The 144,179-nt window shown below is 31.4% G+C and overlaps 4 protein-coding genes and 1 long non-coding RNA gene across 5 annotated transcripts; 2 read left to right on the top strand and 3 right to left on the bottom strand.

The window, feature by feature from the left end:
- Window positions 1–9,217: 9,217 nt before the first annotated feature.
- On the bottom strand, window positions 9,218–13,362 carry dre4 (SPT16 homolog, facilitates chromatin remodeling subunit dre4). Its single transcript, XM_040716173.2, has 11 exons — window positions 12,854–13,362; window positions 12,479–12,778; window positions 12,140–12,406; window positions 11,746–12,081; window positions 11,320–11,689; window positions 11,061–11,259; window positions 10,614–10,995; window positions 10,227–10,541; window positions 9,994–10,163; window positions 9,530–9,937; window positions 9,218–9,474 (listed from the first exon to the last, which is right to left on the bottom strand). The coding sequence occupies exons 1-11, from the start codon at window positions 13,175–13,177 to the stop codon at window positions 9,345–9,347; spliced, it is 3,201 nt and encodes a 1,066-aa protein (XP_040572107.1). The 5' UTR covers window positions 13,178–13,362; the 3' UTR covers window positions 9,218–9,344.
- A 310-nt stretch (window positions 13,363–13,672) lies between these two features.
- Window positions 13,673–15,448, top strand: LOC121121880 (uncharacterized). The gene is made up of 3 exons (XM_040716872.2): window positions 13,673–13,728; window positions 14,048–14,515; window positions 14,595–15,448. The coding sequence occupies exons 2-3, from the start codon at window positions 14,104–14,106 to the stop codon at window positions 15,050–15,052; spliced, it is 870 nt and encodes a 289-aa protein (XP_040572806.1). The 5' UTR covers window positions 13,673–13,728; window positions 14,048–14,103; the 3' UTR covers window positions 15,053–15,448.
- Window positions 15,449–16,094: 646 nt separating this feature from the next.
- LOC121121385 (pyruvate dehydrogenase phosphatase regulatory subunit, mitochondrial) lies at window positions 16,095–19,834 on the top strand. The gene is made up of 7 exons (XM_040716278.2): window positions 16,095–16,526; window positions 16,694–16,865; window positions 16,917–17,324; window positions 17,384–17,689; window positions 17,746–17,928; window positions 17,999–19,338; window positions 19,405–19,834. Exons 1-7 carry the CDS (start codon window positions 16,438–16,440, stop codon window positions 19,655–19,657), a joined length of 2,751 nt encoding a protein of 916 aa, XP_040572212.1. The 5' UTR covers window positions 16,095–16,437; the 3' UTR covers window positions 19,658–19,834.
- A 3,811-nt stretch (window positions 19,835–23,645) lies between these two features.
- Window positions 23,646–92,642, bottom strand: LOC121121367 (obg-like ATPase 1). The gene is given in 10 exon segments (XM_040716259.2): window positions 23,646–23,985; window positions 31,346–31,442; window positions 37,663–37,803; window positions 48,652–48,749; window positions 63,089–63,141; window positions 63,144–63,165; window positions 63,444–63,616; window positions 65,046–65,173; window positions 78,253–78,313; window positions 92,357–92,642. Coding segments are annotated over 10 exon segments (1,194 nt in total). The 5' UTR covers window positions 92,544–92,642; the 3' UTR covers window positions 23,646–23,751.
- Window positions 92,643–93,482: 840 nt separating this feature from the next.
- On the bottom strand, window positions 93,483–94,718 carry LOC121121368 (uncharacterized). Its single transcript, XR_005865424.2, has 2 exons — window positions 94,356–94,718; window positions 93,483–94,285 (listed from the first exon to the last, which is right to left on the bottom strand). It is a non-coding gene; the product is annotated as an uncharacterized lncRNA (long non-coding RNA).
- Between the last annotated feature and the right edge of the window lie 49,461 nt (window positions 94,719–144,179).

Genomic DNA, 144,179 nt, shown 5'->3' on the forward strand with positions numbered 1-144,179 from the left:
GAAGAGAGATTTCTTCACTCAACCAGTCCAAAGAAAGAACCATTTGCAAAAGGCAAAAATAAATATGGTACGCTTCACGACTTTGCAATTATTTATACATGTGTACACTAAACTCTTCATTTAAAATTACATATTTATCTAATTTTTTGTTTGCAAATTGTACAACTTGTACACCACATATAAATATAAAATTATATGGAAAAGAATAGGAGTGACACTTATCTCGAAAACCAATTAAAATTAAACAATTATGAAATTAAAATGTATTAAAGTATAAGAGTTGTTGTACTTATGATTAAAATACTAATTAATATGTCAGACTTGTCGCGATTTTCTATTTATTAATTGTTAAAAGTCTACTTAAAAGAGAGGCACACACGCTACTAATGTACAGAGTTATTTTTAATATATATGAGATACTATAATAGATAAAACTGGTAAAATAAGCCTACTTAATACTATAAATAAAATACATAACAAGAGTAATTGTCAGTAATGCACAAAATATGTTCCGCCAGTGTGTAAAAATAAAAGAAGCTGAAAAGGAACGTGATAATCCTGGAAGAATGTTTGGGAGAAAATTAGCAATTGTGACGGGAGGAAGAATGAAATAAAAGAGGACATAGGAAAGAGTTACTCCGATGTTGATCCTCAATTCTACTTTGAGCCTAACTAGGAATTACACTAATAACTCCAACCCCCGAAGAATGTTTGGAAGAAAATCAGCTTCACTGTCATAACATTATATTAGATCAGCTACAAGCAGCTGTGATGTACATTTGTACATTTCATAAATTTAAGAATACGAAGATCTTTATCCTCTTCTTGCATGGACTGGTATCTCTCATATGAGAATTCTGGAACAAACCCTACATGTAAACGATTAGCAATTCGAATGCATCCACTTGGTTTTGACCCATGTTTGCAATGCTTAGTATACCCACTTAGAGCGAGGCTTTTTGTTGAGTAGTTACTGGCGTATGGCTCTGTTATTTAGGCTATTTGAGAATCTCTGAGTTTCAATTCAGAGTTAGTTGCCTTGCAGTGTTGATACAAGAGCAGCTAATCAATTTGTTTTCTTTTGTTTGGGTTTATCCAAATTAGGGGTTAGGCACCCAAATCGAAGAACATATCTATTTAGGACTGTTTTTTGCCATCACGACTTTTTGAATAAATATTTAAATTTTTTCCAGAGTCTTTTACACCTACTGCTTGATTTAGAAAGTCTTCTCCTGTCTCAACTGGCATTCCGTGGTCCTCAGTAACAGTTTCTCAGACACTGCCAGTTTCCTTGGACTTTTTACTATCTTTACAATTATTTTCATTAAAGCCAGCATCAACACAGACATTTACAATTTCCTCCGTGCAACTATCATAAATAATATTAGTTGCTTTGTGTTGATTATACTTATCAATACAGGGTTCACAATTTTGATCTTGATCTATCACGTTTTCCACAGTTTCTTGAGTTACAGGTGGCGTTCTGAGAGTCCTGAACGCGCACCTTTCCTGCGGAAGCCACTTTTAGGGTGAAGTCAATAGCTTGCAAATCTTCAAATGCTGCTTGATCTACATCAAGGTGTAGGACTTTTCCTAACTGTGTTATGTCATATTTGGTCAGTTCACCTTACCTCTAATACGCACGGATTTACATTGATATGAAATGATCTGAGCAAGTATGTCATCGGCAATGTTCCCTCTGACCCCTCTGATGAAGCCGGTCAGCCTTTTCTTGGTGTTTTTTTTCCTCTCTCATTTTCTCCACCACAGTGGTTTCTGTGGCCTCCTTCGCAATTTCTGCATATAGAAATTTACACTTAGATTGTGGAACTTTTTGTTGCTCAGCAGACTCCTGCGTTAAAATTTGAGATCTTTTGGATGGAGGAGTATCGTTACAATGACCCCTCTCTCTCTCTTTCTCGTTTCTTACTTCGAGGGCCTCGATTTTCAGTCTTTTCATGCGCATAATTTAAATCCTCCATAGAGCTAAGCTTTCTTACTCCAAGTTTGTTATTTCTGTTTTAAGGTTCCCTGGAACCTTGTTTTCCAATCGTGGGATAAACTCTTACCCCACTTGTTATATGTGACGGTCTTCCATTTCAGGTTGACGTCATTTCTATTTTAATTTAGCTGTGTTTTATTAGTATTTTACTGTTCACTTTCACTTTCCGCCATCTTCAGAGGTTGAGTGACAAATTGGCAATAATGTTGCGCTCATTAGAGAGTGCTTCTTATTACAAGAAACCCCACGTCCTTATTATATTGCAGAAGAAAAAGAAAAGAACATTGTCCTAGCTTTCGATTGAAGATCCAGATATTGGTTGAATGAAGATGGCTGAGATCTAATGCTTTATTAGAAGAGGAAGGATGTGAAACACTTTTTAACTTAAGAGAAATGTGAAAATGAACTTTAAGCCCCTCTAAAACGAATTAAACTCCAAGACAAAACGAGTGACGTGTTGATAGCATATAAATAGGAAGTCAAGCCCTAAATAATAAGGATAGTAGCTTTGAAAATAAAAAGCCTGTTCAGATTGCAAACTAGAATAAGCTGTTCCTGCTTTCTGTGACGTTTTTGCCAAATGACATTTCACCGAATGTAAATTTTGCAAATCGACAATTTGCCGAACGCACATTTCCTATAGGACCATTTGAAACATTTGACCCAAAATTGATATTAGATTTATTTATTTATACGTTTGCATATTTTTATTCAATTTAAAGTGATAATATGATAAATAGGTATTGTTCATTTACTATGTTTATATATTTCATGATTTAGGTAAATTAATGAGTGTTCCATTGCAAAAAAATATTTTATATTCAGACAGTAGTGGTCACTGTAAAATAATGATGGTAAAAAACTTGCAGCCAAAAATTTTGTGTTGTAAAATTGTGTTTTACATTTTCATTGTGAGACAAAATTGTTGTGGGTAATATTATCTTGAAGTGACATCACTAGAAGCAATATGATTGTGAGTAATTTCATTGCAAGACATTATTATCGTGTGCAATTTCGTTTAAATTATATTCGGACGATAAAATTATTGAACAATGAAGATACTTGACATCTCCCATATTTACCACATAGGGTAAACAGCTGAAGTGCAAGGCCCTAAAGCCGTTAAACCTTCGCTGCGCCGCGTTTATAAGCATTTATGACCCTATTATAATATACTATAACACACCCCGAACCACAGGTTGGGACCCAAGATAGGTCAAATTCCATCGTTGCGGATTATGAAAGCATCAAACAACTCTTTTAATATCCAAAAATACACGCCGGCCCTTAGGTTATACAGTAAAAGTAATATCCCTCAAAGCAGTTTAAACTCAATCACATTCGCCACGTTTCCAAGTATAAGGACCCCATCGAATATGCTAAAATACGCCCACGCCCACGGTGGTGTAGATGAGTATAGGGGCTCCAAGATAGGTTAAATTATTCGGCTGCTGCTTCCCCGAGCATCCCGAACCCCTTCTAATATCCAAAAATACAGCATTTATAAAATAAAATTAGATAAAATGGAATTAATAGAGCTGGGTTATAAAACTCAACGGATGCAGGACTTGGGGTCTATAAAAAAAACAAATGGTGCATCACTATCTAAAATGTAACATCTAAAATAATTTACAATTTCCAACAAAAAAATATTTGTATATTGTCTTGAACTACAGAACTAGATTGACATATTGTTTTTTGTTTATCGTAGATCTTTAATGTCTAAATATTCAAACTTTGATTTCTATAAGGGACACATTCCTTTAATTTATAGATGAAATGTTATTTCATTAAATTAAGTTGCATATATTTCAAAAAATCCAACAAGGACTTAGAATTATAACTCAAAAATAAATCTTCAATGTTACTATGAGCAAATGTTCAAATCAGGTTCTGAATATAATTGAATGTAGTAGAAAATGAAGTTAACTCCTCAATAATTAAACAATAATAACAGCAGCTCAAGAAATCACGGTGCTCAATCCGCCCCTCATTTTAATTATTAAAAAAAAATAGAAAATGAAAAATATGTATTTTGTTAAAATTTTATAATTTTTGTTCCCTAATCTAAAATCGTGAGTGCAATGCGGCCCTCGTTCATGAATCTTGAGCCCTTCAATGAGTGCATCTCACTAAACCTTTGATTCCACTAAGGAACACAAAATTTCTGCCGATGGAATGAAGCCAAGAATATAATATGTCTTGAACAACAGAATCCAAAACGGATTCAGTTTTTATCTGGATCATCAGGTGTCAGAAATATCTGAGATTTTAGTAATTTGTGACTATTATCGTTCAGTGTCACCTTTTAACCTTAAAACAATCACCAAATTAAAAGTACGATTTTGAAAACTTTTATAAAAGTGTTTTTTATTTTTATTGAAATGTTATTATCCATTCTGTATCTTGTTCTGAACTTGACATATTTCTATTTTTATGCTGAAAAATGATGAAAAAACGACACTGTTATTTAGAAAACATATAACTTATTCACCATTCATAGTGATGATGAATATCATACCTTATATTATAGAAAAATATTCAATGTTTTATTCAAAAAAAAAAATCCCTATTTAAAAAATATGAACATGCAAGGATTTTAGTTCGATTTTGCATTTTTTGAGTAATGCTATTTTTTATGAGAGTGTACTAGCAAATAGAAAACATTATCTTGAGATTGTTTACGATTTCAATATCATGATAATGACGGCATAGTCCGTAATGAATAATAATTATTAATATCATAATACCACACTTCGTAAAAATTCAAATAAAATAATTACTAATTATATTTGAAATATTAAATTTCCTACTCATCGTGAATGGATCTCTTCATTGTTTCGACCCTAGAATCTCCTTCCACAGGAAGAAGTCAACTCATCTCTCTTATGAACCCTGGTAGTTTTCCTTGTATTTATTTTGTCCCAATCGTTCCTTGTCAAATACGAAATTCGAACATCTCTTGAGATGGATGATCAAGTTAAAAGTATCTTCCTTCTATAGGGCCTATTGAATGCATTGCTCCCTGATATCATATCAGGAAACTTTATAGATTATCCGTGCATTTTGCACATTGCCCAGCCATTTTGCAAAAAAAACACGATTTTCCACATTTCCCGTATCATATATATAATAGAATATCACAAATATAAAGTAATATTTATTCCTCTAACTGATGATAGTAGTTTTATAAAAAAATTAATTGTATTAGAAGGTAAACAATCTATTAAGTATATGTGTCAAGTTTAAAGGCACTTTATTGTCTTATATTTGTTTGGCAGCCATCAATAGTGAACGTTGTCATCAAATTTGTAAGAATGGAGAAGATTGGACATCGTTATGTAATTCCATAATTTTATATGAAAGACCTCAGCCCAAACAATATAAAACCTGAACTGAATTCTACTCTTGAGTGAGTCAGCTCCATCGATTACAAAAGTAAAATTTTGGCTAAGTGAGTTTAAACGAGTCCGTCCATGCTGCCAAGTCATGGATAGTCGACTGAAAGTGCACGAGCTAACATACATTGTAGGGATTTCAAAAAGTGCAGTACATCGCATATTATTTGAAAAGTTGAACATGAGAAAATTTTTTGTTAGATGGGTGCTGCGTTTGCTCACAATCGAAAAAAACAATGTCATGAAAAAGTTTCGCAGCAACAAGGCATAATTTTTGGAATTAAAAAAAAAAAAATTATATATATATTGGTTTTTTTTTAAATTCCTCTATAATAAATAATAACATCTAACTAATTAATATAATTAAGAATAAGATACACCAATAAAAAAAATAAACATAGGGCTTACAACCATACGTTTTTTTTCAAATGTTTCCTTTCCATGTTAGTCGAGGTTGCAAGCGAATAAAAAAGCTAGACGTGAATATTCTAACTTTTTATCAGAAAAGAAACAGGAAACAGCTCCGAATTAGTTGTTAGTTAGCTAATTCTTCCCGAATATGGAATGATTGTGCAACGATTGTTTGGAATTTAACAACTTAACAATATATTATTCTAATTCAACCAATCAACGTTCATAGCACTGATTAGGGGTGAAGGGAGCAAAAAGATTGAAAATATAATATAAGATATATTTTTGGTTCTATGTAAAATTGCAGCGAACATTTTTGCGTCGTAAATTTTGCAACCTACATTGTTTCTGCTGGTAACTTTGCCTCGAGGAGATTTTACTGCAGCCTTTTTATTCCTTTAATATTATCAGTTCGAACTTTACTGTTGTATATCCCCCAGGAAAAAAATTACACTAAGTTCATATGAGTTTACCAACAGGAATTTCTTATCAGGAAGAAGGTTTTTTACCACAACAGGTTGCAAGACATTACTAATGTCATGTGACATTAGTGAGTGGCGCTCAAGATTCTTGAGCGAGAGTGGGAGGGCGATCATTATTTTGAATAACAAGCGGGAAGACTCTCGGCATTTTAGAAGAGCGATAAAATCAATCGAATTTTCGTTCATTTATATAAATTTATAATACTTTTTCCGTTTCTGCATCTTATGAGACAACATCAAAACATTTGAAGGTTAAAGAATAATTTTAAAGCTTGCAAGAAAAGACGGTTGAAGTTATGTCTCAAGATAAGCTAGAATCTTATTTTCTATGCTGAATCTGTAGCTTTCTACTCTCTTAGGTTGACGAGTTTGCCTCTCATGTAGCTGGTCACTCAGAAGACATCAGTTCCTTGAGAGATAATGCCAGATCCTTCGTGTATGGAGATTACGTTGGAAGATAAATCTTTCTTTCTTTTTTTTGTAAACGAATTTTCCCCACTGAAATACGATTTTCTTATATTTTTATGTAGTAAATTGACATAAGATCTCAAAATCTCACACAAGTATAAGTTCAAAAGCTTGAGACCCCTTTGTGCAAGCTCAAACTAATTATCAAGCTTAAATGGAGGATAGTGGATGAAACTTTCAAATAACATATCCACTAAGACAGTGGTTTCCAAGCTTTTTGTGTCCAAGGCACACCAAAAGATAAGTCAAAATTTATTGACACACCAATTATGATTAAACCAAGTATTTGGATAATTAAAAGCTATTGCAAATAAGGTATGGTCTTCACAAATCCTAAGGAACACCTAAACTTGCCTCAAAACACGATATTTGGGAACCACTCTCTTAATATTATCTTATTTACATGTGGTAATGTGAATTCCATCAATTTAAAAATTGTTATTCAAAGATATTTGAGTATTTGACAGAATTCCCGTTCCATCTAACATGGAATTCTATACACATGGAAGACAACGACTTTCTGGTTAGGTTTTTGGTGCTTTATTCAATATTATATAGTTTATTATATTTTTATACGTCACAAAGAAATTAGTTAATGTTTCTCATTTGTATAATTTTGATTGAATCCTTGATTATTCACTCTATATCACAGAATATTCTAATAATCGTTAAGCCAATTTTGTCCAGACTGGAATGAAAAGAAGCGTGTAAGAAAATTGATGTAAATTGATTAAGCTGACTCAATAATTACTTTTTTGAATGATTATTACACTAATGATAATAGTTAATAGAAGAGACAATTATTTGGTCGTTGTTATATAGTGGATGATTATTTTAAACACTCAAAGATAATGTGTTCCTCTTTTTTTCATATTTTGGTCTACAATACATTATTATATTAAGCTATTAAATATAAATAGTTATTAGGAACTGTTAAGTGACTATGTACTTTAAAAAATATAAGTGACTTCTTAACTTAAATAGATTTCTAATGGAATATCTGAATGTGGTTGCAATTCCCAAACTTATTGACTCAGGAATCTTCTTCTTAACAGCTAAATTACTTGTAAGCATATCTCTTGAAGATCTTGGATGTTTACAAAAATAAATAAATTACTAAATGTGTGATATACGAGCTAATTATAAGCTATTTGATTGAAGACAATAGTTAAAATGTATCAAAATAATAATAAGACTATTTGAACAAATAAAAATAATTAGAGCAACAAAGGTATTCTTCTAACTTTAGATTTCCTATTTATGAGTTCCCCTTTATTCTATTTTTTTATCTTATTGATTCATTCGGTTTTATTTTGGACATGGCTTTTTCGTTATTCAGATTTTAATTATTTACCTCTGGTCAGCTACAATGAAAACAAAGATAAAAAATCTCGAATTTTGCAGGATTAAAAAAAACGTCAACAAGATAGGTAAATGGATCTTGCAACAGGCATTTCCAAAGTATAAAATCAAAGTTACATATAGTTATGTAGAACTTGGAGAATGGGAATAATATTAGTTTGCAGATGTTTTATAAAAAACGTCAAATTTGAAGAGGTTTTTGGAAGAGGGGTGTTAATTTATGTAAAAGATGAAATTCAATTTTGGCACAACTTTTTTAATTACCACATATCTTGGCAGTGTTTTGGTCGAAAAAAAATTAAAATCAGCTACAAAATTTAGCGTGTGTAATAGAGTGTCTAATTTTTGAGTTGATGTGTTAGTTCGATTTTTTGTTGTATAAATTTCCTTTTTGAGAAGTTTCAGTCTTCAAAAACTGTTTTTTAAACTCTATAGCCATTTGAAAATTATCTTTATTTTTGAGGGTCAAGTTCATCAGTATAATAAATAAATTATATTAATATTATAAAATACAAATCATTAAATATAAGGATGTTATGTTATGTCATAAAAAAACCATTTTAATTTCCCTTTTTATAACCTATTTATCAATTTTATCGTTGTACTTACTAATATAATACTTGTCTATTAGTCGATGCTAATTACTTCCTGATAGTATAAAATAATTAATAAAAATAGATAGGACTAAAGGGAGTCATGAGTACTTTAGATAAAGAGATTAGATTTTTGATAGACAGTCAAGTTTAAGTCCGTTTATTTGTTGGTCCCATTTTGATATTCAATAGTTCATAATTTTTATTTTCCTTAATATTGACTACATAGGAGTCCCCAAAATTGTTGATATCAAACATACCAACGTTACGTGAAACGCTGTAACAAAGAGCATGGAGCACTAGTTTTTATGGTGATCTTTGTCTACATATATGTCGTCTATCGAAGATGACACTGTTAACTTTTCTTCTTGATTTACACAATTTTATATCCCTAGTTATGACCCTTACTGAGAGGGTTTTCAATTTGAAAGTAAATTAAAATAAGTGGATGTTTTATCACCAATTATGAACAAAAAAATGGAAGGAGATTCTCCTAGAAAATAAAATTATTAAATATCGTTTATTTCTATTTAGTTATTAACGCAAAGTACATACATACATACATCAAAATATATCTAAATCTGTTTTTATACATATAAAAAGGTTCCCGATTGAGATAGAAACACAGTTATCTTTTAGACTTTTTATGGTGTTTGTGACGAGATGAAGAACCACTTGACTGTCTTTTTCGCTTATCGGAGTGTGATGAAGATTGAATTTTAGAAGAGCTACTACTACGATGATTCTTAGAGGGCGACCTAAAATAAATAAAATATAGATTTATTAAAGTAAACAAATAAAATAATTACAAACCTCTTTCTATCACGATGAGAACTCTTATGTTTGGATATTTTATGACGATCTACATCATCTTCACAGCGATTATTGTCAGATTCAGCTGCTTCTCTTTCTAGGTCAGACCAGTCCTTACCAGAAGATTCGTCAGTATCAAGTCCATCTTCTGAATAATCCTCTTCTGAGGTCTCGGAAGAATAATCATCCTCAGACTCATCTTCGCCTTCAGTATCCTCTTCAGAGGGAGCATGGAACTCTTCATCTTCTGTTTCATCATCATCATCTTGGTTTTCTGCATCGGATTCAGGATCCAAAAATTTCCATCCCCCTCCTTCAAAGAATCCTTCAGGGTCATCTACAATTGTCTTCATAATTTTGGTCCAGTTTAGAGATTGAATACCCTCGGTGTACTTAATATCCACCGAACTAAAAAAATAATTCATGAAGAATGAAAACCCTATTAGATAATTAATTCTACATACTTGAGCCATTCTTTGACATGATCAAGCATAGTCATAGGAATGGATGTCACGGTCAGGACCTTTTTTGTGTAGTCTTTAAAAACAAAAACCATGTCAAAATTCTTAAGTTGAAATTGTACTCTTTCAAAGTTCACCAGTTCAATATCTTCGAGTGTAATTACAAAGGTAGGCTATGAATTCAATTAGAACACATTTTCATCAAATTAATTAGCTGTACATTAATAACAACATACCCAATTGATTAATGATGTTAAGCAACCCGAGGTGGGTTGAAGCAGAACTGTCTCTCGATGAGGTACTCCATGAAAGCCCAAATCTCTAAAAGGAGTGTCAAATTCCAATTGACCCTTTGTGACAGATTCAACTTTTTCCGTAAAACTTTTAAAAGCTGCTTTCAATTTAGACCTCAATTCTCTTTCAGCTTGCTCTGCAGCTAGATCATCACGATCATGCATGTGTTGGTGCTTTCCAAGGTCCGTTGTAATTTCACCAACTTCAGTGTAAAATTGTACATCAATATGTTTTTTCTTACCGAACATGATTGCGTTCTTTAGGAAAATAAACAAAGTAGTATGTAACTCATCTAATTATATCAGTAAAGAGAGATAAAAAAACCATACCTTCAGATGAAAATGCAATAGAATGATCATCTCTCCATCACATGGTTGAAAGAATGCATGTTTAATATTGTTGTAAAGGATATCAACTTTGTCGCCTCGAATTGATGTGTATCGTAGTCCATTAGAATGAGCTTCTAATATTCCAGACAGTCTCTTTTGTACTATGTTTGGTCGGATATACAAATCCTTAAGCTTAGGATTGCCTTTCCCTTGATTCACAACCAAAGTATCTTGCTCAACAAGATCTGCTTTTTCTTTCTCCTCGGCTTCACGAGTTTTATACTTCTTTTGAATTTCTTTGATGAGACGGAAAGCAGTATTGAGATTTGAACTGGGAGCCGATATTTCTCCAGGTTCTTTTACATTCGTACTCCGGTAAGTTCTATGATAAGAGAAAGAGTATAATTAAAATATAATTTAAAAATTAATTAAAGATTATATGATTACAATTCCTTTAGATAAGTAGCTTCTGGATCCATGAATCCACCTGCTCCTTCTTTAGCTATTGCTGCACCAGGATGAAAAAAATTGATACGTAGATAGGTGTAATCTCCTTCTACTGAAGCAGATATATTTTTGAGTGTAGCAATATGAAAAGGGACAGGAATGCCATAAATAGGCATAATGACTGTTTCATATTTTTGATCTGAAATTAGAGAACAAGTTTAGAATTAAGTGTATCTTTTCCTTTATAACAACTACATACCAACAAATATTTTGAGAGATTTAACTTCGCTTTCTCGAGGTAATTGACCAGCAGACTTATAAGAAACCGGAGCTTTTCTTACTTTTACAACATCCGTATGATCTCCACCGTCTTTTAAACGCCGAAGAGCATTCTGATTCATCTTTTCCATCAGTTCTTTCTGATGCTTTTTCCGTTTCTCTTCAGCTGTACTATCCTGACGAAGCTTCTGATCTAAGACGGTCGTTCTTTTTCCCCGACCAAAGTTTTGAGCCTCCTGAATGTTACTCTTATTTTCTTTTTCCTCTTCACTATCTGTGTCATTTCTTAAGAAAATACCAATATGCTTCATCTTTTTCTTCGAAGGAGTAAGAAGTACTGCACTGGAATCCTGAAAAAGACAGCTCAATATGATGAAGTGATTATAGCCCACGATCCTAAGTTTACCTCTGTGACCAACACAGTGTCTCCAATGAACAACGCCACGTTTTTCCCCAATTTGTCGCTCGCCTTTGAATTTGTTAATCCCGTGAATCCAATATTGACGTTGAAAACCATACCTTTTTTAACAGATGAGTGACAGTTGGGCCCAATAGTCAGAGCCCCTTCTCTAAATTCTATTCCCATAGCAAATCCAAAGCTCTTAGTTAATTTGGAAACTAAACTCGAGTCTTCTTTCTTCACCATAGTTACACAGTTCTCATATATAGAGCTCAATTTGGAGCCATGCTTCAATTCAGACAGAAGAAGATCTTCAACACGGGTCAAAAAGTCATATATTCTCTGAAAAATTGAAGAATAAACATACACATCTTCATCAACAGATAATGACAAGCATTACTTGAATATCCTCGCTCGGATCCACTAATATAGTGCGAACGATATTAGAGCAATATGATCTATAGCGAACACCAAAAGAGCAAATAATAGCTCCAAAGTGAACGGGTTCCTTGTCACTGATAACACTAAACTTGAGTTTATAGCTCCCACCCGATTGTACGATGGCAGGATAGCAAAGGTACAATTGGGAAGTATCCAAATTGGGAACATATTTCTTGTCAGAGATGGCCTTTTCAACTCCTTCTGCAAGTTTGGAATGCTTTACTTTCTGTAAAATAATAAATGAAGTCAAATATTAGTATAATGGAAATGACGTCCATTGAGTTCTATTCCAAGTTACTTTATCATTATCAATAATGTCAATAATTTGTTCCTTGAGGTACTTGTTGTAGATATCCATAGAGACTTGACATGCTCTTTTGATTGTGTTGAGTTCCCCCTCATCCTTGGGAGCCATAACATAGGCCACTTCATTGGCTATATCAATGGAATCAAAGGATAACTTTGCAAGGTGTCCTCTCCAAGCCTCCATGAAGGGTCCAGGGAATTTGTCTTTACTAAAAACACCCAAGGTTCGCCCTTTGTGGGACTCTTTGATGACTTCTGTGAGTTTTTCAAAGTTCTTTTTGTCGTTGTCGGCCTGGAAGAGAGAGAGAGAATGAGTGAGATTGAGAGAAAAGGAGGAATGTCACATCAATGCGACGACGAGACTCACTTTGTCTCGGGTGAGAAGTTTGAGAGGAGGGACTCCATCGGGCTGCTCAGGATCATCCAGCTGACGAAGGAATTCGATTTTCTTCTTGGAAGCTAAAAAAACAATGTGTGATTCCGTGAGAATGAGAATCGTGTCTGGAAGCTCATAACCCAGGAGCCAGGTTTGGAGTGCTGTGCTTTTCGAGTAAATTACATCCTCATCCAATCCCAGAGCACAAAGAACGGCATCCGCCTTCTTTAATTCCGCTTCAGAGACCTTCCATATCTTGTACAACTTCTTGGCACGGCGATAGAAGGCCTCCTTGTCGACTTTGATAGCGGACATGGCTCAACAACACAAATGCCGGAGTATATGAATCAACTATGTAATTTGTGTCTCAATCTCTTGGCTCCTTCTTTTCCTTTTCTGTTCTGCTCATTCTATAGCTAGCTTCTTTTCTTTTTCATACAGCTTCCCTCGCTTTTATAAAAGTAGCAGCTAAGTCAGCAGCACTTCCATAACAAGGCTGCAACAAATATTATTCAACCCATCAACAGCAACAGATTTCGTGTTCGAGCTAACATGGTGAATACAGCTACCTTTTTTCACCTCCTTTTTAAATATATTTAGGTATACATATTCAAATATTATCCAAGCAAAGTCTATTAAATTGAGTCTTTCGTATTGAATATACTTCAATGTATTATCAAATTAAATATATTTTGACTTTATCTTCATGACAAAAATTGTGATATTGGGCACGTACATGTGTATTACCGGTTTGCTCAGTGACTGCACATCTCTAGCGCAGCTGTGAAAGGAATATAAATAAAAATATAAAAAAGGCGGGAGTGTTTTCTCTTCTTCAAAGTACTTTCTTGAAACATTAATATTAGGTATTTAATACTTTTTATTAATTTTGTCTATATATTCTATAATATTATATCAATAAATGAATAATTAAGATATTTATTATTATATACTTAAAAAGTATATGAAATAATTACTCATCACGATGTTAAGTATAATTTAGGGATTATAAATATTAAAAAAATTAATATTTAGGATCAATAATATCCGTAATCTGTATTTAATATTAAGATAAATCATAGTACTTGATATTAGAACAATAGGATAATAAATAATAATATAAGGAAGGCGGGAAATCATAACAATATAAATATTAGGATTGCACCATTTTCCTTTTCTTACTAGTTTGCTGTCCTTTTCGCCTCCAACGTGTGGACTATCACCAAGATTCAAATAAGGAGATGGAAAGCTCCTTGGAGGATCAAGTAATCCAATTATTTCGGGAAATGGAATGTCCCTTGACATATCATGAAATGAGAGATGAGGATTTGGTCAAGTTATTGTCTCAAGAAGGGGAAAGATGGAATGAAGTCTTGGAGTGGACAATGTCACCTTTTATGAAGTCCTCCTCCTATTCGCTTATGAGCCAAAAACTGGGCATGATTCAAGTCCTTAATGATCTAGGTCTACCTGAGCCTGATTCCTTTGTTAATTCTCCAAATATCAAACGTCTTTCATCTTGGAAAATTTTACTCCAATTGCGAAGATTAAAGGAGCTGGATGATGACTCCTCCATGTCTTGGGAGCAAGACCCCTTTGAGAGTGTGATTCAAATAAACGATGATGAAAAGAGCCTGAGCTACTTGGTCCAAGGTTTGAGTTTGAAGGATTTTCTTGATTGTTTCAAATCATCAATTTCAATGTACTATTATTATATTGTTTCTTTTTACAGATTTGACGTCGTCTCTGGATGACGAGACTTCTAATAATGAGAATGACCCCTTGAAATGGAGTCTACCCACACTTATTCCCAAGGACATACCCATCACTACAGTCATTCCACCGTCATTGGATACACTTGAGGCAATGCAAGCAACTTGTGATGGGGAAGTTAGAGCCAAGGCAGAAGAATACAATAAGCGGAGATTGGATCCATCTTATGTGTGTACTAGCAGAACCATGAAGAATTGGAAAGATAACATGGAGTGCATTAAGAGATTACAGCCCCAGCTAAAAGATTTTAATAATTACTATGATTCAGAACTTAAGAGCTGGGTTGAATTGTGTAAGCCTCTAGAGCAACCGCCTCCCTTAGATACAAGTGCTCTTTCAAAAAATTTCAGTATTCATCATTTTTATAATGATTTATCAGAGTTAAGGTCATCCTTGACGGAGGTTCTAAAATTTTGATGGCATATTTGAATTATGATTCATTTTTATGTTACTTATTTATAGTTTTATTCATTTGGGATTCATTCCACAAAATATCTGAATTAATTATCGCTTTCGTTTATATCGTTTCTATTGTATGTTTTTTTGTGAAAAAATGATTGGTATTATTATCTTTTGTATTCACGTTGTCACTAATTTTAAAATTTCGTCAGGATGCAATTAAATTTTAACAAAAAGAATGTTTTTCCATTATTATTTCATAGAACATTTTCACGTGTCGTACATTTTGGAGGCCTAAACAACCCAAGTTTTATAGTAATGAAAACCTTTTTTTCATTAATATTAAGGAAAATAATGAACTATTATATTTCAAAGTGTGACCAACAAATAAAAGGACTGAAACCCTTGTATCATTATTTTATCGCACAATTGCCTTGTTTTATTATAAATCTGACTCTAAAATGTTTTAAAAATATGATATTACATTGTTATAAAATCCTATTTCCGTGCTGTAGATCAAAATTATCTATCATAAGATATATTTCTTTAACTTTGTTCTACTTTTCTCGCCTCTAATTGGTCCAAAACAATATAAGTAATTCTACAAATCCAACTATTTTTAGGGATTTTCAATACATATTACTTTGATTTAATTCTAATATCAATGTTTATAATTGGTATTATAAACATTAGTATTCAATTCAGGTGTTAAGTCTTTCTTTTTTTAAATAATAAATCTATTTGATTGATTTTTATAAGGGTTTATTGGAAATTGTTCCATTTTATGTAGCAAAAATATCAATGTTGAGCCCCTAAAATGGTGTCTCCTTCAATTATAATGCAATTCGTGACGTTGGTGAAAATTATCTATAGTCTGCCATTAATAATATAATAATGGCCGCCTATAGACAATTTATATATATGTATATAATATATATTATGGAAATTACGAATAAGCCTATTTATCAAATTGATAATTCTACCTCTACTTTTAGAGGCAGTTTATTTATTTACACCATATGACTTAAATTAAGCATACACCATGGCCTATACATAAATAAGTAGTTGTTTTTGTTTGTCAGATTTGGCAAGTGTCCAAAATAATTGTTAATGAAGCAGTTCTGGATTTGCTTAGACTTTTTGACAAATACTTACATTTGCGAAAAACCATAGATTTACAAGTTAACTAATTCATAATCAAATCATTTTTAAATATGTTATTAGTTAAATCATATATGTCATTAAAATGAAGTTCAAATAAAAAATTGAAATGTGCCGTCCCATCCCATCACTAATCTACAATAACAGCTACAAAAAAAAATAGTCCAGATTATTATGACAAGAAGATGTAAACAAAAGTCCTACTGACTGATCCTGGAATATTCACAAAAGAAGGATTGAATATGCAGAGGATTCTTTTGAGAAGAGTTCTTCAGAACAAGGACTCTTTCTCTTCAAGGGATTTTTCGATTTCCTTGGCTCATCTAACAGGGTAGGAATTCATTCTGTTTCGTTTATGTGTTGACGTAGACTAATCACGTGATTTATATTATACGGATGCTAATATTAGTGCTATAATTGACGTCACCATTATAATTATTGGTGACAGATAGGCAATTATTTATTTGTATTGAATAATATTTCTTGTGGTTGTTTTAGGGTTCCAATCGACATTAAGAATCTGACTCAGTCCTCTAAACTTGAAATTCCATCTCATTCCCTTCCAAGTGATGCACAAATTGTTATTTGTGGTGGAGGTGCTCAGGGTGCTGCAATTGCATTTAAATTGGCTCAACAAGGCTATGGGGAACAAACAGTTCTGATTGAGCAAGTAAATACTTGTAAAGAGTCTTGATGTTATATATTTTTCTTGATATTGCAGGGTAATTTAGGTGGTGGTTCTACATGGCACTCCAGTGGATTGATTGGGCATTTACGATCAAGTCCTGTCGAATCAAAACTATGTAAATTATCTAGAGATTTATATATGGAATTAGAGAGACTCGGCTATTACACCGGATGGAAAGAATGTGGCTCCATTAACTTAGCTAGAAAAAAAGATCGCTTGGCGGCATTTCGTAAAATCAAATCCAGTTCAGTGTCTAGAAATATTGAGTGTCATATTGTTACACCTGACTGGATAAAGGAAAAATGTCCACTCTTAAGAGTTGATGACTTAGAAGGCGGTCTTTGGGTCCCACAAGATGGAATTGCAAATACTTTAGAAATCTGTCTGTCTTTATGTCATTTGTCTGCGAAGGGAGGAGTTAAAATTGTTCAAAATTGCACAGTAATACCTTTTAAAAGTCATTGTTTTAATCGATCTATATATAATTTATTAAACTATAGATTGAATCCATTGTTGCCCAACGCAATGGATCTCTATTTCTGGAAACGGATCAAGGTTCAATTAAATGCGAAAAATTTGTTAATACTGCTGGATTTTGGGCACGTAATGTTGGTTTACTTTCTAAACCTAGGGTAAACGTCCCTACTAGTCCTACTGAGCATTATTATCTTACAACAAAGCCCGTGTCCGATTTGCCTTTCAATCATCCTGTTGTCAAAGATCTCGATGGAGGTGTATATGTCCGTGAGAATGATGGTAGATATTTGGCAGGCGGGTTTGAACCTTGGGCCAAGCCTGCATTTCAAGTAATAATAAATTTAATTACTCAAGTAATCCTCATTTAATATCAAATCCATTATAGGATGGAACTCCTGAATCTAACGCGACGAGAGAACTCCCGGTTGATTGGGATCATTTTCATACTCTTTTAGAAAATTTATTACATAGAATTCCTAGTATGGGTGAAGCACATTTGGAAAAACTTATAAATGAACCTGAAGCCTTTTCTCCAGATGGAGAATGGATTATTGGACAAGCACCTGAAGTAATTATTTATTAATATATATTTTTTCATATCTACTCAAGTGTACATATATTGTATAATTGAATTTTAGATAAAGAATTACTTTGTTGTTGGTGGGATGACATCGGCTGGAGTTGGTGCTGCTGGAGGAGTTGGAACAGTGATTGCTGACTATATTTTGAACGGAGCTCCAACGTTTGATATGTATAACCTTGATGTTCAACGGTTTTTAGGAATGCACAACAATGCAAAATTCCTGCGTGACAGAGTAAGAGAAGTTCCTGGAATACTTTATTCCATCAATTATCCTTTTAGAGAGTTTAAGACCGGAAGATCAATGAGAACGTCTCCCATATTTCCTAAAATGAGAGCTGCTGGAGCAAGATTCAATCAGGTTATGGGCTATGAAAGAGCAATGTACTTTCAGAAAGAAGTTGTTGAGGAGAGAAATAGCTTTCTCGGGTTGGATTCTCTCTATAAAGGTGGCGGTAGTTCCTCTGGATATAAATCTAACGGACAGAAAGATTCAGAAATTAATCTATCCAAGACGGAAACATTTTTTAAGCCTCAATGGTTTGATTCGGTACAGAAAGAATTTATTGCATCCCGTGAAAAAGTTTCAGTTTGTGATTATTCTTCCTTTGCAAAATATGATCTCTGGTCCTCAGGAACAGAAGTTGTTGATTTTTTACAGCACATGTGTTCAAATGATGTAGATGTGCCCATTGGCACTATTGTACATACGGGCATGCAAAATGAGAAAGGTGGATATGAAAATGATTGTTCACTTGCCAGACTCTCAAAAAATCGTTACATGCTGATGTCTCCGTCTGTTCAACAGATGAAATCCTATACTTGGATGAAGTATCATTTACCTTCAAATGTTATTCTTCAGGATGTAACATCCCTATATACTGCTCTTTGTATTATGGGGCCTCATTCTCGTGCATTACTTTCAAAATTGACATTAGAAAATTTGGAATCCCTTGATCAAAAAAGTTTTCCTTTTTTCACATGCCGATACATGAATGTGGGATGTGCTCCTAACATTCTCACAATGAATTTAACTCACACAGGAGAACTTGGATATGTAATGTACATTCCAAATGAATTTGCTGTTCATGTCTATGATACTATTTTGAGCGAAGGTGATGAGTTTGGAATATCTCAGTGTGGTTACTATGCAATGAGAGCTTTGAGAATAGAAAAGTTCTTTGCCTTTTGGGGTCAAGACCTGGATTCTCACTCAACCCCCCTTGAGTGTGGCCGTGCCTTCAGAGTTAAGAGCAACGGGGATTTTATAGGCAAGGAGGCTTTACTTCGCCAAAAAGAAGAAGGTTTAACTAAATTATTAGTCATGCTTCTCTTGGATCCTCTAGAGCATGATACAAATGTAGATCCTTGGCCTTGGGGCGAGGAACCCATTTATAGGTAAGTCATTAGAACATTTGTTGAGTTCAAAAATGGAAAAATGTTTCATAATTATTTATATCATAGGAACGGGAAATTCGTCGGGACAGTCACTACTTCAAGTTTTGGATTTTCCCTGAAACGTCATGTTGTTCTTGGTTTTCTACATCACGATGACGGAAAATCTCTAGTCACTCAACAATGGATACGTGAGGGCAATTATGAAATAGATATTGCTGGACACCTATTTCCTGCCCATGTTAAACTCAATCCTCCTGTTTTACCAACGAAAGTAGAGGGAATCTATACATACACTCCTACAAGACACTCTGGCTCTTGATATATTTTTTAACATATTAAAAACATTTTACGTGTGGAAGGAAATTTTATTCTATCTTCTAGTTTTGACATTCAAACCTTCGTATTTTGACGTTTTCTTCATATATTGCTCATTTTAATTTTGTAAAAAGTGTACTTCATTAATTACATCCGGGATAAATAAACGTTCATACGAATACATTATTGTTGTTGGTGGTATTTCATATTAATATTGCTCTAACGTGATATATCCAGTGGTTTTATAAGAAAAAAAGGAAATTTATGTTCATAAAAAATAATTGAATTTGTACCTTCGGTACCATTCTGCAATAATTTAGTATATTTATACCAAATAGATGCTCTGAAGATACATATGTAGGTACGTGATAAATCATTCGATTCAATTTTTAATTACCTATATTCCTTTCATGTTATAGGGAAGTTTCTTATTTGTTATGATATGTTGTAAAACTAGAATGGGCTCTCTATTGAGGACGAAGCTTCCTCCAACAAATTAAATTGAGTTATTGATATCAATTTATTCCTAAATTATGGTCGATTATGCATTTTATACGTTTTGTGTTACAATGACCTTGACCTCTCAAAATTTAATGACCTCTTGCTGTACCATTTATAAATTTCGTACATAGCTTGATTAAAGTCGATCTTTAACTTTTGCAGTAATCCTGGTGATTAATTAACAAACAAACCGAGGAAAAATCATAATCTACTTTCAACTTCGTTGGTGGAGGTAATTTATCTCTCGGAAAGGATCTGTAGAAAGTCAAGAAGGAGTCTTCTACTTAAATGGAAATGAAAATAGTTGGAGAACTTAATCTTACTTAATAAAATTTATTGCAAGGAGCACATTGTATTTGTTAGTTGAATTAGTTTAATCAAGAACCTCTCGTATATTGCTTGGTAAAACCTTGGTTGCAGAATAATTTATGAATTGTTCTTCAAAAAGGGAACTGCTGCCGCATTATATTACGGAAATGCATATTAATTATAACTTTAAAATATTTGCCGTCAAAAAAAAAGTTTTTAATTTGTTAAATTTTTTCAGTTTAACTTTTTATTAAATTTTAGAATATTTAAAAAATAAGCAATTTAAGGTTGCGTGAAAAAAGGTCCGAAATTAAATATAATTAAGTCGATTATTTGACTAATGATAATGAGAAATTAATATTTTAGAGGTAAGTAGATTGACCCGATTTTAATTTGTTCAAAATACAACTTATCTGATTAGTATTTATCGCAGATTTATTTCATCTAATCGACTTGTTTATATTTAATTACGGAACTTTTTACGCAACCTTTTTTATTACTTATTTATGAACCAACAAGGACTTCCTATTATAACTCTTTAACATATCCTCAAGGTTATGTCGGCTTTTATGTGCACATAAAAGATGTATAGGTTTTGAAGATAATTAATTGTATATAACTCAGGAGTTTATTAATTATCATAACTGCTGAGGGGGGAAAATTCAATCTTCAGATCACCAATTCCAAAAAATGAGCCAACTAAAAATACACACGATTTACATCACTAGTTATATTTCCAACAACAATATATTACATATTTTCTAAGTTTATTAACTCAAAAATTGTTTACCTATGTAATTTAAATGAGGAAATTACTTTAATAATTAAATTTCTTTAGAATACAAAAGTAAGTAATTGTATCTATTCTTTTCGAGGAACTGACACGAAAAATGATGATAAAAATCTATACTCTCACCATTAATATTTGCAATTATTTATATTATTATCCAAATACTAGAATTTCGATATAAAAGGGCCAAAATACAAATGTATACGCATTGAATTAACACAAAAACAATTTTGAACAAAAATCAACGATGTACTAGTTCTTAAAATGTGTTTTTTTTCTGGAAATGTTGCGTGGAATTAATCCAAACATGTTAGTATTTTTAAAAATGATGAAATATAAAGTTTAAGCTATATTGATCATTGTTTAGGGATTGTTAACAGCCTTTGTGGTTATAAATTTCACAATTTTATGAAAAAAGTAGAGTTCATACCTATAATCAATGTAAGTAAAAGTAGAGCACATTATAACAGATACCTATTTTTGATTAATAAACAATCTTTCAAAAGTTTATATAAAGTTTTTCAAACCAAAAAACGCTTTAAAAAAAAGATTAGAACTAATGTTATACATAGAAGGCAAGAAAGTGCGCGCTATACGTGGGACAGCGATATTTTAATTGTCATTTTGTTACAATAAATAATCACTTTAGGAGAAAATTAGTTATACAATTTTGATATTAAGTATTCTAAGTCCAATAGAAACATACACTTTTAGCAATGTTGAAAAAAAAACAACGCAAATCAACATGGTAAACTGACAATTTGAAGAAAGTTTTATAGGAGAGTAGTTTAGGTATCATGACGTTTCATTAGATCAGCTTTGATAAGGGAGAGATGGAGAAGGAAAGAAACAAGCACATTGACATTAATTAATCCGATCTCAATCCTCAATTTGACGAAATAAATCCTCTCCACCTTTATGAGATACACACGAATTTTCTATGGGGTTTTGAATATAATTGAATGTACACAGTGGTCCAAATAAATTTGAAAAATCTTTAAACCATATAACGAAGGAACTAGATGGGAATAGAATCATCTTATCTATTATTATTTGAAAGCTACAATTAATTAAATTCAATTGTTTATAGTTAGATTCGCCTTTCTTGATAACTTCAGCCACACGGCGCCGGAAGCTTTGGCAGGGCTGGGCGACCTCGTGAGGAGCCAGCTTTGTCATTGTACTGGTTCTGGGTTTGCACTTTTTATTTACATTTTCTGGATAGATGGAGTAGCTCAAGGAAGAAATTACACCCTCCAACTAGACAGTGCATTGGACCACATGCCTAAAAAAAGAGCAGGATATATTGACCACAACATGTCCTCACTTTTGGAGCTAATATTTCTGGCTTGCAAGCAGATCTGACCTTAACCCAGGAGATTTTTAAATCTGGGAGAGGGTCGAGTATGAGCCTTGTGCCAAGTATCATTCGTCTGTGGAGACCCTGAAAAAGTCCAACACCCGTACAATGGCAAAATTGGATCCACACGAGGAGTTATAATTATAAGAGTATTTTCACTAATCTGGAGTTAAATCATAATGACAACTGCTGAGGGATTATAAAATTATCATTCTTCAGATTACCAATTTAAAAAAACCCCGGGATAACTAAAACATACACTGGATTTACATCACTACTCATAACTCCTCATAAAATACTCTACGTTACTCTCTGTCATTCATGAGCTCACACACTCGTGGTTAGACTTTACAATTAGAATGAAAAATAATGACCAGGGTTGTAAAAGTTGTCGAAATCCTCGTGAGCATACAACAAAAAAAAGTATACGTTGGTAACTTCCAAGATATTAGTGCTCTTATTAATTATTTTTCCCTGTTTTAAAAATTCAAACGTATTAGCAAGAGTTTTCATGATATCTCTATCAGCAGATATGTTGTCTATCAAGCTTGAAAGCATACATAGATTTTTTTTTGATTTGGACAATTTTCACATCGCTAATAATGATGACAGCTTTAGTAAATAAAAAACACTGTTTAGATTGGCAACAATAAAAAAACTCGCAGGCTCAAAAATGTTGAGGAATTACAATAACTTTCTTCTTAATTGTCCGACTCACATGAGGACCGTGACTACGGGGGTATTACCCCTGAGGGAAAGCTTTGCGTCAAATTTGTGGAAAAGAAAACTTTTTTCCCGCACTTTTGAAATATTCTTTTGTCTTTCATTAAACCATTTGAAATAACAATTTTTTTTTTTGAATTTTGTCTCATTTCTAAAATATTATTCAACATACTATTCTGTCAAAAAGCAGAACAAGAGCTCTAACTGACATCCTATTTCTTCCAATACTAATTATAATCCGTCTAAAAATTTAATTTTCACTAATGAAAATTAAATTAATTTTCGAGAATGAGACGCCGTAAATTTGAATGTTTTGCAACAATATGTTAAAAAGCTGTATTTCGTATAAAAGATAATGAGAATTAATAGCATGAAAGTATGTATTTCTCAACGAAAAATGACGCCATGTTGTCATTTATTTCTTTTTAGCAGCTGTGAGCCCTGCGCCGGCATTAAACTTGAAGAAAATAATATCTCCATCTTCAACAACGTAGTTCCGTCCCTGTTGGCGATACTTTCCAGCAGCTTTGGCAGCATTCTCGCTTCCTTCCTCCTTGAAATCCTCAAACTTCATAACCTCAGCCATGATGAATCCCTTTTCAAAGTCTGTATGAATACGGCCAGCAGCCTGAGGAGCCTTGGTGTGTTTCTAATAAAAGAAAGGAAATACAAATTAATTGAAGAATAGGAATAAACACGTATAAATTAGTGATTGTCATTCTATGATTTTTTAGTGTTATCTCGAAAGAATACAGGGAAATAATTCTTACTAAAGTTTGTTTTTATATCAAGAAATGAGTAATTAATTCACTATATTAATAGGACATGGGTATTTATTTTACATCCGGGTAAATAATATGCACAAATGCATAACAAATATATCAATCTTAATAATTCTGAATAAAATACCAATTTCACAAAAACAAAAGTATGATAATCCTGCTATCAATAGTGACCGTTGTAAGCGAAAATTATGAAAACGGAGAAAATTAGTTGTCGTTATTGATACAATAATTTATTTGAATGGCATCAGGCCAATCAGGTTTTAAAAATGAAATTTCAAATATTAAATTTTTTGGCAAAAAATTTCAAAAAACCATAGCTGTTCACAGAAAAGTACATTTTCGGGGAAAAATTTTAAAAATTTAATTTTTAAAACCTGAATGGACTCAGGCAAAAAATTTCTAAAATCCATAGCTGTTCACAGAAAAGTAACTTTTTGGGGAAAAATTTTAAAATGAAATTTTTTCCCAAAAAATTTAATTTTTAAAACCTGAATGGCCTCAGGCAAAAAATTTCTAAAATCCATAGCTGTTCACGGAAAAGTAAATTTTTGGGAAAAATTTTAAAATGAAATTTTTTTCCAAAAAATTAAATTCTTAAAACCTGAATGGCCTCAGACAAAAAATTTCTAAAATCCATAGCTGTTCATAGAAAAGTAAATTTTTTGGAAAAAAATTTCAAATATTACATTTTTTCGAATTTTTTTTCAAAAATCCATAGCTATTCACAAAATCAAATTTTTCGGAAAAAAATTTCAAATGCTCCTGCATATTATGATATTAATTATGAATTAGTTGCTAGTATGAATGTGAATATCTGGACAAAATACGGCGTTATCTCGCTGACACAAAAATACAAATGTCTTTGGGGTCAGCCGTCGATTTCCTTGTCCGACTTGTGACTGTTGAGTAATAATGATTTTGACTATATTTATGCTCCCTTTCCAAAAGGACAGGAATAGAATTTCTTTTGAAATATATATCGGCCATTTTATAATTTCTTTGAAGAAATTTTGGCTATTACATAGAAATAGGGTTCTAGAATGTTACGCCCTGTGAAGTTCTGCCCTAAGAAGTTTCACCCTCATACATATATATTAGTATAAATGTATTTTCCACATATAATTTAAGACTTTGAATGAGTTTTCCCTACAATTGAATTTAGTTGTAATACATTTTTGCATTCAATTTTAAAATAGAACGATTCGAATTCATTATAATAAGAAAGTACAATTATTTCATATTAATTACTCAAATGCCATAATTCCATAATTAATTACAAAGGACTTCAAGTTGAAGTAAAGGAAGACCTTAAATTATATGTGGAAGATATATTTATGCTATAATATATGTATGAGAGCAAAACTTCCCAGGGCGAAACTGCACAGGGTGTAACTTCCGGTCACGTAGAAATATAACTACTGTATAACGTAGTGTTGTGTATGTCCATAACTATTCAGTGCAGCCCATTATTAAGACCTTTCAGTCCTTGGAACTGATCCTTAATACTGTCGGTCCATTGGACGGTTAGTACTAAAACTGATTAAAAAAAATAATGTTGATTGACGTCATCAAGGACCGAACTTTATAAGTTTTAGGACTGATATACGGGTGGGCTTCGGACTATCAGTGGTAGAGCTGATTAAAAAAGAAGAAATAAAGTTTAGTGACATCATCAAGGACGAACTTTATAAGTTTTAGGACTGATATGTAGGACTGAACTGTACCGGACCGAGACTGAACTGGACAGGACTGCAGTCATCAGTCCTAAATAAGGACTGACACCAAAATATGCATAACTATACTTTTGATAAAATTTTCTAAGCAATAGAGGTTGGGACTTGTGCAAGAGTGTAAGGAGAGTGTGAGACATATGGTACACTCAAGATTAATAGAAATACAAGATTATACCATAAAGCGTGTACGACTAAATGCTTGACTTCCACCACGCTTTTAATATTGACGTCATAGTAGATGAGTGGTCTGTTTTTCCTGCCCAACAGCTAGTACGATACATTAAATTGAAAATTCTATTAATAGTGACGTCATAGACTAAGAGTGGTTGCGTGTTTTGTCAAAGTCTGCCTGTCTTGCCTAGCAGTGAGTACAATACATCAAATTGAAAATTCTAGCAGGTCCGATTACATGACTCTGTATTTCTATTAACCTTGGGTACACTTAATTAAGACCATTGTTAATATCCGCTCCCTGTTATATGATTTATGGGGGTAAAAACTGCTCTAAATTTAAAAATAGCATAAATGCAGGGAAAATATTATAATTCAATTTCAATTCATATAAATTATTTTATTATAAATTTTTAAAACAGTTTACACGAAAAATAGGCAAAAATCGTCTCTTAAAGAGAGATGTTAACACACCCACGACTTATTAAATAATGATTAAAAAGAAGTAAGAGCAGACACAAAAACCGTTTTTTTTTTTTTTTTTTTATTGCTATACTTAGTTTTTTCTTTACACAGATCCTTTCTTTCATTATAATTAGTGATGAAAATCATGGCCCTGACAAGCGGTGAAAAGGGAGGAAGGAAAAAATGAAATAATCAATTATGTTCTGAGTCCAGCAAGGACTTACAAATCCTCAGGGTACCGCTTCGTCTTTTATGAGCACACACGAATGTTCAATCAGGTTTGAATATAATTGCATCCATTTAGAAAAGGATTTTTACTACTCAGGAATTAAATAATAATGACAACTGCTAAGGAAAAGAAAATTATTTCTTCACATTAGTAATTCAAAAAAAATATAGGCGAGCTAAAAAATTTACCGGATTTAATCACTGATTAAAATACAGTATCGAACGTAGGATTTAAATATTATGAAATATATATATATATATATGTAATTCATATTAAAATTATGGAGAAATATTGCGACATTGACAGTCTGGCCTGGAGTACTTAAAAGGTAGCTAAAAGTTCGTATGATTGACTTATTTGGCTAATTATCATAGGATTTCGAGCCTATTTACCGTTTACCGTTTTTGGTGGAAAGGTGGCATGATATTATAAAGGTAACAAGGTGTCCAAAGTTCCATATTAGGGACTTTGCCTATAGCCATAAAAAATATGCAGATCATTTAACGACCTATCTTTTTAAGTCTGCTACTATTTTTATTTTCTACTTCATTTAAGAGAACCCATGTATTTTTTCAAAAGATTTACTTTTGGGTATAAATTTAATTTATATTCAAATGATGTATTTTGAATTACAATCAACCAACCGACCAGAAGCAACAGCCCCCTTAACAACACCTACCTTTTTGTAATACAAAAACTATAGAATCATTTTTAATTCTATTCATACCCTTGCGTCCATGTATTTAATTGCTGCTACCACTACTATGTTTTCTATTGTTTTTCGTTTTTTTAGAAAAAATATATTAACATTTTTTTTTATCATTTTTTTTCTTAAAGGATTTGATTTGAATTGATGAACTTCAACTTCATTTTGAATCCAAAAAATCATCTTATTCTCCACACTAAAAAAATAAACTATCCAATCATTTTGTGGTTTTTTTTGTAAACCAAATATGAACTTTAGTTATAAGATTACTTCAAAAAGGAGCTTCATCTTTTAAATATATACTTATTTAACCTGATCTCAAATCAAAAACGATATACAGAGTAAGGACCCAAAACTCGTGAGTTTTATGGAATCAAGATAACACAGCACAAAACTAATTTGTTGACATGTTTCAATACTATATTTAGCTATATCTTTTTATTCAACACCTCCTCCTTTACAAACAATAACAGCCCCGGTACGCTGGCGAACATACAACTCTTGACGATAAAGGCCGTGTCTAGGCGAACAAGGTGAAGGCCACATGGAGGCAGGCCAGAAGTCAACCATATTTTTGCTTACAGAAAGGTAAGATAAGTAGATTCAGAATACACTTTTTACCACAATTCCCATCCTTAATGGACTTTTTGATGTCATAGGCATAACCAGATAGAGATGCAAACAGTCTCTGCACTTACACCGGCGCAGTGGAGATTGCATACACGTTTTATTTTAGTCGTTGCTCTAAAATTCTTACATTTACATTTCAGCCGTCTTTTGGTTGCGTAATGAAACCTAATAGTTAAAAACAATGGGTCATAAACAAATGCTACTGCAAGTTTTGCGTCCCAACTCTGTGGATCCATATAAATATGTATACATTGTTGAGAGAATATTTATTTATAATTCAAGTTAATACTTTCAACTATTAAATAAGATATTTTTATATTTTCTTGATCTTTTCTTCTTGAAGTGATGAGCCTCTGAAAAATAAGGATCAATTTTCTTATTTACACAAAGATTTCTCAAATTTTAAGATAAATACGAATGTTTTAAAATTAAGCTGAAGAATTTGAGGTTAATAGAGAACAACCTAGGATATATGTGGTGCGTCAATATAAAAATGATCTTCTATAAAAACTTGGAATAGGGGGAAAATCCAATGTATTATTTTACATATTTATATAAATATTTGAGTCAGTTATTATTCAAATTTGTGGGATAAGTGAGGATACCCAAGAGGTATCTATATCTATAGTTTAGGACCTGTATTTGATTAAAGAGACTTTTATCGTCCTTTAAAAAAACATTCATCAATTTCTCATTCTTTTACTTTGACGTTCCGATTTGGCTACTTGAATTGCAATTGCCCGCCCTACCAAAGGCTTAATAAGAATTATTTGATAATATAAATTGACGATAATTCCTCGAAGAGAAACAATGCAATCCATGCTCAATTTTGTGTTGACGGGACACATGTTTAAAATTAGGGTATCAAACTCAACCAAATTCAGCCTATTTTGATCCTGGGAGATTTTTTTTGATGAATAGTGAAAAAAATCCTTTAAAGAATATATATATATATTTTTTTACAATAAACTGGAAACTATTTCAAAGTCGTAAAACGTAAAAATAATTAGGCAAGAAAATCTTTCTATAAAAAGCATTTGGTGTAAAAAGAAAATAATAATAATTATTATTATGTAGGTACCTTGTAAATCAACCTTCAAGTTCTTTTTTGTTTTTATATTATATTATGTACCTAGTCTTCTTTCTGTTAAATATTTTTCTTCTTCTTTTGGTCAAAAGAAGTAACTGATGTAGATAAAAATTCCTTTTTAGGACTGTTCAAAGAAATGGATAAAGATCTTTTAAGATATAGCCTATAAATATTAGCGATATAGCTTATATGTAGGTATGTAGAGGGGAAAATCAAATTAAGAGGGCGTGTGTTTTATTATTATTATAATTCATCTTAAAGCTTGATCTTCGGAACTTGTGTAAAGTTGCCTGCCTGTAATATTATCCAGGATATTATGAAAAGACATTAAACATATTAATAGAAAAAATTAATTCCCTTACTCTACAATGTAGGTATTTCCATAGCAAATTAAATATTTTTTAGGTCGCACAGACTCAATCATTTTTTCTTTAAAAAAGTTGTCGGTAAAGTAAAGAAGATATACCTATACAGATATTTAGTCCGGTTAAGGTCATTTCTAAGATGGATATTATTAATTGTACTACCATAGATATTAAGGGTCGACAAATAGACAAGCTTTGCTTTTAAAATGTAAAATATAACTAGTTTTGAAAATCCACTGTGTTTTTCAGCTTGACCCGTAATTTGTAATTGGTGGTATAAAGAATGAATGTTATTTTACTTAGCAGTTGTCATTATCATTTAACTCCTGAGTAATGAACTTCCTTTCCAGCTCCATTCGATTATATTCACAACATGATTGAAAATTCGTCTATGCTCATAAAAGACGGAGAGTAAGTAACCTGGAGGATTTGTTGCTGAGTTGTTATTGATAGTCCTTGTTGGAGTCCGAGTATAATTGAGGATGGATATATGTAGGAGTAATTCTTGCTATGTTTTTTCCCTCTCCTCGTCACATATGATTTTAGTTGATCTAGTGAAACGTCATAGCAGCTAAGCTGATTTCTTTCAAAACATTCGTCTAGTCGTTAGGGTTACCATCAGGGGCATTCGCAGGATTAAATATATATTATTATTTTGTTTTTTGTAAAAAAATTTATTCTTTTCTTTCAATTTTTTTTTTTTTTTGAGAAAAATTTCAAAAATCCAAAGCTTTGTCAAAAAATTTTAAGTATGAAACTTTTTGGGAAAAAAAACCATAGCTGTTTATAGAAAATTTAATTTTTTCGGAAAAAAATGGAAAATTAAATTTCAAATATTAAATTCTTTGAAAAAAAAAAGTCGAACATTAAATTTTATAGTAAAAAAAGCCCCTTCAGGCCAGTCCCTGTGGACGCCCCTGACCATATTGATTTTCAGTTTCCTTTTTTTTGAATAATATTTCCAAAATACACATTATTTTCAACAATAAAGTTAACTCGCCAAGAAATGATCCGTTTTACTCACGTTTTCCATGAGCACACTTGGCCTAGTTGCTTAATAATGAAGAAGTAATAACAACAACTTGATAATTTCTTCTTTATATGACGCGATAAACAAAGTTGAGCAATTAAGAAGCATGAATAAATAATTTTTGATATAAGAAAAGAAAAAGCGGTTGTTGCATGTTTTTTTATTCTTTTTCTTTTTTTTCTTTCTTTCTTTGCTCCATTAAAGAATCTACAGTTTGCCGCCTGCCTACCTACCTTTATGCAATATAATTAATGTTATTGGTAAAATACCTTTAAAAAAATAAAGCTATTTTCATATTAACTTTCATTTTGGGTTTTTTGAATTGTGAAAGATTCTCATTTCCAAAGCAGAAACAAGTCATATTCTATCCCCCAAAATCATAACATAATAGACAGCTGATTTAAAAAACAAAATCATCAATAAAACCATGTCTCTTGTTCCCTCACTCTCCTCATGCGCACACCTATATGACCACCCCTAGTGATTAGCTAGGCCAGCAAGTACTTTAGACTCTAGAGCACTCACTGGTTGTGCTTTATCTTTGCACGCTCGTTGCTAAACCTCACCTAAAGTCCCCTTCATTATTTTTTACGTTATGTACATCTCCTTTCTTTTTTTAAATTATGAGGTTTAGCTACACACCCTCGTTCTTAGTAATGAGTCCTCAATTTTTTGTTTTCCTCAGATAAAGTATCTGCGCCGTGCTCATATACACTCAAAAATGACTGTACGTAGTACAGTCAGTCAGATAACCCCTGTTTATTTAAAATGGAAGATGAATGGCTAATAATACAAAATAACTTACAAGGATAGTCCATGCTTTAACTTCATCCGGTCCAGCAGTGAAAAAGTATTCGAGTTGAAGAGCCTTGTAGGCTTGTATGATGATCTTTTCAAGTGCACTGTAATGAAAAAAGAAACATACACTTTATTACAAATATACATGGGCTATAACAATCTACAAGATGTACAACAAGGAGAAAATTATTAGTAAATAATTAAGTTAGGTAGATTCCTATGAGAAAAGGGCGTATCTATCATAATATATGTTATATGAATGTATAAATGCAGATAAAAAATGATTGAGAAGTTATTAAATGTACATAAATACATGCGTATCTCAATGATAGATCACTCCTTACACGAGATGTGCTACTAAAATGAATTTACATCATATAATAATAATATTAGTGATGTGGTTCGGTCTGGAAATCCTGGAAAAACTGGTATGATTTTTGTTGCAACGAAACTCATACAGTTCCTTAAAAAAGTTCGATCTAGACAACTCTCATAGAAAAATTCCCCCTTGATCGGTCAAAGAAAAACATCGGTCTACACCGACTTTACATATAGAGGGTGGCTAGAATGTTTCCCTCTCCGGTTAATTAATTTGCTTTTTAAGCCTAAAATAGTTGTCCAATGATGTTACTGGAACTCTTAGATTTCAAGCTTTCAAAAGAGGCGTGACACGTGACAGTTGCTATCAAGATGTCGAAGCAACCTCGCCCAACACAAGGAACTGTTGATCGACTCTAGTCGATGTGGGTTTATCTTACACAAAAATTGTTAAAATTTTCTGAGTGACCAAAATGACTGTCCTGGAAGGTCTGAAAAATCCAGGATGGAGTCATGGTACGGACCAATTTTCCAGCCTCAGTTATGGTTTTGCGTGTCATCTAATCAGATGGTAAAGTCATTCTACCCTACTTTTTTCCTTTCAATGGGCCAAAAATTGACTCCAATGTCTACATCCAGGTGCTCCAGGATGTTGTCAGGCCCTGGATCGATACCAATTCTAGAAATTGAACATATGTTTGATAACAAGATGATGTTCCTTGTCACACCTCCAAAATATCTGAAAAGTTCTTCTCTGTAGAATTATAAATTTTTTGGCAAAAGGAGACGTTGGCCCCTCCTCATCACACGACCTAAATCCTTTTGATTTTGATTTATGGGGCATCCTCGAGAAGAAGACTTTCCATGTCTACCATTTAAGTGTCAATGCACTAAATGATTCATAATCTGGGAATTGGCCAAAATAGACGCGGAAGAAATCCATCAGCCGTGTCGGAGTTTTACCCCTCCTCTTAAAAAAATGAATGACAGCTAAGGGCTTAAATTTGGAGTTTTAATTTAATTATGTATATACTACAAACTTTATTATTAAATTTAATAAATATTTCTAGTTATGAATTACTTATACGGACTTATTTATTAAATTTTAGAAAGCGGGAATAATTTATAGCCAAACTGTAAATTGTTTATGTGTTTTCCAATTGTGAACACGGCACAATGACGTCATAAGATGTTAAAACAGAGATAGCTCAGAAGAAATTTTCTTCCGTTCTCCTCCTTGAATACGGAACTCTGAATTCGAGCAAGTCTTGAGATGGATGATCAAGGTGAAAGTATATTCCTTTGATTCCATTTATCTTCCTTAGTGGTCTAACCCTTGGAAAACACAATAATCCACTTAACTTGGCCTTCATGAATAATGAATGATTAAAGACCCTAGCAATTGTCAAATTAAAATTATATCTAAATTTCAAAATGTTATATATTTTAGTTTAATGGTTATAATTTATATTGTAATATATGGATAGATTCTGAATATTATATGTATACATACAGTATTTTTAGATTTTCAAAGTTATCAAAATATTTACAATCCTTGTAAGATCTTCATTTCATATAATGAAAACATCAATCACGGTTGATCTACAAGAGAAAAAAATATTCGGTCTAGAAAAATTCACTTAAGACGGAAGCGAAATGCAAATTCGCTGCTGGACCGAGTCTGAACACTAGTAAAGGCTGTACATAATATATAAATTGTAGTGATGCACTCTTTTTAGACCGCGGGCCTTGCATTCTTTTAATTTTGTTCTCAAAAAAGGATCTCACATTTAATTCAATGTTATCTTTTCTAGGCATGAAAAAATGTTGGTGAAGTTCAAAGTGTGTCATAGAAGCGACAGAGAGGGGGATTAGCTCGAGTTTCTAGCCCATTGTGTGAAATTAAAGAGCCCGGGAATGGGTAGACTATTATTGTTGTAAAAAAATCAATTACTAAATGATGAAAGAGCTTTTTTAAATATTTTTACCCTTTTTATAGGTTTGAGATAACTTTTGAGTAAGAAAAAAAATCAATCATTCACATATAATTAATATATTCTTTGCAAAATGTTATGCTAATTTCAATTATGTGCTTATATTTTATATGGGATCATCCAATTATGAGAAAATGCAATTTAAAGGTTAAAAAAACCCCATATTTTATGGGCTTTGTTTGAAAAGGAATAACGCCTCGGGATTTCAATTGTTTTTACATCAAAGGAGTTGATTTGAAATGTCAATATTTTAGGTTATATTTACAAAAAGTATTTGATTCTAGAAGGTTCAATTGGAATATATAATTGTTTTCAATTTTATTGAGGAAAGAATCAATAAACTTGTTTATCTATTTATATTTATTTTTCTTTACAATATAGTTAATTATGAAGGGGTTTTAAGAGCACTTAACCTCTATCAATTTTTCCTAAAAAAATGAATTCAAATCGATATTACTCCTAATGGAATTCACGAAAGATTTTTTCTAGTAAGCAAACTGAACAATGTTTTGTTTTTCCAAGGCTGCTATGATAATTCCTTAATTTTTGGAATTATCAAAACAGTAGTATAAAGTAATCAGTTCATTAGTCGTTGTGCTATGACAGTAGTCAAACTGATTATTTCTTGGGGAGTTGTAATTAAATGTCCTTATTGGACTCAGAATAGAATTGAGGATCAACATCGGAGTATTTCCTGCCTACGTCCTTAATAGATACGGAGTGGTATTAAAGATAGGACGGATCTTGGATCCGGATCTGAACTACCCGGATACGTTAACTTGCATTATCTGAAAAGATCCCGATACTTTTACGGGTCATAAAATAGATGGGGAAGTCAAAGTGGCATACGGCATCTGGGGAAATGACGGAAGATAATAGAGTGACGTCATCCGTGGTATCATAAAAAGCAATACATTTCGTGAGGAAAAATATATCACTATGACCATGGATTTAGTCTAGTTGCTCTCCTCTAAAATATTCTTTAATTTGTCAGGTTTCCAATGACATTTTTCGCTTTTTATAGTCAAATTTTTCCAATATGACTATAATTATATAATAACCACTTTTGTAAATAATCAATTTTGAAACACCCCATTTCGAGGTAACCAGTGTTTGATTAGATCGTGTTTTTTTTTAGAGAGATAGATCCTAGAGGATTTTTAGGGGAACTCATGATATATATCCGTATTGACTGAAAAACAATGTGCAATGAATTTAAAAGGAAGCATACAGAACAGAAATGTTAGCACCACCATATGATTTTTACCTATAAAAATGAAAAATCCTTGATAGCAAAATAGGAAAGAAAAAGTTTACTCTAAGCCGATTTTTTACTTCGTATTTCTTCTATGCGAACTTTTTTTTATTGGTATCTTTTATAACTTTGACTATACACAGAGGCGTCCTCAGGGGTAGGGGTCTTGAGGGGTGTAGGCCCCTAAACAAAGGAACTTTTGTCTTGATGAAGAAAAAATTACCGCTTTGTAAGAAAAAAAAATAACGAGCAAATAGGTGAGAACAAATTTAGAAAGGATTTATTGTCTTAAAAAAAGGTATTTTGATTAAATTGAGGCCCGGCTCATACAAAAAAGAAAAGAAGATTTCGATGCTTGAAGAGTTACGACAAGATGATGGTCATTCAATTATTTCAGAACCGACATATCATTTCATGCAGTTTTTGTTTTGTTTTTATAACCTGATACAATAAGCTGTATGCACCTGGAATATAAACTTAAAATCCTCTCTCCTAATAAAAGAAGTTGTTATAATAATGATAGAACATTTCAAGATAAAATGACAGCTATATTTGCACTCGCTGCTAACTTTATCATGGCATTTCGTGACATACACTACATATATATACATACATTTATTATAATAACTAAATATTTATTTGAAAACAAACTATGTATGTAGACAGATGTATATAGAAATTGTATACATTTATTTATTTGTAGAGACGTCTGTCATATGTGTATACCTATATAGTTAGATAAATGATACACTAGGTACAGTCAAATAGATGTTTAAGTAATTCGAAAGAAAGTAAGTAACACACAAACACGATATCCGTAAGAAAAAAGAGTTTAATGTTATATAAATTCTAGGACGTACCCGTATTATTTATTATATTTCCAATTATTTTATTAATTCTTTAAATAATTCCGAAGTGTAGCATAACTTGTCGATAGACAATATTTGAAGCTCTTCTATCCCTTTGGCCATTATAATTAGAATAATTATAAATATGTTCCTCCTTTTATCATGATGAAGATACATACTATGACTAACTCGCCAATCCTCTTCTTCGTTTATTGACCTAACTCCCTTTTTTTATTCGCATTCAATGTACTCTCTCCTTTTTTCCATTAGTACAAAAATTCATTTTTTGGATTATAAATTTGTCGGTGCATTTTCGAATCGAAATCCAGACCTTAAAAAACTTTGATACATGGGAATTCGTTCTTGTTTTATGAAATTAATCAACTTATTAGCGAAAAAACCAACTTGCCCTCCAGAACCAATGAATATGGTCTGGTCAGAATGAAACACAGTCGTAATACGTAACTCGGAATTCTGAACAACTATTATTTTATGCCGAAAGTGTGCATTAATCTCCGTTTTTGAAATAATTACCATGACTATGCATTTTTATTAGGGAGCATTCATCAAGTAAAACATTGTATTATAGTAGATTAGGGGTATACTGACGCATCGGAATCGGCAAAAATCAGCCTTAATACTGCCAATTCCACCGATACATATAAAAAAATTATTTTATAACTTTTTTATCCATTAAATTTCTCGTCCACCCATTATAGACGCCCTTGAATAGAAGGATGTATCTTTGACATAGAGTAAAGTTTAAATCCTCCTATTTGTTAGTTCCATTTTAACATCCAATAGTTGACAATTTTCAATTACAAAGGGTTTTATTGCTATAAAACATGGTTGTTTAGGCCCTCCAAATAGCGGACATCAACAAATGATGACTTCACGTTAAATTACTCTGTTGTAGTTTGATATACCTATATATAATAGGAACATTCACATAAGAGATCCATAAAATTCATGGAATTCAAACAAGAGGATGTTTAAATTGCTATAAAGAGACGAGAAGAAAGAACGTTCTTCTGTTGAGCAAAGACAAAATGAAGTAAGGAACAATAGATATAAAGAAAAAGGTTACAACAACTGACTAACATTGCCATGTCTGTAATACTACTAACAACGACAACAACAACAACAACACTAGCTATAATTTAGTCAATAGCCACAATGTGAAATAATAGGGAAGAGAGAGAGAGAGAGAGAAACAGCAGTCCCAAATGACACAGTTTATAAGAAAAACATGAAAATAATCCTTAATAACAGAGGGGTCCCCCTTTTTATACACGGTTATTTCAAGTTTTTTTGTTTTTTTTCAACACCAACTTATAATCAAGTACAATTTAGAATGAACTATGTACGTAGGTAGCCTTACATATAAAAGAGCGATAGAGTAAAAAAAAAAAGTAGTACTCAATCCGTTGTTGTACAACATTTTTCAAGAAAGGACTCTTTTTTTTTTTTTTTTTTTTTTTTGTGAATGGGTCAATGAACTGTGATATGAACTGATATGTAGATGGATAGAGCCTCACCATGCCCATGCTTCTTAGTGAATTTATTTTCATTTAAGACTTTATAGTCTAATTGAAAAGAGGATATATTTTATATACATAATTGGTTGATATTATCGGGAATATAATTATAATTAGACTTAGAGAATCAAAATTAGCCTAATTATTTATCATTATGGCTTTCTTGATTATGATGAAGTTGATGAGGAAAGGTTTGTATGATTATTGGGTCAAATATATATATATAAATACTATTTGAACCACCTCTCATTAGGAGCTCGTTAAAATAGCCCGCATACAAAAAGAAATCTTCGTAACTATTTCTTGTTTTTATTTTTTATCTCTCTCATTAAGGGAATCAATATAAATTATAATATGATAGTATGTCATACCTTGTACACTTGACGTCATCCATATACTTGGCACACTCATCCTCAGGCATATCCACCAGAGTTTGCTCAAAGGCACCGGAAAATGGAATGACAATACCTCTAGGATCGTGTTTGTCCACATATTCCTTGATTTTTGGAAGCCTGAAATAATTAGAAGAGAGTTGAATTAGATGGTTATATTGACAAAAATATGTAAAAACAATAGGTCAATAATTGTGTTGGAAATTTAGACCAGTCTGAGACTGTTAGAATTTCAACTAACTCGGGTTTGAATGAATTCTACATGACTTTTTGTTTGTTCAAAATGAAATTTTGGTCCACAGTTTAAACCCGAAATCTGAACCAAAATAATGGTTTTTAAATAATGACCTAGGACCGAACAAGGGAAGAAAAGTTGGTTTACATCGAGTCTCAACACTAGTAAATACTACAATATCTCAGTTGTCGAATATAATTGGTTGGTTCAAAAATGGTGGTAAGAGAACTAAAAATGCTTTCTGTGAGTCCCTCCACCTCCGATAACCCTCTGTTAGTGAATATTCTTTTTATAAGGGGTTTAATGAACTCCGTAGAAAGATACCACCCCCAATAATAAAACGTATTTAATTAAATGATTATGATAAACAGGCTTATGATGTAATTTTAATTTTGTATTTAAAAAAAATATATATTCCATCCATTTAGCACCGGTAAATATCAATTCAAATTATATATATATAAGACATAATAATCTCAGGAACATGAGTTTGGGTTTTCAAAGGATATAATTTGATAGAAATTTGTATTAAATATTCATTACTTTATGCAAATTTTTTGTAATCAAATTAGAAATCATCAGTTTATGATGAGGTTGCGTTTGTTATATAAATAAAAGTAACTATTATAATTTTGTTGCTACTGTTGTCTGGCTTAGTCCTCACATTGAAAAAAGAAGAAGGATCTAAGGAATAAAAATGAATGACACGTCGGCGGAAGCTTTGGCAGGCTAGGGCACCCTCTTGGGAATCCAGCATTCTCATTGTACTGGTAATGGACTTCTTCAGGGCTTCCACAAAACGAATGATACTTGGCACATTGGCCTCAAGCTCGACCTTCTCCCAGAGATAGACATCGCATGGATTCAGGTTCGGGCTATTTGCAAGCCAACAATATGGTCCTTCTTCTTATATGTAGTATTGTGTCAAATCTTATTTATTCAGTCCCGTTCAGTCTTATGACTGGTCCTTAAGACTGTCGATCCTTCGGCATGTCAGTCAAGACCAGCTCTTGTTGACATTTCTAGTTAAACATTTTAAAAAGTATGAAGCACAATATGTTCCGCCCTTTTTTACTCTTATTTATTATTGTATATAATAAAAAGGTATTTTTAGGGAAAGTTACAGGACCGACAATTGTAGGGACTGATTCTTAGGTAGGACCGATCATAAGACTGGACTGAACAGAATAAATTTCTATCGAAACAACACTAATTGTATGTCTGTATACAATACATATCTAAACAAATAAATCCATATGTACAATAAATCATAAGTGCATTTAATAATAAATCACCCGATAGCTGCTAAATTATCATCATCATTATAATTATTCTTATTAATAAAAATAATTTTACAAGCATTAATTATGATCATTGTTATGCCATTATTATTATTCTTGAAGTAAGAGGAGGTAATTTTCTTTTATATGAGGGAGAAGAAACAGAAAGAAAAGGTGATAACTACATAACTCTATGACTATGAGAGTTTTCATTTATTGTTACTATGTATCTACTAAGGTTTCTGTCCCGGGATTCGATTTTTCCAGAGGGTTACACCTAAAGCATTCCCACATTTAATTATTTAGTAATATATGCTTCATTTAATTATATACAGAGAGAGTGGAGGCCCAAAACTTGCAATAGTATTACTAAAAACGTCATTTTTAAAGATCTAATTAAGGACAACTCAAGACCAATTTGTGGCTTAAATACGATGTGTATCACTTTTTTTTTATTATTCAATATGTCCTCCTTCACAGGCAATGCTAACCTCAACATGCCAGCCTACAGATTGGCAGCTCTTGATGATGAAGAACGTGGCTATGCGTAATAATGGCACCTCTGAACGAATCCAAATTTGGATGAGATGTGCAGCAGATATTCATCTCCAAGACGCCCTAAACTGCAAGGAGGTTGATTGTAGGAGGGCTAAAAGTCAGTTATATTGTTGCTGCTTAAGTATGTGGATGTATCAGGGGGTAATTGACTTCTTGATGTTGTAGCCAGTCCGGATGTAGATGCCACAGTATCTGCAATCTTCTTTGCACTGAGACCGGCATAGAGGAGATCGCATAGACGTAGTCTTTTTAGTTATTACTAGGTCATTTTTTACACTTAAAGACAAAACCTATTTGGCGATAACATAAAAACAAGCTGGGATACTTTTTTTTTTAATATAACGACAGTATGATAAACGTATCCGTTGATATAAGTGCTATAATTTATACTAATTCAGAAGAGTGATAAAGTCCTTCCGGAGCCGGGGATTTTAAGGTTAACTGAACCGAATAAAAATCGGTCATTTTGTAACGCTGATCATAAAAGATACTGAGACGTAATGACGTAAAAATTATTTTTAAGGAAGAGTGTATAATTATTCACGTTGCAAGAATAACGAAAAAAAAAAAATAGGATTGGTGGTTTAAAGCAAGCCTCACCAACTGAAATTGATTATATTGATAATATCAAAATTCGAATTAAAGTTCAAATATCCCACGATCAAATTGATTGAACTTGTATATAATATGTTCATGTAAAAATATAAACATATATCAATCATATTAATCACTTGTTGGGACAGTTTTTCAGTGGTTTAATATTGTATGACACTAAAAAATCCTCTTCGAGTTTTCATTGACGTAAAAAAATTTATAATGCGTTTTTCTCAGTTTCATGAAAAAAATCCCAACTTGTTTTTATATTATCGCCACACACGTGTTTCTTTTTGTTTCGGCTGTTGTTTAGTTGCGTAATGTAAGCTCGTAATTAAATGATACTGCAAGATTCCTCTGTAATTCATTAAATGGAAAGTTGAATACATATTAAATATAGAAAGAAAAAAGAATATATATATGATATATTCTAGTGATAGGCGAGCATACTTTTAGCCCGGTGGTCAGGTTATATATTTTACAATTATACAACTCCACTAAAAGTATAAATAGTTCATTACTTGCTATTTAAATTTTTTGTTGAGGGTCAGATCAGGTTACAGAAGGGATTTTCAACATTTTTTTAGTGATGTATCACTAGTAAATATTTATTTAACCCAAGTACCCTCTTCTCAACACAAAACATTTTCAGCTTAGTTTTTGGGATTTTTTTTGAAAATTAACTATAAAACAAAATTCGATTTTTTGGAGAAAAAAAAAATCAAACATCATCAACTGTTAACAAAAAAATATTTTTTTTGGGGAAAAAAATAAAAATCCACAGCTATTCACAAAAAAATATTTTATTAAAAAAAAAAATCAAAAATCCTAAGCTATTCCAAAGAGAAAGAAAATCAAATTCTGTTGCTATTGAAAAAAATTAATTTAAAAAAAAAAATCCAAAACAATTCGCAAAGAAATTCAAAAATTCTAGGCTATTCTAAAAAAAATTTTTTTTTGGAAATAAAATTCAAAAATCCTACGCTATTATTTAAAAAAAATCGAAAAAAATTTCAAAAACTGTTGCTATTCACAAAAATTAATTTTTTGCAAAAAAAAAAAAAAAATCACGACTTCTCACAAAAAAATAAAAATCCAAAGCTATTGCCAAAAAGTAATTTTTGGGCTAAAAAAATTCAAAAATCCAAAACTGTATACAAAAATTAAATTTCTCTCCAAAAAATTTCCAATATTAATTTTTTTGTAGACAATTTTAAAAATCCATAACTTTCCACAGAAAATCAAATTAAATATCATACGTTCATCAACCATTAAATTATCTAGTAAAAAACAAAAGTTCCTTAATTTAGGGGCTACAACGGACGCCCCTGAGTTATGAAACTGCATGTAAAATATTCTTTCAAAATCTCATTTACCCCTTGGAGTCCCTACAAGTACCCAAGGTGTACTACACGTACCCCCATTTGAGAACCACTGGATTGCAGAATTCCAATAGGAAGAACATATGAAATCTAAGAAAAAAAACGCGCGCAAAATTTGTTTCAATGAAAAAAATGAAAGACATGCGAATTGAGAATATACAGCAGTAGACAAGCTTAAAAAGGATTATGTCTTCCTGAAATATAAAGAAACACTTTAATTTCCCATCATGGTTTCCCGGGGGGTACCGCTCAAAGAGAATTTGTCAGGAAATGAGAAACTTTACTCAGTATCTACAAAATATAATTAAGTATGAAGAGGAATAAGAAGAAGAAGAAGTCGATCCAAGCAAAAGACGACGGAAGGCAGACTCATTCTCTCTCTCTCTCTTTTCAATGCACACAGACACACAACGACTGTACACTACACGTTATATATTATGTAGTCGTTTTGTATTACATATACTATTTGTAAGTATTCTTATACTAATAATTTATTATAAATTAGCGCTCAGAAAAGAAAGAGAATAATTTTAAAGGCATCGTACGATTTGGCGGGGTATTTCTTATTGTTAGCGGATGAATGAATCATTGATACATATCCGAAGGATTTCTATTCTCATCAAATCACAACACTATTAAAAACACACAGAAATATCATTAATGAGGACAAATGGTCTTAACAATCATATTTTTTAAAAAACCACATTAAAATGTTATAATAATTGTCCATATTTGACTCTGAGGAAAAATTAGTCTTAGGGAAATCTATGTTTCAAATATATAACAAAATACTCATAAATATCTTCATTAGGACAAATTTAACCGTCAACAATATACATATTTTAGGCAGTGCCGTAACCGCAGTTTAATTATAGGAGGGGCCTGATCTTAGGGACTATGGATGACTCACCATTACTTTAGCCATTAAATACTACTACTGAAGACCACAGGAATTATAACCCTGATATTTATAAACAATGCCCTTGCTACACCTTGACACCAAACTAGGGATGAATCGGTCCTAAAACTGATTTCCTAATCAGTCTTTCCCCTCCCTTTCTTTTTAGCCCTCATTTTATTGGTCCAATCTCTTTCAACGATCCGGATACACCAGTATTTCAGTCCTACGTTTTTTTTATTATCTTCACTCCTAACTAAGATTGAAGAATATAGTACAAAGAAAATAATGAATGATACCTAGAACGTATTATATATTCTATCCACGTAGTTAGTAACTACGTCGTTTCAGCTGTCGTAGTTAGCATAAAAGACCGACAAGGACCGGTCCTAGAAATGACACATTTTATTTGGACTTTATTTATCAAACATTACTCCAGACGAGGGGTGTTTCTAGCTTTGATCATTGGGGGAGGGGGGTTAGCCTCTAAAAAATTATCAATACTAGCAAAGGGTGCCTTCATTGGAGGGCTGAATTGATGGGAATATAATTAAAGAATCAAAATAGAAGGAATTAGAGTGAGAGAAAGGCATGTAGAAAGATACAGAAATATCTTAGGAACATGCTTGGTTATTTTATACTGGCTAAATTTTAAACTGATTTGTTGTACCATTTTGGATTCCTTAGATGATAACACCAAAAATAGAATTATAAGATATTTTGGGGCTAGCAACGTTGCTGCTCCAAATCATGATACCAATATGTAAATATCTGGAGTCATACATTCTTTTATGAGTAAAATATCATATTTTGCACACTCCGCAGAATCATAATATCCCATTAGATAAATAATATGCATTATTATGACCCGATATCAAAGGATTTCCATCACCATCTGCTTTTATGTGTTTTAAAAGCAATATTTAATGAATTAATATATATTTGTACAAAATGATAATGGAATTCCAGTCTTCCAACCTCCCTCCCTCCCCATCGACTACATACCAAGCATGATTAATTACAACTGATTGAAATCTTTTAATTATCCACCAAAGAAAGAGATAGAGACAGCCACAAAGAAATACTTAAATATATTATACAAAACATAATTACGGCATCTCATACCGTAGGTCACGAGTAGTTGTGTAGTCCTAATATGATCTGAGAATCATGGCTTAAACTAAAAAAACAAAACAAAAATTGAAATTCAAATAAGGTACCATCTATTCGCCCACGTTAATTCTCTTTATAAATGTACACTGTACAGTCCCCCACCCACATGTTCATTTCCTGAAGGAAAAGCTTATATAATTATACTTATTTAAATATATTACCATCAACTCCATTATTACGTGTACACATATACATATGTATCTAAGTACATGGTTGTGTTGTTAAAATGGTGGATTTAAATGAAAGAAAGACTGGAAGAAGAAGTAGGTGTTTATGGTTCTTTTGTTGTTCTTTACAGGGCCCTCCATCTAAATGAAGGAGTATTTTACATTGCGACCCCTTGTTTTATGGATATGTTTTGAATAGAGATGTACATTTTTACAAAATTTTATTTGAATGGACGATTCTTATACCATGTATGTAAATTGTAATTACGAAAATGAATAACAATGATTTACTATTTTTAAATCTTTAACTTTTTATTGATTAGGGTTAGGCCAAAAAATACATATAAACAATCACAATTAGTTGTAGTAATTTTAAATTAAAATTGAAAAAAAAATCCCGTAATTGCTTAAATGGCTCACACTACGAAGTACTCTTTTACTTAAAGTAGGAGCATAGAAGGATTGTTTTGAACTACATATGTATGAAGAAAAATTTTCTGCAATGATTTCCATCAAGTCCCATGAGAAAATATTGACAAAGGAGTTTTACACTTGCTAAAAAATGAGTAAAAATAAACTTTGAGCAATATTAAATAATAAACAAAAAAGAAGAAACCATTTTTTCTTTTTTATACTTAGTTTTTCCATTACAAAATGACATCCTTACTCATAGCTAATCATATATTATAATTAATACCCTTCATGAGAGTCATGTTCAAAAAATCTGCAGTTTTGTGCTGTGTCAATAGCTTACAATAAAGATTTATAGAGAGAAAAAGGTGAGTTTTTCCATTTAAATGGTTTTTTTCCCCATTTGATGATTTCTAGAGTCATTAATTAAAAACCATTGACAAAAACAACAACAATATTTGAAGGTTTTTCTAAGCCTTTTCAGCAAACGTACATAGAGCAGCTGATTTATTTACATACATATTTTTCATATTTCTTACTATTCAACCAAATTCACACAATTATTGAAATCTATCCCTCTATAATATCCCAAAACTCTCCCAGATCGAACCCAACACTAATCATGATTTAAAAAAATGCATTAACTGTCATAAATATATATAACTATAAAGTCAGTGCATGAGCACTGAGAGAAAATAAAGTTTGAATTGCATGTATTAATATTTAATTATATTTCCTTTTTAATCAAAAGTGAATAATTTGGTCTAATAATTACATACGAAAAAAAGTTTAAATAATGGGAATTCATGTATATATTTTTTAAGCAATTATGAGTCATTACCCATACATATATAATTCATGGACAATGTGACAATTAGAAAAAATTAACGAGGAGAGTAGATGACAAATTTCGCATTAGTACGTAGAAGATATTTGTACAATGCAGTAACCAAAAAAGCTACCGTATAATGCCCTAAAGAACTTATGAAGTAGTGCTGGGCTTTCGTCTGAATATCCTAAACTAGTACGAGCTAGGGAGTTATCTCTCAAACACAAAAATATATAGTGTATTTTGTTATCAATTGTCCAAGATAACTTTTAACGTATTGGGGGTTGAGAAAAGAAATCATTAAAAAAATCTCGCATGTTTTCTGAACATTTTTTTTCCACATCAGTAATTTTTCAAAACCCCTTCAGCCTCCCTGCAGACGCCCCTGCAGTACGATGTTTATTTTATTTAACACTAGGAAGTAAAATTCCTTTTTTATGACATGGAAAACACATGGACTCCCATTACCTTTACAAAATTTTCTAAATTACCCTTTTCAGGGTAATTTACCACTGTTCCCCGACCACTGACTTCATCAGGGTTTGAACATTGAATTATAATTAGCTATTGTTAAATTGTGTACAATTCTGAACAATTATTGGATACTAACTTGCTATAATGTGTAAATTACCGACTGATTTTGACTCTTTTCAGTTATTATTATTATTTTTTTTTTTTTTTTTTATGAAAGGTTGATAGATACAAAGATAAAGTGGAGACCGACACAATTTTTGCGCATCAAACTAATTTGCTCCTTTACATAAGTTTTGTCTGGACCGGTCGCAAAAAAAAATTCGTTCTAGATAAGTCTCATCTAAAATTTGGTTAAGGCCGATTCTATAGATGAATTGTTGATGACGTCATCTGTGTTTTAAAATTGAGAGGTTCGACCAACAAAAACGTCATATGAAGTTAAATGTGTTCCACACTGATCCTATTTGTACAACTCATCAATATAAATAGGATTAACAATCGTTCCGTAGATTTAGATTTTAAAAAAATGGATCTGCGATTTGAAAACGATTAATTTTCGGTCTACGGTCTGCAATCGAGGTGTGGACCGAAATATCGGTACAAATAAAATCACTTAAGACTACTGTCGTATCCTTCTAAAAAGACTACAGTCCTAATAAAGGTTATCAGTTCTAGGATCAGTCCTTATCGGTCTTTAATAGTAACTACAACAGCTGTATTGACGCAGTTACTAACTATGTCATTTAATCAGTTCAGCATAACTTACTAAATACTCAATTATTACACGATCTAGCTATCATTCTTAATTTTCTTTGTATATATATTCTTCAAGCGTAGCTAGGACTGAAGAAAATAAAAAGATAGATAGGACCGTTGCATTTTAAAGCATATCCAAGGCGTTTTTAAAAAAATTTAATTTGAGTTTTTTTCCAAAAAAATAAATATTTGAAGTTTAATGTTTTAAAGGTTTTTTTCTAGAAAATTGAATACTTGGAGTTTAATTTTCAATTTTTTAATAACAAATTCCAAAATCCAATCCCCCTAAGTAGAATGCTGCGGACACGCCTGATTTCGGACAGATAATAAAAAAGACAGAAGGGGGGGACTCACTAGAAAATCAGTTTTTAACCGAACCAAAAAATATTTCGGTCTTGGACTGAGTCTCAAGATTAGTATGTACATATCAACATAAAAGTACCATTAAAGGGGGTACAGCATATGTAGACAGTAGATGTCGTACCTACATAATTAGCTCTATTTCATTATGTTCCTCTCCTCAACCTAATAAAAATAATTGGGGGTTATTTAAGAAATCAAAACGTCTTTCTGTGATATATGCATACGCAGTTAAGACAAGGAATGGCAAAGGCAACATCATCTCTGCCGGACCTTGTCAAAAGTATAAACGTATGTAAGTAAGTGTACATCACTCACTCCCCAGTGCGCACTTCATACCCATAACAATTAAATGTAAAAAAAAAACACAACTTTTTTTGCCTAATTAAAACTAAATTACTTAAACGATTTTTCGTGATGAATTCATCGACAAATAGTATACATAAAACGCACTAATGATAATTAGGAGTGAGTGAGAACATATTTAATAATATAATTCAATAATTAAATTATGGCTCTACCTATGTATTCTTTCCTTTCTTCATTCACACGTTGTACACACCATGATGGTTATAATTAAAAGCAAGAAGGAACATGACTTGGAAATGGTGTAGGATCATGTATATTGTATAAACATATGTACCCCCAAAATCATTCAAGGATTTGCCCTCATTACTAAAATCTGTAAACATATTATTATGTAGGAATCCTCATCCCACTTACGTTAAGATCACATTAATTAATTTATATTCAATAACCTTCTCTATTAACCCCTCTACACATATTTATTCCATAGCGCAATAGCCCCGGTAATTGGTTCCCTGGATAAATACGGAATTGTTAAAGACACAAAACGTGCATCAGACGTGAAACACACCAACATTTCATTCTGTTAGTATTCATGTAGTATGTAAATTGTTGGGATGAATAGAGTGGGGACCTGACACTTGAATTAGAATTTAATGACGATTTTATCCTCGTTACTTTTAAACACTAGGTTTCATTACGCAACAAAAAAGACCCATGAAACAAAAATAAACAATCTTTGTTCGTATTCCATGTCTTTATGTAAAAGGAAAAAAAGTATCAACAAAAAAGACAATGCGTTTGCGATCTCCTCTGCGCCGAGAAGGCTGTAGAATCTGTTGGCCTCTATGTGGTCCTCCTCCAGTCCTTATCTGAACCTCCTGGACTTTGTTGCGACTTGGAGAAGAATGTCCACAAAATCTCATACAAATTTGGATTCGCTTTGAGCTGTATCATGACAACGTGGTACGCGTCAGGGTCACAATCTTTATTGTCCAGAGCTCCCAATCTGTTTACTGGTGAGTGGAGGCTGTTATTGCTTGTGAAGGAGGACATATTGAATACAAAATAGAGCTAAATACTGTATTTAAACAAGTTACAAAGGATTTTTGAGAACTGCCTTTTCTTGACTCCATAAAAATCAATTTTTTCGTAATTTAGTCATGCAACTGCAAGTTTTGAGTCCTCACTCTGTAGCAGTCCTAAGATTTTGATGTTCTGTTCTAAACCTACGGGATACATTCGAATCGGACGCAAAGTACTTTTCAATTATGAACATTCTTTAAAGGATGTCATCATAAATATATCTCAGATTTAATAACATCCAATGTGGCAAATATTTACTGCAGGTGTTTGACTGAAAAAATTCAACTGACAAACTGAGTTACTTACAAATATGCTACGTTTTTCAAGGGCATATAACGGATTGTCAGTTCCATAGTAAGAACTGATACAACTCAAGTCAAAGCTGAGTTAAGAGTCTTAAAATGAGTCTCATAACAAAACCCGGATATTACTCTATTATTCGGCATTAGCTAAACTCACCACTTATTCTTTTTGCGAATATAGTCCTTTTCACTCAGGTTTACCAGATAAATCATGGGCTTTGCAGTGATGAAGAGATGCTTATTGAGGAATTCAATCTGTAAGAGAGTTGGAAATAAATAAATAAAGCAATCAAATAAAATGGTGATTTAGTGAACATGGATAATATGTTTTCATAAACACTTTAATACAAGTTGTAAGAGAGACTTTCATAAGTATACATACATACATATAATCATATTTTGTATATGTGTATGTATACTTATACAAGCATTAAAATATGATATCCTTCAAATGATAATTGTACATAATAGCTCCTCCAAAAAAAAAAAAATTTTTTTTTTTTTGTGAATCCATAAATCTTTTTCTTTCTTTTTTATGTGGAACCCTTTATTTCATAATAATAAGAAGAAAAGATCGACAAATCAAAAACCATGTAGTAATAATAAGTATAACCAAAAAATAATGTAGTATTTTTTATTATTATTATTATTCTTATATATAAAACTTCAAATTAAAATCTTTTCCAAACTCACCTACCTCCTGAGGGTAATTGTAGAAAGAAGAAACAAATTGAGGGCAAAATGATTTATTAGAGGTAAATAATTTGTGTTTCTCTCTATTCCTCTCTATCTTTATCTTAAATCGTCGTTTATAAAAAAAAAATCTCACTACTTATGTATATATTATTATACAGAGTGTACATACTTCTAGGTGTGTGTTCTAACTTCTTCCATATGGGCACAACCAAAAGGAGGCAGAGTCAAAAGTTTAAAAATGGATTCTTATTGTATGAAGGTAAAGAAGACCGAAGAGAGTTGCAATAAGCCCTTCTTCTCCTTCTTCATAAAACATCCAAAAAGTTACACAATTTACACCCATTTTACATTTTAAGGTGCCCCCAAGATAACTTCCTTCTTCCAAAAGGCAATCAAACAAGTTTTATAAATAAGAAAAGTCTTATTTTGTTTCGTAATGTAAATAGTGCAGATTTATTTTAAAAGTTTAAAAAATATGCGCGTTTACAACTGAAACACTCTGAAATTTTTAAAAATAGTTAAATAAGTATGTAATTTTTAAAGTGGTCGACGAATTAATTTATTTAACATGAAAGATGAGAGTCTTACGACACATGGCATTTCAATATGGCCGCCCATGTTCTCCACTACCAACTCCAGCCTGGACCGGAACTTGCTGCATCACTTGGCAATGAAGCTCTGGTCGAGGTTGGCTCAGGCATTCTTGAGGGCAGACTTCAGCTGGTACTTGGACTTGTATTGGACTCCCGACAGCATCCTCTTTAAACGCCCAAACACTGCGAAGTCAAGCGGTGAACAATCAGGCTGTTCGGCTGGTTTTTCTTAAGCTTGTTGAGAAGAATCTTCGACTTTGCAAGGAGTTCTCTTGTAGATCTTAAGGCCAAGATATTTTTTAACTAGCCGGTCCATGGTCCTGCTGACGTTGAACTCCCTAGAGAGGCCCCTGACAGTTACCTTGCCTCTCTTGTCCTCGACAGACTTTTCACGGCAGCAACCATTTTGTCCAAACTTCGAGGCCTTGACTTAGATCTTGTCGTCGCCTCAGGTGTCCCTTTGGCTACCACGCTGTAAACGGTGGTGCGGCTGCAGTTCAGAACATTGGCAATTTCAGTGGGAGTTCTTCCCGGCGCGGAAAGTTCCAAAATTGCGACTCGACGTCTCTCCATATTATCGACTGTTGTTTTACTGTTGCTATTTAGATTTTGCTGGAGCTTTGTTTATGACTAGTCAAGACCCTTGCCTCGAAGCATAAATCGGTTTCAACTCAATAAAATCACGAATATGTGCACGGCGTAAAATTTAAAGGAGTGCTCAGTTTTAGACGCGCACACCTGTATACTTGTCTATCCTTAGTTTGGTTTACAATATCAGAAATCAAGCATTCATCAAAATGCTCATTTATTACATCTGCAAGTTATAAGACCTTAGAACTACAGAGTTGTATTGAGTTATAGTTCCTAAATTTTATTTCTGATCAGCTTTATTGTCAATAATCCTACATATCAAATTTGAGTTAAATCCATTTCCTCCTGAAAATTTATCCACACCCATATATATAAACAATTATCCAAATTAATTTAATGCTTTACTCGATTTGTAATTTTAATAATCGGTCGACTTATAAAGGAAATCTGAATGCATTTGCATTTTTCTCCAAACAACCTTCGTAATAAAGTAAGACTTATACTGAAAACTGAATTTATGGCGCATTTTTAGTTGTAGGAGTATGTCTTATTCAGTTTTATTATAAAATAACAATTATACAGTACACGCTTTTTAAAACATGTTTTCTCTTTTGTCAAAATCTTTCCCAAAACTTTTGAAGGCTTTATAATATTCCTCAATATCTATATTTGTCAATTTTTAAAGTTTAAAAAGAATTTAGAGGAATTCATATTTAAAAAATAACTTTTTTATTTATTTTTCACTAATTCGAAAATGATAATGTTATATAAGGGAGTTTTCAGAAAGGTCTGAGCTATACAGCATCTAAATCATTATTGTTATCCTTTTTTTGAATAGGAAGGAAACATTATTGCGAGATAACATAACATATATTAATAACAGATGAGGTAAAGTTCATTCGACTTCCTTGTACTTAATAAAAAAATGAACGATTTTCACGAAGAAATTTTGTTTTTACAAGCGTGAATATGAATTGAAATTTGATTTTTTTAAATCAACGTGGAAGAATGAAATTATTTTGAAAATTGCAAAAAAATAAAGAAACGTTTCTTGTTTATAAGTAATTTCAGAAAATCAAAAATATGTCCTCACATTAATGTATGTATTTACACTTTACTTCTGTAAAGCAAAGTGAATACCCCCCTCTTGTACACATGGATGTACTTTACAAACCATTGGCTTTTTCCATATGTGAACCAATACGATAGGAAATTCCTAATAAATCATGAGCACAGTATGAACATTTTTCACACTCCATAAAATTAATGAAAGCCCCTCCTGAGTAAAGTTTTGATCTATTTCAATTATACTTAAACATAAATCTCCAACGGTTGTTCCCTATATATATATATATATATAGGTAGATGGATTTCCTAATGACTAAAATTGATTCGACTCCACTGCACATCAACTATTCATAGCTAGGTACATGCTTCAGGTTTTAATTAATAGCTTAAATTTGACTAACGATTAATTGATCTGTTCATACTACTGATTTTTATGTATTTAGGAGTAATTGAGTCTTGAAATTGAATTGTCTTAAAGTTACAGTAAAATACATTTCCATGAGTAATTTTCATCATCAAAGTTAAAAATTAAACTTTTTTTTTTTTGTAATATCGAATAGAATTTCAATCATTGGATTATTATCATACTTATCTAAAATATAGTAAATTTATCACTTTATCTCAATTTCTAGGAGTTATTAGAACTTGTACTCAACATTAATGCATATAAACATATATTATCCTATATAATAGAGTGTTGATCTTATCTAGTGCTACACATTTTATTTATTATTTTCAATTTTTCAAGAGTAAAATTAAAACGAGAGGTTTTGTGAGTACATTTATTTAACAGGAGCATCTGAAAATAATGCTTGGCACAAATTTTATTCAATATGTGATCCCTCACCTCTAACAACTGCTTCAATACAGGGTCTAAGCCCCTTACAGATCTTGACTATGAAGTCAGACTCGAGTTTGGTCATTTCCTTCTTGATGGACACCTCTAGTAAATGGAAACTCCTGTGAGGAGTATCACATACTCTCTCTTCCAGACGCGCTTAGATAGAGTAGTCCAAGAATTTTGCATCTGGAGAAGAGGGCAGCCACATCTTGAGGCCTCAAAAGTTGTTGTTCTTCCAAAAAATTACTTTTAGCCCTCAAAATCAGTTTTTATCTAATATCTCAAGGAAAGGTTGACAAAAATAATTGATTTTGAGCAACAATAATCTATATAATATAGGAGGACGAGATTCTTAAGTTTTTTTTTTAAAGTACAGTCAGTTGGACAAGCGTTGGACAGTGATGAACGTAATTATGTGGTCGAAATAAATATTGCCCACAAATGGTTTGGTAGAATATTTTATAAAATTAAACTGATTGAAATTTATATATATGGGTGTGGATAAATTTTCAGGAGGAAATGGATTTAACTCAAATTTGATATGTAGGATTATTGACAATAGAGCTGATCAGAAATAAAATTTAGGAACTATAACTCAATACAACTCTGTAGTTCTAAGGTCTTATAACTTGCAGATGTAATAAATGAGCATTTTGATGAATGCTTGATTTCTGATATATTGTAAACCAAACTAAGGAAAGACAAGTATAGTGCATGATGGAAAAGCCATGAAATACTTAAGCAAACCTTATGTTAAATTTCTTTTTTTATGAAAAAATAAAGTAAAACTGTCATCTTAGTTTTTGAAGCTTATAGTCTTTGATTTTTTTTTTTTTGAGATTTTAATAATCTAAAAATAATACACTTGTTAATCTTATGTAAGGGCATGGTTTTTTTTAGCAAACTAAAAGAATGTCAATGATGATTCCATGTTGGATGGAGTTACAGATACAGAATTTCATTTATGAACTGGTGAACTGTCAATAATACCATATACCAAATTTTAGTTAAACCCTTTCCCTCATAAAAATATCTTATGGAATGACCCATATAGTAAAAAGTAACAAAACTGAATCAGGCAAATTCTTCTAAAACTAAAATACTAACAGAGTACAACTTTCAGTTTGGTTATAGAACTAGGGGATATGCTGTCAATCGAATTTTAATGGCATTTTTGGTGAAAAATTACACAGTTCTTGAGATTTTCGGATTTGGATACACATTATGAAAAGAAATCTACTCCAACGAAACTCAGAATCACGTTGACAAGTTTACTATTTGGAGCTATATACAACTTAAGTAGGAGTGGAACGAAAGGGTTTTGAAATTACGAACACAAGCTATAATAAAGTACGTATTTACATTACGTGATCCAAACATGAGGTAAAGGGGACGTAGAAGGCAAAAATTGTAAGTAAAACATGGGCCTTTTTAACCAATTATTTCACACACGTACATATATGTACGCTAAAATTACGTTTTTTGACATTATTTTTTTATTTGCAGTATGGATCTTTCTGGAGAGAAATCGAACATTCTGAGCTATACAAGCTATAAACATACGCTGTATTATTGATTTTAATGTTTTAAAATTAAGTATTGATGTGAACCTTATACATGAATTATTTTTGCTATAGTTTTATTTTATCATTATTAATAGATAATAATGTCTTAATTTCGTACGTACATATATGTACGTTTGGGAAGGAGCCCTAGAAATATCTTATTGTTCCTACTTTTGCAAACATTATTAATTTTGAAGTTAATCTAAAGAAACCTTAACATCAATTAATTAACATCGATGTTGAAATTAATTATACCTAATAGTTATAGGGAAAAAATGAGATTCTTTCAATTTTCGAGGATGACCCTCGAGATACATCTACATGTGTTTATCTCATTCTCGAAAGATCCTTATGAGTAAATTGATGAAGATAGTGATAACGAAGAAACAATTGAAAAAGATTGTAATTGTTTTGGGAAAGGTTTGTTGAACTCTGATGCTGAGCTTCGTACTTATCATCAAGATGACTTTGATGAAAATGAAGACCCTAATTTCGATGAAACTCAATCCATGTATGTAGAAAAACAAGTTACTTTTACATATAAACATATATGTACATCAAATGTTTTTTTAATTTTATTTGTAGACAAGTAAAAAAGAAACCCATCTTTCAACTGATAGTGAAAAACTAAAACGAATTAAAAATGTTAGGAGAAAACAGTCCGCGTCCGAATATCGCTTCCTAAGTAAAATTCCACCTTATAAAAGTTCAAAATGGAATATGTCCACAATTATATTTGATGTCGATTCTACCTCAACTCCCTACGACTTCTTAAAATTATTCATACCAGATTCTTGTGTAGAAAAAATATCACTGTAGACGAAACGATATGCCTGTTGCTCAAACAATCCAACCTTTAGTGACAAGGTGAACAGTATGACAATTCGAGCGACTCATGCCATCATGTACTTAAGTGGCTATTTCAATGCAGAGCAAATAAAGATGTATTGGCAAAGACGGGAAGACTCAAGTAACACCTTAATAAAAAAAGCAATGTCCCGAAATAGATTTGATGAACTTCTGTGGTACACACATTTTGCCAACAACAACCATCCGAATCTGAACGATCCCTTTTGGAAAATTGCAGTACTCTTTGAAACTATAAACGAGACTGCAAAAAATATGTGTAAAAGTATGAATATATTTGTATGCATGAATCTATGGTCAAGTGCTTTGGCCCTTATGGTATGAAAATATAAGCCAAATCAAAACCAACACGATTTGGGTTTTAGCTACATCTTCGGGTGAGCTTATTCATTATATTCCTTATAGAGGAGACAAAACGTAATTAAATGGTTATGGATTGGGACAAGGGCCGGATGTTGTTTATGAACTAATTGAAAAATCACAAATATCTGAAGGTAGTAAGGTGGTCATAGATAACCTTTTTACTAGTTTTGACCTCATGCACAATTTGAAGGACAAAAAAAAGTTGAAGTTCCAGGATACGTTGAGATGCAATCGACTTCATTCAATTTCCATCCCATTAAAAAAGGAATCAATAAAAATTAAAAGAGGGGAAATGGAGTGCAATTATATGGATGATGATAAAGTAATTATTGTTTGGATGGACGGAGGACCTGTTTATATTGCAAGCAATTTTATCGGAAAAGATCCTATTGGAAAGTTGCAGTCGATATTCCAGAGATGCGAAGAAAAAGCTTGAAGTAAATCAGTCTCATCTTTGCAAAGTTTACAACAATACTTTGGGAAGAGTTGACTTATTGGAGAATATGATTGCAAACTATGAAATCAGTTTACGAAGGAAAAAATCGTATTGGTGCCTTTATAATTGGTCTTTAAATCTAAATGTGCAAATGCTTCAAGCATTAAATAGAGAGACAAAATATTTCGTTACTTGATTTTACACGAGCTTGTAAGGAATCTTCGGAAACCAATCATGGTGAAAATATAAACACCACTATATTGCCAAACTTAAAGCATAGAGCAAAAATTTCTTCTGTACATTACGAAAATGTAGGACATCTAATTGACAAAACAAATAAAGCATCAAATGAGCATCTTGTTCGTCAAGATGCTCAAATATAGATGCAAAAAGTGGGCTTGTGCGCTAATGGTTTTGAAAAATATCAAGTACAAAACTTGTAAATAATATGTATCAATGTATATCAGAAATTATTTTTAATTATATGTATTTATAAAAATAAAGTTAACTTAGAATAAAAGAATAGGAAAATTAGTCATACCCCTATTTATTATCATTGCATCCTATTAATTTAACAATATGAATATTTTTGTGGGAGATCTTACCAAGCGTACATATATGTACGTGCTTACCAAGGGCACAATTGTTAAATTTGATGAAAAGCAAAATTAGAATTTTAATATATGTACTCTAAAAAAGCTACTCAACAAAATTTCATCAAAAAATTCAAACGATTTCTACACTCGGAAAGTAATGGGTTAATGATGTGTTTCTTATTCAAATTATACATGTTAAAGAGTCAAGCCTCTATTTAGTGGTCAGACAAGAGAAATAGACCCCTTAAAACAACTTTTTAACAATTCTAAAATTGAAAACTGGACATGGCTGCTTAGTACAGGTAACCAAGTTTGATTGTATCTAATTTTGAGAATATTTCTCTAAAATGTTGTAACTTTTAACCAAAAAATTGATGAGTAAGAACGAATGAATTAGAACTCGACTACATCGCCTACCGATACTTCTACCTTCTAAATGATGCATGTACGTAGTTTACTTTAATTAGTCTGTAAACAAAGCTACAAAGAGTGGCGCCGTCTTTCGGAGATCCTTAAAATTAGGCCCCCTTTCGTCCAGCCTCTTGGTCAAATATCTCAATAAGGATGCGGAATCAAAATAAACTTAGTTTCTACGCAACATTAATGAAGGTGTCATGTAACCTCTCGCAAAATTTGAGCTTTCTGCGACAATTAAAAACAAAGATAGAGTGCGCCAAAGCCATGCACCAGCTATTCAAAAATTTTAGTTTAAAAAAAAGTGTTTTTTTAATCCACAAATTTTGCAGAAAAGCAATTAATATGATTAAATTTACCATAAATGTTTCTTAAATTGTAAGGGTTTTCATTTTTGAATTTAAAAAAAGAAAATAGTCATCAGATCGTATGTATGTAGGTACAAGAGTGTTGGGTTTTGTTCTGAAAATTCCAGACAGGTCTGAGAGCATTATGATATTTAATGGGCCGAACTAATTCGATCCTTCAAACAACGTCGGTCTGTACTAGTCTCAAATAAACATTCGGTCTAAACCAATTCCATATTTGTATTTTAAAATGTTGAACATTGACACGAGATGTTGCCTCATTTATATGTTAATTATAGTATTGTGCGTTGTCATATTTTAACAACGCATAATCAGAGAATGGGTTCATAGATTCAGACCGAAAAAAACAATAAATTTCGTTCTATCGGCTAAGAATCCAAATATATATATATTGGGCCGTATCTCAACACTACTTTAGTATGTATTTTATAGGCCATTGTTCATATACATACATGTTATAAATGTGTGTATGAGATAAGAACATGTTCAAAATCATTACATTCCTTTTAACCATTAGGGCAATAAATTTTAAAAAATGAAAAAAAATAAGCGCGAACAATAATTATTTTGCATGTTCTTGGAATTAAATAATCATAAAGATAAAGGCTCTTTCTCTCTCTAAGACTTCTCCTTCATCATGCCCATGGGCATTAATTATTTACGAACATAAAAATTATATTAAAAGAAAAAAAAAATGACTCATAAAATACAACTGGTCCAATTATTAGTCCAAGGTACAAAAAAAACAACAGCTATAATAATAATTTTTATTCCCAATTAATTTACGACACAAGAAGTAATAATAATTTGCATGAAGAGGGAGATTAATGGGTAATTTATGATGTCTGGGCATTATCTAAGACATATAGTATAAAATATAGTATATTAAAAAATCCCTCCAATTTTCCTCTCGTTTTTGATCTAAATTGTATATATACTGAACAAGTTGTAACTCGTACAAGTTCCAGGAGTGAAATGCGAAGAATAATTTAAATGAAGGATTTAGAATAGATATTCGTGATGAGAGAACAAACCAAAAATTGAATGTTCCTCCTTAGATGGTCTATATTTTATTAATGAACTCCTTTGAACTTTTTTTAACCAACATAATTTATTGATCTGGCACATTATAAAGTTCAAATGCCTAGAGCTATATTACTGTTAAATGAATAAAGGATCCACGGCAACATAATTTCTTTTTTCCAAGAGGTAATCAAACAAGGTTCATATATAAAATTTAAAAAAATACTTTTGTTTTATAAGAATTATACACATTTAAAGTTTTGCTTTACACAGCTTGAAAAGTCCCATCAGATAGGTGACGACGTCCCCATTGTCCATGCATTTAACATACTAAAATTCAATATTTTAATACACTTAAATTTTTTCATTTTTTGTGTTTCTCTTTAAATAATTTCTCTTCAGAAGTTTTTAGGGGACAGTTATTTTATACAAAAAGATGCAGAATTTAATTGGTAACATATCTTATTTTATAGTTGTGAATGATTATTTGATTAGGTAATTCATTGCTGGCAAACACGAAAAGATCTAAAAAATATTGGGGTTTCCGGAATAAATCAAATTCTAATATGTAGATTTGAACAAACCGAACGAATTTAAATTTATTGAAAGATACTTATTCTGATAATATTATTATTAGCTCTCTTGCTTAATTATCTGCGGAGTTATTCAAAGAATTTTGCAAATTTCAAATTAACAAAATGAATTCAAAAATTGTTTTTTGTATATTATAAATTGAAGCAATGAATTAATTTTCATGAATGACATTAATAAAAACTCAAAAGCTCAATTTGTTTAATTTTATCAAATATTCTACCAAACCATTTTTGGCTATTTTTATTTTGGACGGTCAACGCACGTTTCTCAATACTTCAAATGTATAATAGCCACTGGCTGTATTTCCAAGAAAACTTTAAAACCTTGTCTCCAGAATGAAACCATGGCCACACACACAGCTACTTCTTCTACACCCTGTATAACTGCATAATTTCAATAGATAAAAATGAAATGACAGCATCTATTAGTAGTTGGTAATTAAAAATACCGATGAAGCACATACATAGTTATTAGTGTTGGGGTTCGGTCTGGAAATTCTAGACCGGTATGAGAACCGTTATATTTTTTTGGACCAAATTGGTTTTGTCCAATAAAAAAGCTAGGTATGGACCGGTCTCATATAAAAATTCGGTCTAGATCGGCCCAGAGGAAAAATTCGGTTTAGACGAATTTTATAGATGAATTACATGCCCTTATTTGTTTTATCAGGTACAATCACGATATTCGAAGTTGAAACAGAGATAGTTCGGGTTAATTTTGATCCCGCTGACGTTTTATGTATACAGTATTTGTTCTAGCACTCATCGTGTACTTTGGAGATTTTTTGTAAAAAAATGAATGAAAGTTGAATTAAAAAAATTGTCGCTCATAGTATATGATACCAAAAACATCAGTCCACAAATTGAGACCGAAAAAAATCGGTCCACTGTCTGTTCCAAAAAATCGGTCTGTGGACAGATCGTCATAATTGGTAATAAATAGTAAAATAGACTTAGAAATTATAACTTGTAGAATCTACTTATAATATGATATATAATTTGTTCAGAAATCCCAACGTGACCGCAGTATATAAGAGTTCTTGTCCAAAAGAAACCGTCATTTTCTTATTCTGAATTCAATTCTCAAATGTTAATATTATATTATGTTAGTACACATGTTCAAAATGTTTACGTTGTTATTTTGTTTTGGACAGATAAAAAGGTTATGTGTCTTTCGGTGTGCTCCGCAATTTTCTACAACTTTGGGGAAAATTCTTTAAAAAACTTTTGAAAGACTGTTTAATCTTCCAAAAATTAAGCATTTTGTAATGAATAACTATTTTAGACGAATAAATAATCTTTCAATAGTGTTTTAAGCATTTTCCCTAAATTGATCTCCACCAAAAGACGTTAATCCTTTTTATTTGTCAAAAATAAACTAACAATCCAAAATGGCTGAGATTATCAACACACGCTCTGGACATCTGTACAAATATACAAAATAATTTAAGAATTCAATTCGGAATGAGAAAATAATAACTTCTTTTTTATCATGTTCGTATACTATAAAGGTACACAGCAAATAAGTAATATTAATAAATGAATATGAAATATTCATTTATTAATAGCGGATTTGTTATAATGAAATAAAATGGAGCGTATCAACACCCAACATATGTTTGTATGCAATAAAAATTGATGTATCAGTAAAAAAAAATGACGCCCTCCTTAATCCTATCCTCCATCTTAAGGACACATCTGAATCGGACACAAAAGACGTCCTAGAGGATAAATACCGTCATTATCAGTATAACATGGTTATCTGAGACTTCATATGTGTCCCCAATTTTATAAGAAGGATAAATACTTCAATCAGGGACAGTTTTTATTGCAAAAGGGTTTAAAGTAAAGATTTTTTTTTCTTAGAAAATAAAATATAAATTCATTTTCTTCTTTAAGATTGCCCTTTTTTATTGTTCAATTGGAAATAATTAGAAGAATGCCCATATTTCATTAGTGGACTTTTTTATTTAGAAAAAAATATTTATTTCCATTTGATGTTCTTTTTTTTAAATTTATTCTTTATCTATATAATCCTGTGTACAACTTGTATAATCAGATTGTATAATTGGCAATTTCATCGCCTTAAAATGCATTATTTAATTACAATATGTTTCATTCCAATACCCAACTATATATATAAGCTAACTTTCCATTTGGATCTATTAAAACTATATGGTTATTATGCATTCATGGGTAATGTAACTGTGGGCATAAGAGCTTTATAATATGCCACAAAATATTTATATTTCAGTAATTACCTCCCCCACGAAGTTAAACTGAGGTTGTATTTTTGCCTCTTAGTTTGTCGATCACCAGGATTACGGCAAAAGTTACTGATCCATTTTTATCTAATTTGGTACGAAAATTATAAATGGTCACAGTAATAGACCATTACAATTGGAGGGGTCAAAGTAGTACAAAACGTTACAAATACATAATGGACCATAACTTTGGTAATGAGTTCCAATTGTTGCCCTTAAGAAGGTTTAATAAAGATGCTTCAAATAGCAAAAGATCCAATTTAGGACAAAGTAACATAGGAAGAGGTTTCTGAGATTAGCTATGGATTTTCGACAATTATCTACAAAAAATCTTATATTTGAAATTTTTATCAAAAAAAAAAAAAAATTCTGTGAGTAGCTGAGGATTTTTGAATATTTTTTCCCCTGAAAGTTTAATATTTGAAATTTAACTTTTGAAATATTTTCCCCAAAAGTTTAATTTTTTGTGAACTACTGTGGATTTTTGATTATCTTTTCCAAAAATTCTAATTTTTATAGAAAATAGCAATGTATTTTTGAATTTTTTTTTTTCAAAAAAAATTAAGTTTTTTGTGAACAGCTGCGAACTTTTGATTTTTTTTTCTCTCTAAAAATATTAATTTTTTGGGAATAACTATGGATTTTTTCCCCAACAAATTTAATTTTTCAATTTTTAAAGAAAAGTTTTAAAAAAATCCAAAAACCAAACCTCCTACCAAAAAAGAAGAAGAATCCGTTAATAAGTCCAAGACCAAGCTAGGAAAGAAACATTTTTTTTGCCAAAATTCATTTTTATTGATAGTTTAGAACGATACAATCATTCCAATGTTTCTGTAGCTTTTCGATATGACGGGTACTGAACGATTAATCAAGACCTTCAAAATATGCTTCAGTTTCGACAATCACCTCCTCATTTGAGCCAAATCTCTTTTCACGAAGCATCTTTTTTTAGTTCTGCGAAGAGCCGGTAGTCGCTGGGGCCAGATCTGGAGAATATGGTGGGTGCAGTAGCAATTCAAAATCCAATTCAACCAATTTTGGGGCTGTTTTTATTAACTTGTAGCATGGTGCATTATCTTGGTAAAAGAGCACCTTTTTTTTCTTCAAATGAGGTCTTTTCTGTGTAATTTTGGCCTTCAAACGATCCAACAAACCGATATAATAGTCGCTATTGATTGTTTTTCCATGTTCGAAGTAGTCAATAAATAAAATTCCATCTGAATCCCAAAATAAAGTGGTCATCACCTTCCCAGCCGATGTTTTAAGTCTTTGGACGGCTTTCTCTGTCTGCACACCACTCAGCAGACTGCCGTTTTCATTCTGAAGTGAAGTGGTGAATCCATGTTTCCATCCATTGTGATGTACCGTCGCAAAAACTCCTTCTTATTTCGCGTGAACATCTTCAATCAGCTCTTTGAATCATCTGCTCGTTGTTACTTTTACTCTGGTGTGAGCAAACGCGGCACCCATTTGGGAAACAGCTTTTTCATACGCAAATATTCGTGTATGATGGAGTAAACACTACCTTTTGATAACTTCAGAGTGTCACTAATCTTTTGTAGCTTGACTTTGCGATTCCCATGATGATTGTCAGGGTTTTTTCAATTTTTTTCGGAATAACCCCCTCAATTAGCCGACCAGGGCGTTCAGCATCATCGGTGTCTGTACGACAACGTTTGAAATCGGCAAACCATCGTTTGATGGGGCAGAGTCCAGATAATATTTTTCAAGCAAAGCTTGCCTTGAACGGTGTTTTTTTCCCATCAAGCAGCAATGATAATTCACCAAACGAAATTGCTTTGAATCCATCGTTTTTAGGAATCCCAAAATTAGCATCAATTAAACCACTGTAACTCGATAAATAATAAACCAAACGTCATTAAATTTTGACAATAACCTTTTGAATGTTTGTATTTCGAAAAATATTTTGTTAGTGGCGCCATCTGGTAATTAGGCCCTGAATTTATTGACTGATGTGTTATATATATATATATAATTCTGCGGATGCCCCTGACATATCGTGGGATGAGAGCCAAATAGTTGTAGCTCAAATATTAACTTTCCAGAATGAATATTTGAAATTCCATTTTTTTATTATGAAACATGATGTTTCCCAATTTTTCCGATAAGATGGACCTGATAAATTCATTGAATTGAAAGAGTTTGAATTTATTTTTTCTTCTAAGTTTTAAAAACAGATAAATATTGGACTTATAGGAGGATGGCATATAGTTAATAACACGTAGTAGATTAATAATTTTCCCCTCAACTCTCGATATGTATATAACTCTAAAATAATCATAAGACGAAACTTACATCATTTCCCGACCATGTTCCGAATCGAATATGTTTTTCTTCCTCAATCAAGGTCTTTTCACCTTACAGAAAGTGTCCTATAAGTAAGTAAAAAGTAGAATAATACACTATTAATTAAATGAATAGTAAAGAGGGAAATAATACAACAAAAACTAATAATAATAATAATTTATTCCCATCGTCATTAATTGATAAATAATAAAAATATATACAGAAACACACACCAATAAATATATATGTATATTTGAGGAGTCTTTGTTTCATTAAAGTAAAAAAAAATACACATAATGATAGATTTTTATCAGACATGTATTTTCGTATATATACATAATTAGAGTTCTTGTTGTCGACTTACATATTCAAGTTTTAATTTCTTCTCACCCCGAGTGTATCTCTTTTCAAGATCTTCAAAATATTTTGTAAAGGACTCCACGTCTTTCAAACGAAGTTCTTCGTTAATGATATCAAGATCCCGTACGGGATCCACTTCACCCTCTATATGAGTGATCTCTTTATCCTCAAATGTACCTATAGGAGAAAGAAAGAGAAAGGAATGAGAATTAATTCAAAGATGTAACTACTTTTTGTATAATTACGTTTATTATTCACTCTCTATTATACATATAATTAATAGTAGGCATGCAGGGGCGTATATATTTATATAATGGTTTCTAAATTTTTTTGCGAAAAAAAAAAAAATATCCTAAAATCTATTGCTAATCACAAAAAATTTCAAATATATTTTTTTTTTTGGCAAAAAATTCAAAAATCCAGAGCTCTTTACAAAAAAAAAAGAAGAATAATCTACAGCTTTCCACACAAAAATTGAAAAATTACTTAAATTAAATTTTTTAGTTATTTAAAATATTAATTTGTTCGAAAAAAAAAATCCACAGCTATTCACAAAAAGTTTAATTTTTTCGAACAAAATTTCAAACACTTAATTGTGTGGAACATTAAAAAATCCAGAGCTATTACCAAAATATTAAATTATATCGGATTTTTTTTTAAAATTCACAGCTGTTGACAGAAAATTAAAATTTTTGGAATTTTTTTGAATGTTCTTGTTTGGGGGGGATTTTTGGGAGTAATTCCACCACACCATATAAGATGTTATTTCTAGATACAGAGTGGTATTTGTATTTAGTTCCTTTATCTCACGGCTGATAACAGCTTAGCTAATACAACGTCATGACAGCTAAGCACATCTCCTCCCAAACATTCCTCAAACTGTCAGTCTTACCCCATTTATTTTCAGTGTCTTTTATTTTGACATACCGATAGGAAATATTTGAAGGATCACGGCTCTTAATTCAGTAGTAGCCCAAGTCTCGCTCACGCTCTACAAAATCCCCATCCCTAGATACATATATATATATATAAGTATGTAAAACCCCGCCTCCTTTAAATTAAGTTGAACATACAAAAAGAACGAAGTGGTACTACTGCTCCTGCTATTATGACAAAGAGTAATTAACGGAAATACAAAAAAAAAAAACACAACTTTTCTATTTTGCGTCCTTCCCTAATTTGTAGATACATAGAACTATACACTTAACTCATATGTATATATATACATATAGAGTATACACACTTAATGTAAGAGAATATTACTAGTACATACATACATATATACACACACACACATGGAAATGGTTTTAGAAACGGTGTGAACTTTATTATCATGACTTTTTTGTTTTGTTTTGTTTTGTTTTTAGAAGTCATCATTCAAAAACTCTCAGACCACACGTTGGTGGGATGTCTTTAGAACACATATGTACTTTAATAGATGACTTAAAAAGAATCTTGAGTAAGATATGTTACGAGATGACCATAGAGTTGCATTGACAACAGTAGGCACTTCATGCTATTTTTAGTCATATCTTATGGAATCAATTACTTCGTGGAAGGGGTCCAGAAAGGGATGAAACTCGATCGTCAATAAACAAATACTTACGGCAAAGATGAAGGAGAGCGTCACATGCCTTAATGTGCGAGAGGAAAGCATTTCCCAGGCCTTGACCTTCTGAAGCACCCTTGACGAGGCCCGCAATGTCCGTTACGTTCAAAAATGCTGGGACTTTGCTATAAATATAAAGAACAACATAATTAGATAATGAATAATAGATAGAAATAATGTCAATAATAATGAAATAATCCCACTTCTCATTGCCTTATGCATAACCCACTCGTATAAACTCTCACTTTCTTTGGTTTGATCTACTTACCCAACACAAATATAATATAGATTGAAATGACTACATCCTCTAAGTACAAAAAAGACACTGAACAATCCTCACTGATACCCACACAGAGAAAAAAAGGCGAACAAGAGGAGCCTTTTTATTGTTATTATTTTATAAATATATAGATGTGTACACAGATATATAAATCCATGTCTATCAGTAATAACTGATTGGGAATATATAATCATGGAAAGAGAGAGAAAGAGGGTTTAACCCACTTATTTCCCTTCTTCTGTGTCATTATACTAGTGAGCACCATAATACAACACATAACTAACCCCAGTGCTTCTCCTATCAACATACATATTATATTGTATACCTATGACTAAGGATTTCTCCCTTGAGGGAAAATGACATGTCAAGAAGAGTCCCTTAAATTAACATCCGAAATGAGTACAAGTATATACATTTATGTAATCATGCAAGGCTCTCAGTAAATGGGTTTTACAGTATCCTCATTTTAGTTTGTCAAATGTATTGAATCTGTGATTTTTCGTATCTAATAACTCATTTTTATGTTATCTACTAAATAAATTTATATACAAGGTTGTGCCGGGTTCAGATTCAGCGGTTCTATCAGTCTTGGTTCTTTCAAATGAGTGGGTTTGGTATGGGGCCCGGTCTTCAGTCTTGGTTCTTTTTTATACAGGCTCAGTTTGGTCACAGGCCTTGGCATAGTAAAGTTTGGGAAACCCTGGCCTTAGAAATATAATAGATATCATATTTCTTGGCCCTCGACAGGCTTATTAGCGGTCCTGGATCCAATATTTACCCTACCCCTTGCCTCTTTTATATACATCGTCTGGTTCCTAAAACCATTTTTTCAGATATGTAAAAAGCCCTTAGCTATTTGGAACTCAGATACAACTGTACCATCCTCGCGATGTAATAGAATCATTGGAAAACGCTGAATAGCATTAAAAAAACCTTGGAAAATTGACTTATTGATTATAGCTAATTTATTTTTTATATATATATATATATGTATAAGCACGAGTGAGCCGAGACTGATAACCAATATATTGCAGTCTCGGTTCGACCCATAAAGGCACAACCTTTCATATATATAATTTAGTGATTTGATTCAAGTGTATATAGTATTAAATAGAGTATTGCCCTTTATATTATAGATATTTTCAAACGTGTATGCTTTAAAACGTTTTATAATTCAGTGAAACATTTTTCAAACTAAAGGGACACGTTCCAGATATTTAGTGGTTAAACTACTGTCAATAAAAAACATTTGTGGATGTTGCTAAATCGATTCATGAAATATAAATAAATGTATCATCAAGAGTCTAAATATTTGCTAAATATGTCGAAAAACAGAAAGAAAATTACTCTAAAATTTGATTAAATAAGTATTTAGAAGAAAAGGTTATTTTTGGAGGTTTCTAGAATACTTGGAATAGAAAGAGAAAAAGGAATCAATGACGGTTTTTTTTAAAATTCTTGGGTTTTATATAGGTATATGGGGTTTTTGTTGAAAAAGTTCACTCGTCGCCCTGTTTACATGTAGCAGCCAGTGGAATGGAAGAAAGTCCAAACAAACTCTTGTTTATTTGATGTTTTTCCAGGATGCTCCATGCGGGTCGGGTCGGACCACCGTCTTTTCAACCCTTTTAATTAAGCTAAATACAGGCTAGATCCATCTAACAAAAGTAACAACAATAATAACCCTACTACTGATTATAATACTATGTCTATCCAATAATCAGTAAGGAGCAAACTACTCAACAACTCTTCTCCTCCGTAGCTATTGACAATACGGGTACTAATGAAAGAGATGAACTCATCAATTTGACTAAAAAATAAACACACACATTCAGTATCGCCTACTAATTATCTATATGTTTTTCTGTTATTTGACTCCTCCCAGGTTGTGTTTGTGTATTACACCCCCCTTCACACACACACACACCCCCCTTCTTCGTCTTAAATAGTGTGACGGAGACCCTTTCCTTTCCTAATCTTGTCATTATTATTGGACATATATTCATAATCATATCGCTGCCTTGTGATTAAAAAAAAAAAACATTTGGAAATTGTTCAGGAGAGTCAAAATATAATACATCCCCCCCTTTCGTTTAGGTTGATGTATATAAAAGGTTTATCAGTTGCCCTTGTCTGACAAAACAATCCCTTACATCAAATTTGATAGGGAAGTCAAGCAACGTTGGGATATAAAAATTTGAAGCTATACTTTATATTTAATGGGTTGAAGTAGTGCTGTGGATGAAAACTCCTTTCCCGAAACTACTTTGAAAGTTTGGTCCTTGATGACGTCACTCAACTTGATTTCTTCGCAATGAAGATAGCGTCACAACGGAGCCAAATTCAGTGTTAACTCATATTATTCTAAAAATTATGTCTGCTTCTAAAGATACTAGGCGTATAAGTGAAGGATTGTGTTTAAATATGATTGATTTAGTATATTTATGTTTTGACCTATTTTTCATTAAAAACATCTTTTTGTTTAAAATAATTTTTAGTACCGTAATCGTCGGAGGGTAAAAATGTAGACTAATAATATTGTCGGATGAGAAAATAAAATACTATATTGTGTATTAATATACAATTTGTTTAATCGAATTTCCTCCTAAATTGTCTCCTCTGTGACGTCATCAAAATACAATTGTAAACAAAAGCAAATAAATCTCTTGACGACACAACTTATATATATGGTAGTCACCTTGATTTCTTCTTTGTTTGATAAGTTCTAGTACTGACAGTCTCAAGGAATGACCCTAAGACTGAACCCAATAAATAAGGACTGATACAACGCTAGGTTGAAGGTCAAAATGTATTTATTCTTCAATCATAGACTCCCTAAAAAGTGGTGTTGTCAATTTTAGATTTTACACTCATCATTCTAAGTGGCACAAATTGACCAATGAGGAAAATACTATTGAGATGCATCGTCTGATGTTTTTCCCTCAAGAATATTTCAATTTTTGCCAAAAACTGAAGATTTTGCAAATATATATATATTTTTTTTTTTAAAACAAAATATGTAAAATAAATTAATTAACAAAATGATAAAAATACAATGTACTCGTATATTTGTTAGACGTGAAAAATACAAATCAGCTAGGCCAATTTGATTTAGTAGATATATTAATATGATTTCTCAGATAGGACAGCAATACATTAAAGTAATTATAAAATATTTTGAGATACTGATCAGCCGAATATGAACACAGCCGTAATAACAATTTTTTTGGAATTTGACCAGTGCTGTGTAGAAGTTTTCTCATTGAAACATGACCTCATAAAAAAACACAAAAAACAACACAGCATTGATTTTCTTCATATAATAAATAAATTTCAATATTTGGTTCATAATAATACTTGGTGGACCCCCCCCCCAAAAAACCCTATAATCTCTCTGGTGATTATAGGGATAATTTAGAAAGACTGAGTATTAGTGTTAATATTATATAAGTGTCAGATCCTTTAGTTCACCCATACAGACGTTGTTTTCTTGTGGTTCAAAATCTTGCTGTAGCTCAATCTTTTTGGAGTATAATTCGTAAATTCAACTATAATAAAATAATTTACCTTTCAACAATACCAATCCAACGCTAGACCTAGAATCCCTAACATCAAATGTATATTGGAAAGTACTTTTTGTGCCCTAAAATCGGATATTGATTAGGTTCAAATCATGCTAAAACAAATTCAAAACCTAGACATAAGAGTTAAATCATAGTGGTGTATTACTTAATAAGAAGTTGTTCTCTTTCCTTCGTCTCAGAAATCCTTTTGCAAACTCTTATCCCAACCATTTATGAATGAAAGGAGAAGTCCTTTCTCAGGTGGATTTAATATACTCTATTGGTAAGTCTATCATCAACTCCCCCAAAATGCATTTCAATCAGCTCCATCAACTTCAAATCCTCAAAAGTGTGTGGAGTGTAGCTACCACAATCAAAAATACATATCTCTATTTAAGTGTATCTATAATTTGAATCACAATTTTAAGTATCAACTTCAAGGAATGAAACATCTTTTTTCAGGACACTCCTGAACAATTTTGAAATGTTCATCAAAGGGTATTTTTATTCTAAAGCCATGCTTAGATCCATTAAATTAAGAACACAAAAACTATATAAAAATCAACTATGTACGAATAGCCTTAAATGACGGAATCAATGAGGCAATAATACAAGCACATAATGATCATGTTCAAATTGACCACAAGAAAGGGAAAGGAAACGCCGACTACTAAAAAGAAGCAAGAACAATACATATTATGCATGCATACTTGAAAAAAAAAAAATGACATGACAGAGTAGAATAGAATAACAAACCCCCAGTGTTGCTGCCACTTAATGACAAGATTCTACTTCAGCCATACATTCACAAAAAAAGAAAAGAAATAAAATGACCGACAAAGGAAGAAGGATTTATATGCTTAAATATTATATGTATATATAATTGTTTAACACTGCCTAATGCAAGAAAGGCGCAATAATCTATAGGATTTCTTAAGCACCGTTTTCCGGTACATTGTTGGAATCCCAAGGATGTTACATTCATCGGAGAGGCAAAGAACTCAAAAATTAAACTCCTCTTGTAAGGGGCTCAAATCCTCCCTTAACCGCCAATCAGTTCATTGTTAAAAAAAATAGATAATATGTACTTTAGTAGTATCTATCCAACAATGGCAACACATATTAAAATTTCTAATATACATAGTGTTGTGTCAGTCTTAATTTAAGAATGAAGACGAGATTAGTTTCGGCCCAGTCCAGTTCAGTCCTACATATCCGTTTCTTATAAATTTTGGTCCTTGATGACGTTTCTCAACTTTTTTCTTCTTCCTAGTACTGACAGTCCGAAGGACTGACGGTCCAAGAATGGACTGGACCGAATAAATAAGGCCTGACACAACACTACTTATATCTAGGAGTACATAAAAGTGATGACTATTTTTTGAGATGAAATTGTAAGAGGATGCCCATTTCAAGTATGAACATAAGATGTCCTATGATTGCAAAAATAGTTTTGACTTCATTCACTGTCTTTCCAAGACTCGCCATGGGCATTTTAGTATGAGATATTGATTTTAAACAATATTGATGTGAGTATGAATGATTTCATAAATAATAACCAAATATCTGATTTTATAAATATGTTTATATTTGAGCCACGAAATGCAAAATATTGATGTGAGAAGGGAAGTTACTTATATTTGAATGATTTCATAAATCACCAAATAACCAAATTTATCTGTAAGTCTTTATCATTAATCTTGTTTTGTATTTGAGCCATTTAAAACAAAATGCTTCTTCCTTGTCCATAATTAGATTTTTATTTGTTTAAATTGCCAGTATGTAGAAAGACTTACCAAACTGTCAAATATTAATATTGCTAATTCCTTCAAACAAGTAAACGTTCAATATTTATTTATATATATCTATTATGATTCATGAGCTGTTATTGATCTATCATGTCATTACAAAACCCTCCGCATCTTGATAAACTTGACTCTTTAAATATGTATCAATAGAAAACTTACTCAAATAAATAATATATCAGCAGTTCTCACTTGAAAATTGTTGTTGCTTTCTTTATCGATTCCTTCATTAGGACTCAATTGTTAGGTTTAAAAAAAACTCCACTCTATACTGATTGAATTAGATTACAAACTATGGCTTTTGCCAGCTCTTTAACAAATAAAGTGACTGTTGGTGTCAATGAATCAATAGTGGATCCATCTATATTATATGGGTACAATCATTATTCAACATATTTTATTATTATCAATATATAATTGAAGGCGATGATTTCTTGAATTCAATTAATATATAGTCTCAATAATGATAGCAACTGGACAATATATATATATAATATAGCTTTGGGATCGTTTTCGTTTGAGAGTAATGCCATGCCTCCTCTTATCTTTAATATTGGTCTGAAGGCCAACAAAGACATTTACCTGATGGAGGAAATTGTGCTATCTTGGAGCCAGCAAATCTCTGGAGAGCGGCCTTGGACCTGGTCACAAGACTCAGTACCCCTATGACTTTATTGTGAAGGAAATATGACCTCAAAGCAGTTCAGATCTTAATTCGATGGATTATTTTGTGAGGGCCTACGTTGAATCTAAGAAAATCGAATACATCCTCCCATCAAGGAGACAAAGAATAACATGCTACGGAACTACCTTGCCAACGCCTGGTCCTCCTTCCGGACCCGGATCTAAGCCGTAATTGATAGTGGAGATGGATAACTCAATTGATCTCTTTTTCAACATTCAATGTGCAATTCAAGCCAATTTTCAAGTAAATCCGCCCAAAAATGTGGCCTCACGGACTATTTTTTTATATAGATAAATCCCCTGATTGGATTTCAATAGTCTGAACACAATACATTTAAACTATGATACCATAGGTGGAGTTGGAAATTTGTTCTAGAGAGACGGAAGTTTTTATTTATAAATTACTAGAAATTATATTATATCTACGGGGGTTTCCACGGGGTTTTACACCTACCAGAAATTCCTAAAAATAAACAAAACCTTTTATTCTTTGATCGATTAGGGACAATAGAAGTAGGAAAACTATGTAGATAAAAATATCTTATAATTTCCATTGTAATACTTAACTTTTATCTAGGTACAGCATGTATAACGATGTAATAATATATTATTTATACATTTTAGGGTCAGATATATATAAATACAACTACACAATAGAGGGATACAATTTTTATTAACAGTAAGGCTTACGTCCTTTTATTTATTGGTTCCATTTTGTCACCCCATGGTTCACTTTTTTGACCAATATTAATGAACAAAGGAGGTTTTTATGATAAAAACCTGTTTTTTAGGACTCGAAAAATGGCAACATCAACGTTGTTGACGTCATATAAAACCGCTCTGTTATTTACACTCTCATCCCAGGATTTATCTCAAAGACAATTCCCCGGGATATAAGAATCCCTGCTTGGTACATATTATGTATATGCTTATATATTCTATATTAATGGGGTCATCCCCCCCCCACACACACACACAACCACAAACTCTGTGGATGTATAATACATTGATTTACCAATTTGATTACTCAGTCAAGAGAAGATTTATATGTGTACATATAAAAAGGGCTCTTATATGAAAATGAATGATTATTTTTATGTGATCAAATGAAAAACATCATCATCGTATTTCTTATAAGTATGTGTATAACTATAAATAATGGAGGATAGGGATATGGTATAATATGATCTTTTTGTGATCTCATGAATTACGAATTTCAAAAACATTGATAAGACAGTCTGTAGTATGTTGCTCTATTTACATTGTATATGATAACAAAGGACACGAGTAAGGCTCAAATATACATACATTTATAAAGCTTGGCAAACTCTCTTATCTGATAAGTAGGTAGCTTTTGTCATAGGTGAAAATGTCATTTTCATACCAACAAAAACGTCACTCAAGGATAATACCGTCATAATATATTAATATAGCACCAATAAAGAAAATATAAAATTATTTGATATCTTGTAGATTTTCCAGTTTAGCACACTATTGTAAAGTAGTTTTAATGATAAATATATTTTGATTATGATAGACGGGATATTCCAAATCCAAAATATATTAACTACATATTGAATCCAAAATACAAGTTGATTCTACTTGTCCGGCCACATGATTCAATTGATGTAACCAACATACTTTTTTGAAACACAAGCACAAAAATCTTTATGAAGTAAATTTTCATAGGATGTGTCAAGGAATTGTAGATACATTGAATAATCAAGTCATCAACTAGGCTTGTTTTTCTATATTTCACCTCTTGAAGGAATTGAGTAAAAAATGGCGTTGACTCTTTTTTCTTCGACCAATCACTTTTTTTATACTCCCTCATATGGGAATAAATATTCTGCTCCATTATTCTAATCACTAGAACTCTATGGCTGTGTTGACAAACCATGATGATTACCAAATGCAATTTACAAAATAAGTAAGAATATATATATTTTTATTTCCTCAATGAAATTCAAATCAACTACCAAAGGCGTGTATTTCTCCCTCCAAACTGGGGCAAATTCAGGAAATTTATTTACTATCTTTGGATAACTAATTTTATTTCTAATACTTTTTAAAGGAAAGTCTTAAAAAAAACTAAAACGACTGCAGTCTATTGACATATTATTACATCGTTATACATGCTGTACCTAGATAAAAGTTAAGTCAATAGACTGCTCCTAACAAAATCCTAGAAACGGTCCTTATCGGTCTTTTATAGAAGCTACAACAGCAACAATTATGTAGTCACTACCAACTACGTCATTTGAGTGACTAAAGTTCCGTCATAATTCATAATTTCTTTCAAAGAGACAAGAAACCTGCAGGAGATGTGAACGTATTATTATACGTTCTAGCTTATTATTCATTATTTTCTTAGTTCTTATATTTTTCTTCAAAACTGGGACCTACCTATAGATGTAAAATATGAATAGCTAGATACAATACAGCCTCCTCAATCCGTTATTATTTTTTATAAATTGAATTATTTTAGAAGGTACTTTGAACTAGTAAGAGTTCAGTATATATATATAACTTTTTGGAAGTGTATAAAGATTTAAAAAATGAATGAGCGTTGTATCAAATCCATGTACAACAGCAATTCAGTAGTAGTAGTAAAAGCAGCAGCAGACTACTTGTCTCTTCAAAAAGACCTCCCAGTTGGATTTGCTTGTTTTTCTTATGGCTACACACTACTAGACTTCCACCAGCAGCTACCACCCGCTACAAATACAACTACTGGGCTCCTCCTCCTCTTCTTTCATGTTATAATTGTCACATCGTGACCTCACACGTACGTTTTTGTCGACTAGAGTACGCATATGAAACTCATACTTAATATGAAATACATATATATAACATTCTAATGAGTACCTATTTGTACGAAAGGATCTCTTTTCCACATCTATCTAAGGATGTATATAAAATAGGTCAAAACAACAACATGAAGGAACTAGTGTTGAAACTCGGTTCAGCAAAGAATTTGGTTTTTCGGTTCCATCTTAAGATATTTTTTGGTCCATACCGCGGTCTTAGAGGGTGAACCAATATTTGTCGTTTCACTTAATATAAACAATTTATTTTTCTTCTAGATCAGGGATTGACAATATTTTATACTCAAAGAACCATTAGTACTCGTTTCCGACATCTAAAATGAAGTTAACACTGTAGCAATTGTTTCAATGATTCTTCTTATTTTAGAAGAATGATTTACTCTAAAAAATCTATTTAAAAAAACCCCCAAGTTAAAAATGTCTTGTAAATGAATTAAAAAAAAAAAAAGTCCCTTAAATTTTGATTATACACCTAGCAAATAAAAAAAGTTGTTAGCTGCCAGGTAGTATGACGATGATCCAAGAGCCGCAGCATCAGAATGACAAAGTCATATGTACCTCTGGAGCAGCAGGTTACCGATTCCTGTTTTAGACCAACCGTCATTCCAGCCTTCATTATATTAGGCAAAGATCTTACATAGATTATAAATATTTGGATAACTTTGAAAATCTAGAAGGTACACGATATGTTCTAGAACGAATACTGTATGTATACATTTAACTTTCAGAATCTATCCATCCACTTATACCAATATAAATCATAACCCTTAAACTAAAATATATAAAAATTTAGATATTATTTTAACTTGACAATCGCTAAGACTGATTATAATTCTTAATTCATGAAGATCGGATTGAGTAGACTGATGTATTCTCCAAGGGTTACAAGGTAAGAAAGGAAGATAATCAAAGGAATATAGTTTTAACTTGATCATCCATCACAAGAGATACTGAAATTCGAAGTTGCATATTCCAGGAGGGACGACAGGAGGAAAATTCCTTCGAGCTATCTCTGTTTAAACTTTTTATGACGCTATTGAACCGTGTTCACAATTTGAAAACGCATGTGACGTCATAAACAATGTATATGAAAATTTGGGCTTGACAGAATTGTAAATTATACCTATTTTTTTAAAACTTTTTAAAGAACCGAATTAGTTAGGTCTACTAAAAATCATATAGATCTCAGGCTAGTCTAGGATTTTTAGACCGAAACACTGCACCAGTATATACCTACATTTTACTACTCTTAATTATTATTCAAAAGAAATAAAAGAAAAGGATCTCACGCAATTTATTTATGTTATACATATGTATCTTGACAAAAGCGGCTCTCTGAGAAAGATTCAAAAGAGGTGAGAAAAAACGAGTTGTTTTCCACAATTATTTGAACAACAAAAGTAACCGACAGAGGAGAGTTTAAAAAAAAAAATTGAATTAGCGAAAAACAAAACCCTTTCACTACTAATTTGTGTCGACAACATTATCAATTTTCTAATTACAGGCGAACGCCAAGGATGTTGTTTATGGGAACAATGATTCCTCACCATCACCACTTAAGGAAGGAGCTTAATTGATGGGTAGGATTTTGGGAGAGTGAAAAACATACAATTAAAGGAACTTTTCCAAGTCAAGTTTCTTTCAACATTGAGCCCTAATTAAAGAAACAAAGTAGATTACCTCAAAGTGGTTGTTTTTTTAAGTATCTTAGGATATGTATGTGTGTGTGTGGATAATTACAAGCATGTATTTCGCAGGACATTTGTCTTGAAGGAAGAAAATAAAAGCAATATACATAAATATATTTAGTTGTTTGACAGAACATACGTCTTTTTGAGACAGTTTTGCTTCAAGGAAAAAGGGATCATATAAGATACACCTTTGGAGAACGTCTCTTTATACTTTAAGGGTCCTTGCAAAAGTGCAATCTAATATGAATATCCATCATGCAAACTCAAAGATGCAAGCCCACATCAATCTCAGACATTATATGTATTGTTTTTCCCTCTAAGAAACGATCTCACTCCTACCACAATTTCCTTAACAAAAAAGTGATCTTCGTCATAATGATGATTGCAAGGTAATACATACATAATAGGCATAAATAAAGGCATAGTTGAAACCAAAATTATTTAAATAATTGCAAGTGAAATAAACACGAAAAGAAATGCAATGTATTTTATCTCTTTAGAAAAAATAGCTTTTTCGACAAGGAATTTTTCTTAAATATATAAAATAAATCTATATTAATAAAGGATAGTTTGTCTGTATGAAAAACAGTTACGGGGTGCACTGTATATAATGATGTGAAATTTGTACAAATCCTCGTGAGCATATATTTAAAAAAAAGGGTATAGTTGGTAATGTGTTAGATCTCTTATTAATTATGACCCCTATTTTGAAAATTCAAACATACTAGCGAGGAAAGAGCGCTATACTTTATTTAGTTATCTATTTCAGAAGATATGTCACCTATCAAAGTTGTCACAATATACTTTTCTTTATAATTTACACTCACGAATATTTAGATATTTTTTCCATCTATGATCATAGACATATTTTTATCTAAGAAATAAAAATATAGTCGTATTAATGAAATATATCAGGGCTCTGTATGTAGCATCGATTTTTGTTTTGTTATTGCTTTATTATGTTTATCATAAGTCAATATTCCGCATTTTATGTATATGTAAAGATTGAAATAAAATATAAACTCTGGAATGTAAAAATGAATTAACTGTTGGAGGCGTTTAGTATTTACCATACGGGGAAACCTGGTTTATTTGTTATTGTTAGTAAGCGCTCGAGAGACTAAACTATTCATGGTATCATATTAAATTTTATTCTTAAACTCTTAGTATAATTCTTTCATTCTTGAAGAGAGAACACGTATTATGAATTGATCCAGGTATGGAGTAGTTACGTGTAGTGTTGTGTGAGTCCTTATCTAGGACTGAAGTCCAATCCTAAATCTTATAAAGTTTGTTCTTTGATGACGTTAGTGAACTTTATTTATTTTTATATCAGTTCTAGTACTGTCAGTCCGAAGGACCAACAGTCTTAACGACCAGTCCTAAGACTGGAGTGGACCAAATAATCAAGGACTGACACAGTATTAGTTACGTGTGAGTGTTCTCATGAAGAAAAAATAAGTAGTAATTCTGAGGATTTCTTGGCGAGTTATATTCTATATCATTTAAGCAAATTTTCCCTGTTAGTAAACTCCGAGAAATGCAGAGTAATACCGCTAGTACATAGATAAGACGCAAAGCAAAATGTTAAATTAAATAAAATAATGAAAACGACTCTTTATCATGAATATAAGCAAATAAAGTGTACTACTGATCCCTCCCCCTCTACTGAGGAGGGCTTATAAGCTATAACTAAGTATGATTGTAGATAATACTACAACAATGAGACAATGCATATGTACGAACATACATACCGTCATTTGTATAATTTGTATTATGAGAAAAACGACAAAGAATTTATAAGAAATGACACGCAATGGGAGATCAAGTCATGAGAAAAAAAAAAGACACATATATAACTGACTTTTATTAAGAAGAACTCACATTCCCTCCTCCTAGATAAACTCCTATATACACACATCATAACATAACCACCTCCATCCAGTGTTTCTTTTGATTCAAAATGATGAATTACTTCAATACCTTCAGTTCATTTTCTTTACATATGTACATTAGTAGGAAAATGACATTTTGATGCTTTAAGAAATAATCTATTGACTCAAAGACAATCCACAAAACAAGAGCAACAACATTTGATTAATAATTAATATCTCCCATAAAAATACGCCTATTTAATGATGATAATTGTTGCAAGAGAGGCATATAAGGTCAATCCAATCCATCATAAAAAAAAGGCAGACATCTACATACATACATACAGCTCGAACCAATAAACAATAACAACATCAAATATCCTTAATCATAGGGTCAGAGAAAATAAATTATATACACATAAGAAATACATTTTTCATCATCAACAAATACAATTAGTAGAAACAAATATTATTCATACCTTGCTGGCTTGTGAAAATCCACCAAGAAGTCGAAGCGGGCATCAGGAACAGGGACACGACGTGCATGAAAGAAAAGATAAATAAACCATTAGACCTACAATAGTGAATGCAAATTATATGATGTACATAAAATGCAGGTTATTTAATAATTAGATTTGTCTTGTACATATAACAAGTTATAGCTTGACCGTTTAATAACCTCTTATTCAATATTATTATTATTATACCGTAATTATGTAGAATTTATCATATTAAAGATATTCTATACACGTGGACTGATATATCGGATCGAAATCCTAAAAGCGATTTATTTGGTAAAATATCCAATATCGGAGAAAATACTACAAATCTAATCATTGATTCCGATTTTTTAACGTCTTATTCAATATTATTACAACATAATTAAAATAATTAACAATTACTCATATTATAATCATTTTATCCATTGAATTTACTGATTTATGAGTAGAATATACCACATAATTATATAATTACTAATGAATCATTTTGAAGATAAGTCAAAATTAAACAATTAATCCATGGAACATTCAATGAAATGCCAACAATCATGGCATAAATTATACTTATCACAAGTTGCAACATCGTACTAATAATATTTGAAAGTTTTTAAATCCTCGATTTGACAATTTTTTTACTCAAAAACTTCATGGATGTAATTATTCATATATAATCAAAGGTAGATCATTGAAGAAAAAAAATCCTGATTTCAAACTTATGACCTTCCACCAGCATTGCTCATTAAAAAAGTACTAAAACCACATGTTTTAAAAAATTACAAATTATCTTATTTTAGAACTGTTCTATAGACCTGAGCTGATATATTGAATCGAAATCGAAAAACGATATATCAGGCAAAATATCCAATATCTACATTGTTTGGGCATCGGAGAAAATTCTTAGAAATTTCAATATTGGTTCAGATATTATCAAAAGACAAAACTACTCTTGAGTTATCAAAAATAGTCATACAAAAATTTTCTAAGCATAAAAATACTGTCAGATGGTTCGCAACAGATCAATTAATAGATAAATAAAGATATTTTGCCACATAAAAGCTACTAATTTAATATTTAGTTCTGATTTTTAACCTTAAGATATAAATCTATTGGCAAACGAAACAAACCAAATGCTTGTTGATGACACGGATACATCAAAACATTTGTAAAATATGGATAACTATTTATTAATGATATCGGATCGTAAAATATTTATTTATGAGGGCATGTCTATTGTTATATGGAGAAATTCATTCATCAGTAAGTTAATTTAAATATTAAAAAATACTACATTTCTAACCAAAAACTCAAAATTTTCGAAAAAAAACAAACATTATAGAAATGCAAGAGGATTGTTTTAATTTCAAAAATCCGGACATTAACGCGTTAAAATGTTTCCACTCATTTTTGGGCCGGGGGTTGGAACTTGACACAATGCTCCACTTTTGCCACCAGTCATAATAACCTCAATAGTTGAATTATGACACGAGGACAGTATATCTAAATAAATGGCATCAAACACAGTGAATCTAATAATTTTATTTAATTATATATAAAGTATCCTTAATTATTATTAAGGCTACACGCTATCCATTAAACTGAAGTTGCATACTAACTAAGTAAGTACAATTATTATGAAGACTGTTATTAATGGTAATCAACTGTTCCTTTTCCAGCAATTATGATATTATCTTCATTATGCTTTATAGAATGATTGTGACTGCCTTTATTTTGATGAACCTACTTCCAAGTTCTAGGTACTTACTAATATGTTCCAACAAAAGTTAATATACTATGTATTTCTTTTTACCTGTTTAAATATTATTATTATAAAGACTGGGCGTGGTTAAATCGCTCAAAGTTTTCCAAATAGTGAAAGAAGGAGGAGAGAAATATACATGTTTTTTTTTTATTCTTCTTCTTCTTTTCCTTCTCTAGAGTCACATTATCAGAACTGTATGCAGAAGAATACATGGAGTGGTGACTCCAAGATACATAGTAAAGCACGCCAGGATGTGAGACGTTCTTCTCTCTCTCTCTCTCTTTCTTTTCTTAAGAATAAGGCGTCACAGCTATTACAAATAACTTATTATAACTAAGTAATACATAATATTGATATCTATATACTATGTAGTATTGGCTATGAAGTTATTACATGACTTTACAAAGAGGTTAATTACTCAAGTGTAATGAGCAAATGAGGCACTTACTTATTACTATTTGTATAGTACTAATAATAATCGTATACATATGTATATATAATGAGTGTCAAAGGTAACGAAATGGGTTTTTTGCTTGTCAACCGCAAATTCAAAATATATGTAAAAGAGTATTTGTGATGAGACACACGGATCCGGACTCTATTTTATGGTCTTAAGGGATTTTTTTGACTAATACTTTGGTCGGCATCACCGAACGAAATTTTTTTTTCTAAAAAGAGTCGTATTTTCCAATGTAGGACCGGATCAAGACAGAATTTTACTATGAGACTGGTCCAGACCGAAGTTAGGCCGAATTAGTTAAAATGATGATGGTATTTTGACCCGAAACCCAACAATATTTAATATGTATAGGGACTGTTGGATGTACAAGAATAGCCACTAGGCCGATCACTATCAAATCAAAACCTGACAGGATCACAAATTATAAACACTAAGATTAAGTCGCTTTTCTGTCGAAAAGTTTAAATTACTGAGTGGCATCTTTTTTTTTTTTAGTGATATAAACTTAGCTTTGAGATTTGATTTTTCAAGTTTAATAATTTTTTCAGTCATCATTATTGTTTAAAGTCCTATTGAGTTTTGATGCAGAGCTAGTGCCAGACGTTTCCCTATACTTGATAATATAAACTATTGCGAATATATGTATATATAAAAGAGGAAAGTTTTATTATCAATATTAGTACTGATTATTTTTTTTAAAATAAATATTTTAAATATTAATAATCACTCATTAAAAAGTACAAATAAATTTTCTATTGAAACTTTACTCTAACTAAAAAATTGACTGCATATTATGAAAATGGGTAATGAGTTTGATACAGAACCTTTATCAGTTATGAAAATAGTAAATAATACCTCATGAATTCAAATGAATATGATTTTTTGTTTTGAAAAACGGTCTTTAGAAAAAAATGGACCGCTAAGAGCAATGGTTCTCAAATGGGGTACGTGTACCCCATGGGGTACTTGAGATTTTAAAAGAATATTTTCAAATGGTACATAACTCAAGGGCATCCACAAGGGTGGGTTGGAGGGGCCAAATTAAGGAATTTTTGTATTTTACTAGAAAATTAAATATATTAAATTTAATTAAATTTTCTGTGAATAACTATGGATTTTTAATTTTTTTACCAAAAAAATTAATGTTTCAAATTTTTTGAGAATAGCTCTGGATTTTTGAATTTTTAATCGAAAAAATTTAATATTTTGAATTTTTTTTAAATTTCTTTTCAAAAAAAATTCCAAAAACCAACCTCCCCCCTAAAATGAAAAATATATATATGCTTTAAAAAAAATATATATATAAGCTTTAAAAAATTTGTTCTTGTGAGGGGGTACTTGTGTTGATTAAATATTTTACAAGTGGTACATCACTAAAAAAAAAAGGTGGAGAATCCCTGGCTAAGATAAATTCTCCAATAGATTGTATCTCAATTTCAGACCACAACCTGGACTGTAGCTGGAATTTAATCGTTTTTAAATCATGGAGCCATCTTTGTCAGTCTCAATCTATGTACCGATTATTTTCGGTATCAATCTATGTATCAATTTGCTCCTATACTCTGATTTATGAGTGAGCTGTACAAATATGATTTATGGTACATATTAAACTTGATATGTCATTCATTATGCCGATGTTCAGAATTTTAAAAGAAGCATGATGTCATCAACAATTCATTTATATAATCAGTCTAAACCCAATTTTAAATGAGTCCAATCCAGGCTAATTTCTTTTAAAGACTAATTTTTTCTTTGATTAACGATCTAGACCGTTTTTTCATTGAGACTGGTGCAGATTGGAGTGTCTCGATGCATCAGAATTGTCATTTTTTGAAGTATCAGAATCGGCTCAATAATGCCAATTCCCCCAATATCTGTGCTAACTTATTTATATGCATTTTTGAGAAGAAAAAATTCTAATTTTATTATTTGAAGAGGTGAGGATTATAGGACCTAGGACTTACCTAGGTTTCAGACTAGAGGCTCCTACCTGTAGGGGCCATGGATAAAATCATTTTCTCTATAATTTTTATTTTAACATATAAGTGCATAACATAATTAAGGTCCATTTATTGAAAATGAAAGAAGTGCAGGCAGTATATACGACCCGAACGGGAATAAATTGACCCTTGAGCAGGATGAGAAACAAAAAATTTTCAAATAATTTTATTTATATATAATTTACAGCTAATTATAATCACAATGATGACTGATATATTCATGTCTTATCTTGTCAAATCCTAATTAATAAAAATTTGAACATTAAAAGAAGTAAATCATTTTGATATTTTTTCATATAATTCATTTATACATCATAATTAATATTAATAAGGAATCTGTGTAGGTATCGGTACATCGGTAATTTCAGATCATTTTTTTAAAGAATCAAACTATTTCGATCCTCTTAAAATCATAACAGTCTCAGATCTAATCCCAAAAATAATAATTTGTTAGTTATCAAGTATATGTAAATATACCTATAGCCAATTGCTCCACTTCCAATATCGATATTCGTTCCTAGTGACGACTGCTACATCTTCTACTTTGAGGGAAAGCACGAAATAGAGGCAGTAAAATACAAACTGATTGATTGTCTTACATATTTCTTTAAAGTTTCAGTATGACATCCAATATAAAATATCTATGAAGTGTCCTGTAAGGACAACAATAAATGCATATTAAAAGCCTCAATTAAGACTCTTCATAAAATAGTAGGTATAGTATTCTTTACCTAGTACTTATGTCATTAGAGACGTTTTCAAAAGAAATATGGATATATATTTATGTAGATATGTAGTGATTAAATATTACATAGAATATTCAATATGTATACTACAACACCATTGTATTTATCTTCGTATCCAATGTTTGACTATATCAATTTTTTGTATATCAAACACAAATAGTGAATATATATACATACACATAGACTGAGCTAAAGCAAGGGATTTTTTTGAAGCCGTAAGTTAGTTGACCAAAGCAATGGATATATAGCTTTTTATATATCAATCTCTTAGGATCTTGTTTGGGGAATCATCCTATACTTTTATAAAAACTGAGGACTTTCATAAAGAAAAATATATTCTAATGTAAAATACATTGAGGATCAAACATAACAATATAATGTTTACCTAAAAAGATTGGAAAAAAGTAATTTTGTCTCAAATTTGGTATTTACGAGAATTTCAAAAAGTACCACTCTCCCCGCATGCAAATACATTCCAGGGCCAGTTGGATTAAGCAAAAAATGAAAACCAAGAAGTAAGACAGAAAGGACTCATCTAGGATTTTGGCAAAATTGTTTAAGTGTAAAATTCCATACTAGGTACACTACAATATAAAAAGAAGGAAGAAATCCAAAGTCTAAATTTATCATTTAATTTATTTAAAATTAAAAAAAAAAACCACTTTTTACAATGTAAATCCGATCAATGAAGCAATATACTAAATAAATTCAATGATTGAAATAAACATATTTGTATCAAATTTCATGGGAATGAACCACATAACATGGCGAAACCTGGAAGCGAGCCAATTGGAGGAGATACACTCTTTAGACTTAAAGAGATGAATAATGTATCATCATTGATTAATGAATGGTGGTCCATGGACAAACACGGGTGAGAATGATTATTGAAGAGACAAATATCCATATTGTACATTGAATCAAATCTGGATAAGTGTAACAACAAAAAACTTCATCCTGTTGGATACGGATTGTTACGTCTTCCCTTTAACACTGACTAATAATGTTTGAATCCATAAACGAATTTGCATAGACGCAAAGTTTAATTATTCATTTATTTATTAATTCTCTAAATAACCGCTATCTAATTATTCAATATAGATAGAAAATTAATGAAACTGACGGATATGCATTCATTCAAAGTTAAATTTTTGGAGCAATCATGCGTTCATAGATGTGTATTAATGTTACTCCTTCTACTTATCCATGGACTAAATGATTCAACAATTAGAGATATTAAAAGAATAATGGATGATTTTATGTAATGATTAGTAATCGGCAAAGAAATCACAATCTGTTTAATCGGGGAAAAAGAGTATCATCTTGAACTGTAAATCTTGAACTTTAAAATTGTCTACTGCGGTTTGTTCATTAAATGACTTGCGTCATTGTTAGGGATAACGTTTCTTCACAAAGTATCGTCCTTAGTCATTCTTTGATTGAATGTGTGCAAATGGTTTTTTTTTTTTTGGATACGATATGTTTTATTGTTTCATTAATATTTCCAAAGTCTTGTCCTTTCAGTCTCTTTATTAGTAGCCACTATATTGTTCAAGAGACATGGAGAATGAATGTTTTCAATATCAAAATATTAATAGGTAACTATTAGTCGTGGGTTTGTGTATGTAAATTCTATTTGTTGTTATAGTTACCATAAAAGAGCGATAAGGACCGGCCCTAGGAGTGACAAAATTGTATTTGGATCGGACTTATAGGACTGCAGTTCTTTTATATATTTTAGACCAATCCAACACAAGTGGTAAGTAGCTGAGGAGCAAGTGTTAAAAAGATCAGCTCTAAGACTGGACCAATTAAATAAGGATCGGCACAACACGAGTGGTAAGTATTTAGTTTTTTGTTAAAAATAATTGTTTATGGTTTTGTCTCTGTTTGTTTGTTTGTCTGTCATTAATTTTTGATAAACTTAGTAAGAAGATTACAAATGATCACAGTAAAAGGGCATTAAGTTTTTGAGAGGTCTAGGTAGTATGGAACGTTAAAAATCGACCATAACTTGGTCATACAATTATATACATACGTCAATCAATTTGATTTTGGGGATAGGCTTGGCACTAACTCAAGAGAACATTTTAGTTAACTATTGCACACATAAAAGAAGAAAAATTAACTCCTATGGGGAAAAGGAAAAATACCCTCGTCGTTATTCCTCGAGTCCCATACATAAAGGCCCTTTTCTGTGTGTGTAAATGAACTAAAATAATTCCCCCCGCCCCGAAAAAAAGACAGAATATGAAAAAACAAAACAAAATATATATATAAATTCATTTAATTTTGATATAAAATATATGTACACTTCTTCTATGGGAGGGAGAGAGATAGAGAGAAGAGTAATTGCCCCATTAAATGGTTGTTGAGGTACACTATAATTTTAAACCACTTTGTAATCATATTTTATGTTTTGGAATGACAATGATGGAAAAGCCATTTTATACATACATTGCCTACGTTACGTTGTTTCTTCGTATTTAATTCCTACAAATACACATCAAAATTTCCACATCCCAATGTGAACGTATGTACGAATGTGTGTACATCATCAAAAAGGAGAAAAAAGAAAACAATAAGATAATAATTTCCCTCTTTCACCAACTATGTATGTATGTATATTGTACAGTGTATTCATAAACATAAACTTCCTTCCAAGGAATGGATACAAAATTGAAAATATTCAAATATACACGTAGTATCTACTACTAATACAACAAGCAGTAAGAGAAATCATTGAATATAATGAATAGAACCATAATTATTACTACGCAGCATAAGCTACAATTACCATACATACATGGAACATTCTTTAGAATCACATAACATTTACAAATTAAAACAATTCATGTTTAAATAATATTTAGTGGGAATTTTTTGTATCTTTCTTCCCCCTTCTTAATACATTTTTCCACCTTTTCAAGACGACATAGACATTATTGCTAGATATTTAAGTAACTTAACTTTAATAGAGCGTCTACACAGACGTTATTGCAATTTGCAGCTTAATTGAAGGAGATGGCATTTTGAGAGCTCAAAATTGAGCCTTTTTACTAGATAAAATGAACAAATTTCTAATAAATATTGATGACATCTCATCAGATGTCTGTAAGAATAATAATAAAAGACTTAAAAACGGGGTTGAATATTACTCATCGATGCGAATGATAACCAGTCATATTTTAATATAATCAAAGTAATATCAGGGGGGATTGCGTCCGAAAATTAAATATTTGGTGGGCTCTAATTATTCTCGATTGTAACCCCCATAAAAAAAAAAAAAAAGTAAAAAAATAGAATATCTATATAATCCTGCCGAAGCCCTTGAATATGTTCTGAAAATCCTTAAGGTTGTACAATTATTATTTTGATCGATTAAGGACGAGAAAAGTAAGATAATATGTGTAAAATATCTTACTCGTCCCATTGTAAGAGTTAGCTTTTATCTAGAATCTGGGAATAAGAATGTATAACGTTATAATAGAATATTTTTTTAATAGATATTAGAGTCGATGGATAATAAAACTTTAATCGACAGTAAGTCAGTTTTAAGTCATATGTATACACTTTTTTGGATATGACATATGGAAGTTTTCTGCAGATATGGAGCAGTTTGCAAATCATTCAAGTTTTTGAAAATATTAAAAGAGACTAACACTGGAACTCCAGGACCAAGGAAATAAAAAATGAGACTGAAATTGACGCTGAAAGCAATAAAAGCTGTCCGGATGAGGATTCCCTGAGATCCATTCAATCTATGTAAAGCATGGCTAAAGATGCTTATTGTGCTCTATTGTCTTAAGATTCTATTTACAAAATCATGGAAACAAATCTCGGGATAAAGGTAAATAAGCCTCAAATTCGTCATAGTCTTAAAGAAGCCTCTCGAGTTAAAATAAAAAGTTAAGCTTCATCCCTGTTTAAAAAGTCACATAGCATCATCATATTATATTCCGGGAGGAGATTTTTTTTTTACGTCATCAAATAATCATATCCAAAACATCAACAAAGTCCCAGAGGATTAAAATATATGCCATAACAGATCAAAGGCTTATCCGGTATTGTTAGGAAACGATTTCGTCCCACAGTAAATTCTTACGAAATTTTCATCGAAACATGATTCAAAATCTACTCTAAGTCTACATTGACACCCTTTTTGAACTTGTTGTTAAGCCTTGATTTCAATATCATACAACAAGTCACAAAAAGTATGAATTCCAGCAGCATTTGGTCCTATTCATGGATTAAAAATGACTCAAAACTGGCTTTCATCAAATATCCAATTTTGGTAGAAGGATTTATGTCAGATTAAAACCCTATGATTTTTTTTTTTTTTTTCATATTGAGTTATCTCACAAAGAAGGTCAATGTCATAACCTAATCAAATATTGAATATTTGAAGTCAGCCATTGTCCAAAAATGGGATCGTATTCCAAGGGGAAAAAATCTTCCTGCAAATCACTTCGAAAAAGATTGGAAGTAGTCATCGCCAACTATGGAAGCTACATTCGAGTAATTCTATGAAATAGTTGTGCCATTAGATGTACTTAAAATGTTATATTTATGAAAGAAAAATGTACAAGCTTAGAACGAGAGGACTGTATACATTAATATATATAGATTACAGGATACCCAGGGAATATTCCGTAGGTATAAAATCCCAAAAATACAGGATCTTAAGAAAGAACCCCTAGTACATAGGTATTGATTTAGTATGAAAATTATTTATGATGAATAAAAAAATAACAAAACAAAAGAATTTTTTATATTTAATTAATAAAAAACAAATAGCTTATAGTCAGTATCTTTCATATTTTGAAACCAAGATGAATATCGTTAATTTTATTAAAGATAAGGAGGGAGAAAAAAAACTAATAAAAAATGTGATAATGAGTAAACTATTCTTGGTTTAGTAATTATCCATTGTCTTAAAATGCACGGCTTAGGAGTAATAAAAAATGATGATATTCAAAAGTTTATTACATACATTTCTTTTTCTTTTTGTACATTTTAAGCCATTATTTGACTCTTAAAAAGAATCAAACTTTTACATGCATCCTTCATTTTATTATAAGTTAACTCAATTTTATGACTGAGTGAATACTTACATCTCGGTCAAACTGATGAATAATATGATCTGCGAGTATACTAAAAAAGAAACTTAAAATTAAAAATTGGTCACCCTGATAATTTGAAGGAATCTTTTGGAAAAAAGGTGCATGGCAGTGAGGATGTTTCCTTTAATTAGCTACGAATAGCAATGGGATAAAGAAAATAAACTCTACTCCATATCTAGCAATGATATAGGCAATAATTACTCCGATGTCGATCCAACAAGGACTGACACTTATAACTAACTCCATAATAAATTCCAAGGGATACTTTTCGTTTTTCAAACACTAGTAATTACTGTATACTTAAATGCGTTCTCTTCCTGAGTAATAGATTTGGAAAATTAAAAAAACATCCATTCAGGTAGCAACTACAAAAATCTTTCATTATTTTAATATTTACGGATAATACTGCTTCGTAACAAAGTTCATGAAATTATTTTTCGTATTTTGAAGTGAACTTTATAACTCATTCGATCATGGATTACATACAAGTATAATACTCATTAAATAGAATTTTATCCTATCAATGAATTAAATTATCGAATAGAGGAGCAATATATCATTTAAATTAAATTGAATCTAACAGCTCGTAAGTATTTCTTAAAATAAATGGGATACCAAAGTATACATATATATTAATATATATTTCTTATCCTGTATTTTGTATGATATACCTTAAACATTTGTAATTGAAATAAAAATCAACTTATTTTAAAGAACATCAATTTGTGTTGTAACTAGTATTTTGTCAGTCCTTATTTAGGACTGAGGACTGCAGTCCCGTCCAGTTCAGTCATGCATATTAGTCCTAAAACATATATAATTCGATCCTGGATGACGTCACTCAACTTTATTTCTTTTTTTTTTTTTAAATAAGTTCAAGCAATGAGAGTCACAAGAACCGATATATGTACACAAAACTAATCATAAGATAGTCAAATATTAATAACTTAATTTTTCTAGGGGTATATTAGTGACAAAATTTTAACGTCAAGTACTAAATATCGCAAAATACGCCCCAATGAATATTTCTAAAAGACGTCATCCTCATCTAACTCGACTAGCTTGGAGTTATTAATATTCAATGCTTATTAGAGTGATGCATACTTTAGTTAAGCCTGAAGATAATTTCTTGAACTTTGTTGAACAAATTCAATTTTTAAATTGGTAGAGGGCGTTCTAAAATATGGGACGTTTTTCAAAGACCAATAACAGAGACAGAACGGGATCGATTAATTCCTACAATAAGAACCAATATAACCCTAGTTTTTCCAATAATTATGCATTATGATTAGTCATGAAAATCTCATGTATTTTTTAGCTCGTCCGTTTCTTGTTTTTTTTCGGAATGGGTAATCTGGAGAATGAATTTTCTTTTCGACAGCTGTTGTCATTATTAATTAACTCTTGAGTAATGGACTTCCTATTCAACTACATTCAATTATATTTAAAATCAAATTGAACATTCGCGTGGGCTCATAAAAGACCTTGAGGATCTACTACGGAGTTATAATTTTAAGTCCTTGTTGAAAAAAGAGCAGAAATGAGGATCGACATCAGAGTAATTCTTGCCAATGTCTATCCCTCCTCCTCACTTGTCACAGCTTCTTTTAGCGGATCTAATAAGAAATAATGACAGCTAAAAATTATTATTAAAATTGTCTGGGTTACTCTATTGAATTATTGTCGGGTCTTTTTTTTTAATATGCCCAAAATACGCACAATTTTCATGACTAATTATGAAAGTATAATACTAGGGTATAACGATACGATATGAAATATAATGTATTGGATATGAACAATTAACAGTAAATTTGACACAATATGTAGCTGACAATGCATTTAAGATATAAAAAAATCAATTAACTTAATTGGATCTTTTTCGATATTAATATTAAAATAACAACTCTTAAAGATGGAAGTTGTACTACTTGTATTTTATAGTTATTCTCATTCAATCATAAATCTAGTCAAAGGTAAATAACTAAATAACTACTTCATAACTATTTTATAGCAATAATATTTACAGTTTAGCAAGATTTAATTAGAGACTAGCTGATCAACTATACAGTCATTTAAAAAGGAAAATCATTGTTGACAAGAAATAAATAGATATATCATTTTGAAATGATTCGACGACGATTACTGTTAAATTTTATGGAGCAAAACTTAATGGAACTTAATTTTTTTAAACTTCTAGCAATTACCATTAGCAAAGAAAGCGGTGAGAGTAAACGATCCCACCGATGATTATGATAGCACATCTTAATCCAATGATTCAATTGTAAATAATAATAAAATTTACTTGAATTTCTTCCAACAGAAAATAATTTATAAAAATATTTATATCATAGTTACTTCTGGAAGAGTTCCAATCTTGAGATATTTTTTATTTTTTCCAAAATTGATGCAATTTTAGAGATGAATAGGAAAAAACAAAACATGAAGGAAGGGTTAACAGAATAAATTTTGAACAAAAACTTTTCCCATGACCATTTATGAACTATATGAATCATTTAATACTAAAATATTCGTAATGTAGTTAGATCCAGTGGCATAACTAGCCCCCTTTTTTATCATATATGTATAATAAACCTATTTATTTCAGTAATTATGTAACGATTTTAATAATTTTTTGGGCTAAGCCCCCCAAAGATGAAAGCCAGCAGCGCGCCCCTGGTTAGATCTAAGCAAATTGAATTTATTTATTTATATTCAAATCAGCATTTTACTCCCTCATAATCTTACAAGTTATTATAATGACATCTAACAACATCCATTAATCTGTACACTAAATAAGCCTTTGAAGAGTGACCTTGTACAAATTTCGTTGTTTATGAATCAATCAATGAACAGTTAGAGCATGATAATAATAATCCCTTAGATAGATGAATTGTATTCTATTTTAAACGAGTCAATTATTTAAATACGGAGCAATTGTAAATTCATCCAACCATTTATTATATTTAACATAGATTTCAACAATTATATTCGACTTCATAGATCATATCATTATAATAATATATAGTCATAGAAACGCCAAAAAAAATAATGCAGTCATATACCGTTTAGTTTGGATTCGATCAGTCTGGATTTCCGTAAGGTTTAACATTATAATTTCTATTTTTTTCAATACACCACTTACATACAAAAGGAATAAAACGTTCATTTTTAGCCATTTGAGTCTCAGATAGTCTAATATAATACTTGCATAATAAATTTTCTGGCTAGATTGCGGAGTTAAAATATATATTGATGATAAGAATTGTATTAGTCTTTTTGTTTTGTTTTCAAATGATTGAAGATAAAATGTGACACAATGTTCAAATTGTAAGTAGACTAGATGAATAATGAGAGTATAACTATGTATAATATTGAATATGAATAGAACACAAAGTATAATATTATTTTAAACAAATAATTCATCTTGGAAATATGATTCTTATGACTATAATACATTATAAATTCGAGAGGTGAGAACCAAATTTTCGTAACTCAAATATTCATTATTCAGAATTAATATTACAACTATATTCTTTAATTATGAATAATGATGTTTTTCAGTTTCTCATATAAATAGATTTGAGAAAATTCACTTTAACAGTTTGAATTTCTCTGTTTTTTAAGTATAATCACTAAATATTAGACTTGTAGGATATGACATATATGCAATAATACTAATATTTGTAATTTTTGAGCTACGGCAATTTGGACCTCAACCCTGGAATTATGTTAAAACTTTAAGTATTGCTTTGAGTATATTAATCAATGTGCTCAAGTGTTTTAATTATTAGCATGTCCTTGATCTATTTAAATTTGGTGAAAATTGTCAAATAGTTCAAGTCATGATGAGAAATTGAAGACTACAAAATTAAATTGCAGCCAATTATAATCAATCTTTTCGAAATCCTTGGATCCTTTAACACTTATAATGATATAAATATATTTCCAAGTATTTATCCCCCTATAAATAATTATTAGAATCAAAAGATACTTATTTTCATTAGGATCGATGGTACAAAATGGAAAGTTCTCGGCGGCTGCAATTTGAGTCTTCGTGAGGACATTGAAAAAAGTGGATTTTCCTACATTAGGTAAACCCACGATCCCACACTTCAAATTTGTCCCCATACGTCCAAGAAGGACAGGCTTCTCCTCTTCCACTTCCTTCTTTTTTGGTGGCATAATTAATTAATTATCACGGCACAAAAGTTTAATTTTAATAACTTAATAAGACACCTTTTCCACATGGAACGTAACCCAAAAAGAAGGAATGATCACACACGCTCTCTATCCTTCTCTTCTTCTTCCTTATTTCTTCATGAACCTCATGTTGGGTCTGCTACTCTTACTTTTACAACGTCATATCAGCTGTTGCTATTTACTTTGTTTCTATACCGGAGGAGTATGTTTTTAGGAGTAACGTCATCTAGTGGAATAAAATATAGAGAATTGCATGATGTTAACATAGAGCGTTTTTAAAATTGCATCATAATTGAACGAAACGACATCTTGAGGGCTCATAATTGATATTGTTACTACATAAAATAGACAAATTCCCAATAAATCTTGATTAAACTTAAGCAAATGGCTTTATATATATATAAAAAAGACTTAAAAACGGCATTGCATACAGCTTGATGCAAATGATACTTATATTTGAAATATATTAAAGAAATATGAACTAAAAATGGCTAGATTTGTAAATTTTTTCCCCTTGAATCGATTAAAAACAAGAAAAATAGTATAATATGTGTAAAATATCTTCCTCTTCCTATTCTAATAGTTAACTTTTATCTACAATATGGGAATAAGAATGTATAACGATGTAATCCCTTAATTTTAATTACATGAGGTCACATGAATACATTCCATAGTTATGAAATTTAAATTATTTCTCAAATATAGCACACATAATTATTAGTTTTACTATTTCCAAACTGTAGGTTTACAATTATTATTGCATGTTTATTTATTGGCTGAATGATAGAAAAGGGCGTTTTGATTTGATACAAAAAACAATTAAGTAAAGAAACGATATACATATTGTATATGTCGTGCTATATTGCATTTAATGGCATTTGACATTTTATATTTGAAATAATTTCACTTAATCATTATAAATTGGATTTTCATGCAGCATTTATTTTAAGAGGCTCATGTAATATATTTCACTATTTCTATTCATTAGTTAAATTGTTAGTATACGTAGGGGCTTAATACTACTACTATACTGGGTGAGGAATAAATTCAATCTAAATTTATTAATTAGCATAAACTTTTGTCGAAATGATCAAATTTTATATAAATTAATCTAAAAAACTTTTATTCGAAATAGACCGGATGACATGGCGGAGACGAAGAGGCATATGAGCAGAAACAGCAAAGATAGTTTATTCAGAGCTATAGGCCCATTCCTGAATGAGGACACGCTTCAGAGTGTCTTTGATGGAGTAGTGTTTGGTACAAGACCTGGCTGACGGATGGATCACATAGAAAAGTTCATGGGATTGAGGTCAGGGCTGCTAGAAGGCCACATATTCTTTTTCAAAAGCCCTTGAAATTTGTTTTTCACTAATATTGCACACTTTTTGCAGTGTGAGAGGGTTCCCGCCTTGGCTGAAGATGTAAGGGGCATCACCATATGTGTCCTGAAGCCAGAGAAAGATCCTGTGGACCAACATGCCTTGTAGACTTGTTACTTTATCTTTATAATCTCCTGAATGACTTCCCTTCCGAGGGAATACCGGCTCATAACATGACAATGGGGGGCTCCTGGCACATGGTAATGGTGTAGTACTCCTAAGGGATCCTGTTATTGGTCTTGCCTAAAACACAGTCCTTTTGAGCGTTGTGGATGGACTTAACTGTGAACAACTTTGTTCGTACTGCCTCTATAGCCTCTCCGTCTCCTAAAAGTAATCCGCCTATCAAGAATAAAAGTTTTTTTAAATTATTTTATAAACTGAAACATATCTTGCCGAACATATTCCTCACCCTGTAGAAGTCAATTATATTTCTCATGTCCAAAATCCTGTCTTCGAAGTACACCACATAATTTCAGGCTTCAGAGTACCTAGTGAATTTATCTTTTTGAATGTCTTTGAAGCTCCTAATTAGAAGCAAGACGTGTTGTTTTATTTTATTACATATAGTATCTAGGCTGCCTATTAGGTAGGTATACTATATAGGTTAGAAAATTGAAAGCTTGTTGTTAAAAAAAGAAACAAAACATTTCACACGGTTAATTTATGTTTATAACAGCAGCATTTTTGAACCTAAATGTTCCTACAAAGTAGGACCCTCTAATTGTCTCATAGTCATATGTAACTTGGTCAATCTTTTGTAATTTTTTTCCCTCCTGTTTAGATTATAATTAAAGATGAGCTGTTTAATGTGTATTACTTCAAACTACAACATTTTATGTGGGTACGCATTGTTTTTTGTGTCACGTCCATTATCTTCTATCTTCTTCAGTCATCACTTTTTCTTTTAAATAGTGATGACTGAGCACAATTAGATCATTTGATAAGGAATTTGTTTATTATGGATACATAACATGAAGAAATGGTGTTCAAGAAAAAATACGGAGTCACAACATTAGGAAAAAGGTAGCGACTCAAACGCCTACTGATCCCTCAAATATCAACATCAAAAACAGAGTTGTCATTCCCCAAGCATCTATTCTGTATATGCTTTTCTTAAAATGATAAATATCTATGAAAGTTACGGTACAAGGCTGTAACCGGTTTCTGTTCAACGGTTCTTATTATTAGGCAATCTCTCAGATTTTCATTGAAAATCAGATGGAGTATGGATCTGTGTAGTTAGAGAGGCTAAGGCTTTTGAGAAGTTTCTAGCATTTTCAGTCACAATAACCATCGTCTTAAATTGAATTTTAAGGTCATTCGTGACAATTGTAAGGCATTCTGTCACGCTATGGTAAGATTGTGAACCCTAAATTGAAGAAAACTATATAGTTATGAAATAATAAATTAATATTGTCATATAAAAACATTTAATTGTTTACCTAGATAGACCGATAAAAAATATAAACAGGTCTCTATTCGAGTTTAGCAGTTTCGATTATAGAATAAGAACCAATAGATCCCCCAACAGTGACGCCGGAATTATAAAGGGCCAAGGGACCATTGCCCCCCCCCCCCACTTTGAGGATTTTTTATACTTTTAGCAATAAACATTTTTCGTCTTGATCAAAAAAATATAAATGTCAAAATTTTCGTGATTTTTTTTCAGTTTTTCCAAAAAAACATTCACTCCCATTTTTTCAAAAAAGTAAAGTTCTCTGCCAAATTTGAAAATACATTTTGGCGCCAGTTCCCCCCGTACAGATAAAAGTACAGCACTGATTACGATACGAGCTTCATTTGATTCTATGAATACTCTGTGGGTAGGGGCTGCCGTTTTTTTCTCTTTTTGGGGGGGGTTTAGAGAAGAAAAAAACTTTTTTATAAAGTTTTTGTAAGAGACTAAATTTGAACTAATAACTTTTTTTTTAGAAAAGACAAAAATAATAAATTTTTTGAGAAATTAAATGTTTTTGGACACAACAATCATTTTATATAATGATATCGATAAAAATTTATCAATTAGGAGGTGGCTACAGCCATCCAGCCCCTATACCTACTCTGGGAATAGCCTTGGTTACAAAAAAAAATAAGGAGGTTTTGCTTACTGTGTTACCTTGCTAACACAAAACTACCCTTGTGTATTTTATTGTCGGCTGTCGATTCCCTCGTTTTACTTGATACGTCAATGCTATTTCATAATTTATTCTATTTGATTCATTAATGAACTAATTAATTAGACTACACTTTAATTCCGTTTCCAAAAGGAAAGTCTTGTTGACCTCTCCTCTGATATATATTGGCTATTTTATTATTTCTATAAAGACATTTTGGCTATCATATAGAATACAAAAGTATAGATAGGCTTGGTAATAAAATATTACTAAGCAATATTATAATTCAGTTTCAAATAAAATACAATGCAGGATTTTAATATTATGAAATATAACTACATACATATTTGTATGATTGACTTATTTGGCTAACTACCAGATAATTTTAGGGTTTTTTTATATTTCTTGTTGGATGAAAGGTTTCGTGATGGAATAAAGGTAACATTTCGTCGTTTTTGAAAAAGCCATGGGGATATGGATCATGTATTATTTATCCAGGCTGTTACATCATGTGTAAATATAGAACAAAGCGCTGCTCTTTTTAGAAACAAAAACCCTCCATTTTCGTTACTTCTTTCTTTCAGTCAATTTAATATGTTTTGCTACTGAATGTCATGCACAATTTTGTTGCTTTTGTCAATCAAATGTCAGCCTTTTAAAATGTATCTAACCCTAAATTTAAGTACATGAATAAATCATAAGAGAAAAAAATATCGTTATACGTATTACATATCTTTTTCAACCATGACACTCTTAATGTAAGCAAAAAAAAAAAAATAGGGATGGGACGATTCCCCCAAAAAATCCCCATGCCAATTCCGATGCAATTCTAGTAAAAATTTCAATGCCAATTCCAATGATCTTAAATTTAAAATAACAGTTGAAAAATACCATTTTGCTATGTGGATTTCCATAGATATATATATATACATATTTTTTTTCGGGGGAGGGGGGTGTTAAACTTTTTTGAAAAAAAATCCAAAATTCTTTATTTTTTTGAAAAAAATTTGAAAAATTACATTTTTGGTAAATAAATTCATACATAAAAATTCCAATATTATATTTTCAGAATAAAAATGTCAAATATACAAATTGATATTTTGAAAAAAATTCCAAAAATCCCAATCTGTTCTCCAAAAAAAATTATAAATTATGTTTCTAATATAAAATTTATAGAGAAATTAATTCAAATATTAAATTTTTTGGAGAAAAATTTCAAAAATACATAGTTATTCACAGAAAAAGCAAAATCTTCTTTATTTTTTGGGGGGGAGCTATTTTTTTTTTTTTTTTTCATAACTTAGAAGAGTAATAAATTGTCAAATACCAGAAAATAAATAGGAATCGGAATTGCAAATTAAAAATTATTTTCCCAACGCCGATCCGGATTACGATTCCACAAAAGCACCCGAGTCTCCGATTCCGACTAATCGTCCCATCACTAAAAAATAAATAAAAAGGAAGTACCACAATTATTCAGTACCACCAATGTTGTATGTTTGAATGCCATAAACTCCACTTATCTGACATTGGCAATATGTAATTAAGGGCTAAGGCTCCCAACGAATAACAATGAATCTGATTTGTTTTGTATTACGTGCATGTTCTACAATAAATCAATCTTATAGGACGTTTAGATCTGCGTGTTCGATTTAAATGTTGAAAATAACAAACACTGTTTAAAATTATGCACATATTATATGAATATGATTGTAGGTACATACATTGTACACAGAGCTCTAAATATGTAATATTGTGACTCCTACCTATATACCTTCTAGTTGTAGACAAACATCAACTGTATACCCCCCTTTTAATTTCCAAGCGGTACTTTTAATTTGATATTTAAAGTGTACATATAATATTGATTTCCTCCACAAATTGTTATTTGAAATACATTTTAATTTTCACCAAATATACCTATATACGACGTCTGATCAATAAGAAACCGTTATTTTCTCATTCTGAATTCAATTCTCAATAGAGCATGAACGTTGTTTACCAAGGTTGTGCCTTCATCGGTCTAGCTATTCCGTTTCTTGAACAGCTAGAACCGGAAACGACAAAGTCGAAACGATTCCCCCATTTATCAGTCTCATTTCTTGTACATTTGTTCCTATATAGAATATATAAATAAAATAAAATATATATTATTGATTAATAAATTAGCTTTAATCAATAAGTCAATTTTGATAGCTTTTTTTTTTTTGTGCAATTACAGTGTTTTCCAATGATTTTTTTACATTGTCAGAGTGATACAGTTGTATCTGAGTTTCAATAAGTTAAGGGCTTCTTATGGATCTCTAAAAAAGATCATTCGATGTCAAATCAACGAGGTCATGTCTCCCGACCCTATCAGATTTGTATGATTTTTGGTACACAAGCTCAAATTCATAAGTAGATTTAGTGTGCCAAATTTCAGCACATAATTCTGAGTAGTTCATGAGATATAGATACTCGTCTCAGACAAAAATTTTCATGGTCAAGTATATCTCCCTTGTTCATAAAGTTGGTCATCATTTTGAAATAGTTTGTTCATTCTTTTTCGAGACTTGGAACTGTCGTCATGACCCAAAACTGGTTTTACTCAAAGTTTTAGGTGTAAATAAAATTGGGAAAGGGTAGCGTAGATTATGGATCCAGGTCTACTACTAAGCTTGGCAGGGCCCTCTAATATGATATGCATAATATTTCTTAATCCAGGGGTTCTTAAACTGTACCATGACAAGGCTCCCTACACTAATATACTTTTTAGCTGAGGCTCCCTTTATACGAAAGATGAGTAGTATGTATTTGTAGACTGAAATCAATACTCAATTCTCCATCTTCCTCTGTCCCCCTAGCATCACCTCACGGCCCCCACTTTGAAAACCATTGTCTTAAGTAACCTTAGTTTTAGGGGCCCTGCTGGAATTTGGGGCACTATGCACTCTGTGTATTAGGTATATGCAGCCCTGTTTATATCTTATATCATTTCCTTGTCCCAAATTTTCTAGCAACACCCCTTGTTTTAAGTGCCTGTATTCTGTGCCCGTTCAATTATTTCGGATTTTGGCCCTCAAAAAACGAAATTCTAGATTTTTTTGTTTAAACCTCGAAAACAACAATACTATTTGATGTCTTATGTATTGTGCAAGAAAATATAAATGGGAAATATACTTTTATGATTTAAATTACTTTTAAATCATTTATTTACTTTATTGACATAAATATTATAATCAAAATTTATGAAATTTCTACAAAGAAATGTTCTATGATGTAAAACACTTTACTGTAACACCATAACGAAATCAAAAACATATTTAAAGTCATGGGTAGTACCCATTAGTTTTGAATCCCACTGAAGAGATGCAATTTCTTTCACTTGGTTCTCTTAAGCCATTATAACAATATTTATAGATAAATAACCATGTATGTCTTACTAATCAAAGTTTAAAACCACATATTTTTGAGGAAGTGCAAGTCAATAATAATAATAATAATATTTAACACATATTTCGTAAATAAAGTAAAAATTAATGTTTTGCGTTGCTTGCCATAGTAATATATAACCATATACTATAATATTCTTATTTCAAAATGCTTAATGTGAGTACAGTATAATTTATTCAAATTTAAAAATATTTAATACGGTGTGCTTTTATTATATGTGAACATTTTTATCCTACTGCCAAGGGTATCTTTTTAACTTTGGGGGTCTGATGCACCCTACAGTGTAGAGAGCCAAAAGTGTAAAAAAAAAAAGTTGAAAATAACTCAATAGACTAATTCAAAATAGCTTTGCTACGGAGGAGATGGGTTTCTTTCATTGTTGGTGTTAAAAAGTGGCCTCTCCACCCTCAACAGGCTCTTTCCACTAACTTTTATGATAGCTCTCTGGACAGTCTGGTATGAAATCCCGAGCATGGCCCTAATAACCTTGGGGAAATTGGCCTGGGCGGATTTTTTTAACTAGTTTGCCCTTTTTGATAGAGCTCTTCTTCTTCTCCAACGTTTTGTATTTGCCAACGGCGTAGACCGTGGTTTTGGAGACCCCTGACTGCTTGGAGTGCGCAAATGTAAATTCATCGTTTATGTTCAAGTATATTTTGCTCGACTTGTTCGTAAGTTAGAGAGCTCAGGTTGATTTTGTTTTGTAATTAATTGTTTATGTTTTAATATAACGCAATACAAATTAATTTAAATTTTTTAATATATATATGTATAAAAAAAAAGAGGGAAAAAAAACCTTAAAGACGTCATGAGGGATCTATTTTACCTAATTTAAGGATTGACAAGTGGGACTGGGCTGGACTACAAGTTGTAAGTAAGGACAGACATAAGACTGACTGTTACTAGTCAAATCTTATTCATGACTTTTTTAAATTTTAGAACTCAGTTTTAATGATAAATTGCTTTAATATGCAGTTTGTTCATAAAATATAATATGTGTACAATGTACATAGAATACACAACTTTATTTATGTCATATTAATCAAAAATAATTATAATATATTTTGACTTGGACATATTGATATCTTTGACCTTTGACCAGAGAAGCTCTTGTAATTATCATTTTAGAGGCTAACTCGGGGATAACCAAAAGTTATAATAGTAAATATAATTTTTAAGGAAGTCAGAGATTAGGACATGAGAAGAGAAAGAACAGATAACTCAATTTCTTGGCAAGAAAACATTTCATGCAACTTATTTTTACCACGACTCCATCCAATAACAAAAATAAATAAAATTCTTTAAGATGTTGATGTGCGTGTACAAGAGGTTGAAGACGATAGAAAATAGTTCATCTCCTCTTGGATCTGTTCCTAATGATGATTACACTCCTGATGATGAGGGGAAAAAATATAAAGAATTTATATATATATATATATATATGTGTACACTGTAATATAAGTAATAATTACATAAACGTATTATGAAGATGATGATAGTAGTTCAATAAACTGTTATTTATCTTCAAAACTGCTCATTCCGGTCAAAAGACAGGAATAATCCTTATCAAAAATAACAATCTTCATTCCGTTTATCAACCTTTACTCCAAAAAGAAACAGAGGAATCCCTTGTTAAATGCAGGGATGTAACGCCGCCTGTTTTCACTAGCAAAATAATTGAGATTGTATTCCATTGTAAGCTGCCGATTTTTCTGCTCCTTTCCCTCTTATCAGTGCTCCCAATGTTGATTGATTGAAATTAGCTCTTGTTATATTGTGAACAATTATCACCCATTACTGAATAATAATTCAATTGTTGGGAAGAATTGGCTAGCTACCAACAGATTTTGGGTCTTTTTATCGTTTCTTTTTGGAGAAAAGGTTGCGTGATACAATCAAGATAACGATTTGATATAAGTACACAATTTATAATATAATTGTTAAATTGTTTAATGATATCCAAAAGTGGAATCAGTCTTGATAATGTCTAAATGTAATTATTTATAGAAACAAATAGTATTTTTATTTGAAAAGAGCCTATTTAAGACAAATGGAGCACTTTATAAAAAAACTCCTTAAAATAACAGGGCATTATTTCGCTAACACAGAAATATTCATTTTAATATGTTTCAGCCCCCCAATTACCAGTGTTCTGAACGTTGATTGGTTGAACTGGAATTAGCTCTTGCATGCTGTGAACAATTATCATCAATTATTGAATATTAATTTCATTGTTGGGAAGAATTGTCTAACTACCAACTGATTTTGGGGCTTTTATGGTCTATTTTTTTAGAGGAAAGGTTGCTAGATCCAAATAAAGCTATGGTTTGTTTGATTTGGCTCAAAAGTTTACTTTTTGGCCCACATAAAACTACAACTTGAATAAGTTAGGTTTCCTGTAAAAGTACCTTTAAAAAAAAAATTGTATTTATTTTCATTATAATATTGGATTATAATCATTTTCACTTAAAATGAGAAATTTGTGCACCATAATAAATGAGTTATTTCCCCCTAATTTTTACTTCTATATATTTAAAAAAATTTGGAAATTTTATTTATGGATGATTTTTTTAAAATATTTTCTTCTTTTTGTTAGTTTGAATAAAAAAGTCTGAATCTTTGATATGCGCCAAAAAATGATATTTTTACAAAAAAAAAAAGCAATCACTAGTACACAAAAGAACACATTTCAGTTTAGCGTTTTTTTACATAAAATAAATATACGTAAAAAAGTTCAAATTTTGTTACATAGTGAAATTAACCGTACGTGGACATTTTACCTAAAATCTGTAGCCCAAAAACCACTTTGCCGAACAGACTCTTTGCCAAACAGACAGATTGCAGACCAACCACTTTGCCGAATGGGTAGTTTTATATTTGATGATGATTCATGCTCTAATACTATGAACATAATTAAGATTTTAATCCCTAAACTACACCATATTTAATTATTTACCACGAAGTGCAATCATTCAGTGTTCATTCATTAATTATTAATTGAGTCATTTCAATATGATGATGCTTGATGTTTGGATTTCTTGAGTAAATATTTTTTTGTATTGCCTTTTGCAGAGAATAGTGCTTCTTGTCCAGTATAAGTGTTTTGTCCAATGAAAAAACTATCTCGATAATTATAAAGTCAAAGGCAATAATCAATTAATGAATACTTAATCATGGAATTCGTGGAAAATAATTAAACATTTAAACTTTTGAATTTAGAGTAGCATAAATCAATATCAAATATATTGCTTATTTTTTCGGCAAAGTGGTCGTTTGGCAGAATGACATTCAGCAAAGTGTGCTTTAACCAAAAATTTACCAATCATTTCGTAAGTAGAAAAAATAAAGATTTAGCTTATTCGAGTGAATTAGATCAACGAACAGAATTCTAATAAGAGCTTACATAATAAGCTAAGCGATCCTTCACGTAATGATTGTGGAAATCATTGTGCTATTCAGGGCTGTAATCCCCATGGGGAAGGGGGAAGGAGACCTAGACCTTCAATGACAGTATTTATGAGCCCTACATAATGTTGAGTCATCTTTATCCACTCCAATCTTCTCAATCAATAATTACGGCACTGTTAAAAAAAGTGATCTGAAATAATTGTCTACTAATTCATTCATTATAGAATCGTTCCACTCATTTATACACCATATTATGTAGTATGATTGACCTCACGAATATATATTTTATAAAAAGAATGCCTAGATAGATAGATCACTTACTCCAACCCTCTTTGACCTCTTTAACCTTGAAATCCGTTATATGAAACAAAAACCAGGTATTAGAGAATTTAATCTTTGTATCGTAATATGCAACTATTACTTTTATTTTGGATGAAATCGATGAAAACTGTGGATTTGCAACATTTCATGGCTGTATTTGAATACTGTTTTTTAAATGTTTATCAAAATATAAGTATTTAATGGAGGAGGAAAATGTTTTAAAGCAGAATACGTTTTTCACGTATATTTTATTCACAATAATGAATGATAATATTATTTCAAATAAAATTACAATTATTATTAGATAGAGGGCGCTGTTAAAATTATGATCAGCATGCGCCATTTTTTATAAACAACTAGTTTATAAAAACAAGCTACAGACTGCCACTCCAACTTGCGGATAATATATATTTTTTAGTTTGCTCAAGCCCTAGAGGGCCTAATTTATATACAAGAATAGCTACTAAGGTTCCCTCTATCCAATCAAAACCTGACAGGATGTCAAATTTTAAACACTAAGAGGAAATTGAAGAGAAATTATAATTACAGCGTGGCATATTTTCTATATGATATAATCTTTGCTTTCAGCTTGGATTTTCACATTTCATAATTTTTTCAAGTCATAATTATTGTTTACAATTCGATAGAGTTTGTCGCGAAACTAACTCCGCACTTCTGCAGACAAGTCGTGCCAGACGTTAAACAGTCCCTATTGACAAGTTCTTTATTTTATTATATTTTGTGAGCTTTCGAATTTTATTGAGTACTAAACGGATTTCCATTCCCCCGTTACAATAAACTAAACGCACAGAAACCTTTCTTATTTCTTTGTTCTGTGTATATTCTTAGATTTTATTCCCATTATCTGTTGATTTTGCTGTAAAAATATATTTCATGTATGGTATATCAGGGACGTCGGCAGGAGGTGGGCTGGAGGGGTTGTAGCTAGCTACACCCTATATTAAGGAATTTAATATTTGAGATTTTTTCTAAAAAAATGTAATTTTTTCGTGAGCAGCTGTTGATTTTTGAAAAAAATCCACCGAAAAATTTAATATTTGAATTTCTTTTTTTTTCCCAAAAAAAAAAAACCAACCAAAAACCCAAGCCGAAATATAATCCTGCGGACACCCCTGTTTATATATATATGTAACAACTTCTGGTAGTTGACGACCACCTATATATTGAAATTAGTTGAATAATTCAATTATTATAAGAAACCATACTGGCCATGATGAAAAATGAATGTATACATATTTATATTTTGGGAACTGTGGCTCGAGACTTGCTACTCAACTTTGACCCGACTCCATATTTTGAAGACTTGACTTGATTACACTAACAAAGTCTCGAAGACTTAATTTGAACTTGACGGTCCTTTTAATTTTTTCACTGTATATAAGGTACTCTTTAAAGTATGGTTTATTTTCTAATGTCTCTCTTACTAAAGCACGTGAAAATATTGAAGGACTTGGACTCACGTGCAAAGACTTTAGTCTCAAATGTCAATATAAGGACTTATCCCCCACCTCTAATTAACACATTGTTAATTGGATTTATGAATCTATGTTTTGAGTTAGAATTTTGACAGGAGTCTTTTAAGTTAGGTAAGTTTTTTCTCTCCATAACTATTTTTTTGTGTGTAATTCCGGAGGCAATACTTGTTATAAATAATCCTCTACGCCATTTTTGACATGAGAATTGAGGGCAAAACTTGTGACCTGATATCAAAAAATGCCCCCCCCCCTTCCTTTCTCCTTAGTATTTAAACAACCTGAAAATGGATAAAGAGGCTGGAAATGTGGTGAATGTTGATACTCCTTCTAGAAATGAGGAAGTTCATACTAGGAATAAAGTTCAAAATACTGAGTAGACAATATGATATATGATGTTTCAGGATTGGGATACGTACCCCATATACATAGTAATAGTACATATAGAGATGAAAAAGTTTAAAGCATGAAAGATCTCGAATCCTTTGCCAAGAAATAATAATAACCTTTTATTGGTTTTTTTTTTCCACCCCTTGCAGCAAGAGAGTAAAACTTTTCTTAAGCGATTAATCAATGCCATCAATATGCACTGACAACAACGTGGAGCTGGCGTATCCAATCTTCTATGATATACATATACAAACTTGAACAGACACTTGAGAATATTTGATGTAGTGTTATTTTTAAGACTCAGGATTTGATCTTTAATCATTTAATTGCTTTATTTCTCGGTCTGGACAACGAGATCAAGACTGAGACGAAACTCAAACCTTCAAAAATTGGTCCCTATTATACAGAATATGATATGACTCCCCCCCCATCCTACACTGATCGGGCCATGTATCCTCTTTTTTGAGAATCAAAACCTAGTCACTCTAATTAATCATTTAGCATAAGAAGACTTTATTTTTCTATGAAAAAACCAAGGTTATTTGGAGAAATAATGTTAACTTTTACAATTTTTGTACAATTTGTTTTTTGAATCAGCTTATTTTTTAGAGAAAATACATACTATTTAATACGCAAAACATAAAAACATCTAATTTTCTGACTGAAATATCCCCGCTCCCTCATGGCGACATCCTGGGATGAACACTTCCATTTTCATTCGCGATTGTCTAAATACGAGAGTGGCCTGAAAAGTTACCGAGCTCAACGTGAAGATGGAAGCACTCATAAATAAAAGCTAGTCACACCTATCTAGCATTTGTTGACAGTTACTCACAAAAGTTTCAGTCATTTTGGATCCACGAATTATAGTTTGAATGGATTGACCATCCACTGTACTCCTTTAGATTTAGCTCCAAGAGACTTCTATTCGTTTCCTCATCTAAAAATTTCGCACGGAGGACAAAGATTTTCATGGAATGAAAAATTCACCTTCATGAAGGTGAACAAATATTCTACAAAGAAAAATGGCTAAAGGAATATTTTGATGGGTTGCAGAGATGAGAGCATCACTGCAGAAGTGTGTAAGTCCCAAGGAGACTATGTTGAAAAATAAAAATTCAGAAAAAGTGTCTTGTATCTTTGTTATGTCCGATACTTTTCAGAACAAATTTGTATGTATGTACCTAAAACTTGAAACATGGAGTAATTCCTCGTTCACCTTAAAAAGAGGATTCTACACCTCCTAGCTGAATCTCCATTATGACTCAGAACCACAAAAGTGCTTCTCCCCGTAATATAATTTATAAAAGTGTATTATAGTTCATAAAGAACCTAGATACCTAATGGGGAAAGTCATCGATAATGACAAAAAGTACATTAAAAAAAAGTTTGTATTCTTCCTTTTAAAAAAAAACTGGCTCAATGAAAGTTGATTATTAGTGTTTACCTATATACCTTATACACATTTATGTATACTGGGTGTCACGTGAAAATCGTGAGAGTCATTATTTGAAATATATTAAAGGCCTCATACATTCTTTTTTGCATCCCCCCTATACATATGTACATTTGAGCAAACCACGAGACAAAAGAAACATCTCCGTCCGGAGCTCCATGGACATTTGGAACAATATGAATGTGTCCAAAACTACGATCTATGAGGTCAAAGACAAGATTGAAGCTGGCTATTTGCGTGCTTCAATATTGTCACTTGACATTGTTTCATCCTCAGAGCCCAAGGTTGACCAGCGTTGGGACAAGATGTTTGCCAACTATGTGGTCAACGTATGCACTAGCTTCCACAACCGCATTGAGACCATTGTGAAGGCTGGAGGTAATGTGTTGAGAGAAAGTCATCTGAAATAGTATGTGTCTATATACAAAATCGGGATTTTAAATCTGGAACAAGTTTAGAACTCGATATCATCTTGGCAGCCCTGAGATTTATCTTTATGAAAGTGTCCTGAAATCCTGAGATGTCCTCAGAATCCGAACACCGTGTGGTAACATTGTGTCCCTCAGTACAGGGCGCAGGCCTAAGAGATTATTGAGTTTACAAAACTGCCCAAATCAACTGCTTACGATGTTTCCCCTTGGCTTTCGAGGAGTTTGATGAGTCAGTTTGAAGCTGGAGGTGGTTGGTTTGAGTGATTGACTTCCGGACTTAGAATCCCCACACTGTATGGAAAGTTTTATAAGGTTTATCAAAAAATTGACTAAAATGTAGGTTTTTAGATTTAAAAGTTGCAAGTGTCCATATTTCCACGTGACACCCGGTAATTTAATACTGTTTACTTCTTTGAGTTCTTCTTCATTTTTAAGAAAGCAGTGAGAACCGAGGAAGAGAAGGGAGATAAAGAAACTATGAAAACAACAGTATAGGGTCTTTCTTCTTCATCCACGCCCCAAATATATACATATATGTATACAACATGTATATTTATAAAAAGAAAATCGTTCCCGCCCTTAAATGGATCTCTATTTATAAATATATAAATGTATTTTTTTTCCTTCTTCAAAACGTGTATACATATTACTCTGAAGGTTATATTGTAACTTTCTTTCTGCTTTTTTTTTCTTCGCTTGACTCTCAATCACTTGCTCCCTTCCTTGCTTTCTAATTTTTAGTTTTATATAAAGTAGACTAGAGCAGATTGACTATAACGCAAAATTCATACTCATTAGAGGACCTACATAGCAGAATCAGGGCTTCATCACATAACAAACTTTATGGAAGACTTGAAAATAAGAAAAACACACTTGGTGAATTTGAAAGATGCTGCATGTTAAATTACGAGTGCGAAAAGATGCCCTAATGTGCTCTTAATTCACTTACTGAGAATGATAGAAAATCATTATGAGCTGTGATTTAGAACAAAGGCCTTTTAGCATTACTCCGATATGGATCCTCAATTCTACTACTCCTTGTCCAACAAGAATTTACAATTATGACTCTTCAAAAAATCCTCAGGGTTACTCTCTGTCTTTTTTGAGCACACTCGGATATTTAATCATGTTTTGAATATAATTGAATGTAATAGAATCTCACTACTTTGGAGTTAAATAATAATGACAAATGCTAAGAAAAAGAAAACCCATACATCAAATTACCAATTCCCCTCCCCCCTAAATAAAACCGGGTGAATTAAAAAATACACCAGATTTTCAATACTACAGATTACCAGTGTAATTCATTAAGGCATCCCAAAGAAATAATTAATTAATTTACACTCAAGCGAAATATGAAATTAATTGCTTTTTTGTCAAAATATTTTTATTTTGACAAAAAAAAGTATATATATCCGGCTCGAGTCTATTTCAAGAAGATACACTATTACAAATGGTATTTTTCAAAATAATCATCATCTTAGATATTTTAAAAACCTTATATCTAATGTAAAATAACATAAGAAGTTATATAAATAGACACAAGGCTACTAAATTTTTTTTTTATAGGGTGGGAGGGGGACTTTTTGGCAATTCTTTGATAATTTAAAAAAATATAGTTCGAATGAATTGATTATAAAAGAAATGACAAATGATTAAAATTTGACCTTAAAGACAAATTTAAAAAAAATGACAGATATGAATGTTATTAATTTTAAATTGTGACAAAAAAAAAAAGTCCAAATTTCGACAACAAACTTTTTTTGGTCAAATTTGACAAGATTTTTATTTGTCACTGGCTTGAATAGACAACCCTCTAAAGTCCAGGGGAGCCGGAACCCTAAGGCCCACCCCACACACATACTTTTGATAGTTATTGCAGTACAAAATATTCGTCTTGTCTAAAAAATTATAAATGTCATAGTTTTTGAACAATAAAAATTTGTCAAAAATGTCCCTCCCCCCCCAAAAAAAAAAAAAAAAAATTTCCGTATAATTTAGGCCACACTTACAATTACATACCGGCGCTGGTACTATAGTCTTACCTAACTACCTAAATATTGATTGGAGAGGAGGATTATGTGTTCATTGAGGGGCATCAATGTTGGGTGAAAGTTCATTTTCCGTTTCAGTTATGGATTAGTTTGATTAATTTTTGTAAAGACTGTGTACGGGATTATTACGATATTATCACGCTTTTGTTTGCTGTCCAGTTCTGAAAGTTATAATATATTTTTTATTACTTAATTTCAAACATATTATAGATTTTTGAGGCTATACATTGGGAAGCATTTGTGCTATTTGATATTCCGTCTAACAGGAAGCAGAGTTCAGATGAGGAAAAAACAGTTAGTACTGCTATCAGTAACTATAAAGCGTTTATTGCTCAACAGCTCACAGAAGATAGGGTAATTGACGGAAGAAATCTGAGGACTACGGCTCCAGATAAATACAGCAAATTAACCCTGACGATTCCCCAACCATAAGACTCATTGTGGAATAACGACGCCGAATTAATTAAATATGTTGCATAAATATCCCTTTGGTATGATATCTTTTTTATTTATTTGAACAGTTTTTGTGTTCTTTATTGGAACATTAAGTATTCAAATATTGTATTAGTGAGGACAAAGATGCTTTTATATCAATAAATTTCCTGTATTTTATCTATTAAATGATTTTTCTTATATAATATTAAATGGAATCAAGACCTTACTCGAGAGAAAAATTATTGGATCCCTGGATTTTTTTTTTATCAAAGTCAAAAAAATCTATTTGTCGTTCGTACCATGAATTTGACACGAAACCTTGTATGTGCATTTTTGTTGTTAAAAATTTACAGATCTCTACAGTACATTTATTTTAGGTTCTCTACAGTAGGTACATAAAAAAAATTGAGGCTTTAGTCCGTATTTTTTAAGCATGAAATATAAATCTAACTGAATGTCAAAAGTGGTTTATATTAGAAGGGAAAAGCTACAATTCACCAAATTAAATATCAATTCGTTCCATATACCCTTAATAATAGAGTTTGCAGTTTATTTAAAGTTATATATATAGTGATGTAAATCTTGTGTATTTTTTAGCCGTCTTGCCTCTTTTGTAATTGATAATCTGATGAATGAATTTTCTTTTCCTCAGCTGTTGTCATTATTATTTTTCTTTTGAGTAGTGAACTTCTTTACATACTACGTCCAATTATATTTAGGACCGGAGTGAACATTTGCATGTGCTCATATAAGACAGAGAATCAGTCACCCTTGGGAATTTTGTTGAGGAGTCATAATTGTAAATCAGAGTTTAACTGAGGATCCGGAGTTATTCTTGCCAATGTCGTTATTTATATCTTTCTTCTCTCCTCCTTCGTGACAGCTGCTTCCAGCTGATGTCATGAAACGTCGTGTCCCTGTTCTCCTTTAAACATTATTCAAATTTTCTGCGTGTCCATGTTTATTTTTGGTTTCTTTTTTTTTTTAACATGCCCAAAATACACAGGATTTTCATCTCTATATATATTTGATGTATTGTTCATTTTTTCCAAGCGTAGTAGTAAATATATAAACATAGGTATGATACCTTCCTATGTCGACACATTCCTTTACAATAAGATAAAGTCATTCGCATTTCTTCTTCTGGAATGTAATTTGAGTTAGTGAGTGGGAAAAAAGTATTTGTCAAAGTGGGTCTGCAAATTTACGAGTGAATTCCCGTCTTTCTAATAATATGTAAGTTGAGAAAATGTAATTTGATAAGAGGTAGATTTCTTTTATTTTTTTAATTTTTGCTGGAGTGAGAGAATACAAAACATATTTAGAATTTTTCGTTTGTCTTTGTAGGAATGTACTCCCATACATATTCTAATTGAAACTTTTCCTCAATTAAAAATGATAAATTACTTTGTACTCGTATTTAGGGTGTCTGCAAGATTATGTATAAATATATATATATTTTTTATGGGGTGGGAGGGGGGTGCTTGGGTAATCCAAACCTTTTTACAAAAGATTGATAAATAAAAAATAGAAATTTTATGAAAAAAAATTTAAAAAATCCACAATTATTCACAAAAATCAAATTGTCGTGTGAAAAAAATTTCAAAAATTAAATTTTTTGAAGAAAAACTTCAAAAATTAATTTTTTTGAAGAAAAATTTCAAAAATCCATAGTTATTCGAAGAAAATTAATTTTTTTTTTTAAATTTAATTTAATTTCAAATATTAAATTTTCTAGTAAAAACCAAAAATTCCTTAATGGGGGGGGGATTTTTACTCAGTTATACCTAGTCACCACTATGAGCACACAATACGAGACGAGGATTGAGATTACAGTTCTCCTCCGGACGGGATTGTCCCAGAAGGGGATCTGGGATCAGACTAGGAGGTCCATGGGAGACATTGTAAAACATCTTTGTCGAGGCCCCAGTCTGCTCCCCAATGGTCTTCCCGGACAATTACGTGTCTGTTAGGCATGGCATCACTGTTTTTCAATATTTAGTTTAGTGACTTTTTTTTATTTTAATAAAATGGAATCTTCTATTTTCCTTAAGCCAAACCCCTTAAAAAAGTGTTCAGCTTTTCAGATTGAAATTTTTTTTTCTTATTTTTAGCTTGATAAACTATTATTTTCTAATAAACTATCAATCTATCAGATAATTTTATTTTTAACTTTCAAAGCTAAAAATATATAGTTCGGCTCTATTTTATTCGAATTAAGGTTTTTTAGACAGTATTGTTTTATTTTATTTTTAAGTTCCTTTTTCCTAGACTTTGCCAATGTTTAGTTCAATGACTATACAAAAAATGATGTTTTCCAACAATTTCTAAAAAGACATTTTTCCAGAAAAATATCTTCTATAACATATTCTAGCCTGAATATTTGGGATTATCATACTAATAAAAAAGGTAGTTTTTTGATGACCTTTTTTAGATAGGTAAAATATAAATATTGGTACATTTTTGCCAGAATATTACATCGTGGACAGAGAGCCAAATTGTCTTAGTTCAAATATTTACTTTGGAAAATAAGCTTGGAAACTTTATTCTTCCAATGTGAATAATGGTTTTTCCAATTTGGCCAATAAAATTGATCTGAGAAATTCATTTCAAGTGTCTGAATTTCTTTGTTTTTAAGTATTATAAGTATTGAATATTATTCTTTTGCGTTTATGACATATGGGTAATAACACGTATTTTTGTAATTGTCCCTCGACTTAGTAATCCCAAATGGGGGAGGGTAATGCCCCCCTCCTCCCTGCAACATTGTTTGAGAATCATCCCTAGAATAATATATGTTTTGTGATTAGTAATGACTCCTTTTCGTATGGAAGGATGAATTAATCAAACTTCCATCTTTTGCCTCATCTCATCAATTAATACCTATATGTCATAGCTGTTTAATCATAAATATATCCTTAATGACATTAAAAAAAGTCCAACCTCTGTTGACTCTTGTGTGTCTGCTCACAAAAGACGAAGGAGTAATTAACTTTGCCTTCAAGGAACAAGAAGGTAAGTGAAAATGATTGACAGACTAAATCACTTCTCTGAAGGTTCTTTTAAAGTAGGTAGCTCATGTCAAAATATGTGTATGTATGTATGTTCTTCGTATTTTCGAGTCCCTCCCTTCTTGTACAGTTTGATGGACATTCTAATTGTTTCTCTACTTGCAGGGATGAGTTGACTTAGGGGAGCCAAAAAGGAGTAATCCCCACAAATATAAATGTTTTTGGTCTCTTTTTTTTTTTTGGGTCAAAACAAAATATATAAAATAAAAATGAAAACACACACAATGGTACGTACACAAGTGATGTTAGTGATGTGCTTGGATCTATCTATTTAACAATTAGTCCAATTATTATTATTATTATTTAAGTTTTGAGCGTGTAGTCTCATATATTATTTAGGTAGATAATAAATACAAGTCCAAGGCACTTTTGACCTCTTGGAGATCGTTAAGAATTATGTTACGTACCTGCATATAGGTATACATATCATTATTATTATTATAACAAGAGATGAATTATGAAGAGATTTTTTATAATAATTTATTTCAAATTTATTCTATGGCTCTAATTAGATGAACCATCAATTGGGTTTTTATGACAAAAGTTTTTATGTGTCAATGGGTGTAGACATAGCAATATAAACTCATTGCAAATAATACAAAGAGTATATACATTGGGGTCTAGATATATTAGGAAATCTTTAAAGGCTTATGACGTACGAAATAGATGAGTTATGTATAGACATACTCTTGATAACTTCAGCCACACGGCGCCGGAAGCTTTAGCAGGGCCTCGTGAGGATCCAGCTTTGTCATTAGACGGGTTCTGGCTTTGCACTTTTTATTTACATTTTCTGGAGAGTGTGAGTAGCCCAAGGAAGACATTACACCTTCCAACAACACAGTGCACCGGCCCACAAGGCTAAAAAAAATGCAGTATGTATTTTCTACAGGTTCTAGGATGTTACATCCCGGGGAGTTTCACCATGGGAAGTTTCGCCCTGGGAAGTGTATCCCTTTGAAGTTTCGCCTTGCAGAAGTTTCACCCTCATACAATTATATATTAGTATAAATGTATCTTCCACATATAATTTAAGACTTGGAATGAGTTTTCCCTACAATCGAATTTAGTTGTAATACATTTTTGCATTCAGTAGTGTAAAATGAGTGCACTTAATTCAATTTTAAAATAGAACGGTTTGAATTCATTATAATAAGAAAGTACAATTATTTCATATTAATTACTCAAATTCCATAATTAATTACAAAGGACTTCAAGTTGAAGTAAAGGAAGACCTTAAATTATAATTGGAAGATACATTTATGCTATAATATATGTATGAAACTTCCCAGGGCGAAACTGCAAAGGGCGTAACTTCTGGTCACGTTTCCTACAAAATGTTCTCCCTTTTGGAGCCCAGATGTTTGGCTTGCAAACAGTCCAGACCTGAGCCCATGCAATTTATATCTCTTGGCATGGGGTTGAGCATGAGGCCTGCACTAAGCTTCATTCGTTTGTGGAAGCCCGGAAAATATCCATTACAATGACAAAACTGGATCCGCACGAGGTCGCCCGGGCCTGCCAAAGCCGTGTGGCCGAGTTTTTCAAGAAAATTGGATTTCATTATAAATAATTGAATGCCATTAAATGTAGATTTCAAATAATGGCAAAATTATGGTTCTACCATATATAGTTTGTTCGTGCTAAGCTTTTAAAGATTTTCCAATTAATCTGGATCACCCTGTAGTGTTGTGTTAGTCCTGGTATATTCGGTACAGTACAGTCTTAAGGCCGGTCCTATCAGTCCTTCGGACTATTAGAACTAGAACTGATAAAAAAAAAAAAGACATAAAGCTTAGTAAAGTCATCAAGGATCAAACTTTATAAGTGTAGTACTGATATGCAGTACGAGACGGCTGTCTACAATATTAAATAAGGAATTACACAACACTAACAATATCTAAAAGTGAGGGACATATTTATAAAAAAAATTAAAATATGGCCTTCATCCACAGTTAAGTAGTATAACCCCCTGAATTTCAAACAAAATGCAAAAATTCTGTAACAAGGAAAAGTTTTGAGACTATAGTGTCGTACATATGTGACGTCCTTTTTATACACCACCATCTGCACTTATCAATTAGATATAACTACCCATTTATCATTAATTTAAAACAGAAAAGTCCAAACTTTTCATCTCTACAGGGCAGATCAAGGGCGACCCCTGGGGGGCTTTAACCCTCTCCAACTTGACGGAATTTTTGAAAAATTTCAAAACAAGAGGAATTTTTAAGCCCCCTTTCCCATGAAAAAATATATATAACCCTGCGGACGCCCCTGTACTAGGCTTATTGTGGGTAGGAGTGGGGTGGGCAGCCGCTAATTTTGCCGAAAATTTGTGTCCGCGATTGAATTCTTTTATAACCTTTATTATTAGAAAAACCCATTTTTGTAAAACATTTATTCATGACCTATATAACCTCCCGGAGTCCTTGTCGATACGAAATGGAGCCCGGGTTAGAAATAACTGTTCTAATGCATAATTCGAAGGAGCTTTGTAGGAGGACAACTTCAATTTTGCCATAATATATTTATTATTTAACTAATGTAATATAAATTTTGGAACTATGATTTTTTAAATTTATATTTAATTAGATGACTCATAAAATACATCTACACAAGAATTATTCTTGTGTAGATCCTCAATTATACTCTGAGTCCCAATTTTTTTTACAATTATAACTCCACAATCAATTGTCAAGGTTACTCTTCGTTTTTTATGTGCATACACGAATGTTCTATCAGGTTTTGAATATAATCTCAGGAAAAGAAAGCTTATTCTTCAAATTACCTATTCCAAAAAAAAAAACCGGGGCATCTAAAAAATAAATATAATTTACGTCACTGCGCTCATTTGTTTATGAATATAGTTATTTCCTTGCATATACATATTGACTCGAAAGTTCTAAATTATAATAATTTCCTTATTGGTTTCCCATTTTGCCATTCAATATTTCTTCGCCACAATACAATTATCTGAAGAATTAACTTTGGTTATTGTAAGACGCTTCATTTATTCTTCGAAAACGAGTCTGTTATAACTTAAGTTGAGTTAATCATTTGAAAAAAATAAAAATAAACAAAATCAATTTACTCCTACAAAACAGACTTGCTCAAGAAAAATATATAACAATGGATTATATATATAATGTCAGTGAAAGCCCATTCCATTCCAGTTCAACATCTATCACATAAAATAATGGGCACTTCATCACTAGGGGTAATATGGGCCCCTGGGTACTATGAGATACCCTTATATATACTTTACTGTTCATGCTAGTGGTGCTTTGTTTTGACATGTGACAGTAAATGACATCATCTTTGAGCCATATTGCTTTTAAGCTAATTGTGCCACCACCTATGTAAAGAATATATTTATTATTTTGACCTTTTTGTCACAGATTTTTTAATTGGGCTCTATTAGTAAATTAAATTTGTTGTACAAAAAAAAAAAAAAAAAATAGACAACGTAGAATACATTGTGGAACAAAGGATTGTACAAATGTTGTACAAAGGATAGGTCTCGAGGATGATACATTTTTAGTAACAGAATAAAATTTATGAAATAAACTCTGTGGGGGTAATATGAGATAAACTCATTGGGGTTATATTGGTCATGTCTTTGTCAATGGTTCTGTATTATCCTGTGGTTTCAAATCCTCAATTTATAAGAAATGTATCTAGGGTCCCCAAAAATTTCAATCTTGCCATAGATTTGTCAAACTTTGAAAAAATAAGAGGTGTAGCCGATATAAAGCCTAACAAACATTTGTTGCCCACATATTAGTTGCTGTCTAAGTCATTTTATTAATCATATTATAATGTTTATGCATTATTAGCAGACTATATAGTAGCTAAATAAACCAATTTAGTTTCATTTATATTACTGCAACTTTAGTGTTCCGTAGCACCATGAGCAAGGGGTAATTTGGGTGAATTGCAGGCTTTCAAATAAGGCCTCTAACTTCAAATATTTTTGTATGTTAGAGATAAGTGCAAAAAAAATTTAATGGCCAAGAGGACATCTACAGTGGCGTCCGCAGGATTATATATAGATATAGAGAGAGATAAATTTTTTTTTTTTGAGGGGGGGGGGAGCTTTGGCTTTTGGAATTACATTTTTTTGGAGAAAAAAAAAAATTTAGGGAAAAAATTCCAAAAATTACATTTCAAATTTTTTTTTTTTAGGGAAAATTTCTCAAAAATACACAGCTATTTACAAAAATTCAAATATTAAACTTTTTCTCTAAAAAATTTATAGCAATAAACTGATATTCACAAAAAAATCAAAAATTAAATTTTTTGGAGAAAAAATTTATAGCTATACACAGAAAATTAAATTTTTAGAAAACAATTTTTATAGTTCACAGGTGTTCATCATTATATAAGGAAATTTTCTTTTTTAATATGTTAAGGGGCGTCCGCAGTGCCTGGCTGGGGAAGGGGTTGTAGCCCCCTCCAAATATCCAAACTTCGAAAAAAAAAATTTTTTTGTGAATACTAATGGATTTTTGAAATTGACAAAAAAAAATTTTTTTCCAAAAAATTTTAATTTCTGTATATAGCTATAAATTTTTGTCCAAAAAATTTAATTTTCAGTAAATACCTAAAGATTTTTGATATTTTTTTCCTAAAAATTTAATTTTTTGTTAGCAGCTATTTTGAAATTTTTTCCTACAAATTTAATTTTCTATTATCACCTGTTTTGAAATTTTATTTTTGAACTTTTCAAAAGTGTATTTTTTTAATTTTTCTGTACAGCTATGTATTTTTCAGAGTTTTTTGGTGAATATCTTTGGATTTTTGAATTTTTTTTTTTTTAATAAAAAACCAGAGCCAAAAAAAGAAAACATAATCCTGCAGACACTCCTGATGTAGTCAGATGGTTATATTTTTAAAATATTTTAATTAAGTATAAAACATATAGGTTATTTCGAAAAAGCGTCTCATTCTACCACAGTTCCCCCACCATATGATCTGGACACATTGACCAACATATAATATTCCTTTTTGAAATGATGAACTCAACTCGGTTGAATTATATAATTTTTTTATTTGTGTACATTTAGACTATTATTAAGAGTTTTTAGAAATATTTCAAGAAGAGTAAGGAATGAGAATTGTATTCTCTTTTCTTGAATACATATGTAATATATACTCGTGTGTATGTATATATCACAATTAGTAACGGCTCTCAAAAATGGATGTAACCTAATTACAGACTTTAAGACAGAGAAAGAAAACATAACTTGATAACAACTTCATCCTTTGAAGGCAATCGATCAATTTCATTTGGAACGAATGTTCTATATAGCTATGAGGTCTACAACATGCGCAGAGCATGTAAAAATAAGGATAACGTACAATTATATGGTTTGGATATACATACAACATAGACTAGGATAGAGTGTGTACTTAGGTAATCTAATTAATCCTGTTATTCTTCTTTTGTGGGATCGAATCGAGGGTTTGAAAGCAATAAATACTCAAGTATGTGGGTTCCTACTACATGTGCTTATTAGGAACTGACATTGGATTTTTCAATATGTAGTTATGTACATACAGACATGGGGCATTCTTCGGCCAAGGGTTGAACAACACACGGACAATCATTAATATACAATGATGACCTACAGAGATGTCCAAAGTGCTGCAGGCGTTCATTTCTCAAACTGACACTTCATAGTAAATGATAATTAATCGATGTTAAAAATTATCCTATTTATTAATAGTTCACTTCTATGTTGTTCTATGTATGTCTTATCAGATGATACCCGATAATGGATAATTCAGCTTGAATATTGTTATACGTTGGGAAGTATTCTAGCAGAACAGCATTAATTAAATCGATCTGATAATTCATCTCCTCTAAAAAAAACATTGTCAAATAGATTAGATATGGAATACTTTATCGTGGAAACCAGTGAAATCGCTAGCCTCTTTTCAACACCCCCGCCCCCAATCCCTGAAAAAAAGAAGATTCTGAAGTCCCCTCAAATGTTTCATCATATAACACATGTGCTGAAAAGTCCTGGGCTTAACAAAGAAAACACGTTTTTTTCGTCAAAATTGTTTGTCTTTTTAAATTCTTTTTTATTTAATGAGGAGGGTCCACATATCATTTTTCAAGCAATTGTTTAGCAGTGTAAAATTACAACAGGACATTGTTTTTGATCACTTTTTTTTTTTTTTTTGAAATAATAAGTTGCGTCACACATAGAATAATTACTCACAAACTAAAGAACAGATTGTCATGAAATTTTGACAACGATCTTTTGAAGGTTGGTACTAACTGAAAATGAGGATAAAAATGTATTTATATAGATACCAACTATGGACTAAGAACCTTAATAGTATAAACCACAGAGTGCAAAAGCTATATGTGCCCCGAAATTAACCTTTTTAAAGACGATTTTCTCTCCAACCAGACATAAGATTACAAAAATAAAGCCAAATTCTAAGAGCTGGATAGATTTTGATTTATTTTATTTAATAAAATCACCTCCCGCCTCAATTACAGTCTCTATGCGATGCTGAAAGTGCGATCAGGCCTTTGCCACTTGATCCCTTGGAAAACCCCTTTGAATTCCTTCTTGATCCGGCTTATTAGTTTGTCTTTGATGTTGCAGGGGGGTTAGTTGGTTTGTTGTTCGATAGTACCCTACACACACAAAAAAAAAATTAATTATATTTAGATCCGGCGAGTTTTGAGCCCAAAAATCTAGCGGGATGAACTCGTCAAAATTGTCTTGGAGCCTTTTGAGACTCTTTTTCGAGGTGTGGCAAGGAGTGGAGTCATGTTTGCACATGTAAAGCCTCCCAATGGTAACTATGTCGGTCCAAAACTTCACCTTGGTCTCTAGTACATCCTCGTTGACGCTCCTGGTGCAGATTCCAAGGAGATATCTGTGCCTTTATTTTGCACAATGAAATCATCAATTTTTCCAACTGCTGCAGGTTTGAACAAGCTATCTAACAAATAAAAAAAGTCAGTGCCTGCATTTTTTCAAGAGAACTTGTTATAAGAAGAATGATCTATAACTCAAGTGGTAATAAAAAGGAAAACAAAATGACGTCGATAGACTTCCATATACATATATAGAATTCCATGGTCTATGTTTGTCTATAAGTGTTATACCTATACATAATTACAGTACATTCCCTCAAAGATTGCAGTAAATGACGCTCTGTCAACATTGTGGCAAGGTTACGAATCAAGAGTGTTGAATCGTATTTTTGTTTTAAATGTTTGAGTCTATTCCATACGTTTAAAACAGAAAAAAAAGAAAAGAAATAGAATAATTTGGATTTACACTCCAAGTATGTTCAATGTGTAATGACAACGGTGACTCTAATAATATATTAGAGAAGTTAACATTCCTTGCCGGAGTTGTTGTCGTAGTTAAGTACTATGATCATCCTCCAACCTTTATTATTCCCTCGTAAAGAAGAAGTAAAAAGAAATGAAAAATAGCTTTAAAAATTTGTTACAATTTGAAAATTGATGGGTACGAAGTTAATATCTTTCTAGTATATGCCTTTAATTCTTTTTTTGAAATATATCGTTTCTTAGTTATTTTTATTACTCTTCATGGATACTTAGTTCAAATATAAGAATATAGATTTGGTAGTGAATAATTTTTGCAGCACATCCTTAACAGTATTCTTGAGTGGCGTAGAGAGTTTCAATAGTAAGAAGGTTATGGAGATTAATGAAAAGCTCTTCTTGTTATCTTTCAATAGTGATATAACAAGCAAATATATCTAACTCCTTGGCGGAAAGGATAGCATAAAGTTGTGAGATTAAAACTTTGATCCACCCCAGGAAGGACACATCGGAAATCGTCAAACAGCTGTGGAATAACTCTGCTACTCTGTGTCCATAAATGTTTTTAGAGATGTATTCGATTCCACTTAAATACTACAGATGAGAGTGTGTGCGTACCTATAGAAAATTTCTGAATATAAATATTATACTCGAGTTTTTGCAATATATATGTATCCTTGGTTCATAGGACGTAGGAACTAAAGCGTTAAAGTAAAGTGGCGCTACAAGTACATAAACTTCTTCTTTTTTTCAAAAAAGGAAAAGGACCAAATGTAGTTCCTTTACAGGCGCTAGAGGGTGTTTGATGAAACAGCTGTTTCAAAATAATAACAAAATATCTTGTATTATTTATAAATCATTTATTAAATGGAGTGAGTTCTAGAACTCATTATGAGTCATTGCGGGTGAAAGTCTTGGTTCGTGAATCGTGGATTTTGTATTTGTTTGAACAACAGAACAATGCTGAGTCAAGCTGCTGCCAAATTTCCCCATTATCTCTTCATCGAGAAGTGTGTCTGTCCCTGATTCAGAAGCAAGCACGTCTACAGTTTGTTTGGGAGGAGGGGACCCCTTTGATGTTCCTCCGGGCTTCTTGAACTCTAATGTCTCCGACAATGAACCCTTCTTTCCTTCAGAGCATGTCGAAGCCTTAAGTAATTAAATCACATGCATGTTTAACTTTGATGGATAAATGTTTCTTTTGTGATTTATATGAATTATTTTTATGATATTATTTGAATGAAATGTTAAATGGAAAAGGGACATCTAACGTTTAAAAAATAAACTATTTTATGTACAACAACTTTTTTTGTTTACATTTGCTTTGTTGCGCTACTTTACTTTAACGCTTTAGTAGGAACTAAGTGGAAGCGAATATATCTCTAAAAACATATTGTATATGTTTATGATATATTACAAATTGATATATAAAAAATTTGAGTGAAATTGAAAATAGACATGTTTGATTTTTTTTGAGATCAAAATATTGACGTCTTGAGCTTATGGGTAAAAACTCATTTTATTGGCTTATACAATAAAATACAAGGATTTAAATATAGGGCATGTGGCGTCAAGGGCGAAACTTTAGAAGCATCTATATCCTGAAACAGAGGATAAAATAGGCTCAATTTTTTTTTTCTTTGAATTTTTAACTAATATTAAAATATGTGCCAAATTTGAAATAATCAAAGATGGTTCTGTGAAAAATGTCCCTTTGATTGATTTCACATGGGATGACCCTTCATTCAGATTAAAATGAAGAATAACATGCTGGATAGTGAAGGATATATTCACTACTTGGTATATATATATTCCAGTCGGTCATTCCTCGGATTTATTTTATATAATATGGTACAAAGTTTTTAAACGCACATTCATCACTTTTTATTTTTCACTACGAACTAAAATTTACAAAATTCACCATTTTTTTATATCAAGGAATAATTATGTTTAATTTTAAATTAAAGGATGAGTTTAATAAATTTAATTATCTTAAAGAAAATTGAATTAATATTTGATATAAAATTGATTTACTCCTTCACTCTCAGTAACAGTAGACAGAGCCTGTGTGGCAAAAAGAAGGAATACTTTATCTTAAAAGTTCCACCGAAAAAAAAACATTTATTACCACAATCCAATTTCATCATCTCACTGCGGACATATAGAGACATCTAAAGGACTCTAGACAAAGAGTGAACATGTATTACAAAAATCAGAATTTTTTATTCTTCTCTGATTGGCTTAAAATTATCAGCTTTTGATTGTTCCCAATTTTGAGAATATTCAATATACAAAATAAAAGCCCTTCAAAAAATTATAAAATTACTTATTTAGAAAACTAAGATTCAATAATAAAATCGATTTATAAATTTTATGACGCAACATGGACGTCAGTGTTTTTTGTTTTTATTCCATGTATCCAGTACCAAGGTTAATAGAAATGAAAGGTTAGAACATCGAGTAATCGGACTTGCTAGAATTTTCAATTTGATATATCGTACCGACTGCTGGGCAAGATAGGCAGATTATGATAAAACACGCAACCACTCATCGTCTATGACGTCACAGTTGCTAGTATTTTCAATTAATGTATCGTACAGACTCCTGAGTAAGATAAACAGATTTTGAGAAAAACACGCAACCACTCATTTACTATGACGTCAATATTAAAAAGCTTGGTGGAAGTCAAAGATCAGTCCTACACACGTTATGCTATAACCTTATATTTCTGTTAACTTTGTCTAGTCCTAAATTTTTCTTTGTGTCACGTGATGTTAGGAATTTTTCTGTCTTTCCCTACAATCCTTGAATGTAAGTATATAAGTTGTGTAAGTTAATATATTATTTTAAGATAACTGCTTTAGTCTTAACATTTATTTAACTTTAGATTTGGAATTTTTGTGAAAATGCCCGACCGTTGATCTGGAATGTAACACAGGTCATTTAGATTACGAAAAAGTGGATAAAATATGATGTTCATGTTAGTTGCTACCAAATCTCAAGATGTGAGAAATAGAAAAAGTTAGGGCCGATTAGACGATTCAAGGAGACTTTGATGTTCGGTAAAGCGGCTTTTGACAATGTGTCCGCCCACAAATTGGACTTATTCTTGAAATACCAAAATCATTTAATGCTTATTCCATAAATTACGTAATAGAGGTGATTGACCTCTCTGCATTATCAGAAATGTTTTATATAGTAGTTTTATTTGTAAGCAGTTTATATGAAGACATTTGAAAATTAATTATAAATTCAAAAATCAATTAATCCTTATTTGCTGCTACATCTACTCAGTAAATATAATATCGAAGAAGAATGCAAATTTGGTCGTAGTTTCCACAACAAAGCAAACTTTATTGCTGTAAAAATGCTCTCTGTATTCATAATAAATTCGTGTTGCGGAAAATGGGGCTCGGTAATGACAAGGAAAAAAGTACTTATGATCAAAGAAGTACATCAAAATTGGACAGTATATTATAAATAAGTTTTAATATATTAAAGATAAGTCTAATATTATTGAGTACAATCTTTTCTAATAAAATTGTTTCCCAGTTTTTTTTTCAGGACCAATTAAACTTCTCATATCTCCCAAGTCCATGGACCTTGTAGATTTGATCTTGCTCTGATACATCAGAGAAGACGTCTGAGATATTTAAGATTAAAAAAATATGGTTAAGTCAAACAAACTTTTTTAAAAGAATTTTGTAGCTTAACTTAATAACTATCATATGATACACCAGCCCCGGAACGTATTTGCAAATGGGAGAGGACAAACAAAATAATGGTGACGTCATCATGGGCGCACGTAGGTAGCATTGTGGGGGGAGGTACATTGCTGCTGTTGGTTTTTCGACAATTTTAACAGAATGCTTAAATTATTTTTTTTTTTTTTAAAGAAGAGACAAAAAAAACTTTTTGACAATTTTTTAGAGTCAAAATTTTTGAAAAGGATTCAATTTGAACACTGACTTTTTTCATAAGTCCAATGATTCGTTTTTAGAAAAATGCTATTTTAAGGATGGCATGCCCTTGAAGGCCAAAAAAGCCATCTTTTGTGCCTACAAAATTTACATGAAAAGTTTCAGCAATACCCAATAATTTGTTTAGTCGTGATTCCCGACTTTCGCATTTAATATGTAAATTTATGATTTATATTTTTGTTTTACCCCTTTTTATTTATTATTTTTTCATGATGTTTTGTATGTTTGATGTATACTTTTTGAATAATAAAAACCCATGAAAAAATAAAATAATCCAGAATGGGCACTCTGTAGAGTGCAAACCTTTGCCCATGGTCATTTTTACCTCAATTGGATTTTGTTCTCTGAAGAATCTTAATTAAACCTGCATAGGAACACAAATTTGACATCTGTACCTGGATATGTTCCATAGTAATGGTCGATTACAATTTTAATAAACGTTTTCTATTACCTTTGACCTTGCAAGGGCGTTCATAGGGGAGGGATGAAGTGCATGTAGTTGCCCCAAATCGAGAAATTTAAAAGGAATCATTAATAAGGAAAAAAAATTAGAATTAGAAGAAAATATTAATTAAAGGATTTCTTTTCTAAAAATAACATTAAAAAAAGGTTATCGGGTATTTTTTTTTTTAGGATGTCTTTTCTAAAAAAAGGGTTATTCTTTTTCGATTAAACTATGCTGTGGATCCCCTTCCCCCCCAAGAAAAAAAAAAAAATATTTATACATATATGCTTTGACATCTTAAAATTTAATGACCTCTTACTGTGACCATATATACTCTTCCCATTAAGTTTAATTAAAATCAATTTCTAACTTTAGTCCAGGTGACTAACAAAAAAACAAATTCATCATGAAAAAGAGCTCATGACTCAGAGCCGGATTGAGTTCCAGATCTCAAATTTAATCACTGCGTATATATATAGGTTGCGTGAATAATTAATTTTCTTCCTTCACTCTGAAATTCGTTTCGGCATCACTGAGATATAATAATAAATAATATATGCATCAACCATATGATTTACACACTACTTTAAGTAAATAAAATCAAACTAAAACATTCAAAGATGCTACAAAATAATTGTCTTGTATCATTATAATTTTACCTACAAGCATGGAAGGATTCAAGAATATCAAAGAAGATTGTTCAATTAATTATTATTATATACTATTACTACTCTGATGATATATAGGGTGGAATATAGCAGGGGTTCTCAACCTTTTTTTAAGTGATGCACAACTTGTAAAATATTTATTTAACCCAAATACACCCTTAACAACACAAAACATTTTTTGCTTCAATGACAGAGACGTCCAAAGAGTTATATTCTGGAGGGGGTCTTGGTTTTTGGATTTTTTTTTAAAAGAAATAATTATGAAAAAATTTCATCATTATAACTTTTTTCGAAAAAAAATCCATAGCTATTCATAAGAAATTCTAAAAATCCTTAGCTATTTGCAAAAAATTAATTTATTTTTGGAAAAGAAAAGGAAATATTACATTTTTGGAGAAAAATTTAAAAATCCACAGCTAATCACGGAAGATTTAATTAAATTTCAAATATTAAATTTTTTGAAAAAAGAATTAAAATATTACATTTTCTTTGAAGAAAAAAATCCTTAATTGGGCAGGAGCTACAGCCGCTCCTGCCCACACCTGTGGACGTCCCTAAGTAATATAACACTTGTAAGATATTCCTTCAAAATCTCAAGTACCCCTTGGAGTGCCTCCAATTGCCCCAAGGGGTACCCGTACCCCCATTTGAGAACCACTAATATATAATATTAAGTATATACATTGTAATTTGTAACACGTGAACAGATTTTTTGCCGAAGGACAATTTGCCAAAAGGACATTTCGTCGAAGGACCATTTGGCCAAAGAATGATATTTAATTTATTGGTATATTCGATTATATATTTGAATTCAATTTAGAATAATATTATGATAAATGGATGTTGTTCTCATACTTTATAAGTCATATTAGTAAGCTAATGAGTGTTCTTTTGCATAAAAATATTTTATATTGATTTATGATAACTGCATAAACACCACACAGTAGTATGTGGTTCGAATCATTACTGTCGTAGTACTCTAAAAAAAATTAAATAAGAAACATCGATTCTAATGAAATAAGTGCACCTAAGGGACTCAACTCATCATAGTTGTATATCTAGGACTATGAATTAATACCTCCAATTGATCTCAAACCAATTTACAAAAACCATAGCAAGTGACTTATAACTCAACTTTTTAAGTTTATTTTTCTAATAGGATACAATGACATTTGAATATATAACTTCGTTAGTAATAATTGTTTTAAGTGGTGTGGTATTTATCAAAGAATATAAATATTACAACTCTATGTATAAATTCATTCAATCCAATTTATTATTGAGAAGGATAATCCGGCTACAATTCATTGATTTTGTAAAACTAATATTAATGTAAATTCCTTTGTCAGTCTCTACTTTCATCAATTAGTTTATTTATTAAATAAATGTATATGTATACATATTTATTGACTAAAGAAACAGCTCTCAAAAAAATGTATTAGACACTTCATGTATGCAATCTTATAATTTGGTAAATTGACGTACATATGGTTGGGCCCAACTCTATGGGAAGGCCACTGCTCGTATAAAATATGATGCTTGTTCATTAATTAATGTTTCTTTTTCAATATGAATTATAATCATACATGTCGAATGTTAATTAATTTATTATGGAGAAGTGATTGGGACTTATTCCCTTAGAATTACTGTCGTTTGTCTATTATTTAAAGTATTGAAAGTACTTTAACGGTAAAGATTCGAACTACATTCGAACCACATCATACTGTGTTGTGTTTTTAAAATGATCATTAATGAATTTAATTAATATTTTTCTGCAAAAGAACATTTCTTTAAATATACAATCATATATATTTCAATAAATTTAATAGCATTTTTCGTCTAAATGTCCCAAATGGTACTTCTTAAATTGTTTGTTCAGCAAATTGTCCTTCGCAAAAATGTTTTCGGCCAATTGTTCTAGACTCTTTGTAACATATTAATTATAAACTATAATATAATAAGTTAATTAACATAATAATGTTTTAATGTTACGTCATCCTTGTTGATGTCCACAATTTTGGAGTCTTAACAACCAAGTTTTAGAACAATAAACCCCTTTTTTCATTAATATTGAGGAAAATAGTGAATTATTGAATGTCAAAATAGGACCAACAAATAAAATATATATCGATATACGATCCTAAAATATAATAAAAATATGTTCTTACATCGTTATACAATCTTATTTCCATATCGTAGATAAAAGTTAACTATTACAGTGGGGAGACAAAGATATTTTTCTCAAATTATCCTATTACTTTTCTCGTTCCTAATCAATTTAAAAAATTGTACAAATCTTATCTAGCCATTTTTAGTTTTGATTAGAGTAAAATGTCAGTGTTTAAAATTGACATTAAGTGGTATTCAATTTAAGTATTAAGTTTATTTTTGTTTTTACAGCTATATAATGAAATTTCATCCAGTTTTATTTGAAATTCGTACATTTTATCTAGTCAAAATATATTAACTTCGAGCCCCAAAATTAAAATTGCGTCTTCTTCAATTATGATACAACTTATCACGTGAGTGAAAATGTTCTATGAGATTGCAGTAGTATAAAATATTATTATTATTCAAATTTATATACATCCATTTGTGAGGGACTAATCCCCCAGTTCCTTCTTTTCTGGTTTATAACGACTGCCTTCTCCTAACAGCCTATCATCAATAATTACTTTCATCAGCAACTTCTTTGTCGTCATCATTCTAGAGAATAGCTACCTATTTATTAGCATTACTGACTACAATTTTGAATTTAAGAAGTTACTACTACGATATTGACGCCTCACATCTTTGACAATGAACACCTGTGTTTCGCAAGACGGATCCGCCCTCAAGCTCCATCTCTCCTGCAATTTTATGAGATGTGAATCCCCTAATAATTCCCTCATTGATGAAAACAATAACAACATTAATATATCCCATTACTCCACAGAAGAGGACGAAAGTGGGACCTCTCGGTCCACTGAATTGACTGACATAAATAATTCTACTTTGAGTGATGGTGAGGAAGGTGACGATGAACTCAGCTCGGATGAGGAGTCGTTCTGTGACGCTTTGAATGACGTTAAAGTGGACTATCTCAAAGAGTTTCAATGGTGGTTCGATCGCCCATCCCCTAGTAATCCTGATGGATCCACTCGGTTTTGGCAAGAGTATGAGAGGCAATTGCCAATACAGGGAGAGCTTTTTAGTTGTAAAAAGGATTGACGCTAATGTTTAAAAGAAAAATAATATCATCATAATCGAACTATGGAAATAATATTATGCTAGTTATTTTATTATTAATATTATAAAAGTGTGTCTTATTTATTTATTTATATAGATTAATTAATTATAATTATTATGACTTAATTTTACACTGTTAATTATAGGAATAAATAAATAATAATTGTTATATTCTATTTAGTACCTTATTGGATTTTACAAACTCATATTTTTCTTGATTGGATTACTATTTCGGAGACATGAAGTGTAATATTATTGTTTTAGGTATCTGCAAGTAAAATTTTTAATTTTAATAAATTTGTAGACGCAGCATAAAAAGATCCTTGAATGTTAAAGAGAAGAAGGAGATAACTTAATTTTTTCTTTTCTAGCTATTTTTACTTAATAGGAAATTACTAGAATAATTTTCAAGGATAAAAAATGACAATCAAGCCTGAAATTTATTTTTATTCTGGTATAATAATAATATTCTAAAAAGTCTGAAGTTTTTGATAACGTATCTTTTCTACGAATTTTATTACTATAACGCTGCGCAATTTGATGTTTAAGTCATCCTCTTATTAAATACTTGATAAAAATTCATTTCGGGCACTCCATTTTAACGAGTAAATCTGCAGTGGATCTTCGTTCTCCCTTTAATATGTTATAACTGATAGTGATTAGTCATTGAGACTTGAGAGTAGACCATGACTCGTGGTTTATTCTCACCAAAGTGACTATATTTAAAGGTGAGGCTAAAGGTGATTTAAAAATAGAAGGACGTAACTGTTGAGGCACATAGAACTCTGTCCTATATAATTGTTAAGTAATAATTTTAAAATCCAGACTTAATGCATTGTAAGGCAACACAAATAAGTAAATAAACATAATTAAAATTCCTTTATTGTACAAAATGGTAAACTTAGGTCCATGGCAAAAAATATAAATTTAGCAAAAATATTGAACTTATATTGTTATTAATATCTATAAAAGTAAATCCTTTCTAATACTTATTTCGATTGTTATGAAACTTGAAGATATCCTTGCTTGATACTTTATAGAATAATATAATCAATTTCAGTCCCAATTATTTAAAAAGACTAACATTAATTTGCATATCAATAATGATGAACCATCTGTATGTAATCTAAAATTAATATGCTTAATTTATATTATCTAATTTGCCATTTTATTACATAATACAAGAGTGGTGAATTAAAGAATAGCAATATGTAAAACTTATAGTATACATATTTTTTTACATACATGCATGAATAATAAATATTAATTTGTAAATTAACAAATCTGTCTAAATTTTCTCAGATTAGCACTTGCGTTCTTCATTTTGAGCTTTTTATTAAGGTTATTTACTCAAATTCTTGTTCTTGTTTTAACAAAGGATATGTTAAGGATACAGTTAGGATATAATTCAAATAGATGATTATACAGCCTTTCAAATACGTTTGGGTTTATGTCAATTGCGTCTTCATGGCTCTTTTCTAGGGTGGTCCTTATTAATTTTTGTTTAAACTTCTTTGAGTTTAGTAACTTGCACCTGGGTTTGTACCAAAACAATTCCCCTTTCTTCAAAGAAAGTTATTTTGCAAATTTTTTCATTTGTGCGCCCAAAACAAAGGCCCAATTGCTTCCTCACACTGGACCCCTTTTTGGAATGTGTAAAGGTGAATCTGAGTGCTTTGTGTCTTGGTCAAAGGCTCTTGTTGGGAATCAGTAATCCCGCTACAAATTTCCATCAACCCTTTGTTTCTAAGTCCATACTGGTTTCCTGGACCTTACTTGCTTCCAAAAGTTGTTTCACAAGCTCTTTCCTATCGCAAGTTTCCTTACAAATATCTCTGGAGAATTTTGGTTCATCTGAACTGGGAGAAGCAAAGGGAAAATGGAATGTGGGGACTGCATCGCTTTTTAATTTCTTCCTGGCCTTTAAGTAAAGAAGCTCAGCCTGGAGATTACGCTCAAAATCATTGGATGTAAAATGCCTTTCACAAAACAATGGCATACTTAATATTAATTGGATCTTTTCTCCTACATACTGAGATCCAATGACGCTGGGGCATCAAATTTTTCTGAGTAAATGCAAAATACTGGGCATTCCGTGCATTGGGACAGAAGGGTATGGCACAAACACGCTATGAACCTGGAGATGATGCCATTTTTGCTTAACATATCCAAATTAGTGCACCTCACTTGAATGAAATTATCTGAACTGCCGCAACAGTGACATTACTATGTCAGGTAACGCCAACCAGACTGCCTAAGAAGATCCTGGTTGCCTCACCTTTATATAGAGTCACCTTGATTCTCACTATGAATTGGATTTCTTTTTCTTTTCTCTTTCTATCCCAACTTCTCGCATAGAAAATCAAGAGTGACTGAAGGAAAAGGCTTAAAATTTATTATCAGTGTGTAAATATAATGCTAAATAGAGGGGTTCCCAATTAATTGTTGGAAAAAATACCAAGAATATAATTTAAAGAACAGTATCTTGTGAGAAAGTTTAATTTTATTGAACGAGTTCTCACAAAAAAGTGTTTTCAGGATATTTTTATACTTCTCCCACGCATATTCATAACTCCAGTGGCCTTCTCTGTAACGTTAATTCTTCAAAAGGTATTGAATATTTCTTTATCAGTTATCGTAATTGTAAAATATAGATAATTATAATCCTAGTAAACTAATCTGAGTTTGGAATGTGACACGACAAAACAAAAGCAAGCAAGGATGTTTTTCTTAATTATGGATCTGAGCTTTACAGTTTCCTCATTTTTTCGTGCTCTTCTACGATTCCAGCATTGAGTGCCTCCCTGAATCTTCTCAGTTGTTTGCCTCACTAAAGCTCTTCTTCTTCTGACTGGATCATAAAGAAGTGGAAATAACTGTTCTTGAGTAACAGTATGCTTGTTTGTCAATTAATGAGTTTTTCCAATGAGAATAATCCATCATGTCGAATGATAATTGAAAACGGAGAAGTGATTAACACTTTTTCCATTCAAATCGCAGTTGTGTTGTTTTCTCTTCTTTTATTTTATTATATTAATTAATAATTATATTGCCTATTTTGTCTCTGGTTATAATAAGTCAGATTTCGATAGTATATATAACATTTTGTCCCTTAATTCCATCATTATTCCAACATAAACCAACAATTAATACTTATTAAAGTAATAAACATTACATTTTTTGATTAAAAATTCAATGGGAACATCAATTTCAACCAAAAATATGCCAAAACGACTTATAAATATCTTTTATATATATATTTAGTTGAAATACCCCTAAGGCAAAATGGATTTAAGGCGAACAATCCTGAGGCAAAATAGTTTAAGGCTAAGGGGGTCGCAAAAATTCTTTTTCAAGGAAAATAACATGTCAAATATGACTATTGCTGAAATATTATATAAGAGTCAAATTAAATATCATAAATCAGCTAATATTAATGGGTATCTCAAATCATTCCAGAAATATGAGCATCACTTCCAGTAGGATTAAAAATATAAATTTAAAAATTCTCTTCTAAAAAAGGGTGATTTGAATAAAATGAGAAAATGTCTCTAAAACACATTACATGAAATGTGGAGAGAATTGATAAAAAATACCATAAGAAGTAATTCTATAAAAATTAAGAAAAATATTTAAAAAGACCAGTGGAATATAATTTTTCCTCTGAAGCAAAACATCATAAGAAGAAAGGAAAGAAAAATGTTTTTTTTTTTTAAATAAGAAAGTGGAAATACTAAAAAAGATAGAAAAAAAATTGCTCAAAATCCCCATTCATGTTTAAACCGATATTTGGCTCATTTATTAATTCTTAAGGTTATAAATCTGAAATATTATTTTGTCCGTCCTTATTTTGAACTGAAGACAGTATTCTCGGTCTGGTCCAGCTCAATCCTACATATCAATCCTAAGACCAATTTAAATAAAGAGAAGTTATACAGTTGAGTGACGTCATCATGTATCGAAATTTATAAGTTTTAGAACTGATAATATGCAGAACTGGACTGGACCGAGACTGATAGTCGTTTTGTTAACTTCTTCCTCTGAAGTAAGAATTCTCGCCTATCATTGGTGTAAATTGTTTTCAAAACCCATAATGAAATTATTATGTATCCGTGACTCATTTCCTACCTTCTCATCTTTTAGTTATTGTTATTATTTAATATATGTATAAAGTACTACTCTCATTCTTCTTCCTTTAAATAGCTGTGCATTGTGTATGTTTATCAGAGTAGTATTGATTATGTATTAATAAGAATATAAACGTGTTCCTATTAAATTACATCGTTGCCTTATTCCTCTACGTCTCTTCTCTCCTCGTTTCTTTCGGACGTCCTGGATTTCTTTAATTAATAGTTTGTGTCGTTTCAACCTCGTCCAGACACAACAGAAATAAATAAATATGAATTAAAATATAATTATAATATCTTCCCTGCACAGATTCTATTTTAAATGTAGATGATTCTCTTCAATATAGTAGTAATTCATTTTCTCCCCCATAGTCACATAACAGGCAGCTGATAGTAACAAGGATCTTAATTCAGTAGGACCATATGTTTCCCTTCCGTCTTCTCCTTGCACTATTTTTTCGTTACAAAAATGCCAACTCAAAGTTCAAGCCCTAGTTGGAGTCGTACTGTAATTGAGGATCGACATGGGATTAATTCCTGACTAGGTGTCCTTGCTATAGACGGAGTGTGATTTTGTTTATTTCCTTCTGTTCACGGCTGCTTGCACCGGATCTAATAAAAGCTGCATTCCTCTGAAACATTATTCAAATTGTCTGGTTTACCGCGCTCATTTTTGATTCCTTTTATTTTTACATGTTGGATCGGTCTAGAAAACTAAAAAGACTGGAGTCCTATCAGTCCAGCCCCAATAAAATTTGTGAGCCCCATAGAGATAAAAAAATATAGACTGCTTACTTGAAAAAAAAATTGACGGGAGAGACAGCTGATGAATACAAACAACAAAAGGATCAAAACATTCAAATACTACATATATAGTAAATAGCCGTTTCGTCTTATTTAATAATGTGATTTTAGGGGCCTAATTGATAATGAGTCTACTCAACATAGTTCAAATTTTCCTCTTTTCTCTTATCAAAATGGCAATTTTTCAAATTATTGATTCTTAAACTGAATATGATATGGCAATTATCAAATATAACTGCTATCTTGATTTCAGGATGTCTCTTTTTGCTCCATTTTTTCACCACCTACCCCCCAAGGATTCAATATTACTAAGTAGGGCATATTTATGAGTAATAACTATATTTATAGTTGGCCTTTTTTCAATCATGTCATCAGAATTCATTTTTTTAGTACTATCTTGTTCATAAGTTCTTTGCTTTAAGATTCGTCCATGGGACTCAACTTTTTTTAGATGCTTTGGAAAGTCGAAAAGGGGGGGGGGGCACTGCTCTATCAACAACTAACAGGAGTGCATTTAACTTTGTGTTTAATGATGTCAGAGTCCTTGAAGTGCTTAAAACATATCCTTGACCATTTGTTTTCTTCCAATCTTGGCGACGGCTTTAGAAGCACTGTATTTTTAGGACATCTGAAAATAGATTGTTATAATATATATGGAATATTAAATTAAGTAACAACCAACAAGGATGCCAAAACATATGATTGTTTTATAAAGTTATGAAAGTACTTATGGAAAAAAGCTTATTTTCATATAATTGTGGTTAAGTTCACATTTCTTCCACAATTTAAAAAGCAAGATCGTGCTCTAGGGATCTAGAAAAAGCCGGTGTTCTTGAAGTACAATTGAATGCAATGCAAGCAGGCATTGAACTCTACGAATTCAAAAAATAAGAATGCATCAAGTTCCAATGATACCCACTAAGATAAACTTACCTAATACCAAACTCCTTTTGTAAAAATTAGAAGGTTATTCTATCACTAATTATTAATTTTTTTAGATTTTAAGAAATATTATTGATAACTGAAAGGCTAATGTTGACATAATAATTGAATGATTTGATCCGTTTGATCATTCATCTGCTGAGCACTACAATAAATTGTCTTCGTCATTCTAATGATGGTCAGTCCTAGGACCGGTCCTTATCCATCTACAACAGCTGAAATGACGTAGTTAGTACTAACTACGTCTTTTGAGGCGCTGAGGTTTCATCACAATTCATTACCCCTTTCAAAGAGACAAGATGCCTGAAGGGAAAAAGGATATAAAAGTAACATTTGCTAGTATTACTCAAATCTCGATCCCCAATTCTACTCTGAGTCCATCAAGGAGTTACAATTAGTACTCAGGGTTACGCTCCGTCTTTTTAGAGAGCACCCACGAACGTTCAAACAGGTTTTGAATATAATTGAATCTATTTAGGCAAGGATGTTCACTACTCAGAAATTAAATAATAACGACAACTGCTAAGGAAAATGAAATTTGTTACTACCAATTACAAATTAACGGGCCAGCTAAAAAACACACTGGATTTACATGTATTTTCATGTTTTATGTATAGCTCGTACAACCACTAGTAAATGATGGGTTAACAAAATTATACAAAACAATTGAATTGACTATTTTTTTACTTATTAAAGAAGATAAATATAAAGGATTTGAAGTGGAGGAGATCAAATGGAGAGGAACACGATGTTTCGAGGTTTTTTTTTGTCATCTATAATCATCAAACTAAAAGGGAGAGAACAATAGGAGAAAAGAAGTTAGGAGGAATCAATCTGTCTCCTTAAAATGATTGATCTTTCTTTCTACATATTTATGTATGTGTTTGTTCTTTGACGAAATGCTGTTTGTCTCATTCACCTCCTCTCCATTGTACCCATGTTTTTTTCTCATAAACATTTTTCGCTATTCATCATCTGATTTTAACAACCAATAGTATAATAATAGGAAATAATAAGTGAAACGAATGTGTATTTTTAAACAAACGCATTTTCCGCTCTTAGCTATGATGCTTCTCCACAATGACTGCCGTAAATTTTGGAAGGAAGGTGTCGTTTTTCTGTGGTTCCTTTATTAATAATAATATAATATAATATTTGCAGCTGCTCATATATATAGTAGGAGTACAACTGACTGACTCTACTACCCTTCTCTCAACAGCTCATGGGTAAGTAAATGTCACCCTATTTAAAAAAATAAAAAATGTATTATTGATGAGATTCATTTTCTTTTTTTAAAGGGATGATTATTACTTTTTTTCCCCCCTTCTCTTTTTGTGTGTTGTTATTGTTGTTGAAAACGATGTTAAGGCAGTTGAGCCTTCTAATTGTCGTTGTAGGAACCATTTTTATTATTATTATTACACCCTTGCTCATATCATTATGTATTTTAGATGACATATTATTAGTTGTAGAACTTGGGGTTATGACTTATTATGAGTGAGCTAAGCAGGTGAAGGCAACCACCATTTTCATTCTACAACATATGTTATATATAATGAGGAGCACTATTCCAGGGATTTATTAGTTTTTTTTTTTTAATGTATTCCTGTTTTTTTAGGACTTTATTTTGCCAAAATTTAATATTTAATTTTTTTTTTTAAATTAAATTTTTCTGTGAACAGCTATGGATTTTTGAAATATTCGTACAAAAAAATTAAATATTATTTAAAATTTAATACTTAAAAATTAACAAAAAATTATAATTTTTCTATGAAGAACTGTGGATTTTTGAGATTTTTTTCCAAAAAATTTAATTTTTGAGATTATCTATGGATTTTTGGAAATTTTTAGCAAACATTTTTTAATTTTTTTTTGAATAGCTGCTGGTTTTTGAATTTTTTTTTCAAAAAATGTTATATATGAAATTTGAAAAAAAAAAAAATTGTGAACAGCTGTGCATTTTTGAAATTTAAAAAAGAAAAATTAATTTTTGTGAAGAATCGTAGATTTTGGATTTTTTTTTACAAAAAATCAATTTTTTGAGATGATCTATGAATTTTTGGAAATTTTTAGCACAAAAAAAAATAATTTTTTGTCAATAGCTACTGGTTTTTGAAATTAATATATTAAATTAAAAACAAATATATTTTGTATTGATGAACAGTTATGTATTTTTGAAATTTTTTTCCAAAAAGTTTAATTTTTTGAGAATAGCTACGGATTTTTGAATTTTTTTTTTCCAAACAATTGAATTTTTTGAGAATATCTTTGGTTTTTTGAATTTTTTTCCCAATAAATTTATTATATAAAAAATTTCGTTCTAAAAAATTATAATTTTTGGATTTATTTTTTTCAAAAAAAAAAAATCTAAAAACCAAGCCCCCCAAATGTAATTCTGCGGAGCTAAGACGGTGAAGGCAACCCCCATTTTCATCCTGCATATGTTATATATAGGAGCACTATTCTTGGGATTTTTTAAATGTATTCGTGGGTTTTTTAGAACTTTCTTTTTGGCAAGCTCTCCTTTTCATAATTTGATTTCCTTTCACCCTTCTAGCTTTTTCATCTTCTTTCATTTTTCCGAGTCTATGTATATATTTTCCCCTGGGAAGATGAGTGACTAAAGAGTGGAACTAAATGTTATCGAGTTCAGAAGAGCAGAAATAATTCTTTCTTCATTACTACGTCTCCACATCACATCATAGAGCGAATAAATAAATCTTTCTTCTTCAGCTATTCCTTGATTTTACCATCAAACGATCTACTTTTGGAGGGTTTATATAATTAATGGAGCGTAAAAGTGAATCCCTCCGATCCTCACACCGATTCACTTCATTTCCTTTTAAAAAGGCATTTATTATTTATTTCAATGACCTTCATTTTCTTGGAAACACACACATGTTCTAGTGGACACGAGCCGGCTCACTAATATATATATATTAATTTTTAAATTGCCCAATTCCAGCGGAAATAGATGAAAATGATGTGTGGAAAAAAAGAAAAGTTTTTGAAGGGAGGTGGAAGATTGATTTACACACATCTGTTTCTTAAATGCTTGTAGATTAATTGATTAGTTAATTATATTTCTCAAAAAATCTTCTTCATATCCGAAGAAAAATCTTTAACCTACAAGATCAGTTTTTTCACTCGGTATCATTTGACGACACACTTACTCATATTCTTGATGGGTACCTTAGCGACAGCGTCGATTTTATGTGGCGAAACTTCCCTAGTTTGGTTGTAAAAATTATAAGGGCGCTCATTGTGGATATTTTTCACAAAATAACCGTGACATCATTTAATCACTTTTATAGCAAAAATTTAACAGGAAAAATTTAAAAATAATGATATAAAACATTATTCAAAAATAATTGAAAACAATTCTAAATTTTTCAAAAAAACAAACAAACACGATTTTGTATCAAAACGTGGACTCGAGCGGTTTCTTTAGAAATAATTCAATGTGATATTATTTTCAATAGCAAGAAAAATAAATATAAATATAATATAACTTGTTTGTAAACAAGGCCTTTGCAAAATTGGTCACTCCATATGGCCACCTTCAACATCAATCAACGTCGTCAGTAGGCTTTGCAGGAGCTGATGATAAACTCTTCAAACAATTTCTCCCCACGCCTTTAGGCTCCATGACCTATGTCAAAAGGTGGCTTGGATTGTCTTTGTGTATGAGAGCAATCCCAAGTCGCCCTTTACAGCCCTCCTGATGGTCCTAGCAGCTACGGAGAAATCGTTGCCAAGGAGATTCATCGATGTGGTGGTGTCTTACTTGATCTTCTTCTCCAAACTCGACAAAAAATCCTGATCCCTCTTTAAATTGTGCTCTCTACTTCCAGCTTTCCTGGAGAGAGGTCTTCTCCATTATTCTTCATCTTGGCCACCTTTAAAACAGGGCTACTGGAGCACTTTACAATGCCCATAATCTTCCACATCTCAACCTTGGGATCTAGGTGATAAAAGATGGGCAGTCTTTTAAATTCTTGCTCCCTCAAGATACGAGATGATGAAATGTTTATTATAGTTTGTTTATGCACAAAGGATAGCTGAACCAAAATGTGAAAAAATAATCTTCAAACTTACCTATGCTAATAAGAAAAATAACATTAATTAACAGACTTTTTGCAACCCAAACCTGTAAATTTCATTTTAACAACATATAAAGCTGTGGTTCTCAAATAATGGCGTGCGTACTCTTTGGGGTACTTGAGATTTAAAAAAATAAATACAAGTAGTATACCACTTAAACTAAAAAATGCTTTGTTCTGGTCAGGTGGTACTTGCCTGAAAAAATATCTTACAAGTGGTAAATAAATGAAAAAGTTTAGAGGGCATGCTTCTCACTGGGTTTTGTGAGAAAGTAAAACTAGTTCTACCTTGATCCGCACTTTAACGTCAAAATAGGGCTTCAGGGAATTTTTTTTTTTTGTATAGAAAACAAGAATTGGAAATGATTTACTTAAAAAAAAAAGACTCAAATTTAAAAGAAGAAAGAAATGGGCATGCTCATTTATCATTCCCGTGGGTCCCACTCCCGGTAAAATCCGAACTTTCTACGGACTCCCCTAAAATCTGAACTTTCTACGGACTCCCCTACAAGCCTTCCAAACACGCATATAATTAATCTTCCCTTGCTTTAAACTAAGTTGCAATCTAATGCCAATGATCAGGGAAGCTTTTTGTCTCAAACGTTAGTTAATTAATTATTTATTTATATACAAATAAGTAAGTTCTGAAGTTAGTTAAGGTCAAAAGTGTTATTTTAGTGATAAGATTTATTGATCAGTTGTATGTACCTATGTATAATTCTATGATAATTTGTTACTTAATAGACAAAGGTGCTGCTACTTTTATCTATATTTTTGATCATGAGTTATTATTCTTAGTCAATGAAGCATAAATCAATTTAAGGCTATGAAGTGGCTTTTGATCTGGGATCTCCAAATTTTGTTTTTTATTTTTTTGGATTCAATGCTGGAGGGGATTCTTTTGTTTCTGTGAGAAAAAGGGTGATTGTAGAGATAAAACTTCTTTTTTTTTTCATATATTCATTTTGAACCATGAAGAAACTCAGATCCCATTAAAGGTTTATTAGAATTGTTTTTATTTAAGTGTAAAATTAAGATGTCACGTGAGGTGAAAACATTTTTACCGAACTACATTTTGCCGAACGGACATTTCACCAAAGGATAATTTGCCGAACATACATTTCGTCGAACGACCATTTGGGAGATTTGGGCGAAAAAAGATACTCAATATATGGATATATACGATTGTATATTTTAATTCCATTGAAACACAGCACATTAGTATATGCTTCGAATCTTTTAATATTGTAGTACTTTAATTAAATTAAATGATAATCAAACCCCACTTTATATCAATTGAAATAACTACTAATCATTTCTACCTTGTCAATTACTTATAATTTCTTATTATAAAATACTTGTGGATTGGCAAACAATCATAATAAGTTTGTCCATTCGAGTTGCTGTCGTGTTTTTTTTTATTGTTTAATTTACTTAAATTACTACAAAAGTAAGTAAATATTCGAACCTTATCCTATTAATAGGGTTTAATATTTCCAAATCATGCAGACGCCCCTAATGACGTCACCAAAATATATCCCCCCCTTTCCCCCTTACTTGCAAATACATTCCCTGACCGACGTGTCCCACTTCCTAGTGTTATCTTATATATTTGTTCTAATATATACAGTAATATGTTAAAATTTGGGCCTTCTCTTCGTGGGCTCTGGGGATTAGCCTCCTCTATCTCCAAGCTTGTTCCATCACTACTAAGGAATGTTACCATTCAATCGCTGTGCATTTCTCGAAGCATATGGAATATGAATGTTATTCAAAAGAAATCAAAGGGCTTCGTGGCTGCCCCACAATGTAATATTTATGAGCAGTTTGAAAAGTTACATTGAAAATATCCACGATCATAAATTATTTTTATTTTGGAAGGTCAACTTGGTGCCCTTTGCTTCTGACTTGGGCCAGATTACCAAAATATCCCCTGACTCTCCTTCCTTCTCTCTTTATGACCCAATGTGCCAAATTTGGATTAAAATACCACTCTATTCGAAATTTTATAGATTGCCCGGGCATTTTTCACATAGGCCGCTCGAACAGGGATTTTGTAAAATGCCCGATTTTCCAAATTGCTCGTAATATTTTAAATGTAGTAAGTTCTCCTCTTTATATCAAAAATTCATTTTTTCCCTCCCAAATCCCAGGGGCATCTGATATTAACAATGGTCTTAAATGAGTAATACCAGAAGGTATGCTCTTATGAACATTCAAGGCGTCTCAAGTAAGTTGATGCTGTGACATAGTTGGATCATGCTAATCAGTGGTAGTAGGCGATGTTTTGTCTAATTTAGAAAGTAATTTGATAATAAAAGGATTAAATGTCTATTTTTATTTAATCTAATTTAATGTTAAAAATCATCTGGATTAAAAAGTTTAATATATTATGGTCAATTTATTATTAAACAATTATAAGAAATTTAATATAATTTATAGAAAGCTATGTTATATAACGTGATAATTTCTTTAATTTTCGGCCAATTTCTTTGTTTTTTTTGTACATTTAGACTATTATAAGTTCCTTAATTCTAATAAAGATCTGAGGGAAATTTGAAGCTAACACAGATATTAATGAATCAATAACTTTAGGTTGATTTGAAATTTTTGGTCCATGATAAGCCTAAAAGATTGTCTGGAATGGTTTTATTTGAGTAAAAAATGAACTTTCTGACTTTGTCAACTATTCTATATACCTTGAGTAATACCAAATTTCTTCCTTCCGCCTTCTCCAGGCACTCTTACACAAATCCCATTCCTATTTCGGATCTTTGAATGTGTAACTTTTCCAGTATTTTGAAGCAGGAACAGTTTCCCTTTCTCCATTCAAATAATATGGTTTTTTCTAATATTATAAACTGGATTTAGGTTTGGTAAATCCCGCCTTGTTTACATCACTAGTATAAAGGTCCAAGTCAGTTTGATTGTGGGACCAAGTTGAGTTGCATGTATTCAAAATAATAATGACTCAAGTTCATTTCTAGCTGGACGTATCGAGTCCAAGTCCACACCTCTTATGAATAGTATAGGGTGAATACCTCTATAAATTAAGAATTGGCCCATTTAGCTCAAGATGAAAAGAAATAAGTTAAAATATGTATTATACCAGTCAATAGCAGCGTTGAAAAAAAAGTCATGTTATAGGTCATATATATGTACATATAATCTGTTACAGAAATTCCTCTTAAGAAAATATATTTCTATGTATCTTTTATCAATTTTACACAATCATATATATATAAGTGTACATCTAAAAAATGTATTTGTTAAAGACTAGCTAAGGCTTTTTTCTGTGGTTAAAAAATTCTTTTTGAAAAAAAAAATAATGTAGGATACATTTGCTTTATATGTGGATAATAAAATATTATGGAAGACAGAGGGTAACAGTCAATTCAAAGACTGAATCCTCGTCATATGTTGCCCATGTTTCAATAATAATAAAAAAACTGACTTTAAGCATAATACAATGACAACAACAGAGAATCTTTTTATAGAAAACTAGGCACGTTGTGTCTGTGTTTCCACACACTCATCTCATGACTATGAGGTGACATCGATGAAAGAATGGAGTGGAGAAACAAGCCATGACACACACAAGCGTCGTTTATATTTAGCGTCTCATTGACTTTATTCTTTATAAATCACTCATAAACACACTACGCTTGGATAAGGGAGAAAAAGAGAGAAACATAACAATATGCCAATTATATAACCTAAAGAGTAAACTGACTTGTTGGGAAGAATGAAAAAAAAAAAAGAGGTTTAACTGCATTCATAAATCACCTAGGTTGTGCCCGGTTCCGATTCAGTGGTTCTATCGGTTCCGGACTTGGTTCTTACATTTAAACAGTTTCCGTCACGGTTCTTTTTTTTAAATAGGCTCAGTTTGGTAACAGGGACTTAAAACAAGAGACGAGGCTAGAAATTTCGGCCCAAGAAATGATATTAGATACAAACAGGGCCTCAGCTATCTTATACGCAGAGTGTCTATTACCCCAAGCTCTAGCAGGGGCCCTAAAAACAAAGGTTGCTTAAGACAATGGCTTTTCAAAGTGGGACAATGAGGGAAGGCTAGGGCGAGGGGAGGGAGGGTTGCACAGGGAGATGGTTGACTTAGTTGACCAACTACCAGATGATTTCGGGCCTTTTTTCCCCAGTTTCTTTTTGGGTGAAAGGTTGCGTGATACAATATAGGTAACGATGTGTTTCATTTACATAGAATTATACATTTGGAATATTAAAAGGTTATAAATATACCAAAAAATACAACAAACGAGAATAAGTAGAAGAACGTTGACCGATAAGCAATATGTTGTGGCCTCGGTTCTGGTATCTGTTTGGGTTTGTCGGCTCCGTTTCTAACAGTTCAAGAACCAGAACCACTTGAACCATTAGAACTGCTAGACTGATAAAGGCAAAACCCTGGATGTCTTGTATATTAATAAAGCAAAGGGTTGATTTTTAATAACGAGCGTGTGTAGCTTTACAAATGATGCATAATATATGTTTTGCGTTTTATGTAAAAAGGAAATTAATGCGTTAATCCTGACAATTTTAAGAATGTTTGGATGGAGAGCAGCTTAGCTGTCATGTCGTCTTGTTAGAGCAGCTGCAAGCACCCATCGGAGGAAAGAAATCAACAAAGATCCCAATCTGTATATAGCGTGGAAAAGTAGGATGGAATGACTGATGTAGATCCTCATTTCAACAACTCCTTAAGAGCAAACTCTGAGTCTTACGAGTCTTTCACGAGCAAAGGCACTTATAATCACTCTACTTAGATGCACCCTTCTCAATAGATAAATATATATATATATATAATAACGCTCGATGCACGGTTCATTTATGCTAATGTTCAAAAATTATGAAATAAAATATTCTGGAAATGGAAAATAATATCTTGAATAGTTATATTTATCATTTTAAAGTCCAAAATACATCGTCTTGTGCATCCCTTCCTAAAAATTGCGGAAAAAGTGGGGAAAATTATTCAGAAAAGACAAATATTTCAGTTGAACATCAATTTATATGTGCTCAATTTTTATGCAAACGAATATTCATACAAATTTCTACAAACTTGATTCCTCAAATATTTAATGTTCCCGTCTTCATTTTTTTGCACCTGAAATAAAAAAGGTGCAATGTTCATTGATTTCTTATTTTGCCCGTAACATTTTTGATTTTGAATGAATTTAGAAATAATCTTATTCATATATTTATTTTTTTTGAGACACTAGTCACTTTATGATTTATAACTCAATCCCCTATCTTGTCTACTTGAGCATCAAAAACCATTTTTGTGGTTCGGGTATGGAATAAGATCCCCTTATATGACCCGCCCAAAAATTGTCACTCCTTTATTTAGCTGACCAGGTTTAAAAGAGGAAATGATGCAAAGTTTCAGCCTTCTAGGCCCAATGGTGTGAGCACCCATAAAAGGCACACCCATTGAATTACATATATATGTATAAGAAGATTAGTAAAAAAGATAGTTTAATTAAGAAATGTGGAGATTGATTTTCTTTCATTACTTATCTTGTTTATCTAATAATTAATCAAGCAAGCACCGTAAATACCTATGATGTCCTGTTTAAAAGGCTACAAATAAATATTTAGAGCCTCTTAACATATTTTAAATGGACATATATTTTGTTTGAATAAGCCCCCCCGTCTTTTCCATCTAGAATAAAGAAGCGTAAAATATAATCTTCTGTTTTGAAGGTGTATAAGAGGGATAGGAGACAAAACACTGAGCATCTGGTCAAAATATATGTAGATAATACATACATAGGATTCATTTATACTCGTTGTGGAAACGAGCAATTCATTTTCATTAGTCGTCCATTCCAAATACATAATACGAAAAAAAACCCAAAAATGATCAAATAATTATCCGTATTGATATAAATCTTCATAGATAATTGGACAAAGTTAATGCAATATTATTTTCCTTTTGATGATTATATCTGGTATGTACGTACATTAGACTGTACCGAAATGA

This window comes from Lepeophtheirus salmonis, chromosome 7 (assembly GCF_016086655.4).
Source record: "Lepeophtheirus salmonis chromosome 7, UVic_Lsal_1.4, whole genome shotgun sequence".
In the NCBI taxonomy this organism is placed as follows: Eukaryota; Metazoa; Arthropoda; class Copepoda; order Siphonostomatoida; family Caligidae; genus Lepeophtheirus; species Lepeophtheirus salmonis.

What these genes read in the sequence shown, in the direction of transcription:
- dre4 (XM_040716173.2), bottom strand. Translation starts at nt 13,177, where the DNA reads ATGTCCGCTATCAAAGTCGACAAGGAGGCCTTCTATCGCCGTGCCAAG. An exon ending in ACACTGTGTTGGTCACAGAG is followed by an intron (nt 11,690 to 11,745) that starts GTAAACTTAGGA and finishes TGTCTTTTTCAG; the next exon opens with GATTCCAGTGCAGTACTTCT. An exon ending in CATGTCAAAGAATGGCTCAA is followed by an intron (nt 9,938 to 9,993) that starts GTATGTAGAATT and finishes TTATTTTTTTAG; the next exon opens with TTCGGTGGATATTAAGTACA.
- LOC121121880 (XM_040716872.2), top strand. Translation starts at nt 14,104, where the DNA reads ATGGAAAGCTCCTTGGAGGATCAAGTAATCCAATTATTTCGGGAAATG. An exon ending in CCTGAGCTACTTGGTCCAAG is followed by an intron (nt 14,516 to 14,594) that starts GTTTGAGTTTGA and finishes TTCTTTTTACAG; the next exon opens with ATTTGACGTCGTCTCTGGAT.
- LOC121121385 (XM_040716278.2), top strand. Translation starts at nt 16,438, where the DNA reads ATGCAGAGGATTCTTTTGAGAAGAGTTCTTCAGAACAAGGACTCTTTC. An exon ending in AAATTGTTCAAAATTGCACA is followed by an intron (nt 17,325 to 17,383) that starts GTAATACCTTTT and finishes ATTAAACTATAG; the next exon opens with ATTGAATCCATTGTTGCCCA. An exon ending in GGGCCAAGCCTGCATTTCAA is followed by an intron (nt 17,690 to 17,745) that starts GTAATAATAAAT and finishes AATCCATTATAG; the next exon opens with GATGGAACTCCTGAATCTAA.